Source organism: Patiria miniata, unplaced genomic scaffold (genome assembly GCF_015706575.1).
Source record: "Patiria miniata isolate m_02_andy unplaced genomic scaffold, ASM1570657v1 HiC_scaffold_29, whole genome shotgun sequence".
Classification (NCBI taxonomy): Eukaryota; Metazoa; Echinodermata; class Asteroidea; order Valvatida; family Asterinidae; genus Patiria; species Patiria miniata.
Genome location: NW_024037068.1, coordinates 20,010,633 through 20,136,013, shown reverse-complemented (window position 1 = coordinate 20,136,013; position 125,381 = coordinate 20,010,633). Strand labels below are relative to the sequence as shown.

The 125,381-nt window shown below is 41.4% G+C and overlaps 7 protein-coding genes across 11 annotated transcripts; 3 read left to right on the top strand and 4 right to left on the bottom strand.

Annotated features, from left to right (window-relative positions):
• Positions 1-1,032: 1,032 nt before the first annotated feature.
• On the bottom strand, positions 1,033-13,390 carry LOC119735948 (UDP-N-acetylglucosamine--dolichyl-phosphate N-acetylglucosaminephosphotransferase-like). The gene is made up of 9 exons (XM_038209923.1): positions 12,834-13,390; positions 9,840-9,963; positions 8,580-8,793; positions 6,436-6,582; positions 4,959-5,043; positions 3,801-3,989; positions 3,004-3,074; positions 2,038-2,210; positions 1,033-1,105 (listed from the first exon to the last, which is right to left on the bottom strand). Exons 1-9 carry the CDS (start codon positions 13,013-13,015, stop codon positions 1,034-1,036), a joined length of 1,257 nt encoding a protein of 418 aa, XP_038065851.1. The 5' UTR covers positions 13,016-13,390; the 3' UTR covers position 1,033.
• A 729-nt stretch (positions 13,391-14,119) lies between these two features.
• LOC119735653 lies at positions 14,120-40,455 on the top strand. Of its 5 annotated transcripts, XM_038209451.1 has the most exons (16): positions 14,134-14,272; positions 15,120-15,706; positions 22,187-22,398; positions 25,514-25,685; positions 26,526-26,635; positions 29,130-29,246; positions 30,169-30,350; positions 32,428-32,524; positions 33,186-33,369; positions 33,929-34,063; positions 35,132-35,376; positions 36,398-36,944; positions 37,311-37,762; positions 38,293-38,365; positions 39,546-39,608; positions 39,915-40,455. In XM_038209451.1, the coding sequence occupies exons 2-16, from the start codon at positions 15,148-15,150 to the stop codon at positions 40,145-40,147; spliced, it is 3,381 nt and encodes a 1,126-aa protein (XP_038065379.1). In that variant the 5' UTR covers positions 14,134-14,272; positions 15,120-15,147; the 3' UTR covers positions 40,148-40,455. The 5 variants fall into 5 exon arrangements, with proteins under 5 accessions (XP_038065377.1, XP_038065379.1, XP_038065375.1 ...); XM_038209449.1 differs by having other exon boundaries at positions 14,120-14,139; positions 36,398-37,762; positions 39,915-40,453; XM_038209447.1 differs by having other exon boundaries at positions 36,398-37,762; positions 39,915-40,453.
• Positions 40,456-45,686: 5,231 nt separating this feature from the next.
• On the bottom strand, positions 45,687-61,809 carry LOC119735805 (mitochondrial potassium channel ATP-binding subunit-like). The gene is made up of 17 exons (XM_038209746.1): positions 61,618-61,809; positions 60,499-60,650; positions 58,998-59,200; positions 57,211-57,363; positions 56,777-56,922; positions 54,970-55,186; positions 53,697-53,880; positions 52,606-52,784; positions 51,875-51,994; positions 51,434-51,506; positions 50,444-50,577; positions 50,038-50,109; positions 49,087-49,202; positions 48,135-48,256; positions 47,280-47,368; positions 47,006-47,151; positions 45,687-46,112 (listed from the first exon to the last, which is right to left on the bottom strand). The coding sequence occupies exons 1-16, from the start codon at positions 61,734-61,736 to the stop codon at positions 47,074-47,076; spliced, it is 2,157 nt and encodes a 718-aa protein (XP_038065674.1). The 5' UTR covers positions 61,737-61,809; the 3' UTR covers positions 45,687-46,112; positions 47,006-47,073.
• Positions 61,810-61,944: 135 nt separating this feature from the next.
• On the top strand, positions 61,945-66,819 carry LOC119735806 (39S ribosomal protein L17, mitochondrial-like). The gene is made up of 3 exons (XM_038209747.1): positions 61,945-62,259; positions 63,912-63,980; positions 65,617-66,819. Exons 1-3 carry the CDS (start codon positions 61,948-61,950, stop codon positions 66,004-66,006), a joined length of 771 nt encoding a protein of 256 aa, XP_038065675.1. The 5' UTR covers positions 61,945-61,947; the 3' UTR covers positions 66,007-66,819.
• A 1,328-nt stretch (positions 66,820-68,147) lies between these two features.
• On the bottom strand, positions 68,148-81,263 carry LOC119736093 (coatomer subunit delta-like). The gene is made up of 10 exons (XM_038210099.1): positions 81,136-81,263; positions 78,729-78,992; positions 77,839-78,018; positions 76,855-77,054; positions 75,720-75,887; positions 73,662-73,833; positions 72,648-72,795; positions 71,642-71,753; positions 70,659-70,863; positions 68,148-69,795 (listed from the first exon to the last, which is right to left on the bottom strand). Exons 1-10 carry the CDS (start codon positions 81,136-81,138, stop codon positions 69,706-69,708), a joined length of 1,542 nt encoding a protein of 513 aa, XP_038066027.1. The 5' UTR covers positions 81,139-81,263; the 3' UTR covers positions 68,148-69,705.
• Positions 81,264-81,352: 89 nt separating this feature from the next.
• On the top strand, positions 81,353-90,426 carry LOC119736094 (porphobilinogen deaminase-like). Its single transcript, XM_038210100.1, has 9 exons — positions 81,353-81,586; positions 82,394-82,466; positions 83,319-83,502; positions 84,457-84,534; positions 85,186-85,261; positions 86,406-86,519; positions 87,003-87,215; positions 88,507-88,602; positions 89,392-90,426. The coding sequence occupies exons 1-9, from the start codon at positions 81,524-81,526 to the stop codon at positions 89,581-89,583; spliced, it is 1,089 nt and encodes a 362-aa protein (XP_038066028.1). The 5' UTR covers positions 81,353-81,523; the 3' UTR covers positions 89,584-90,426.
• A 6,604-nt stretch (positions 90,427-97,030) lies between these two features.
• Positions 97,031-119,662, bottom strand: LOC119736092 (kin of IRRE-like protein 3). Its single transcript, XM_038210098.1, has 12 exons — positions 119,368-119,662; positions 114,889-115,060; positions 112,941-113,092; positions 108,356-108,679; positions 107,862-107,996; positions 106,495-106,614; positions 105,579-105,833; positions 104,329-104,463; positions 102,702-102,863; positions 102,220-102,324; positions 101,552-101,862; positions 97,031-97,599 (listed from the first exon to the last, which is right to left on the bottom strand). The coding sequence occupies exons 1-12, from the start codon at positions 119,462-119,464 to the stop codon at positions 97,243-97,245; spliced, it is 2,325 nt and encodes a 774-aa protein (XP_038066026.1). The 5' UTR covers positions 119,465-119,662; the 3' UTR covers positions 97,031-97,242.
• Positions 119,663-125,381: the final 5,719 nt, after the last annotated feature.

Below are 125,381 nucleotides of genomic sequence, written 5' to 3'. Positions count from 1 at the left end.
CCAAATGACAGGCACAAATTCTGTATTCTGCTCTTAAATATCATTACACTTTTGTTAATATTTGAATGAAATTTCTTAAATTCTTTTTGCAGAGCACCTGCGTAAATTTCTGTATTTTACCCATAGAGGGCGCTGTACATAATGAAATTAATCAACTTCCATAAAAATTGTCAATTATGTTAGTTTCTAGAATTGGGCCCAATTTCTCGGCGCTGCTAAGCACAAAAAAATTGCTTAGCACAAAAACTGTCTGCCTTATAAAAGCAGGTTATCAGCCAAAACTCCATGTGGTTTTCATGCTAAGCAAACAGCTGATACTAATCACGAGCAATATACATCACATGGAGTTTTGGCTGGTAATCTGCTTTATAAGTCAGAGTTTTTTGTGCTAAGCAAATTTTAGTGCTAAGCAGTGTCGTGAAATTGGCCCCTCAGATCTTCAAAGAAAAACTACAAGTACATAAAGAGTACTGAGTCAATCAACTTCCATAAAAACTGTCCGCAATTATGATATTTCCTAGAATTGATCTTCAAAGAAAAACTGATTATTTCAAAATTTCGTGTCAAACCATCAACAGCCAAATACTGGCTGTGGCTTTTTAAAAATGAATAAAATTTCAGGAAAACATATTCGGTGGCATATATTCAATGTGGCAGAATCACAATTATTTTCCATAATTTTAGTGCATCATTAAAATAAGCTTCAATTATAATAAAAAACAATTACCATTTTTAACTTTTAAGCTCTACAAATATTGCTCATTTAGCAATCCGTTCCTCATTACTTTATCTCAGAAATCACATTTTGTCACTGAAAAAAGCTAAAAGCATGCTTATTAAAGGCAAAAGCAATAGCAGCACTCTTTCTCAGATCTTGATAAATTACGCCGACTTAATTAGTACTTATTAGGCAAAATGCGTAATTATGACGCTTAATAAAGGGACTGCATCTGTTCTCAAAGTTTGGGAGGGTAGTTCTCGTAGGACTGCAAGGGCGTGCATAGCTGGCTCCTCTTTGTGTTTTTATTTTTTATTACTCTACGACATCATAGAAGACCCTAGCCAGCTGGTAGCGGATGGCAAAAGCGACAAAACTTCCGATGACCTGTGTACAGAAAACACAACTAATATTACCATCTACATGTAATAAGTATGCGATTGTGTTAGGCCTGGAAGATTAATGCAAAGGCCCACCAGGCCTGGATCAGTGGCTTCCAACACTTCTCAAAGAATGTGGCAATGGAGGATTTTTGGAGGAATAACGCCAAACCTCCTCAATATGTTGAAATGGACCGGGCACTTTTTTTGAGGATTCGGAGCCTGTCTACCTGTGAAGTGCCCCTTGATTTTGGAGGATGCGTTGTTTGGAGGTCTAAAGCTGTAACTTGCATTGTTTATGTTTAGCCACGGAGGCATAAATGTAGGCCTTCTAGCATTGTCCAAAGTGGTTTCGTCGTTATTGGGGAAGAGCACACCATACCGTCAGTGCATACACAACCAGCACGCCCGTATCCGTCAATGCCATGCATATTTAAGAAATTCAGCAGATGATTTTGGAGAATAGAGGCAGTATCTAACTTTTTATGCAAAAAGATTGCCAAATCAAATTAAGTTTTGCCCTTCAACAACGTTTTTTTTTTTTTTTTAAACACTGTATACTCAGTGTGTTACCTCCCGAGTGAAAGTTGGAAAAAAATCACTCCGGTGGGACTCGAACCCACAACCTCCTGCTTTCTAGTGCAGACATCTTACCACTCGACCATCGAGCTAACGGGATCGGTTGGCTGGTTCGAATCTGATTTACATAGCAGCGGGTACCGCATATACTATTATAAGATGGAATTTTGCGTCGGGGTGATATAAATCAAATTAGGTTTTGCCCTTCAACGACATTTTTTTTTTTAAACACTGTATACTCAGTGTGTTACCTCCCGAGTGAAAGTTGGAAAAAAGATCCTAGGAGGTTAAGTTTCAGGAAACGTCCTGGTAAAATGCTTCTAAGAAGTTAGGGTTGAAGTATAATACTAGACAGCATACCTGAATTATTAACATGTACGTAGTCAATCTGGGTTCTCTCGTCGGACCGATCAGCCGAAGCAAGAAGTTGATCAGAGTGAAATTGTTGCATTCCGTGTACTCCCCGTTCTCGCCGACGCCTTGTTTTATGTCGATCAGCCGAAACATGCCAAAGAGCTGGATGACCAGCCTGCCTGTAGAGGGGACAAGTAATAAGATTGCTCCTTATTTGCATATGACCTGAGCATCTTTGACCTTCTATAATTTGCATACCACCTGTGTTGGTGCTAGAGATTATGGGCGATTTAAGGTTCATCAAAACTTCTATTATTGTACTTCTTTATAATGTTCAAACTTAAAGCGCTGTTTAAAGATATAGTCCATCATTTGTAATTTGTGCATTTTGTTCGTTTGAAGCAACAAAAGTGTTCAAAATCTAATTTCAGCTCAGCTTCAGCTGTATATTCCGAGAAAAACAGCATTCTAGGATCTCAATTTCAAATCAAAAGTTGCTGAATTATGTTTTGAATTGTTTTGAATTGCAGCTATACGCGATGTCACGCACTGATCCGACGAATTATAGCAACCACGCGCGCCTGTGCGTCGTGCCAATGCTTGCGTGCGCTGCGCCGAATAACAAAACAAACTACTAATTTAAATTTTCCTACGGTGCGTCTTAAGACGCACCGTTGGAAAGGCCTTCTTTCGTTGATTACTTCAAAATGATAGCTTGCCAGAAAGATTAATTTCACAGGGAGTTTAGTCCACTTACTATCTTTCAACCAAGTATGTTTTTCAACAATAATACGCCAGTTACTTTTTCGGATGGCTGCAAATGATGGACTATAGCTTTAAGTCAGAGACAATAAAATTTGAGAAAAACTTACCATCGGAGTTGAAAACTTTAACCCCTTTATCGCGTATCAAATCGGGTTATCGCGTATCAAACTGTAACATCGTCTATAGCCCCTAGACTAATTGACTTACCCAGTATGTTCAAATCTTTGGTCTTGAATTTGGTGTAACTCATTTCCAATTTGTCAGTTTGAGGATTGTACCTGTACAACACAAAACAAAACAAGCCTACATTTGAGATTCACACAAAATATCCGACTCTGGCTAGGATGATCAGGTTGGCGTAGCGGTGATTTCCTTACACTCGATCACTGTGACCCGGGTTCGATTCCCATCCGGGCCTAACATGTGGATTGCCTGATTCCATGGGTTTTCAATAAAATGTCCATCCGGGATTTTCCTCCCACCACTAAAAACTGATAAACGCAGTGTTTAATACCGACCAAGCACGTTTTTATCAAAAAATGAACACTTTTGGTACAAGTCAAAAGTACAAAATTTTCAACGATTTTGTTCAATAGTTTCACTAAATGTTTTTCGAAACACCCCTCTTGCTATACAATGGAGTGTCTAGCTCGCAGGTAAGTTGTAAACGAATCCTTTTATGGAGATTGGCGTGAGCGCATACTGCGCGTTGTTGCGCCAAATGCAGCTGTGGTGGTGCGTCGTGAATTTAGGACTATGAAATACTGACTCACTGGTAATATTGCACATGCCTACGTGAGGATTGTCAACGTTTAACCAATAAAACGGTAAAAGGCACTGAATTTAATAGGAGTCCAAATTTCAAGTAACACTGAAAAAGTGTTTAAGACCAGCCAGCTGGTCTTCATCATCCGTTTAATACCGGCCACGTGACAAGCTCTCGACCAACAGGAATGGGTAAACTGTCTTAGGTATTTATGAATAATAAACAATTCAATCCAAACCTGGGCAGCCGATGTCTCGGGCAGGGAACAAAATGGAAGAGTTGGGGGACGGAGTACAGGAAGTTTAGGACTTGCGGGATGAAGAAAAGCAGCATGGTCTTGCTGAAGTGACCGAGGATGCCCACCACAGCGAAAGTCATCCCGGAGAAATAACAGAACGTGTCGCCAACAAACAAGGCAGAGGGGTACCTGAGACAAAAAGGAGGACAAAGGAAAAAAATGACCCCTTACAATATTCACCATTCTCCCAAGTGACTGATTTCACCAAAAGTTCCCATCCAGCTCACAATCATGCCAACAAAGAGTGACAAGCGTGGCACCACATGAAATGCCCTCCCAATGACTGGGTATAGTTTGCAGGATTCAGTGACCACTGGGCCTTTAAACAAAAATGGATGGGAACTCTCTGATAAGTCAAACGGGCAGGCTATTCATACACCAAGAAGACAACTAGTCAGTGAATGTAGTTACAATCAGAGACCATGGAGCAAATTGTGGGATGTTCCAGTTGTTTTCTTAAGCCTGCGTCACAAAATGGAAGGCTTCATGTTTTTAAGGTTGGTTCATAGAGCTATATTAAATTACTACAGCGCTAACTCCTCATTCTTGCGCGCGGAGACGCTTTGAAGCCACTCTGGGCGCAGACATTTCGAATTTATGTGCGTGTTTGTAGAACACAATCAAAACAGATGGATTGAATTTTAAAAGTGTACTCTAAATGCAACACGCAAGTAGAAGATACGCAAACAACTTAAGTGCGTCATGACGGTTCAAAAAAGGTCACGGCGAAAAGCATCTGCAGCGGAGGGATGCGCACACGTTGCGCTGTTTGCGTAGAGCAAAATGAAACGCTCATTTGCTGATCGTGCGTTTCGATTTTGGGCGTATCGGCTTCGATGACGCACCGGTATGGAATACAAATGCAGATATGCAAATAGCCGTACAAAAGCTGTACAAAATTTCGAGTTTTCCATAGGTTTGTGCACAAACATGGATGCGGCCATCAGGCATTACTTTGTACATCGAGTTAGCGCTCTAGTAATTTAATATAGCTCTATGGTTGGTTGCAAATATCAGGTTTCCAAAATCCAAACCGAATAGTGGAATTCAAACCGAATGTTAAACAATCTGGATTTAAATCCCAGCACTACTACTCACCAATTGTGGTACAGGATTGCCGCGCAGACCGCACAGTAGGGAATCATGAAGTACAGAGAAAACAAATTGATTTCCGGCAAATCTCCTGTAAATTATAAATAATAATATTTTGACATGATATTATTACTTGCTTATGAACAGAAACATGAATTAGTGGACAATTCGTCACTGACACCACGAACTGACAGCCGGTGGTCTCTGAGTTTTCTTGGTTATGAGTGCATCGTTAGTAACGCAGAATTTTGCTTTTCACAAACTGACACTCAATTCGAGAGTCCAGAGAAGGGGAGTCAGGTTTGCGTAGCGGTACTTTCCTTGCCTTCCACCGCTGTGACCCGGGTTCGAATCCCGCCTGGGCCAATATATGGATTGTGTTTTCAGACCCTACCTGATTCCATGGGTTTTCCCCAGAATATTCCTCTGGGCTTTTCCTCCCACCTCTAAAACTGTAACTTCTTCTCATTGTCTTCTCTTTACAGGTTTCTTCAGGCTTGCGAGCTACAGTGCCAAGGGTGCTTTTGAGGAATCCTTGGTTTCATTGCCAGAAATAAATAATATAATAACAATTTTTGTTTTTTGTTTTCAAGAACTGAAACCCGTCTTGATTATTGAATTTCTAATTAACTAAGCATCTATTAAAATCGCAAGCCATAGCTCAAGGCAGAACTCTGAGGTACCCTGTAATATCCTGTATAACCTCGGTAAACCTCAAGATAAACCTCAAGATAAATCTCAAGGTAAAGCTCAAGATACACCTCAGATACACCTCAAGATACACCTCAAGATAAATCTCAAGATAAACCTCAAGACAAACTTCAAGACAAACCTCAAGATAAACCTCAAGATAAACCTCAAGATAAACCTCAAGATAAACCTCAAGATAAACCTCAAGATAAATCTCAAGATAAACCTCAAGATAAACCTCAAGATACACCTCAAGATAAACCTCAAGATAAACCTCAAGATAAACCTCAAGATAAACCTCAAGATAAAGCTCAAGATAAACCTCAAGATAAACCTCCAGATAAACCTCAAGATAACCTCAAGATAACCTCAAGATAAACCTCAAGATAAACCGCAAGATAAACCTCAAGATAAACCTCAAGATAAACCTCAAGATAAACCTCAAGATAAAGCTCAAGACAAACCTCAAGATAAACCTCAAGATAAACCTCAAGATAAACCTCAAGATAAACCTCAAGACAAACCTCAAGATAAACCTCAAGATAAACCTCAAGATAAACCTCAAGATAACCTCAAGATAAACCTCAAGATAAACCTCAAGATAAAGCTCAAGGTAAAGCTCAAGGTAAAGCTCAAGATAAACCTCAAGATAAACCTCAAGATAAACCTCAAGTTACTGCCTGTGCCATTCTGCATTCTCCCCGTACTAATCCCACTTGGGATTAGGAATAATCCTACTTGGGATTAAAAACAATCAAACCAAATCCTCATTATGTTATCCCATGATTCTTACCGGTCAGCTGAATGAGATTAAAGATGATTATGCTGATCCCGATCACCAGGGATTGGCCGGCTTCAATGCCGTTAATCCCAGCCAGAATGTTGATGGCGTTGGTGCAGAAGACAGCCAGCATGCCCATGTATACGTAGTACAACACCCCTGCAATGTCACCGAAAGATTACACAAACAAATCTAACTATTTAATTAGGCTGTGCCTAACACACCGAATATTCGATAATCCACTAATTAACCGAGTGGCATTTTTTTCTGATTTGAATATTCGAGAAAATCTGATGGGTCTCTAGAAGATGAAGACAAATGTCCCTATAATCATACAAGGTGTATGGGCTTCGAGCACAAGCACTCCTCCAACGGCCAGAAAAGGAGAGTTGGGGGAGACCTAGACTGGTTCCCGGTCCATTCACTGCGTATTTCGAAATGAACCAAAGTTATTGGGGGTGGGGATTGGTCTAGGAGACCATCGCAAGTTAAATTTGAACGTATTCACCCGCTGACGACGCTGGGCGCTCATGCAAAGAGGTTGTGGCCAATAGCTTTTGCACGTTCAGCAAGTTCTGCATACTTCGCGCGCGGACCAGTACGGTACTGTACGCTCACGCAGTCACGCTGTGTGTCCCGTCCAAGGGGCTCTCAAAAGTGGTAAAAATGCGCCCTCTTTTGTTGGCGCATGGAGCCCATAGTTTTGTTGTTTGTCAAATGCCACCTTTTTTTATATTACAGTCATTTCACAGGCATGACTTGAAGACTTCCGTAAGGAATAAGGCCAAGTTCGCGCAAGGACTATAGTTGACCAATGGTTAACTAACGTTTGCCCGAACTCTGTCTAGTCGACGGTGGTTGACTAGGCTAGTCGACTATTTGGAACCAGCCTACTGGGGTTGGTTGCTTCGCTGGTAACCAATAGCAGCGCACATTCATAACGCTAGCAGAGAGCCGGGATCCAGAAGTTTTGCGATGACATTTTGACCAGCGTTTGACTAGAGACGTTCGCACGTTGCTATCAGTGCGCAGGCGTAAGGTACGTCACAAATCAACCACTAGTCGACTAATGGTCCTTGCCCGAACTTGGCCCGTATTGGCTCTAATTTCCATCTTTAAAATCTTTCAAATATCAGCTTGTTAGGCCCGTTCTAGATGCCATGCTACTGCTGCGCCGAACTTACTGAAATGAGTGCAGCAATAGCTTGTCCACAGCACGGCAGTTGCTCTAAAGGCTGAACCTAATAGTCGAACCTTAATGCATCTGGAAAAACTGGCCAGGTGAGAGCAGTTGAAGCAATTGAAGCAGTTTAATTCACTCCCGCAGACGCGGGAGGGGGTATTGTGAGCATGCACGTTCCTAAAATGTTTACCCCAACTTCAAATTGAATTGAGTTTGGCATGGCAATGGCACAGCGTTTAGAACAGTGCCGTGCCAGCCCTGTCAACCAAGGATGGTGTCATGCCAAACTCAATTCGCCGAGCCAGATATGGTGCTGAACGACGTGATATAGCCGTGCCGAATAAAAAAAAAAAGTCAAATTAATTCAGGCAATTCACAATGCAGTTCGCCACCAAGAGTTTGCCACAGAGAGTTCATTTTCCCAGTGCATTGTGGGAGAAGGTTGACAAAAGTCGCAGTGCGGGACATTTGAAATTGTTCGTTTTTTTTCCGGTCAGTAGTTTCATAAGCATGTGATTCGAGTATATATGTTTGCCCATTTCTTTTCTTTTTATCAATATGGTATTTTTTTTAAGGCCCAGAACACTATGCCCCAAATTGTAACAAATTAGCTCGAGTTGCCTACTGACACTCATTCACGTTGGCCATGTTTTGTCGACCGTAAAATTGAAGAATGGACTCTCCATGGCAAACTCTTGGTAGCGCACTGCATTGTGAATCGCCCGAATTGAGTAACACCTTGTCTAGAACAGGCCTCAGTTACCTCAGAAATATATTGATGCATACATGATGTTCAGTACATTCAATTTCTGCTGTTACATGGCGCATATGCAAAAATACTATATTCAGATATTTGATTGAATCCAAGAGTTACTGCATGATTCCGCTTCGGGATCCAAAAACTGCCATATGCTCTTTCCCTACACTTTCAACTGCATGGTTCGTGGTTCGAAACCCTTATATGCACACCCACCAAGATTCACGCTGTGGCCCACGAGCTGGTCTAGAGGCTTGGGCACTATGATGGTGGTGGAGCCGATGTTGACAAAGTAGACCATGAGTAGCGGCAGGGTGGCCATAGTGGGCAGCTGCAGCTTGTGGCGCCACCGCAGGTTCAGCACGTCGTCAGCGAAACCCAGGAAAATCATGCAGCAGATGGAGAGCAGCGCGGCGATGAACTCAACAAACTGTCAAAGGAAAGGACGCAAAGAGACTTGATCACTAGTATTATTTTGGGTTAATTAAGTGTCCGATGTCAATTTTATTTTAATTTAATCAGGTGTAAATTTGTACAATTGTGATGAGCTGGTGTTTATTTTGGCTTGTTCACGTGACTCTTGATTTTAAAGGGAAAATACAACATTTGCAAACATCGAAAAATAAAACTTCCAAGTTTTTACAAAATACCTAACTAGGATGTTGGTAAATGACACTCTTAAGCATCCTGTAAAATTATGGCATCTGGTGTGAAGTCATTTTCAAGAAAATGGTATTTTTGTATTCATTTCCAACGGTGGTCGGCCGACCACCGTTGGAAAAACCTAACTATTTGTTCAACTGCTCCAAATTTACCATTTGTTTCAGTCCAAATTGTGTTTGCTATTGGTTACATGTTCATGAACGAGTGCAGGCCAGCTAGACTGGTTCCCTTACCTCACAATTTTTCGGCATCTATAAATTGATCCATTTCAATTTTAATTGAGTCAGGGAACCAGACTACTTGAACATTTTTGTTTTTCTTGGTTTTTCCAGCATTTTCGAACACAAAACTTCAAACATGTCAGTGTAACAATATTTGATCATATTATACTAACCCCTCAAATAGTTCATTTCTAACAAATTTAAGCGAAAGCCAATGATGTACATTCCCTTTAACTTTGAATTTTACAAATTTTATGCTTCTAATAATTTGACGTCTTTGCACACTGGAGAACCCATCTCATGTAAATTTTTATGTGATGAATACTTCTACATTTTGAATGCTGAAGAATCTTGACTTACATGGCTGAACATTTAACTCTGTGCGAATTTAACCTTTATCAAATGGATTAATTTCCACCTGTGACTTGGTTTGCTTTAGTCTGAGGATCAGACACTCATGTGTGCAGAGCCAGAAGTGTTTTCTCAGTAAATGCTTCAAAATTGTCCCTGCTAAATTGGACTTTTTAGGACATAATATCACTTTCTGATGGACAAGTATGGGAATCTTTCCAAGATGCTTGGGCTTGCTTACTCGGTGATGCGGAAAGTCCTCGTAGTTTTCAGCCCTCCACCACGACGTCCAAAACGGCACGGGTATGAACAGGAACATGATGATGAGAAACATGGCTCCAGCTATCACCCCAAGGGACTCGGGACTGTCAAGAAATAAATTAAGAGTAAATCTTGTAGTCAGGTCTCTCAATACACTATTTTTATTAGGAGTAGTAAAACCAAGGATTCCTGAAAAAGGGCCCCAAACACTGTAGCTCACAAGCCTGAAGAATCTTGATGCCCTCAACTGACCAGTGATAAACGAAGGTGGATACATGCTGTGACATGTAAAAGTTCACTAAGCTACAGTCCATCATTTGCAGCTATCCAAAAAGTAACTGATGTAATTATTGTTGAAAAACATACTTGGTTGAAAGATAGTAAGGGAACTAAACTCCCAGTGAAATTATTCTTTATGACAAAGACATGTATGCGGTGCACTTGACATGACATCGACAGCGCACTACCCGTACCCAATGATAGTACAACGTCATCATATATAATTTTTCATGAATATTTAGTTTATTAAATACATCAAATAGGCCTAGTCCCTTACTGGCAACGATCGTTCGACTACTGTAGCGGATAAGGCTGGTATCATGAAATAACAAGATTGCGGGTTCGAATCCTGGTAAAGTGGTAAACTGGTACTAGTGGTAAATAAAGAGGATTGGAGGAGGGTAGAGAGTGAGAGTTGAGGAGGGAAAATAGATGATGGCGTAGCGGTTAAGAACACTGGACTCATGCTCTGGTGTTTCACAGGCAACAGTGGCGTGGGTTCAAGCCTGGGCCCGGACACTTGTGCCCTTGAGCAAGGCACTTAACCATTATTGCTTCGTCCTTCGGCTGGGACGTTAAACTGTAGGTCCTGTGTGTTGTATAAATGCACGTAAAAGAACCCAGCAAACACAATATCGCTAAGAGAAGGGGTTCGCCCCTGTGTTTCTGGCAGTTATCCTCATACAGTATGAGGCCAAGGACGAAGGTCTAAAGTAAAAGTTGGTGTGATCATGGTGTGATGTTTCCCCAGGGATGCTCTGCCGACTAGTAGGCCTATATGATACACTACAGATACAGAACCATGTCATGTGAAAGTCTGTATCTGTATCTGTAGGTGTACGTTGCAAGAAACCAATTCTGGCATCAGAGCAACGGGAGAGAAAGGGTGTTCACTGTACAGTAACTTATTGAGAGAGAGGTCCGCGGCTGATGAGGGATTTGAAGGTATCAACAGAGTCGGCTTGGACCACGCATTCCTCTAGATGGTTCCAGTCAATTATAGTTCTGTTGAAGAAGGAGTACTTGAATTGATCTGTGTTGCTCCGAGGAACTCTGTAGCACCTTGAGTTGACAGCTATGGAGCTTTCAATGGAGTGTGTTGTTGCAGAGTTGAAAAGTGTTCTTGGTCAAATTTGTCTCCCAGGTTTTTTAGATGTAGAGCTGAGATGGTATGGCTGGCACTAGCCCCTTAACCACTTTGTACATGAATGTGAGTCGTAATTGTTTCCTTCTGTCTTGCAGAGATGGTAGTTGTTGATTTTGTAGCATTTTTAAGAGGCAACCGGGCTTCTGTGATCTGTAGTCTCCGGTGATGAAGCGTACAGCTCGATGTTGGATGCGTTCTAGTCGGTCAATATTGGCTTTTATGTAAGGGTCCCATACTGTAGCTCCGTATTCCAAGATTGGTCGTACCAGGGCTAGGTAGGCAGTTCTTCTGCAGTTGACTGGGCAACCCCTAAGGTTCCTACGAAGAAAACCTAAAGTGGAGCCAGCCTTCTTGGATATACTGGATATGTGTGTATTCCATTTGAGGTCCTCAGAGATGTGTATACCAAGATACCGGTTGCTAGGCACTTGATGAAGAACAGTGTTGTCTAATGTGTAGAAACGTGTTGATTTATTCCTAATGCTGAGAATGTTACATTTTTTGGCATTGAAGCGCATTCCCCATTTTCCCGCCCAAGTTTCCAGGTTTTCGATGTCTTGTTGGAGGATGACATGATCACTGGGGTCGTCTATTTGTCGGTAAAGCAGGCAGTCATCTGCGAAGAGACGGACTTTGGATGTCACACTGGCTGGAAGGTCATTGATGTGGCAAAGGAACAGCAAGGGACCCAACACTGTCCCTTGGGGGACCCCAGAGTCGACCGGCACTTCCCGAGAAGCTACTCCTTCCAATACCACTCTCATTGTGCGTTGGGTGAGAAAGCAGGTTAACCACTGATGTAGAGGGCCCCTGATGCCGTAGTTGTGGAGCTTGTGGAGGAGTTTGTTGTGTGGGATGGTGTCAAATGCTTTACTGAAGTCGAGTATGGCAATATCAACTTGCTTTTTCTCGTCGAAAGATTTTAGTAGGTCATGTAGTGTAACTAAGTTGTGTTTCACAGGAATAGCCACGACGAAAACCCATGGTTTAACTGTGTGAGGATTTGGTGATATTCAAGGTGTGAAATGACGTGTTTGTAAATGATATGTTCCAGTTGCTTACAGGGTGCTGAGGTTAGGGAGATTGGACGGTAATTCTCGGTTAGGTGTTTGTCTCCTTTCTTGAAAACACAGGATACATTGGCCTTAAGCCAATCTCCAGGTAGGATGCCGGAGTCAAGAGAAGTTTGGTATATTGCTGCAAGACCAGGTGCGATGTTGTCAGCACAATTTTTCAGCACGGCGTTTGGTAGGTTGTCTGGTCCAGGTGCTTTTGCAATGTTAATCTTCTTCAGCAGTTTAGCTACACCGACTGAGTGGACGATGATACGTGGAATTGGTTGATCTACTTTTGTGTTTACTTCTGGCCCTTGAAAATTTACGTTGGCCCTTGAAAATTGATTGAAAAAGTACAGTGTAACTGTATGTATACTTGAAAAAACTTTCCGAGCCCAACCCAATAAGTAGGTACTAAAAATTAATTAGGCCCTATTTTTGTCCTAATGTTAATAATGTTATGTGTCTCATGAAACCTTAATCATGCACTTACACTTGCACAGGTTTGCCGCCAGGGGGCGCCTTCTTGCTCATGTCTCTCCCACTGAGTCCCGCCTTCAAAAACAGATCAAAGGACATGGGTAACAGCCGCAATGTCACCACAAACCCCACCACGGACATCAGTGCATTCAAAACCACCGGAAAGTACATTTTCCAGTCAAATTCTTCCTCCATTTTGTACCACAAATTGTCACAATATCAGATGCCGCACAACATAGTTTCGAGACAAGATCTGAAAATACTCGCTGTTGAGTGTTGTCGCAAGTGCAACTGATGAAAACTCCAGCTAACGTTGCATGTGCAGTTTACAAAGTTAAACTTGATTAAGTCCTTTGTTGATTTATTTTTCCTATAAAGAGTAAACCGACTTGATAAATGTCATTTGTTCAATGCTTACGTGAAGAAACGCACACAAGGAATTGTCTTTTATTTATTTTACTAGATTTGAATTCATGACAATTCATTAAGATTTCGCAAAGGATGATTTTTCTTGATGCAATTCACTGGTATTAAGACGTAAGACTTGCACATATTTAGCTTTTTCCTGGTTATTCTGTCTGAATCAAAATTAACGTGTATTTGAGCATGGTAAAGTCAATAATTCGCGACTGTGCCTAAGATATAAATCCATCTACACGTTTTTAACAAATTATCGCATTGGTATTCTGCGCACTCGCAGTCTCATACTAACAATCATTACTGTGAACCAGCCAAATCAAAAGGCATTTAAATCGTTTAATCCATGCATCAAAAGGAGATCTATCTGTTACACGTACTGCGTAGGCTTGTTTTCCAGTCGTCGTCGTTATTTAATTTCAATAATTCAGGGTCAAAGATTTGCATCATAATGAGACTAAATAAATACTAGGAGGAAATGGGGAGCAAAATATCTGGTCGGGACGGAGAGAGAGCTAGACTGAGTTGTCCTTTGGGAGGAGTGTATATCCACCGCAATGCAATTTTTCGGAGGTACGAAATTCGAGAGATGTTCTCTATTAGTAAAAAGTGAAAACAAAAAGTTTGGCCTGTACCATGTTTTGTACTTTTGTGCGAAAGGTATTCCTTCTTCCTTCTTTTTCCCCGTGCCTGGCCGCTTTTGCCGTTTTTCGCATTGCTGTCGATGATCATTAAACGCACGGATTTTGACTGACTAGTATTACAGTCTAGTAGAAAAACAATAATGGCAAAAACGCCTGTTGATGTATGTATTTTAGTCCTGTCATCCACCTGTCACGCATGAGTGAGATCTGCTTACTTGCCATGCCAGTCTACGTACAGACGTACGTACGTACTAGCAGGTAGGTCACGTAAAACATCGTCTTCTTGGCAGGGACTACATGGACTAGGACTCAACATACAACTACAACTATAATAAACCGGACCACCAAAGTTTAATTTTTACCATATCATATGCTGTTCATAATGCACCAGGTAGATGTTCGTATTTATCATGTTTATTTAAAGTAAAACGTCATGAACGTAACGTATTGGGAACAGGCATTTCGACTTTTGTTTTGCCGCATGTCGCCCGCTTCAATTCGCGGTCAGCATGGTCAGAGGGCCTCGCCACCTGTCGCCCGCTATACGCTAAAGCGCGATGTCGAGAGACTAATAATTATTAAAGTAGTATTATTATTAGTAAGAGAGGGCTTTGCCACTGTGCAACTCGTGAACACACACACACATTCGTGTTCATACAACTCGTGAACTTGAAGTTGAAGTAGGCTAGGTTTGTTTATTTATGGTGTAAAAAAATCGAGGATTTTCTATTGCTCATCATCGAATTTTTTGCGTGTCCTCAATTTTCCTTCTCAAGTTTCCGTTGGGAAAGATTTCCATATACGAAGTTCACTAATTTTCCTCTGTATTGACTAACAAGCCCCCAGATAGCAATTTCATGTCATCAAAGTCAATTTGAGCAGTGAGAAAATACAAGTATTTTCTTAGAAAACACTTACAAGTTTTCAGTCCAATCTCATAGGGTTTGTACACAGGGTGTTGAGTGAACTTCGTATATGGAAATCTTTCCACCACTTCGCCCACGCGCCACTTCACCCTTGCGCCTGACATATTTTATTTAAGTCTCAAAGACTTGACTGAAGACTAGACGTGGGCGTACATGTAGGTTACAAGTACCACTGTCATTTGTGGAGAAAAGTTCTGCTAAGGATCGAAACGTTAATCATTAATAGGCCCGTTAATTTTGTTGATTTGTAGTATATATTTCAGGTCAATCCGGTGGCAGTGTGCAGCAGTTTTATTCATTTTTTCTTTTCAGATGTTTTCAATAAAGGCTATTCAGGTTGATGTCACGGGGGCACCGGTGTGCTGATGCAGACCCAAAAATGAGCGCAGAGGTCAAATGGCCCGGATTTGTCAGCTTTGGCAGCATGCCATACGATGACGTCTACCTAGAAGATGGCAGCTCTGAAGAAGACGAAGACGAGCACGTTCTGTCAGACTCGCGCAAACCGCTCATGTCGCCGCAGAAACAGGCCAAAGTCGCGCTGCGGCAACCGCCCCCTACTGTCGGCGTTCACCCGCTCATCAAAAAGCGGTTCCTGCGCTGGTTCTACTTCCTTCTGACGTTCATGTTCCTCGGTTTGACGGTCTTTGTACTGATACGGATTGCCAATGATGCCATGCAGCAGACAGTGGGAGGTCCCACCGCCGACCCCAAACCCCCAACGACTTCTGAACACGCCTCTGAAGCTGCTCGAGAGAAAGTCATCCTTCCATGCTCCCGCTTTGACGTCCAGGACGTTTGGGTGCAGAACTTTCCAAAACTGATCACGGAGACTGCGTTCCGATTGGTCGACGTAAACAAGGATGGAGTTTTAGATGTTATCATGGGGTTTTCTACAGGTGAGTTTACGTAACCCTAACTTTCCTCAATCCTCCAAAATCATCTTTGCTTTCGCAAAATGGAGGATTTTGTAGGATTGAGGTTACATGGCAAAAGTGTGTTGCTGATTTCAGAGGATGCACTTATGCTCAGCTGTGCATAAATTTAGGCCTAGATTATACTTGGAATCCTCGGCACTGCTTCAGAATGTCACTGGCTCTGCCTCAAAATACTGACGCTGATTGTCGGAGGATTTTGCAGGATTGAGGCAGTGGCCACCCCTCCAAATACCACATTCAAGAAATAACGGAGGATTTTGCAGGATTGAGGTTACGTCCTAGCAAATACGCCTAGGGAGAATAGGGTTGAATGACTGTCATCACTGCCGAAGTATTCCTCCCAAGAAGTGTCGCTTTAAGTGCAGTGTTCCTGCAAAATGAGACGGAACTGGGCCCCCCCCAAAATAACATTGGGATGATTTTTTTTTAGAGTTTCAGATTGATCGATATTTGAAATCTTTGATGTTTGTATGTCTACCACACATATTTTAAAGAAACAGTCAACACTATAAGGAATATAAGGAAAAAGAATTGGCATCTTTCATTTTTACGGAAACAAAAACTCCAAACTTTTTTTCTAAGTATTTTACTTTTTTGACATCGATAAATGCGAACTTTAAACAGCCATAACCCGCCAACGAAATGTCCAATGTAAAACAAACCGTTTTAATTCATAGGTTATGGTTTTTAATTTAATTCATAGGTTATGGTTTTTAATTTAATTCATAGGTTATGGTTTTTAATTTAATTCATAGGTTATGGTTTTTAATTTAATTCATAGGTTATGGTTTTTAATTTAATTCATAGGTTATGGTTTTTAATTTAATTCATAGGTTATGGTTTTTAATTTAATTCATAGGTTATGGTTTTTTATTTAATTCATAGGTTATGGTTTTTAATTTAATTCATAGGTTATGGTTTTTAATTAATTCATAGGTTATGGTTTTTAATTAATTCATAGGTTATGGTTTTTAATTGCTGGGTTTATAATGTATGTTAGGAAAAAAAACGGTTCTAAATGCTAAAAGAAAAAGTATGTTTTTTAATGGCTAATTTTTCCTCACTGGACTTGTAATGTAATTGTATGTATTGATCTACATGTTCACCTTTTTAAACATATTTATGCTGTAATTTTTTTATCTTTTTAACCCTAACTCCCTAGGCCTTTTTGCTAGGATGTAGCCTCAATTCTGCAAAATCCTCCAAATGGCCTCATGGAAAAATAGCATATAGCCTCAATCCTGCAAATTCTTCCGTTATTTCTTGAATATGGTCCATGGAGGGGTGACCACTGCCTGAATCCTGCAAAATCCTCCGGCTGTTACTGTCAATAGGCTGAGGCAGAGGCAGTGACATCCTGGAGCAGTGCGGAGGATGTCAAGTATAATCAAGGACTAAATTTATGCACGGCTGACCATAAACAACACAAGGTCCGGCCCAAGACCTTGACACAGTGCATACTCCGAAATCAGCAATGCACTTGTGCCATGTAACCTCAATCCTGCAAATTCCTCCAATTTGCAAAAAGGATTTTGGAGGATGTAGGGCGGTTAGGGTTAATGTGTACAGCGCCTAAGAACATATTATGGATCCGGGCGCTATATTAGTGTTAATTATTATTATTTTTATTTATTAGTATTCCTAACTCCTCCAAATGCTTATTTCGACCTCTGCCCAATTCTGTCTCATTTTGCCAGAGCGCCTCACGCAAACGACCCAACTCTCCAGCATGCCCCTCTGAAACATTGGCATTTGATCGGCGAAAATGAATACCAGAGTGCAAACTTTGAGACCCAACCAATCTTTGCATTATGTAAACGGCATAAAAACATTAAAGATGACTTGTTTCGGTCAAAGATTGATCTGATTCGGTATCAAGGATTAATACATCTCCATACTCTAATCAAGAAAGAGAACTGAATGAGGAGGACGTGCGAATCCTATTGGAACGACTTGAAGAACAAGTTTAATAATCGGAAAAGCCCCAGTCCCACATTCACGGTTGGAGTTACGAATATATCCATGGTTTACCAAGAATCAGTCGATCACGATTTCTCTTGGAGAAATCGACTTTCAAAGAATGTACTACGGTTTCAGGACTGATAGCCACGACTGTCTTAACTTTCTTTCACGAATACACCACGGTTTGTCAAGAATATGGACGGATTGTTGAAGAATATCGACGGTGTTATTAAGAATAATGACGTTAACGCCACGGTTGTCTGTGTTTGGGCCATGGATGACCAAGGTTCTCCTACGGATAAAGCGTGGATATTCGTAGTACAACCTTAGCAGAATCCTAGCATATCCGTAGGACATTCGTAGCAAATTCGCAGCAAATTCGCAGAGATTTCTACCACTAATGAGCTACGTAGGTATCTCCAAGAATATGTACGAATAGCCACGAATAACACTATAAATTGGTATGGTTGCCCTACGAATGTCCCACGGTTGCACTACGGATTGATTTTCATGACGATTCACCAAGGAAGTTTCAAACTTCCGTAGCCCTCCACGAATACCCAAGGAAGATGATGGATAACCACAGAGGTACTGAGGATACGGTTCTCCCACGGTTTATCACGAATTTCAAACCGTGGATATCCGTAGCTCCAAACTGTGAATGTGTGACTGGGGCTTTTGAAAATAGATATCAGGACACTTGAAATGACAAGATGAAAATCCCCTTGCCATGATCATTACAACAATGCCGGCCACTTGTAAACTTGACCAATTAAGTTAGCAGAGAGCGATGGTAATTGAGAATAATTAGAATGAAACAGATGGTGACCGATGTGCAAAACAGCACAGAAAATATGCTTATTTATTACATTTGCATGTGTCAGGCATATTTTCATGGACTTTATACGCATATGATACGACCGATCCCCCCAATGAAGGCAAGTGGCTAGGTTTGCAAATAAGTGCAGAGCTGCTTGGTGGAGAATCTATACTACCGTACGTATGACGTTACCATTTCAAGGAAACGACTGGTATTTAAATCAAGCTCTGAAGAAACGCTCTTTTATTTAAGAAAATGAGTACGTATGCCATTAACCCTAACCCCTTGAGCTTTTTTACTAGAAAGTATCCTGAATCCGCCAAAATCCACCAATTTTGTCAGGCAAAAAAAATGTTGGTGTCCTGAGTCCATCAGAATCCACCAGTGAGTCCATCAGAATCCACCAGTGTAGTCCCAGTACCGGTACATACATGTACATGTACACTCTTACACACCAATCATATAGCCAAGGAGTTAAACTGTTGAGATCCTGACTCCATCAAAGTCCCCCAACTGCTCAATATGGAGGTATCCTGAATCCATCAAAATCCTGCAGTACTGCTAGGCTTTGGATGCAGAATCCTTCAAAATCCCCCAACTTTTTCAATATGGTGGTATCCTGAATCCGCCGAAATCCTCCAAAACAGGGGTGTGGATTTTGATGGATTCAGGTACGTTAGGGTTAAAGATTGGTTCCAAAATGTCTGCATATTTCTACCACTCATTTCATATTGCTGCTGGGTGTTTACATTCTCGAATAATTTAACATAAATTGGATTATTTCATCTTGGACTTGATCGAATGTTTCAAAATTTGATAATTTTTGAAACGAACTGATCAACTCAACCATGCACCAGCCTCAACTGGCCGCCAACAGCGCTAGTCAAAAACTGACAAAGGCTAATTAGTATTTATAATGTAAAGAACAGGTGTAGTGGTGGCTGATATTTGATCGATTTCAAAGACGAAATTTGAGCTACATGTAATACATGTGGGCTATTCTATACATTAGGGGGCCAAAGTGGGACACTGCATTAAAAGGGCTCAAAAACTTGAAGTTATTTTAATTATGGTCAACCTTGCTTTTCTTAATATGAGATGTATTTACTTCCATCAGGATGGTAAAGTGCAAGATCCTTAACAACTTCATGTCATCTGGAATATTAAAAATACTAGGCCTTACACGTAACTGGGACACCACAGGACACATGTTACGTGTGAAATTATTTCAATATTACAGATGGTCATATATTTTTTGTTTCTTAGCATTGCTGTCTTGTTGTTTTCTTATCCTTTTATTTAATGGACAGAATTTGTAAAATACCAAAGAAAAGTAAGCAATTTGACCATGAAAGACACTTTACACACTGCAGAATTGGTTAACACATAACAGGGACACGTGGACACCAAATGTTACATGTGAAACCGTAATATTGGGGAGCACCATATCACATCTTCACACATTTATTTCTTTAAAAATTGTATCTCATGTTGAAATTGGGTTAGTACATCCATCTTTTTGACCTAGAGAATGGCATACATGGAGTTAACCTTTTAAGGAGGCAAAAATGTAAATTTTTTGAGACTGTAATTTTTTGTCCCACTTTTTAGCCAGAAATATGAGAATTTTCGGCTTTTAACCAGAACAGGAACTAAATGGGATCAAGATAACAAATTTGTAGGTTTTATCAATGCAACTTTTATTGGAGTTTGTTACACATAAAGTATCATTAACTTTAACACATTTCCTATTTAGTTATAAAACAAAAAAAATTTCTATTGGACCCCTAATTTATAGAATGACCCATGTACATGTGTACATTGTATAGGCATATAGTATTCCTCATGCAAGGTCTCAAATCATGGCGAAAATGGCTTTCAACAATAGTGTGGCATTTGACAACCACACCACTTTTTTTCATCAATTGTTCGAGACCGCTAACATTATTTTAACCCTAACCGCCCTGAATCTTTCAAAATCCTCTTTGCCAAAGTTGAGGAATTTGGAGGATTGAGGTTACATGGCAAAAGTGCGTTACTGATTTCGTAGGATGCACTTTGTCAAGGTCTTGGGCCGGACCTTGTGTTGTTTTTGCTCAGCCTTGCATAAATATAGGCCTGGATTATGCTTGAAATCCTCCTTACTGCTCCAGGATGTCACTGGCCAAGCCTCAACATATTGACAGTCATAGCCGGAGGATTTTGCAGGATTGAGGCAGTGGTCACCCCTCCACGAACCATATTCAAGAAATAACGGAGGAATTTGCAGGATTGAGGCTATTATCTATTTGTCCATGAGGCTTTGGAGTATTTTGCAGGATTGAGGCTACATCCTAGCAAAAAGGCCTAGGGAGTTAGGGTTAATATACATGTGAGATTTGAAGGTTTGCATGGTGAAAGGGTAAAAATTAGTTATGTTGCTGCGTACGGTAGCATCATGTGGCAAAATCTATTTTGTGAGTATGTGTGGTTCTGAAAAGAACCGGACGGTATATACTCAACATTTCAGACAGTACGTTCTGCCCGTGTCCTGACGACGGGCAGAGCATACTGTTCGAAACATTGAGTCCCTCCGGTTCTTTTCAGAACCACACATACTCACAAAAGAGATTTTGCCACATGGTGCTACCGCAGCAACTTATCTAATTAATATACATGTGTGAGACATCCTGGCAAAATGAGGCACAACTGGGCAAGGTTCAAATGAGAGTTGTGGGTATTACTGTTAGGAAAGAGAATACAATTCTGCTTTCGGTGCTGTTTGTTCCACTTTAATCGGACATTCCGTTGACAGGTTACGGATATTTAGGCCTAAAGATTGCATTTGTCAACATATGTCAAACAAGTAAAATACAGAGAAAAAGGCCTGCAAAGTTGTGACTGTTTTGTAGTCGTGAATATATGAAAAGATGGCAAATGTGTTTCCTTAAAAGGCTTAAAACCACTTTTAGTCTACAATTTGTATAGTATTTCTTCAAAATATGTTTTAATTTAGTAGACGTATCAAAGACTATAAATATCAATAAATCTGAAAATTGAAAAAAAAATTGTCACCATTTTTTTTTGCATTTTTCTCCACTATGGCCTGTGCCCATTTCTGTCTCATCCTGCCAGAACGCCTCATGAATTGAAGAAATATTATTCAAATATTTGGTTGATGATCATGTTCGAAATATTTGGTTGTATATATTCATATTCAGCACAGCCCTAATTGCCGCCTATAGATTTTGAAAGCATCAGTTAAGTTCAAAATAATTTTGGAGTGGTATGGCCTTGTGGTTAAGGGCATTGGATTTGTGGTCTGCTGATAATTCTGCAGGTTGTGGGTTCGAGTCCTGCCTGGGGTTATGGTGCGTGTGCCCTTGGGCAAGGCACTTTGTCACTCATTGCTTCTCTCCACCCAGGAGTCAATGGGTACCTGTGAGGGCAGAGATGGTTATTGTGATTGAATTAGCTTCCTTGCGCCTAACAGGCTGCATCTAGCTGTATACTCCCCAGGGAGCTGAGATGGTTTTTGGAATGTTTAATTCGCCCAATGATCAGGGGTAATAATAATGTAAAGTGCTTTGATCTTAGTTTAAAGCGCTATATAAGAACCTGCTATTATTATTATTATTTTATTTTGATGACTTTGACTTTCGGCCTTGTTTCAACATCAGGCGTGACAAGCCAGTTTGCCGACCAGTATCTGGTCTGCGATATCTACTTCAACGGTTCCTCGCCCTGCTTCGGGGGCCTGATGGCCCTGGACGGGCAGACCGGTCGGCAGCTCTGGAGACACTACTCCATGTACGAGATATTTGCGGTCAATTGCAACGTGGACATCGACAGAGACGGAGTGAAAGACTGTCTCGGTGGTGGAAGGGCGGGGGTAAGTTAACCAGTGTTGGAGTTAATGATAATCATTTGGGAGGCTAATCGTCCTAACTCGCAGCTGAGAAGCTGAATTGCAAAGGACGCGGCTTCAACGTGGTCGGGCCGCTGGCACGTAAAGGCGCCTTTGGCAGCCAGCCATACGACCCATATATGACCACGGAGCACAGCCAGAGATCGAAAGTGTTTGGTTTTTACGGAGCGAGGAAAACCGGAGAGCCCGGAGAAAAACCCCCGTTGCACAGGAGAGAACCAACACACAACTTTAACTTTAAAAACAAGTTGAAAATTGACAAAATTCTTACGATATTTTGTTTAACAATTTAATGGTGTGTGAAATTAAATTGTCTCTGTAAATCTTCCCATTGAAGTACATGTATCAGTTGTACCCACCCCGTAAAAAAAATGAAAACAATTGAACAACAACAACAATAGTGCTCTATGGAATTGCAAAACTCAATGAAAAAAAAATTCGAAAAAAACATATTTGAAGATTATTGTGTTTTATTGAAATATAGTTAATTTGTAACAATATTCAACAGTTCAGCATTATTTTTAACTGAAAAATTAATTAATAAACTCAAGTATACAAAAATAATCTATTTGTCCCCTGTCTGAGTACATCCCATGTTGTTTCGAGCCGGTTTCTACTACAGCAAAAAAGTTGGATGAATAATTTTGGTTGTAAATCATTACAAAGTAGAAACTAAGTGATAGCTTTATCTCAGAATTTAAATCCACTTTATGATTGTTAGTTTTATTACGCAAACTGTTGAGTTGTCCAAGATATACATGTACTTCTGTCACCGTGGAATTGCTGATACGGTACATGTATGGTAAACCATCGTTGAATGTGTGCATTCACGTAAAAACATTTCCCCAAGGCAATTTTCACAGTTGCATGACCACATTGTGGTCATGCCGTATGCACCTGCAATGACAATAGAAGTGTAATGATCTCTCCCTATCATAAATCATTCGCTGTTGACAATACTCATGCAGTCACTGACAGAAAACGTTCAGTACAGTACAGTAATTGTGCTGTAAAAATTGACAAAGACTTAGGACACATAGTATGTATTTTCAGTACTGAACAATGAACAGTTCCAGTCATTGACACGGAAAAATTGCTGAATTACCAGTGAAGTTCAACGAACCATAGAATACAATCTGCTTTGCTGGAAAACTTCAATTGCACCTATTGATGTCACAGGTTTACCTATTCCAACTTTTTATAGGTAAACTCGGCCGGTACGACGAGTTCAATGACAAATGTGAACTTGTAAAAGAAACGAGCTACAGAAAAAAATTTCAAGTGAATGCTTCGTAGTGAAAGAAAACTACAAGAACATGATTGTTGTTCGTGGTTTTTCGAGCATCTACGAACCCAAAACGTCAAACAAGTCAGTGTAATATTTGCTATAAATCACTGACATCCCAAATCCATCCATTTCTGAAAATTGCAGCAAAAGAAAATTTTGTATATTCTCTTAAAATGCGTCCTAGCAGTAAATGGCGGATCTAGGGGGTGCAGAGGGGACGTCCCCCCCCCCCCCCCACCCCTCCCCTCTCCTGGCAGTATATTCTCTCTGGAACCGCCATTCAGCAGCTGCACTGAAAAATTGCCTGGGTTAATTTTACCAACGAAAGGGTGAAGACTGGAACTACCCAAACTTGGGTTGTTCTATAACCAATTGTTTGGGTTAGAATTTATGTAAAATTCAACCAAACGTTGTAGTCATACAAGACAAAATTAAATTTGGTCTTTAATGACCACAAGTTTTTGTTGCATTTTGCAGAAATTTTAACCCAAACAATTGGTAGAACAACCCAAGTTTGGGTAGTTCCAGTTTTCACCCTTTTTTTCTGGTAAAATTAACCCAGGCAATTTTTCAGTGTGGTTGCTAGTTTTTGTATGCATACAATGTACATGTACAACTCAGCGTCCAACTATAGTGGGTCCAGTTCTCCTTTTGAAATTATTTCAATAGCTGTATGAGTGTGTTGAATACGGCAAGGCTAAATGCTGTTAGCTATTTATTATATATACACCATAGTACATGTATATTCCTCAGTGGTTTGATTCAGCCGGTCGGCTGGAACAAAAACCCAGGACAGAGAATTGAATACAACTGCTGCAAGTTGCTTTAATGACTTGATTGACCTGATTTTTTTCTCTGTACAATTCAAAAAATGTCAGAGGGCCATAAGGTTCTTTCCTAAAAGGATCTTTCTCAAAGTAACAAACAAAGTTGGGAATTGGTCAACATACAATTAGTGCATACATAGTGTGCAAGTACATGTAAAAAAAAAGATCTTAAAATTTGCTGGAACAGAATTTTCCTAGGTACATGTACATCTGTACCTACATGTGTACATGTACATACAAGTACATGTGTCATGGACCCCCATTGAATTTGTATGGGGGAAAGTTGCATGCAGTTCTAAAACATGCTTAGTTTTTTACTTAGATTTTTCTAAACCTTTAACTTCAACCTAATTTTTGTAAAGGCCTGTTGATTTTGAAATGTTTTATAAAATAGTTGTAAAAGTATTAATATCACCTCTGTTTCTTTTTCAATTTGTTTAATTTGTTTCTGGTAATGAAACCAAGGATTCCTCAAAAGCGTCTTCAGGCACTGTAGCTCGCAAGCCTGAAGAAACCTGTAGAGAGAAGACAATGAGAAGAAGTTACAGTTTTATAGGTGGGAGGAAAAAACCGAATTTTCTGGGGGAACCCACGGAATGCAGTCTGGACAGGAATCGAACCTGGCCCATTGCGGTGGAAGGCAAGAAAAATAACCCATTGTGCCAACCTGACTCCCTTTATAAATAATGAAAGGTTTGCGGAAACACCATGACCGTCTTCAGGAGAGTGCCTAAACTCTCTTTAGTTTAGGCACTCTCCTGAAGACGGTCAGAGCATACTGACCGGAACGTCGAGTTTATACCTCTGGTTCTTTTCAGAACCATTCTCTTAGTTGAGAAATTATTCGCACATGGTGTTTCCGCAAACCTTTCAGTATTTAGTATCTCCACCATGCAAAGCCTCAAATCTTACTTGACTCCCTTTATGTTAATGTTCCTAATAATTATTATTTTTTTTTTTACAGATTTTTGAACTTGTGAGCGGTGCAACGGGTCACCTCATCTGGACATTCCAAAACAAGGAACTTCTGGTGTCCATCAGCAACTTCTACACACCGCAGTTCATCCGCGACGTGGACGGGGACGGGGTGCAAGATATCTTGAATATTCATGGCGGGGATCCGCTCAGAAAACGAGGTATGAAACATTGGAACTGTTGGCTGTTTGACATATTCACAGGGATACCCTGTACAAACCAAATTGAATATTCATGAGTGAATATTCATGAGTGAATGTAAATGATAGACCATTAGTCATGTTAGTATGGGAGGAAGACAGAGTGCATGAATGACATCTTGAATATTCATTGCAGGGATCAGCTAAAAAAAAACAAGGAACATGTATAAAATATGGGCACATTCACAGGGGATCCCTGCCCAAACTGAATTGAATATTCATGAGTGAATTTAAGGGGTAGACCATTCCTATGGTAGGGATACTGAGTGCGGGACATTGAATATTCATACAGGGGATCCGCTCAGAAAATGAGGTATTAGACATTGCAAATGTTGCGTGTGTGAAATATTCACAGGGGATCCCTGTACAAATTGAATTGAATATTCATGAGTAGATTAAACCACGGTCAACATTTGTGTAGAATGTAGATGGGCCAGGACCCAGGGTGTTTTAAATATTCATGCACAAAAGGTTTGATGCATAGCAAATGCTGTGTAATCAGTATATTCATGGGCCCTTCACTACTGAATATTCACGATTAGTGAGTCGACATGAATATTACCATGGCACAATGGTTCCGCAACATGAATATTCACGTCAGGAATCTGCTTAATATAAAACTAGTGAGTAACAGCAAATATCAGGGTAATTGTAGACCCTAGTGATATATCAAAATGAGGACCTCATACAGTTATGGTTAGTACTTGGAATAATCAGCCAAAAAATTCACTTAAGTCCTATTTTGTCAGATCCAGTAACTTGCAGATTATTTTATTTTCTTTTTGTCTTTATATATTAAAGGGCACAAAGTTTCTCATATAGGTATTGTGCTCATCGTTAGCGGAGCCAGCGGCCATGTCATCACATGGATTGAAGTTCCTGACCAGCAAGAATCGTACTTCTCGCCTCAGGTATGGTAATAAAGAGGGCGACAGATCTTGCGAGTTTTGAAGTTCAATCGTCAAAAATTTATTTTTCTTCAAAAATTAGAAAAGGCCCCCAAAAGATGCGAATTTATGCCCAGCTCGGTCACTTTAGCCATGGTCTGAGTGAAAAAATTTCCAAGTCAAAAGTCCATACATATACTTGGTTGAAAGATAGTATACCTGTGAAATTATTCTTTCTGGCAAGCTGTAATTTTGAAGAAATCATCAAAAGAAGGCCTTTCCAACGCTGCTTCTTAAGAAGCACCGTAGGATATTCAAATTAGTAGTTCGTTTTGTTTTTCGGCGAAGTGCACGCGCAAACATTGGCACGACACACGCGCGCGGTTGCTATAATTCGCTCAGTGAGAACGTGTCTCGGACACTTCATTCAGGCCCAATTCGAAACATGATTCAGCAACTTTTGATTTGAAATCGAGATCCTAGAATGTTGTTTTTCTCGAAATATGCAGCTAAAGCTGAGCTGAAACTTCATCAGGTTAGTTGTTCAGCACCCTTCTTTAGTTCTTGAGTACTTTTGGTGCTCTAAACGGACAAAATGCACAAATTACAAATAATGGACTGTACCTTTAACTTTGGGACACTGCTGCGTGCATCAGTGTATATATGAACTGCCAAGTTTTGAGACAGTTGGGCCTTTGCAATTTGAACCTGTTGGATCTGGTTACAGCAGGCAGGCGCCTCTCTCTCACAACACCACTCATGCATGACTGTTGCTCCATTACCCATATGGTATCATAATACACTTGATGAGGCTAAGTGCAAATTTATGGTGATGCCAGGCCGAAAAAAAGAGGTAATTGTTTCTAGTTGTTCCGCTGGGTATCATCTGCGTAATTCAGACAAAGTGCAGTGTCTGGGCCGAACCCAATAAATGCAATTTTATCACTCTGTTTGAACGCTCGATCTTATGTGCATGTGGCCTAGTTGCACCACCAGTGAAGTGGTGCAACTTGGACCCGCAAATATATTGGTTTGAAAAAAAGTGAAACTGCTGCAACTGCTTACTGACTGGATGGACCTGAAATATATAAATCTTAAAATTAATGTGGCCTGACGTTGCGAACTTAGCAAGTTCTTCTTCAGAGGCTAAAACAGAAATGACAGAGGTACATACATTAACATGGGGGTGCACACAAACATGCAGGGCTGAAAGAAGAAACACAAAAGGAGGATTAGGTGTGAAAGGTGTGGAAAGATGCAGGGGAGGGTGGATGAGAGAACAAAGAAACAAAGGGAGATGGCAAACCACAAGGGGTCTTGTGTAAACAGGGGAGGGACCAGAAAGGGGAAGGATCAAAGGTCACAGGGAGTGGGAACGGATAAAAGAGTGTGAGAGTGAAGGGGTGATGTGGGGGGGGGGGGGGACAGTATTGAGGTGGAAAGGGATGAAAGATGGGGGAAGATGGGTAAACACAAACAAGGAAGACCAGGTTTAGGACATATTGGTTTAGCACAAGTTGCGCCAAATTAAGATAATGATCTCCCTCTGCGGCAATGGTCCATGAAGGACCTTGGAATGCAACTGAATCTCAACTTCCTGTGGTAGTTTATTTGCATTGACCCATTACATAACAGCTGTTCGCAAGGCTGTATACATGTTTATTTGGATAGAATCCGGGCACGGAGGGCTGAACTCGTCTTTGGGTCATCCTTCCCAAAAAGAAAAAAAGTTGGCTAATTAGTCCCTGTACTGCTCCAAACCACCTGCCATTTACTCCTTGTACCGCCCAAAACTGCCCTGCCATTTACTCGCCTGCCGTTTGCCTCAAATCGCACCACAGAGCAGCTATAATCCACTTTTTTTTTAAGGCCCTAATAAGCAAAACCCCACACCATAAGGGCTTCGAGCTTCGTGCTTGCATTAGTACTGATCAAGGTATGTCCCCCCACTTTTGAGAAGCAATTGACGCCCCTGCTAAAACCACCTGCCATTTACTCCTTGAACCACCCCAAACTTCCCTGCGATTTATTCCTTCTACCACCCAAAACTGCCCTGCCATTTGCTCCTTGTACCGCCCAAACTTAGGGCTGTACCGGGCCCAATGTCAAGGTTCTGCTTACCTTTACAGGCATGCATCTTTTCCTTGGATCTGCTGATTTCCTCATTTTTTACTTCTCATTAATGTCATTGCAAATTTCAAAAATACTGTACAAAGTCTTGTGTGGTTTGGAGTTGCCTCGTTTTTTTCTAATTTCCCAGTTGCATGTCTGCCTTAAGCAAAAATCCCTGCCCACTGTAACAGAAAATGTTATTCTTTAAAATCCGTCCAATATCATTTTAGTCAGCTACCTTAACTCTCATGATATTCAAAAATTTTGTTTTACCTCAAGATTCAATGTTCGAATATTTGAATATCAAAGTTCAAGTACTCCAATACTGAATTATTCGAAAACGCACAGCACTACCTGGAACTGCCCAGCACCTGTGACATCAAATTTCATTTTGTTGCAACAACAGGTGTACTTTCAGCACGGTGGGAGAGAGATGGTCCTGTTTGGGTCTGGAGGGGAGACTAAGGGTGGGTCACTCTGGGTCATCGCCATGGCAGACCTGCTGCAAGGGGATAACAGCAAGGTAAAGTGGTTTTTGAAACCATGGTTTGTTTCCAGTTTCGCGTCCATCTCCGGCTCTAGATTGATGAAGTTGCCTTAAATGCCCCAAAACCAGTTGGAAATATCTGTGTAATATTGTACAATATACCTTAAAATTATTAAAAGGATTTTGGAATCCCTAATGCGGAGCACTCGTTTATACTGCGCTGCATCGGAAGTCCTGTTATTACGTCACGATTTTACTGTGTTTTGTTTGCTGCCCCCAGCGACAACTTTTACACAAATTGCACTTTCGGGTCGAAACAGGACCTGAAAAACAGCTCTCAAAAGAACCTTTTGTACTCATTTCATGACAGACACAAATAATCGTTTTTATTTCATCACACCTTGGACTATATTATACCCCAAAAATGACGGAAATGCCTTCGAGCATTCCACAACCTCTTTAATGGAAATGTTGTTGATGGAGGCAAGAAATGTGTGGCAATGTACATGTAAAGTCACATGGTATGTAATGCACTAGGAACTTAAGGGGCTTCCTCACACCTGTGACTATACATCACCCCTGCCTCTGGCCCTTTGTCAGGTTTATGTGTCTTCAGGGCCTATGGGCTCCGTGCGCCAACAAAGAGGGCGCCCTTTTACCCATGGGCGGGACATTTAAGCGGTTGACGCGCCCCGTTCTTTGTGTGTGACGCACGTACACCAGGGGATTTGTACTAAGTACACGCAGTAGTACGGCTGCGCGTCACGGCAAAATTGCAGTCAGGCAAGATGGCATCGGTCGGTCACCCCCAACTGTACCGGTACTTTCTTTGCCGGTGAGGGGGTACTTGTGAACGGAGCGGATACGGGTGAGGAGAGAGTTGTATCATGAAGGTCAACAGTATTATTTTGCATTGTGATTTTTCAAGACGGCCAGAGCTTATTGTGCAACCCCACAGGTTACGCAAATCTACAGCGACAGCTTCAAGGGCGTTATGACCCCGCCTGCACTGGTGGACATAACCGGTGACGGCGTCGTTGATATCGTCATGGCGATGTTCAACTCGACCGTCGTTGCCTTCGATGGGCAAAACTACAGACAGCTGTGGAACTACTCCATTCCTGACTCAGAGACATACAGGTACCGTTAAACAGGGGTGTGAAATCTCCGCTATCTAGCGGATTTCCGCTTTTTTGTTCAGCGTGCCACATTTTGTTTTCCGCTTTTTTTCTTCCGATGGTCCAGATTTCCCCCCGCTTTTTCCCCCGCGCGTAAGCATTGATTTTATTTCCGTTTTTTAATTTTCCACTGCCGCCGAACGCACGCGATCCGCTCTCTACAACGTACACGTAGCTCTGGGGGTGCGTGCAAGCGAGTATTCAATGTACATACGATGCCATGTGCATGCATTTTTCAGCTCGAAGCCGCGTGTGTACAATGTATCGTACACAACATGTAAACAGCATCCGGGGAACCAACAGTCATTGCGCTGTGATTGGCTGCAGATAAATATGAATATTCACACATGCGCCATGAAGCGCGTTGGGACTCTTTGCGGCCGTCCCTGTGTCTATGCATGTAGTGACACGCGATGATAACTCACTTTAAACATCGTCTTGTTGCAAATATAAAGCCTTGAAATAAGACTAGTATATTGTCGCCATGCCGCGCCGGTAGAGGGCATCATGCGGGGCAAAGTTTATGGTGCATTTCATTGCATGCACGCATCCTGCTGCGTGTATTCCGCTGCATGCTGATACGTACGTTAGTGTGTCGTTTCAAATGTTTTGAACGTATTTTGACATTATTAATTCCGCAAGATGTCAGTGCAACACAAATGTGTTATTATCCAAAGAGGTTCGGAGTTTGATACGGACATTAACAAGACCGATCCTCAGGTTACGAATCCGTGGAAATGGATTTGGATGGAACACATGGTTAATGGTATGGGCAGAAATTAGGCGACTCGATCAGAAGCCGAGACACGATGTGTATCATCTGCAGTAATGAGTTAAAATATGGAAAACGTGGTCGAATTTCCCAGTTTTCATATACAAGTTGGCCATTTAGGCAGTTTCAAGCCAATATGAAGGAAAAGTTAACTTAAAAACATGCATAAATTGCAAAACATTTTCGACCAATAGTTGGCCCAGGCATGCCAGGAGACTTTAAAATGCACCACAGAGCATCTACATTTCAAAATTTTTTCGGGGCCCTTGGGCGGGCCCCGGACCCCACGCCGTAAGGGCTTCGCGCTACGCGCTCACAGGTTCGGCTATTTACAAGTTCAGCTATTTTCAGCTATTTTTTTTTTACTCCACTCACACCCCTGGTTAAAAAACAAAAAAAAAATGAGTATTAAAGTTTGAATCAAACATGCTCCACATTTACAGGTTCGGTAGGCAGGGCAGTGAGGTTTAGTCCAGCTCCACAAGGATCACGATTTGCCAGTAAAACAGTTCATTTTTAGTCTCTACTCTTCAACTTACAACACCTAATATGATTGAGTACAAAATTACGACATAATTTGTTGCATTAGTTGCAGACTTATGTGTACGCACCATGAAACTTTCCTGAAAATGTGTCATAACTGAAATATTTCACAGCTTGAAATATTGCGCAACTTGCAAAATATAAATGTTGGCGCAAGTGGAATTACGCCATTGCATAAAGTTTCATGAAATCGGCTGCAGGCGTACAATTCATTGCTAAATGGACATAGGTAGAGTACTGGAACATTAGTCAAACGGTCCCAGGTGCAGGTCCTTCATCGACATTAAGCAGCTTTATGTACATTGGTAGAGCACTGGAACATTAGTCAAACGGTCCAGGTTCAGATCCTTCACGACATTAAGCAGCTTTATGTACATTGGTAGAACACTGGAACATTAGTCAAACGGTCCAGGTTCAGGTCCTTCACGACATTAAGCAGCTTTATGTACATTGGTAGAGCACTGGAACAGCAGTCCAGTGGTCACGCGTTCAATTCCCGGCATACAATTCCATAGCTACTTGTACGGTACATTCATAGAGCACCATAACATTTGTCCAATGGTTTCAGGTTCACATCCAGTCATAACATTCCATAGCCAATTGTGCAGCAGTAGAGCACTGAATATTACTCCAGTGGTCAGAGGTTCAAGTCCAGGCAGAGCATTCCAACCGCCTCACAGAATTGCCACTCACGTCCCTGTATCTGGTCACATTTTTCCCCCAGCTCGCCAGGGGTAGCGTACTACAACGATGACGACGTTGCGGATTTTATGGTCGTGTACAACCACGGGCCAGGATACCCAGTCTACTACTACTCACAGGTATAGCAATGGATTTCCATTGTTAAAGGTTTGTCATAAGGCCTATAGAGCGTGCAAGTCTCGCCAGTCCACGTTCACAGTTTTATGTGAGCGTCTTGGTACCAAACACTGACTAGTCTAGTGTCACAGACCCCGTGTTGGAATTTACCCAATTGCTATCGATGTGGTTGGCTGAATGAAAGTTGAAGTCAACGTGTTTAATTTTATAATAATCATCAATTCGCAATATTCTCGGCTTTTAGTCTGTTAAAGTCGTTTCCAAAGAAACCCCAAGCAAACACTACAAACGCCAGACTGTCTGAAATCTTGGGCGATTCTCTGGAATGCAAGTCTTAGGACTGATCTACAGAGAAGCATGGTAAAAAAGTTTGGAAACACAAAGTAGCTATAAACCCCGGAATAGTTACCTCTTTCTATATGAGTATGTGTCCAAGTTGTGGCCATTGACTGACTGGCTGTGGAAGCTTTTCAGTGTTAATGCAGTGTGAATACTACAACTACCTCTTGACTTCCCAGCAACCACGTTACAGTAAAAATATTTCTCACAGAATTTTGGAAATTTCTCAGGAAATTTGGTTTTTAATTAAGTCCTGGGAACCCTGGTGCGCAGTGTAGATCAGCTAATTAATGGGTGTTATTTTCCCTATCCATGCTTCAACAGGTGACTATTCTGGATGGGCGTACCGGTCAGCCGTTGCTCACTTCCCCAGTCCAGACGGCAGGCAGTTCCCATGTCTCCCCCCTGGCTGTCAGCATGGAGGGCCTTGGAAACGACGCCTTCGTCTATTTTGTCTTGGACTGTCTGGGTCACGAGGCTGAGACCAGCTCTTACAAATTTGCTAAAGGTAAAAAAAAAGTCCAGTAGTACTAGCTTTGTACAGGGTGGGTAAAAAAAAACCAGAAACCTAAATGTTAGGACAGTTTTAGTCAAGTTCTGCATGTAGCACTTTCAAAATGTAGAATATGAAAGCCCTATTCATAAGCTTTCTTTTAGTACAAGAATCATTCCAATCACTCATGTACTTTTCAAGTCACGGAATTTTAAACACAACCACTGTACAGTGTTAAAGTCCTGTCCACGAATCACAAAAAAGTAAGTGTTCTTTCAGCAAAACGAAAACAAATCACATAGGGATGTGTGTGAATTGTTTTTGTTTTGCTGAAAGAACGCACACCTTTTTTGTGAACCGTGGACAGAACCTTAAAACGGTGGTTGTGTTTAAAATTCAATAACAGTGTAACCAAGCTTGTCAGGGAACGGCTTCATTAGGGAACACAATCGAACTTCATGCAGTCTTGAACAAAGACTATCAACCAGCCTTACCGTAAGTGTGGGAAACCATTCATGGGAATGTTGTTATTGTTTATGATTGTTCTTTTTGTTTTGTTTTCTTTTTTCCCCAGATGATGAAGAGGTTGGTATTGGTCAGCTGAGTCGTTCCAATTTCTGCAAGCAACGGTTCAACACCAGAGATTTCTCGCGTCTACTCCTGCTCAACAGTCACATGACGCCACCAGGAGAAGAGATATATAATTCCCGTAAGGACTCTGCTATAATCCCCCCCCCCAACCCCTTTGACAAAATACTGGTCCAGATTAGGGTAGGCCGAAATTACCAAATATGCGATCATCCACGGAGTATCAGAAAAACATTTTACAAAATTGAATCTTTAAAGAGGTTGTGGAATGCTCGAAGACATTTCCGTCATTTTTTGGGTATATGTAGCCTAAGGTGTGATGAAATAAAAACGACTATTGTGTCTGTCATGAAATGAGTACAAAAGGTACTTTTGAGAGCTGTTTTTCAGGTCCTGTTTCGACCCGAACATGCAATTTGAGTAAAAGTCGTTGTTGCGGGCAGCAAACAAAACACAGTAAATCGTGACGTAATAAACAGGACTCGTTTGGAGTCCTGTTTATTACGTCACGATTTACTGTGTTTTGTTTGCTGCCCGCAACGACGACTTTTACACAAATTGCACGTTCGGGTCGAAACAGGCATGACAGGACTTGAAAAACAATTCTCAAAAGTACTTTTTGTACTCATTTCATGACAGAAACAATAGTCGTTTTCATTTCATCACACCTTAGGCTACATATACCCAAAAAATGACGAAAATGTCTTAGAGCATTCCACAACCTCTTTAAAAAATGTTAGCTGTCTCAAGAAGATGACGAAAACTGTCCGTGATGTAATTTTATTTGTGGCAGTAAAGAGTTTTTATTTTTTCTCTAATGCCACGTTTTTTGTGCACAGCCACTTTGAACGCATGATTTTGAGAGCTTCCACGAGGAATATTAGTCGCAATTTGCATCTATAAAAGTTGTCAAATATCAACTTATTAGGAAAAGCATCCGATACAAACATGATTTTCATAAAAATAATTCTACGGCCAAATAATTGAATATTCGATCAAATCAAAGTTCCAATAATCGAATGCTAAATTATTCGGAAATGCACAACATTAGTCCAGATACACCTTTTTTTCCCCACTACAACTTTAGTACAAGCTGCTTGCATGATTTTTTGCTCTGGTTTAAGCGTTTTGTAAATTGGGGTCCCTAATGAAATAGATTTTTATGTAATTTTCCCCCTTTTTTCTGAAGTTGATAGAGTAGCGGACGAATATCAGTACAAGCTCAACTCAAGTCTGCTGGCCAAGGCCTACCTGGACGAACACCCTAAAGTACTGGACAAAGTCAAGGAACTAGCCCTGGACATCAATCACGACCACGAGCAGACTGGAAGCCCCCATTCAGAGGAAAGGGGGGATCAGCATGCAGATGGGACAGTCCATTCAGCGAGTAGGGGTGGTACCGATAGCGTGGATTCAGATGGCATGCAGGACTTAGTAAGTTTATGTTTGTTGTTCTTTGGGAAATACCCAGCGTCCCTAAGACGGAGACTTTGCTCTGATTTACAGAGTTTTAATGCCCTGCAGAAGATAAAGTTCAAATATTTTTCCATTTCTGCACAGTGGTGGCTTTTGGAGAATTCAAAAACTCAAGAGAGTTAAGGTTTGATATCAAGGATTTTTATAAATTTTCGTTGTTCTCGGGGAAATTCCCTGTGTCTCTAGGCAAGGCACTTTGCAGTAAGTGGCCGAGCTGTAGTTAAGTCAGGTTTTGCTAGATTGAAGAAGATAGAACCCAGCTGCTGTTACCTTTAACCCTCCTATGCAAACATACTTTCTGTGCCAAGAAGTCCTTTCAGTCAAAATCAATCAAGTGACTGTTTTCAACAGTCAAGAATTCCCAGACTATATAAAGCAGGATTGACTGGCTGTGACTGTTGGTGTAACTTGATACAGCTATGCTTTTACTGTCGTTAATTGGTAAGCCAGCTGTGCCCAGAACTTGCCCGCTTTGTCTGTTCATGGTCTGTTGACTGAGTTCGACTAGTCACAGTGCTTGCTTGACATATGATCTGACTGTTGGTGACTAGCCTGTATTAATAGTATAGCAGGGGAAGTGGATGGAACTTTTGACTGTCTGTGACTGTTAAATAGCAGGAGGGTTAAACGATAAAGTAAAAACAATGGATTTTTGAGGATTCAAATGCTCAGAGAGAAAGGGTTTGTCAAGGAGCTTAATAAATCTCTGTTGTTTGGGGGAAAATTCCTTGTGTCACTAGACAATATACTTGGCAGTGAGCCACATAGCTGTAGTCAAGATGGGTTTTGCAGGATTGAGGAAGGTGGGTCGAAAAAAAATTGCTATTGGGTTCCTGCAGTGATGGATTTTGAGGACTCACATGCTTGGGATTGTCAAGGAGTTTGATAGGGGATCGAATTCCCTGTGTCCCTAGGCAATGCACTTTGCTGTGAGTTACAAAGCTGTACAAATCTGGTTACTTCCTCTTTTTTCATACAGGATGAAGACGATGGGCTTGATCAACAAGACAAACCGACAACCAACAAATTTGCACCCAGGTTGGGGTTTGACGACGAGGGCGAAATGCCGTTCTTCGACCCTGTGCAACCCATCGACGATCAACCAAATCCACTTCCAGAACTTGTCGATTCGTACGAACGTGATCCACAGCAGAAGTATCCGCAGCAGGTGAATTCACAAGATGTTGATCCGTTAGATTTTGATCTTCCGGACCCGTACCTGCAAAATCCTCGTCAGCCGTTTGCCGAATCCCCGCTCGGTTCCGCGCCAGTCCCCGGGGAAGCAGATGTGTCGGACAGTGGACTGTCCGACCAACTCTTGGGCGACCTTCTGAACAAACTTCTACAGGAAGAGCAGTTCGGCAATCTTGAAGATCCGCCGACGAAAAATTGGCGTGGAGATTCCGGTAGCAAAGGCGACCTGCCTCAGTCATTTCCAAGGGCGGGAAATTCCAACTGGCAGTATCAATCACCACAGCGCAACGATCAAAGAAAGAAGCCTTACTTCGCCGACGTGTATGACAAAGATGACGATACTGACAGAAGGGAGCAATACGACAGATACGACGACAAACGGGGTTACGCAGATGATCGGGGACCCTACAGCAGATACGACAACGCGGACAGAGAGGAAGCCAAGGAATTGCTGGACAGCCTGTATGGATCATCTCGGGGCGATTTCCGGTCAAAGAGATATTTCAGGATGAGGCGAGATGCGGATGAGACGCCGAAACAAGGTCATAAACCTCTGTCGCTTCCTGTGGAGTATCTGAACAAAGAACTGTTCATGAAGTACGAAAGCCGCGACGCCGAAGCAAAACTTCTAAACAAACTTCTACAGGAAAGGCAGTTCGGCAGTCCTGGAGATGCACGGAGGAACGTGTATGACAAAGATGACGATACTGACAGAAGGGAGCAGTACGACAGATACGACGACAAACGGGGTTACGCAGATGGTGGGGGACCCTACAGCAGATATGACGACATGAGGCGAGACGCGGATGAGACGCTGAAACGACGTCGTAAAAGTCCGTCGCTTCCCGTCGAGTATCTGAACAATGAACTGTTCTTGAAGTACGAGAGTCGCGAAACCGAGCCAAAGGAGCTGCCCGATGGTGAGCAGTCGCGATCCCAGCAAACGGCCAATCGGGTGGGACCTCACCGACGGTCAGCCAATCACGGACAGCGTAACGCACGCCACGCAGGACCGCACGACGCCGGCGGAGTGCAGCGGCTCATCTCCACAGGAACCTTGGCGCCGGTCCTGCTGGGAAGAGAAGAGATAGACGACCACAGCATCGATCTGATCTTTGCCACCTACTGGTTCTATCCGTCCGACACCGAGGTGAGTTGAACTCTGACCTTTAGCCTTTTGACCTGTGTTGTATTTGAGACCTTTTGAGACATTGTTATGTTATCAATTTGTGAGTGGATCAGAGACAAATATCAGTCTTGCTTTGAACCTATAGAATGTTGTTATTATTATTTATTTCTGGTAATGAAACCAAGGATTCCTGAAAAGGGCCCTTATACCCTTTAATTTCCCTTTAATTTCCCTTTAATTTCCCTTTTATTTCCCTTATATGGATGGTCCGTGACAAGCGAGGTCACTATCAACAATCAAATCAAGTCTTGGCAATATTGGCAGCGCTACCCGGGAAATTCCGAGCATATCTCACTTGCATGCATTAGCTTGAATACAGCGCATGTGAGGTTCGCTCGGAATTTCCCGGGTAGTGCTGCCAATATTGCAAAGAATCCAAACCGAGTCTCAGACAAAGTTGTGTGTGTAAGGGCGTACATTGTTTTCCACCTACCATAAAAGTTTAATATCACTGTCGTAGGGGGTTTTAATAATTTTTTTTGTCTTTTCAGATCATACTTCCAGAGCAACAGAAATGCATCGAAGAATGGATGGCCAAGGAAGCACAACGCATGAACCCTAAAAGTAAGACACACTGAGACCCATGGGGCTGCTATGCTACAGAAATGTCCTTAGCAGCAAAATATTTGCTTTTATATACAAAAAAGTCAGTTGCACATCCAGTCTAGGGGTGCATTCAAACAAAGAACCCAATCTGAGACACCCGCAAGGCATAAGGTCTATCTTACAAGTAACACCATTTGGACGACAGCAGCTTTTAAAATACTCCAAAAACATCATTGTGAATAGAAGTGAATGTTTTTCCCATAGAGCTATATTAAATTACTAGTGCGCTAACTCATGTACAAAGTGATGCCTGCTGGGCGCATCCATTGTTTGTACACAAACCTATGGAGAATTAGACATTTTGTACATATTTTGTATGTCTATTTGCATATGAGTATTTAGAGTACACTTTCAAAATTCAATCCATCTCATTTCATTATGTTCTACAAACACGCACATGAATTCAAAATGCCTGCGCCCAGGACGGCTTCAAAGCGTCTCCAAGCGCAGAATGACGAGTTAGCGCTCTAGAAATATAGTAAAGCTCTACGGTTTTGCCCAGAAACATATGAACTTTACTTCGGAAGTTGAATACAGAAAAACTTGGTGTGGGTTGGGCAGTTTGGAAAACATGGCTTACGTCTCGGAAAACCGTTCGCCTTTGTTGCTAACATTGGCCAGGGGTTGTGGCCAACAGTCCGTCCGGCTTGCGCAAACCAAGCCAATGTTGGCACATGTTAGGATTGTTAGCAAAAGTGGAATGTACCCCAGTTGTGCAACAATGAAGGGGGGAAATCATAAATTCACATAAATAATAATAATAATTTGGGGGCTAATCCTCCTTACTCGCAGCTGAGAAGCTGAATTGCGAGAGGTCGTGGTTAAAACGGGGTCAAGCCAAAGGCATGTAAAGGCACCTTTAAGCTGCCGCCATATGACCCATGCCTGACATCAAAGCACATCTAGAGATCAAAAGTGTTGATTTTCATAGAGGGAGGAAAACTGGAGAGCCCAAAGAAAAACCCTTGTGGCACAGGAGAGAATCAACAAACAACTCTACTCACACAAGGTCCAAGCCGGGAATCGAACCCGGGTGACATTGGTGAGAAGCAAGCACTTAATGCACTAGCCACCCATGCCACCCATGCAAAAAGGCATTGCCAGTCACATTTGACAAGTACCTTTTCCTCTTTTGTAGATGTGTTTTATGGTCTAGACCACGATGCATATGAACACATGGCAACTGATAAGTGCACGGAAGGTAAGTTTGTTTTTTCTCATTTTTTTGGGGGGGGGGGGGGAGGGCAAATAGTACATGGGCCTTTCCATGAGGTTGGCATCATATTGACATCCATAGATGAAGTAAAAGAAATCCCTCAGACATTGAATTGTCACAATGTTTATTTGGACTCTCCTTGTTTTTTTGCTTTTCTCTCATTTCATTGTAAAAATAAATGTTGAAAATTGGTCTGGAGAAAAAGATTAGATTTGTTGAAGAGAACAGGCGGTACATCTTTCACTCCTATTTTCTTTCTCTCCACCCTTTGTCCCCCCTCCTCCGCCTCAGGTTCCACCAGGAAGCAGAAAGAAGAGTACCTATCACGTCTCGGCCCTCTGGACATCTATCCCTTCAACATCCACACCGGTGAGATGACCGTCTACCGGCTGCGGCTGACGTGCCGCTGTGAGGCGACGTCCGAACATCAGCGATGCGCTAAGGTGCTGCCGTACAGTGACCAGCGCTGGGCTGGATACATGGGCACGTACGGCAACAGTCACTTCCGTCCTTTTAAACGATGATGTCCAAAACAAAATCACGTTAGCTCCGCCACCGCGCACGCAGGCAACGACACAGGCATCTTTCCAGTAAGCCAAGTTGACATATCGCTTTAGTCATGTGCAACCATTTATTTTGGATAAACAAAACATGCGCAGTTCTGGAAAACTCCAGCATCACAGTCATTACAATTCAGACAAATCTACTTCACTGAGCTCTTCATATAAAGCTAAAGCTCAATGAATAAACTTTAAAATGTATTTTTTTAAATCTTATACATGTACATCCATCATCTAGTAATGGTCAAGGAGATTACAGACAAGGAGATTACAGACTAGGAGTTTTGGATCATTTCACGCAATCATTAATTACCGTAAATTTCGGAATATAAGCCGCGGCTTATACGTTGATTTTGCCCATGAAAATGTTTACTGCGGCTTATACACAGGGCGGCTTATACGCCAAGCCTTGAAGAATACAAATGAAATTCACATGTATATTTAATGTACATGTACTGGTTTAAGAAGAAATATGTTGCTGAAATGAAATATCTATTAAGAAAGTCATTAACGAACCGAAACCACGTGCCACGTAAAGGTGCGTGCCGAGCGGTAAAAAGTACGGTGAAAGCTGTCTTCGATCGACGCTCGCTTGCAACAAGCCGTACGTGATTCTAGTGCTGCTGCATGCAGCATGCTTTCCCCAGCGGACCACACCATTTGAGGTAATATAGGGGTGTACTATCTTGGAAACAATAATTACCAACATTTCCGCTGTTTAAAAAAAGAAAAAAGACGACTAATACTTTTTATGGTGTCCGAAACATTTCTTTATTCGATAATCAGTTGTTCAACGTCACAATATAATGTATTCAAGAAACGATGTAAACCTCAAAACAGGGACTACATCACCCCTTACAAAATTAATGGATTCGTCCATGAAAATGGCAGCATCGTTTTGACTATTTTCGAAGAAAGTTACGATCAAAACTTGAATACTGCTCGTTAGTAATCACAAAAATTTGATAAGTTTTGAGATAAAAACGGACCTGTATATTTTTAGGACAAAACAAATCAGCATCTGTTGCCACAAAGCAAGATTTGTACGTAGCGCTCCAGTCAGACAACACACGCAATGGGGGAAAATCACGGTGGGTTACATACTCTCTCACGTGCTGCAGGAAAATGTTGTCATAGCCGGCGCAGGCTGCCGCGCCGGGCGATGTATTAACTTTTACGGCCGGGGACCGGACGGGGCAGCCGGCAGCAATTCCCGGTGTTTATTTCTCATCATCAATTTCCACATTTGTTTGTGAGAGTATCGATTGTAAATGATTTGATACAACTTTTGTGGCCCTTTTTATAGCTTCTGTAGTGTAAATGGAACTGGTTCAGAGCATTTTGGCTAGAATTTGGAGGCCTTAGAAAATTGAAACCGCTGCCGTCGGTGCGGCTTATACGCCGGTGCGGCTTATACGCCGACTTCAAATCTTAATTTGCAGATTTTTGCGTGCTGCGGCTTATACGCCGCGCGGCTTATATTCCGAAAATTACGGTAGATGTCATGGTTAATTGGCTCTGTCACAAACATGACATTTTCTCGCACAAAAGCTGGAATTGCCCTACTGTTCATGTTGAAAGAAATTAAACATGAATCAGGTTTAATATAAAGATCTTATTTATGCAAAAATAATGCAAACATGGGTCACAGAAGTTAGAAATTTTATTTTGTCGCATGACGACTTTTAAAAAAAATACCTAAAATTTGGTTGTGGTAACAGTTTTGAGTTACGTTTTATGTGTTTTATTTATATTTATTTCCAACATTTCAGGGTCGCCTTGCAAAAGTTTATGATTATTTTATACAATGCAGAATTCCCCCATTTTTTTTTCAGCAGGGTCAGAATATTTCCCACAGTGCTTGCCATTTTGTAAAACATCTATTCACTACTGTTTTGATATCCAACAAAAATGTCAGTTTCTGAATCATTTCCAACAATTCTTTCATGTAATGTTACAAAGTTTTTTAAAAGTCCATTCCAATAAAAGGTGGTACTTTTCAACTGGGTTATCCCCACAACAATTTTTGTGTCCAAAAACTGGTACCAGCAGCCTCAAAACAGAAACTTTTGGGAAATGTTTTTTTTTTCATAATTAAACAATTGTTTGTCATCACAATAAACAAAACATACAGTACTTCAGAAAGGAACATTTTGTCACAGTTTTCACATAAGAACAGGCATACCGAGTCAGACACAAAATAAGGTATTCTATTTTTTCATTGGGTTGTCTCTATAAGAACAGGATGATGAAAGGAAAGGGCCGGGTTTGAATCCCACTTCTGACACCAAATCCCACTTCTGACACCATTTTTGTGTGTAGGTTTTGTATTCAAAGAAAATGGAGAAATTTGATTGACAATTCAATTATGGACAACTGAGATAGTTGTCTCTATTAGAACAGGATGATGAAAGGAAAGGGCTGGGTTTGAATCCCACTTCTGACACCAAATCCCACTTCTGACACCATTTTTTTGTAGGTTTTGTAACAAAGAAAACAGAGAAATTTGATTGACAGTTCAGTTATGGACAACTGAGAACTTTCGCATTTAGCAGTCATCTTTGATGTTTTTGTTTAATTAACAATGAAATCACAACAGGTGTGAGGATGAAACAAACGAAACAAATGATGAAACACCCTGCTGAAACAAAAGCACACACCTTCAACATGGCTGCCACGCAAAGGGTCTGTTTAAAATGTATTCAACAAATAACTGTACCAAATATAGCTAGTCACTGTTTATACTTTCACTAGAGGGCAGTACGCAGATATTGGGGTCTGATCAATAACTAAAAAAATAATAAAAATATAAAAAAATTGCCGCAAAAGTGGAAGAATCAGACGCTATGACACTTTCACTAAATGTGTCAAAAAATGATTCGGAAGACGCTTTTTAGACTTTAGATTTTCTCAAACAACAAACAAGCAAATTGTTATCTTAAAGCACTCTCTGTAGTATTTAGTATTAAAGGGAATATACATCATTTGCTTTTGCTGTAATTTTCAGAAATGGATGGAATTGGGGGGTTGGAAATATAAAGCAAATATAGTTACACTGACTTTTTGGAGGTTTTGGGTTCGAAAATGCTATAAAAACCAAGAAAAACGATCATTTTCCTGTAGTCTGGTCCCCTGACTCCATATAAGAAGAAACAGAGCAGTTTACATACATTGGGGAATTGTAAGGTCAGGGAACCAGTCTAGCTGGCTCGTACCCGTTCATACGTTTGTAATCGATTGCAAACAAGTGCAATGGTCAATTGGGGCCAGTATTTGAAAAAAAAGCCAGTTGTTTCCAACGCTGATCGGCCGATCAGCGTTGGAAATTGATACAAAAATACCACTTTTCTTGAAAATGACAGTATACCAGGTGCCATAATTTTACAGGATGCTTTAGACTGTCATTTACCACCATCCTATTAAGGTATTTCGCAAAAACTTGGTAGTTTTATTTTTCGATGTTTGCAAATGTTGTATATTCCCTTTAATATAAAAAGTTGATCACCCAAAAAACAACTAGTATTTTGTCTTTCATAATTGAAACAGTAAAAAGTATTCAGTTTAATACTAGATGGTATATGACGACAGTACAGTATTGGTATTTGGTAAAGGTAGCGTACTGTGTTAATATTTCATTAAAATATTGAGCAGACCAAAACTAACAGTTTTTTTTTTTCAATTAATATAGTAAAAAGTATTCAGTTAGGATGGTGAAGATTGGAAATACAGCATTGGTAAAGGTATTCTTTTTGTATATTTTTGTGGTGGTAGATATTTATTTGGAATTTTTATTTTTGTACCAAGTGTGGATTTTGCATTGAACTCATGGGAAATTTGTAAATTTGTGTGACTTAATGAGTTGCCCTGCTAAATGGCTTCAGATTTCATGAAATAATTGATATTCAAATCAAAAACAAATTGATTAATTTTATTCAAAGATGTAATTCATTGGAATGTAAAACAGGGGAATTGTCTGATTTTGCTTGTTTGTGTTTTTTTCCCCGTTCAACAATGTGTGGCTTTTTACAAGCCAAACAGAGTAGTAAATGTGGAAATCGTATAACTGAGAGGGACAAACTTAAAAATAATGTTAACTTTTACCAGAAAACTGCGTACCCATTCTGGGTTTATTTATTTATACAAGCAGTACTTTCAATGGGTCAAATTTGTGTAGTTTTTTCCCCTTTCAACAATGTGTGGCTTTTAACGAGCAAAAAAGAGCAGTAAATGTGGAAATTATATATGCATAACTTAGAGGGGCACACTTCAAAATGTTAACTTTACCCAAAACTTGTGTAACCATTCCAGGTGTATTTATTAAATACAAGCAGTACCTTTAATGGGCCAAATTCATGTATATATCAATGTCTTTTTCTGAGGTGGCTGACCAGCTGATATTCTGCACAGCTCTGAAATCATGCATGTAAAGTGACTGTCTACGCAAATGTAAAAAAAGTAAAGTCTGTCATGAGCCAATGTGGCCCATCAGGCCGGCGTTTATCTCCTGTTTCAGTAGCATGAAACAACTGAGAATATTTCTACTTCCCCTGGATGGGATGCTAGTCAATCGCAGGTTACTCCCCAGCTAATACCGGTACCCATTTATACTCCTGGGTGGAGAGAGGCAAGAAGGTTGAAGTGGCTTTGCCCAGGGACACAGCATGTGACCAGCAGCTGGATTCGAACCCCTGACCCTCTGATCATGAGTCATGAACCCCAACCACTAGGCCGCACTCCCTACAAATGTGGCATTTGATAAAAAATGAAGTTGAAGGTTTAACGCTGCGAGGGAAACAGAACTGTAGATTTAATAATCTGATAGGTGTGTTCGGTTGGTAGAGGTATTATTGCATAGATGTGACAAATAATATCGACCAAAAATATGGTGCATGTAGTTATTAAAAAAAAATAACAGCATATTTTCAGGTTTTTGGGGGGTTAAATTGGGAAAGGAAAGGGTATAACTGTATTTTAATGGATCAGTGGCAAAATTTGGCGTTTATTGACCAAATAGTAATTAAAGAAAAAAATAATGACAAAACATGTTTCTCTTGTCCAAACGGCTTTTCTTTATTTTGACATCAAAGTAGAAATTATAATTAACATTTCTGCCATGCCTTTGTTCCTCTTGTGAAATACAAGAACTATCTGTCATTTGCTTATCAATTGCAACTTGACAACAATCGGCATCCAAAAAGTTTGCAATATACATGTACATGTAGTGCCCGTTTTGCCTGTATTTTGTGTACTGAAGGGTAGGAAGGGGTGAGAAATACGGTCTTAACCCCCCCCCCCCCAGCCCCACCTCCATTTGTCGTTGCATCTGAAGGCTTGTTCGTGTGGAGTGCTGTGGCCTTGTGGTCTGGGGCATTGGATTCGTGGTCTGCGGGTAATTCTGCAGGTTGTGGGTTCGAGTCCTGCCTGGGGTTATGGTGCGTGTGCCCTTGGGCAAGGCACTTTGTCACTCATTGCTTCTCCCCACCCAGGAGTAAATGGGCTCACATACTCGAGAAGCAAAGTACTTGGACTTAACAATTTGATATCACACTCAATCATCACACTACTCGTAAAATCGAGTAATTTAGTTTTGCATGAAAAAAATCTCCTCTCTTGGAGAGGCACATGCTTGTGTATTATCGATACTAAACGAATAGTACCAGGCTGTGGATCTGATCGATTTCCTTTACCTAAGATTTTAATTGTTCTTACTTAAGTACCCCATAAAGTACTCATACTCAGAGACCTGTCCAAGTACTCCTTCTCATACTCGGAGGTCCAAGTATGCGTATTTGTACTCGGAGGTCCAAGTACTCGGACTCGGCTTCACAAAACGTTTAAGTCCAAGTACTTAGACTTGAGTACATGTACTTGTTCTCTCGAGTCAACGTTAACAGATGCGAGTGGTAGTCGATAGCTTGTTACTCGGCAGCAGTGATGTAGTGCCTTGATGCAGGGCCTTGGCCTTAAGGCTGCCTTAATGCTGGACTTTAGGGGCCTTGGCCTCGAGGCTTGAGGGCAAAAGCCTTGGCCTTGGCCTTGGCCTTGGCCTTGGCCTTGAGGGATCAGGGCCTTGCAATTTTGAGTCAAGGCTCTTCAAGGCCCATAGATTTTTTCATTTTCCAGATAAATCTGTTTGAAATTTTGCTGTTACCATTTTAATCGTGTTACCATGGAGGAGGGAAACACCCTATAGATTCGTGTGTTGGGCACACTTTCACTTTTATGACATCACATTTTGTTACCATTATAGTAGATTTGCTGCAACAATATTCTGTACACTTGTGGGGCTAATGAGATGATCACTTAAATTGCATACAATTATGGAATAGATCTGATTGGTTGTATATGTCTCCCTGATAAGTGCTAAAGATTTGCATGTATCTGTTTTAGATAATGCTAATATTTCTGACCATGGTGGCCCAGCAAATAAAAATTTCCCAAATCAGTTTCTTGGATCCCCCTTTTGTTACACTTGGGAGAATTGTGCGTCAATATAGAAGTAAATCATTATTTTATGTTCATGAAGACCCGAACTTATACTTTAATAGATACAATGCAGTCACAAAACAGTGTATGCGAGCATGTTGATTGCAATTAAAGACAAGTTGTTCTTCTTAATGAGCGATTGGTGATGATGTGTCATGTGACTATATTTAGTTCTATATTAGTGGTCATTTTATAAAACGGGGCATTGGCCTTGGCCTTAGCCTTGAGGGTTAAGCCTTGGCCTTGGCCTCGAGGCTTGAGGGTCAAAGCCTTGGCCTTGAGGGTCAAAGCCTTGGCCTTGAGGGTCAAAGCCTTTGCTCCATCACTGCTCGGCAGTACTTTGTACTCAGATTAAAGTACTCGACTACAACACCGGTGGTTCTTCAGACGACGGCGTTGGCACTTCACTTCCTCGCTGCTTGTCCCCTGATCAGGTCAGCATATATCCCACCTCTCTTCAGCAATGCTTCATGAGTTCCCAACTTGGAAAAACAAAACAAAACAAAACAGTAAACTGAAGGAAATTATGGAGAGAGAGAGAGGGATTAACTACAAATCTTTGAAATAATCCAGTCGTTTGCGGAAATTACAGGAATATTTTATGTCCTACCTCTTGAATTCTTCCGTTGTCGAGTACTGCAATGAGATCTGCGTTCCTGATGGTGCTCAGTCTGTGGGCGATAACAAGGACTGTACGACCTGAAAATTGGTAGAATTTTGTTTGTAAAACTTATTTACTGGAGACACACAGCATGAACTGTAGTGCCACAGCTTTTCCTTTGGAAAGAAATGTCAGTTTTTTGATTTCAGGAATTTGTTCCGTGATAATCGTTTCAACCATGAAAATGTATGACAAGCTGTAGGTCTATCGATTCTATTCCGATTGATTCAAAAATTGTTCCTCTGTTTTCTCCAAAGCACTTTTGCTATCTGTTGTACAAAGCAACTGCCCCATGACGGTTTATAGGAACAATAGCTAGCAGAATGCTTGCCCCATTGAAGGAGGCCTCTGTGAGGACCGAACAGTGATGCGTGTTTGGAATGGTCAGTATCCGCTCCGTTTACAAGTACCCCCTCACCGGCAAAGAAAGTATAGTTGGGGGTGACCGACCGACGCCATCTTGCCTAGCTGCAATTTTGCCGCGACGCGCTGCCGTACCACTGCATGTACATAGTACAAATCCCCTGGTGTACGTGCATCACACACAAAGTACAAGGAACAGTGCGCGTCAACCAGCTAAATGTCCTTTCCATAGGACGTCGTTGCTAGGTAAAACGGCGCCCTCTTTCGTTGACGCATGGAACCCACAGCTGGCCTACATTAGGCTTGAAGGTAACAGTAAGCATGAGGTCTTAAAAAGTTTGCCAAACTGGCCTTCCAAATGCAAAAACTATTTCTTCTTTTATTGCAATCTTGACCACTTCCCTCATCCCTTCCAGATCAGGCACTTCACACTTGACGTACCTTTGGACACCTTATCGATCGCTTCTTGTACGACTCTCTCAGACTCGGCGTCGAGGGCGCTTGTGGCCTCGTCAAGAATCAAGATGGAAGGGTTCTTGATCAGTGCCCGAGCTATTGCAATCCTATGAACCAACAACAAAACAATTGTACAAATTAAACCAATTAATCAAACCAAATAAGGGGACGTTTACAATAATTGTCTGCATTTCTTGCAGACTAAGTCCATCTCTTGGTAGGAATCTGAAATGTGACGAGAGAAACCAGTGCTGATATCAAAATCACTTTGAACAATTTGCATGTGGTTTGCATACAATTTGCATATAATTTGCATACAGCAGCCATATTCAGCAATGCAGGACTCCAAAGATGTTAGTGCGAGTAAATAAAATGGTCGTTCTTTGAAAATCAGTCATGCATACAGGCAATTCATTTCGGCAATTCGTCTTGGACCAAGACTCACTGTACCTGTGCTTCCGCCCTCCAGAAATTGTCACCCCTCGCTCTCCTAGAACAGAGTTGTAACCCTCTGAGAAACCCAATGTAATACAATGTAATACAATGCAGTACAATGTAATACGATGTAATACAATGTAATACAATGTAAAACGAATATCAATAGGTAAGACTGTACCTAATTTGCTTCTGTCATGTACCCCTCGCTCTCCCAAAGTATTGTCTTCTGGGAAACCCAAAGTAATACAAAGTAGTACAATGTAATACAATGTAATACAATGCAGTACAATGTAATACGATATAATACAATGTACTACAATGTAATACAATGTAAAAATAATATCAATAGGTAAGACTGTACCTTTGCTTCCGTCATGTACCCCCTCACTCCCCCAAAGTAGTGTCTTAATCCTATTGGAAACCCAATGTAGTACAATGTAGTACAATGTAATACAATGTAATACAATGTAATACCACATACAAGTGTCAATGAGTATACCTTTGCTTTTGTCCTCCGGATATTGTCACCCCTCGCTCGCCCAGAACGGTGTCGTAACCCTCTGGGAAACCCAAAATGAACTCATGAGCGTTGGCGAGGGCAGCTGCCTCCAAGACCTGCGAGATGCAACAATTGACCGATTAAGAATCCTGACCGTTTAAGGATAGTGTGTTTAATATAGTTTCACTGTACTGGGGCGCATTGGAATAAACCGTCTTTAAATCTGTCTGTGTGCCAAGATAGTCTGAATGCACTGGCCGTCAGTCGGTCTATAAGTTAGACCATTGCAATCACACGGTCTAAGAATTAAAATCTTTAAAATAGCCTGGTTGGGGCTGGGTTTTTTTTATAACGGTTTATAATTGGGACTTCAGTTTACTTTAATATGTGTGTTTACTGCATCGAGCGAGTATCTTTTCCGGGATAGACTGAATCTACTAAGAAAATCACGAAACACTGAGTCGCAAAGCAAATAAACATAACCTCAACATACAATCTTATCTTCAAGCAAACTTGAGTCCTCGATCCTGATTGGTCGATCCATGGCAACAACAGTGTGATAGTATACCTAAAGAGCTCGGTCGGTACCACTCTCCGTGTATCACGCTATTCCACCGCTGAAGAGTTCGTGTGCCGCGTGCATGTTCCATCTGTACTGTGCATCAAGTTTGCTTGAAGATAAATGTGTTATCCCACTCGCAGAACACGGAAAAAATATAGCACGTCTTGCGTCCCACATACCTTTGGCCTTGTGGTATGTGGGAAGCAGATGCACTTCACATTATTCCGTGTTCCACTCGCGCTCGCGGGATATCTAATATAGTTGCTGTTTAACTCTCTGTGATTTTTGCTATAACAAGGCCTTGCAAGGGCCCCAGGAAGAATGCTTCTTAGACAACTGATGGGGTTAACCAGGTAAAGAAAGCAGGAAAATTAACAAACAAAACTTACCTCTTGGTCTGTGGCCTCTGGATTGCCGTATCGGATGTTCTCCTTCACAGTTGTGGCAAACAGTACAGGTTCCTGACGTTTAACAGAAATAAAATCTTGAATATTATACCACAACAACAGTCAAAACCAATATGGTTATAAAATCCAAAGACACCAAGATCAAGATAAACAGAGGTGTGTACGGAGCAAGTGCCGAGTGGTCAGCCATCATTTTGTCGCTCAAATGCCAGCAGCTGTGGTTTCAGCCGTGCGCAGAGATCTACAGCTCTCTTTGTTACGGACCAAAACATTCTGACTTGCCAGCAGTAGTGTGCGGTTACCAGCGGCTTCAGGCATCCACATTACAACAGCATGTTCACTGGTACCATGAGCCCAGGTCCACGTGCGGCTTGACTGGCTGCCCTACCTGATTGATGAAGCCGATGGTGCGGCCTCTGAGCCGGCTGGGGTCCAGCTCACGGATGTCCACCCCGTCGATTGAGATTGACCCTCGACCTATGTCGTAGAATCGCTCCAGCAGCGAGGCCACGGTGGACTTCCCTGCACAGATTCAAGAAATGTGCACGCAACAATAATCGTAAGTCCATACATGGCCACAACGAACGAGAGGGGGCTTACTTACCACATTCGAGCACAGACATATAAACACATAGACTGCCAGGTCCTATTCGAAACTACACGCGCATTCCGTGATTTCGCGGCACCCGACTAAAATCCAACTATGGGCAAATTCGCCTCTCGGTATAGGGATTTTACACACACCCAAACTATTCCATTAAAAAAATACTATGAAGTTATTTTTCGATTGTGAAAAAAATCCCTTGTGTACTTAGTATGATTGAAGTAGATTAAAACACAATAACCTGCACAACTTTTTCACCCAGATTGTGAGTAAAACAGCACTTTTTAAGCTCAAAAATGTACGTCCTGTATGTAAATGTGTGTACTGTACTAAGAGCGTATCTGCATTGAACGCGTGTCGCGCAAATACGTGCGCTGTAAACAAGCGTTTTGCCGAAACTTTTTCGAATCACGGTTTTATGCGCACGACTGGCGGTCTATAGGTCTGTGCACTCAAGAGCCCAAAGCATTGTCCTTGAGAGTATAGTAAAACAAGAGTGTGTGCTCTTGCTGTAGTTATTTCTGCTACAGCCGCTGCAACTGTCACTGTTTTGTTTTTCCTGCTGCTATTGCTACAGATTCTAGACCATTTTCATGTTGCGGCCATCTTGATTTTTTTCCCATTTAAATCAACGTAACCAAAGCGAGGCTGGAAGGAAACATAGTCTGGTTCCTTTTTGTGCAAAAACATTATCTGTCAGTACTGTTATTGGATACAGGGAACATGACTGAAATGGTGGCATTGTTGAAATTGCTGCCACTACTATAAACCTACCTCCACCGGACGGTCCACACACAGCTACAACTTTACCTGCTGGGATACTCAGGTTGAAATCTTTCAAGACTACCTGGTAACAAACAGAGGTCGGAAAAAAATCAGATGTCATAATAAACAGGCATGCAACTGGGAAGTCACAAAAAAAAGAGGAAATTCAAATCTTTCCAAGACTTTGTACAGTGTTTTTCTATTTTGAATGGCACACATGGGAAGTAAAAAAAGAGGAAATCAGCTGATCCGAGGAAAAGTTGCATGCCTGAATATATTAAACCTATTTCTTTGTTAGGGTCAGAATGTCTGAAATATCACTTATGAATACGCACATTTCAAAAATCTCATCTTTAAAAAAGAAATTTAGACATTTTGGGTTATAGTTCAAGATTTTCACATCTAAAAAAAGATATTGTTTTTACTTTTTACATTTTCCTTGGGTTTTACCTGGTCCGGCCTTGTTGGGTAGCTGAAAGTCACGTCGCTGAAGTGCACGTTGCCGTAGAAACTGTGATACAGGATATGTTTGCCCCCCTTGAGAGGAATGGTGGGTTCCAGGTCCAAATACTAGAATACAAAAAAAAGACAACAACTTTGAGAAAGTAAACATGGACATTTTGGTACAAACATGCCAAGCAATAAGCACTTAAATTTGCTGAAATTATTCCGTCTGAAATGGTATCGTTCAGAAAAAACAATCATTGATGACGGTTAAAAAAAGTGTGCCCACGGCCACACTTATCACAAAAAGGTTCAGTGTTCTTTCAGCAAAACGAAAAGAAATCACACAGGGATGTGTGTGAACTGATTCGTTTTGCTGAAAGAACGCACATCCTTTTTTGTGATCCGTGGACAGAACCTTAAAACGGTGGTTGTGTTTAACATTCCGTAACTTGAAAAGTACATGAATGATATGAATGATTCTTGTACTAAAAGAAAGCTGATGAATTGGGCTTTCATATCCTAGATTTTGAAAGTGCTACATGCAGAACTTCAATAAAACAATACTCCCGACATTTGGGTTTCGTTTTTTTTTACTCACCCTGTATGTATGAGGTGAGGTATTGACAAATACAAGGTGTATGTTAGGAAAGAAGTACCAGTACTTTCCACAATCCCCCTGTGATAATTTGAAAACTGCTTTCCAAGCTACGCATCTATCATCACGCAGGCCCTACCTCAAAGACGCGGGCCCCTGCACTCGTGCCCCTGATAGCCTGGCCGAACAGGATGGAGATGCTGGCCAACGATCGCTGGATGGTCTGTGAGGCTACCAGAAAGGACATCAATTGGCCGGCCTTCAAATCCCCACTGGCCAATAAGTAGCCGCCGTGGTATATCACACCCACTATGATGCCTGGGAAAAGAAACACAACAAAACAAAAATGACTTTCCAAGACATCCTTAGCAGTGCGGTATTTCAGCACGCACAGGACTAGATAGTTGACTGCACAGTGATTCCACGAAGCGGGCGCCTTTTACACACACCAATTGTGCCCTTGAGCAAGGCACTTCACCATAATTGCTTCATCCTTTGGATGGGACGTAAAGCCGTAGGTCCCGTGTGTTGTGTAATCCAATGCATGTAAATGAACCCAGTGACAATATCGCTAAGAGAAGGGGTTTGCCCCAGTGTTTCTGGTCTCCTGTATAAACTCCCACGCGGAGTATTTAGGAGAAGAACCAACCAAGACAAGAATCTGAATCTGCATACGGTTCCTCGACCAGGTTGGAATAGAACGCCCTCTATCAGGGGAACATATGCGACATGCCTGTTGCATAGGCTGTGCGTACAAAGGCTTTAAGCTTGTGAATTACCCCACTGCGAATGCCTTGCGCCAAGCCTACTTCAGTATCAGGGTTTTGTTCAGGCCACTTTTGAAAATAAAACAGATATTTCCAATTTGCACCTAGGCCTGTCCCTGAAACAAAACTCAGCTTTTTTTATTTAATAGGCATTTTTCTAGCACTACCAATGTCATTCACATTTTGAATGAGACACCAAGAAAAACAATAGCTGTTTCGGCTGAATTGACCTATCGCCGTTTGCGAGTTAGCCACGCCCCTTAGACAACCCTATGAAGTTTTTATACACTAAGTCTCATTTGTCTCATATTTTGCGCGTTCCGCGTCCATTTTGTATATCATATAATTGGACAATACATGTATTTCATAAGCTGCGTTGACTCGATTCTAACGCGATTCTACCGCGATAGGTCAATTGCCAAACAGCTATAAGTCAACTCTTTTTCTCTCTTTTTGAACTCACCGTTGAGAGCCAAGTTGCTGAGTCCCTGGAACAGCCCAATCCCCAGGCCGAGTTTCTCGTTGAGCTGCCTGGACTTGTCAATCTCGTGGCAGTACAGCTCGAGCTCCTTGTCCTCCATCGCGAATGAGCGAACCGTCCTCATGTTGCCTAGCGCCTCATCGGCGACCGAGGTCCCCATGGCAACCTGACGTAAAAATACAAATATAAAAAAGAAATTGACTTTAACTCTTGCAGATCCTTAAAAAAAAATACTAGGACATTTTGGAGGACGGAGGAAGGTAGATTCAAGACACTACAGTAAAATGCTAGAACTAGAAAGACCACTGGAAAACTCGACATTTTACTACAAACCGTTACGGGCATGCCATCACTGTGTACTCTCACTGAGGCCCCCTTCAATGGGGAAAGCATTGTGCAAGCTATTGTTTAGAAAATCCGCCACGGGTAACAGCTGAAGTTGAGTGGGACATCTGTGAATTACTGCGATAGCATGCTCGGAATGATCTATATAACTAAGAATTCCCTTGCTTTGGCTCTTGAATTTGATTGACATATATGCTGAGCATTGGTGGCTGCAAATCGCTACAGCAAAAGACTGCTATATGGGAAAATCTCAAGTGAACCATGTGCTCTTCACACAAAAGAAATTCTACGGTATTTTTTCACATTGGGCTTAAGAGTTTGTCCTTGTGTTCCTACGTGGTGGATTTTGGAAGACTCAAAATGTAGTGTAATGACTATTAACCTTAACTCCCTAGCATGATTTTACTAGGAACCATACCCATCCTGGCATATTCCAACACCATATGGGAAACTGCACGCACATATTTCTGACTTTGTTTCTGGAGGTGTGCCAACCCAATGTAAAAGACTGTCAGTTTAGGGGTACTGCACCCATCCTGACAGATTCCAACAAAACATGCTGCTGGGGTTTGATGGGTTGAGTTCTGTTAGGGTTGAAGCAAGGAGTAAATACCAACATTAGACTAGCAAATTGGGCTTCATTTAATGGTTCTGCTTACCCTAAACGAAGATTCCTTTAGGATTAATAATAGTAAGAACAGAATTCTACGGTTAACACAGCCCACTGGGCCCAGATTCCAATATTGGCTCAGCGAAAGCAGGTCACCGGCCAGAATGTCATGAGATGTCTATTGCTCTTGACTGGTTCCCCGCTGATACTTGCTAAGCATGTATTTTTTTCACTAAGCATTATTTCAGGTAAATAAGCAATATTTCAACTTCAGGTAACTGAGTTCTGCGAATTTCCAACCTGCTCCTGGACTTTGCGTGACAGCGATCGCAGCGAGGCTCCGATGCCCGTCCCCACCAGCACCAGGCCCGGCACCACCATGATGAGTAGCAAGGTCAGCTTGGGTGACAGGACGTACATTGCCGCGCCGGCCCCAAGGGTCTGGGTGAAACCGCGCAGGCCCTGAGCTATGCACAGCTTAAAGGCGCTCTTGAAATCCTGCACGTCCGCCGAAAGTCTGTCCACAACAAAGAAAGAAATCAAGCACTATATTTAGGGTGAAATTCAATATTAGATTCAAATCAGCCAACCGATCCCGTTAGCTCCGTGGTCGAGTGGTAAGACATCTGCAATAGAAAGCAGGAGGTCGTGGGTTCGAGTCCCACCCAAGTGATTTTTTCCAACTTTGACTCGGGAGGTAACACACTGAGTAAACAGTGTTTATACGTCGGTAAAGGGCAAAACCTAATTTGATTTACATCACCCCGATGCAAAAATCCCATCTTATGAATAAAAATTCAAAACACCGTGCATTTATGAATAATTCAGTATTCGATATTAGATTTGAAAGTTCGCATGGTGAAGAGAGTCTATGGAATAGACCCAGCAAGCGTCTATGATATGTATGCAGATTTCCAACCTGGTTTCCAATAGTAAGCCCTGGATAGAAAACTTTCTTCATGTATCCTGATTCGATACCACAATGTGCTAGTAATGGATTTATATCGTGTAGTTGGTGTTATTGCCAACGTGCATTATGTATTTTCACGATCATTGTAATTATAACGTCCTCGCCTTCTCAAAAATACTCCTTTCCTTTCCAGTTTGCTCAGTTTGCTTCACAATTTTTTCGATTTTGATTTTTTTCAATATTTCGCTTTAAAACAATGTACTTAACCATTTTGACATGTTTCTGTTAGCAAAACATCATTAATTTTCAAGTTACATTAATGCTGCAAGGGGCAGAAATCTCAATAAATGCATTTTGTGTTTTCACGAAGAGCCACATACATTTTGGCCCTTTGAACGCGTACAAAACCCATTGCACGGAAATACGTAAAAGTAGGTCAAATGAGATTTCCGTTTTCACGAAGAGCCACACATCTTTGTTACATTTCAGCTGCGCGCGCGCACTCACGTTGAACAGAAAGGTCAAAGGAAATACACGTTGAACAGAAAGGGCCAATATGACGGAAACCTGAATTTGCGTTTTCACGAAGAGCCACATATCTTTACTAATTAATTTCCACCAATTAACTACTGAATTAAGTCTTATTACCGGGTTCATGTAAAAATTCAGCTCTCGTAGAATCGTGTGATGGTTTCTTTGCTGCACAAAGTTGTTGTAAAGTGGTATTATTTGCAATTTAAAATATGAGAAATCTCTTTTGCGATTAACTCGAAAATGCCTTTTCTTCAAAATCCACATATGTGGCTCTTCGTGAAAACGGTGACGATATTAATATCAAATGTGATTACTGCATATTGGCGGGCCAGATTGTAACATTTTAACTTAAAAAAAATCATGCTTTCATAACTCATGGCGCGACGAATTGATGCTGTTTTTACCCCAGACACCGCATGCAAAAAACAAACGCTAAGGTAACGCACATGCAGGCACCAGACTACTCCTCATTTGCATACGTGTTCAAAAATCTTGAACATGCAAATGATCCAATACCAGGGTGAGAGAGCAAGTAGTGGTGGGCGCGTACTGCTCGACACCCTGGGGACGAGGTTGGTGAGACCCGAACTTGGAGGGCCTGCGAGAGGTCACAAAAGCGCCCTCTACTGTTGATGAACGGACTCTCGGCCCCCAAGACCATACCTGTTGATGAGTTCTCCAGTGTGGTGCGAATCGAAGAATGCAATGTCTTGCCTCAAGAGGGCAGCAAACAGGGCCTCTCGCATTCGGACCGCGGTGCGTTCGCCGACCGCTGACAGGAGGGAGATGTAACTGCTGGTGCACAGGGCCTGCAAATGAAACAATTATTCAGATTGGTCAATCAGTAATCACTTGAGGTTCTTTCAAATGACAAACAATCATTGTGATTGGTCAAAGCCTGGAAATGAAACGGTTATTCTAATTGGTCGATCAGTAGTTACTTGAGGTTCTTACAAATGAAAAACAACCATTGTGATTGGTAAAATGCCTGGAAATGAAACAATTATTCTGATTGGTCAATCGGTAATCACTTGACGTTCTTAAAAAAAATAATCATCTACAAACACTCAAGACCCAACATAAATATAAATATTTACCTGCAGACAGTAGGCTATTATGAGCTTCACTGCCGGCCCGCGGATTTCCTGCAAGTAATTCCCAGAATGCTTTGCAGCCTCGGCCACCACCTGCACCATGTTGCCGAGAAGGACTGGGATCTGAACGTTGATCAGCGCGGCGGCCAGCGCACTCTGTGTAGAAAAGCCATAGTCAAATGCATTAGTAAATTTGTATACCATATCCTTTTACCCTTTACTCAACCAACTTTATAAATACTGTATACTCAGTGTTGTCCGAGGGCTTGCGTGAACAAAATTCACAGGCTTACTCATGACTCCTTGCTGGTTTAAATCTCATATAGCAATGGATACCGAAACCAAATTGTTTACAGGGAACAGGGAGATGTAATTTACATTTTGGGTTTTGCCCTACATTGACACATTTTTTTTAATAAAAAAAATCAGACCTGTATGTGGTGTAATTCGCCAAACAAAATTAGAAGCCTTTTTGCGGTGGTGCTTAAAGACAAGGCACACGCGCATTTTGGTAACCCTATCTGCTCCGTTCACAAGTACCCCCTCACCGGCAAAGCAAGCACAGTTGGGGGTGACTGACCGACGCCATCTTGCCTGACTGCAATTCATTTGCCGCGGAGCGCGGCCACTGCCTGTACGTAGTACAAATCCCCTGGTGTACGTGCGTCACACACAAGGAATGGTGCACGTCAACCAGCGAAATGTCCCGGCCATGGGACATCGTTGTTAGGTAAAAGGGCGCCCTCATTTGTCGGCACAAGGAGCCCATTGGCCGAAGGAGTCCAGAGTGTGTATTACCCGAGCGCGACTCCCCACAGCCTGGTGCCACTGTAGAAAATGGCTGTCACCGAGTTAGTCGATACATGTACAGTTTTATTGCTTGTCCAAGACTGATTTTGGATTTTGTTCTCCTATACTAATGCAGCCTAGAAAATCTTGTCAAGCCTCCACCGTTGTAGAGGGTTGTAGAGGGGGCTATCAACGAGATGAATCAAATCCAGTCTTGGGAATGTTGGCACTGATAACCTGAGAAATTCCAAGCGTACCTCTCGTGTTGTATTCAAGCTATGCCTGTGCATGAGGAGGTCAGCGGCATGGGCGTCGCCAGGATTTTTTCTAGAGGGGGGAAAAAATTTTTTTGGCCAAAATGCTTGTATTTCTCAACACATTCTCGACTTATCAGTTTTAGAGGGGGGCAGGGACATTTGCCCCCCCCCCCCCCCCACCAACTCATTAAATTTACACCACTTTGTCTTCGCGCCTCTATTTCTTTTTTTTTTCTTTTCTTTTTTTTCTTCCTTTTTTTTTTTTTTTTTTGCTTTTCCGGGGGGAGGGGGGGGGGAGGGGGGGGGGGGGGGCAAGTGCCAACTCCCGGCTGGAAGAGACCCGGTGGCCGTCCAAGATCATCTTGGATGGCCTAGCCAGATTTATTACATGTGGAATGAGGCTGTAGGACGCCGGGCACAGGAGATCGGCACGACGGACCTATGCTGTCTACGCGGATGAGTGAGTGAGTGAGGTTTGCTCAGAATGCGGGTATCAGTGGCAACGTTCCTTAGGCTGAGATTTGTGAGATTACCTCACGTGTGCACTTACGGTTGAACGCATGAGGTATGCTCGGGAATTCTTGGATCCTGCTGCCAACGTTCCCAAGATTTAATTCATCATGGTGATAGCTCCTTCTACTGAACCACCGCGACAGCTTGACTGTGCGTGCCAAAAAACAGAACCGGCCACATTAAGGAACAAAATCCAATATGGGCCAAGATTGTAATCTCCATTTGACTCACCACAACCGCAGCCACCAGGTACCATATATCTGGCCAAAGCAGCCGCAGAAATTTCCTCTTCTGAAAGCGGGGATGCTTGAAATCTCCCGAGTCTTTGTAGGCATTTTTGTCCAGGACACGCGAGCTTCCTTTTGTTCTTATTTTACAGTCTGCTGCTACGCCCCACAAGCCCCAACTCAAACTGCCTCCGAACAGAACAGCACCTACAAACAACAAGCATTAAAGGTATAGTCCATCATTTGTAATTTGTGCATTTTGTTTCGTTTGAAGCAACAAACTTGCTCAAAATCTAAAGAAGGGTGCTGAACAACTAACCTGATGAAGTTTCAGCTCAGCTTTAGCTGTATATTCCGAGAAAAACAGCATTCTATGATCTCGATTTCAAATCAATAGGGCCTAGTTGCTGAATCATGTTTTGAATTTGGTTCTCACATGAGCCGATTGCAGCTACGCGATGTGGCGCACTGATCCGACGAATTATAGCAACCGCGCACGCGTGTGCATCCTTCCAATGCTTGTGCGCGCTTCGCCGAATAACAAAACGAACTACTAATTTGAATTTCTTACGGTGCGTCTCAAGAAGCACCTTTAGAAAGGCCTACTTTTGCTGATTTCTTCAACATGACAGCATGCCAGAAAGAATAATTTCACAGGGAGTTTAGTCCCCTTGCTATCTTTCCACTAAGTATGTTTTTCAACATTAATTACGTCAGTCACTTTGTGGATAGCTGGAAATGATGGACTGTAGCTTTAACAATTAAAAACTTGTACGTCCCTCTCTTGCTGTGAAATTCAACAAAGCTATCCTGGTAGTCAAAATCAATCGAGTGATAGTTGAGTGCTCCCTGCCTTCATAAAGCAGGATTGACTGGCTGTGACCGTCTATGCAACTTGATACAACTATGCTTTCACTGTAGGAGATTGATAAGCCAGCTGTGCTGACCAGTTACTTACCTGTTGATGGAAATTGAACTAGTCCCATTGCTTACAAAAATATAATCTGACTGTTGGTTCCCAAAATGTGTGTAAATTATGGGAGGGGAAGTGGACTGGATTTTTGACTGTCTGTGACTGTTCAAGCTTCAGGAGGATTTTAAGGCCTGTAAGCAGCTCTCAATTATAACAAAGTCAATGTACATCAGATTCGAACCAGCCAACCGATCCGGTAAGCTCGGTGGTCGAGTGGTAAGACATCTGCACTAGCAAGCAGGAGGTCGTGGGTTCGAGTCCCACCCGAGAGATTTTTTTCCAACTTTCACTCGGGAGGTAACACTCTGAGTATACAGTGTTTAAACGTCGGTGCAGGGCAAAACCTAATTTGATTTAAAGTCAATGATGTTACTGTTCTAGCAGTGTAATTAATCACCATGTTTTAATACTATCCTTATTTTAATTTTTTTTGTGAACTACAATGTTAAGTGAGCAACCCCCCCCCCCCAAAAAAAATCAAAGATCACAAGATAACTTGTGGAGAAAACTGATCAAAAAGGAAATTACATACCTGTCGAAAGGCGAGGTAGAAACTGATAAGAAACGCCTCCAGATTTCGGTCGGCATGTTTGCAGAAAACGTGCCCTCAGCGCATGGTACACCCGTGTGGTTCTGCAACAGCAGACCTCTAACGGCCGAAAGACTTGAACATCTGTGACAAATCTAAAGCAAAAATAAGTTGTTCAGACATTTTCCAAATTTTAAAACAAACATATAAGGCATCAGAGACTGGCTGAGACACAGACTTGCTGTTGTAGTGCTGGGGAAAAAAAATGCAAAATAAAAAAAAAACTCTTAAAGCCAACAACATTTTCCAAAATCTCCAATTAAGGGGATGATCAGGTGCTGAATATTTCAACATTTATTAGCCAAGATTGGAGTCTCAAGTTTAGATTTTCAGCTTTTTTGGCATCTAGAGAGTGGGGCTGAAGTTGGAACAAACAAAAGTTTCCCTGCACATTTCCAACTCTGTGGAATTCATGAGGGGGCAATTCCAATGTAACTCATCTTACATTTGGAGGGGGTCTTCTGTTAGTCTATAAAGTGAAAGCATTCAGGGTATTTTTCTCACAGAATATCCCTTGAAATTGATTAACCTAGGCCTACAAAGATAAACTCAAAAAGGCCAACTAGTAAATTTATGTTGGTTTGAATATAGTTTTTATCGGAAGGCCTATATTCACGTTACACCAAAAAAAATGGATTTTTTTTGGGGGGGGGGGGTAAGGGGGAAACAATTGATAGGCGCATAACTTAGTCATATTCTACATATTCCAACATTTTCTTAGCATTTCCGGACAAAATTAATAACATCCTCGATCGAGATGTAATTTTTTTATTAATATAAATATTATGTACAAAGACTGACAATTTGCCTCTTTATATTTTCACTTACGTTAATATAATTATAAAGCATGTTATTTATGTTGTCCCCAAAAATTATATTTCAACCTTATCCTATTTTTTTTATTCTGCAAAGAAAGTGCACCATTTTTGCTAGCTTGAGTAACTCCAGCTGACATGCTCCATATTCATTACATGTGAATGAATATGGAGCATGTCAGCTGGAGTTACTCAAGCTACATTTGTGCATTGATTGTGTAACATGTGAAGCCGGTTTTATTTTTACCTGCTAGATTCTACATTAAAACTGCGTGCGGACGACTTTATCACACGAGCTGTTGTGCGACAAGTGGGTTGCAGCTTAAATGCCAGACGAGCTGAATTATTTGAAATTAAAATGTTCATTTTTTACTAGAATTTCATGCCAAAAGTTTTTGACTTAAAAACGCCGGCAATTTCCACACAGTACTGCATTGGTCTGAAATCCAACCTTCTTTCAACCTAGTATAGCACACTGCATGTAATTGGCGCCAGACTACACTGAACACAAACTCTTAAAAGAAATATACACAGACGTCAATTACTTTGCACAGTATCTTTCTTACGACCAATCTGCATGCCGAATGCCGGGAGCCCGTCTATTTTTAACGTGAGTGCAAAATCCCAATGCAAACGCACGCTTGCAAATTTGGGGTTTGAAATCATTACTTTTTGGGAGAAAACATTGTGGAAAATAGAGATTTTAAGAAAATATTTCGTCAGTTATCAGCAGGGAACGATGAGATACGGAAAGGTTTACCGGCGGATGGCCGGTGGGCCGCAACAGAGGCTAAATTTGTTGCGGCATTTTATCACGGCACTGGTGAAGTACGAAAGGTTCGAGGCTCCGTACGCCAAGGCACACGAGACTCAGAAATATGCCGAGAGGGTAAGACACTTAGTTAGACAGTGGGCTGAAAGTTGGGGGGGGGGGGAGAGCGGGGGGATTGGGAGTGAATGTCGAGGGGAGAGAGATTATGATGAAATTGAAATTGAAATTGAGATTAGTCAAGTAAGTTGACAAAGGAATTGCGTACCAAACTACTGTAGCTGCCCTTTCTGTCATTTTACAAAATGTTTTACTTTTAATTTGGAAAGAATGTTGCATCCTGACGCCATGTCTTTGATTGTCATGATTGTGTACAAACTCTATCATGTTTATCACTCTATCAGTCGAGTACATTTTCAAAGTATTTTCTAACTAAATTGGAAATGTTTCTCAGTCCCAGATTCATGTCTTTTCAACATTTTGCAATGACTAGTACTGACCTTTATTGAGATGATATATGAAAAAAAACAGTGGCGTCAGGTTGCAACATTCTCTCATTTAATTGTATTTGAACATGTTGAAGCGTGAACCGGTCACACATTTTCCTAGTCCGAAAATTTGGGACTCTCAATACTGTGTATAAGAGTCCCAAAACTTAAGGTATCCATATCGTGCAAAACTTTGTGCTGCATGATAAAACCAGTGTGAATCAAATTTGCAAGCTTCTTACTCACTGCAGTTTCTTCAATAATCCCCGAAACTTCTGCCTAGCAAAGTTGCTGTTGTGAGCATTGCATCACCAAAATTTCAGCTTTTAATTCTAATTTTGCAGAGAGTTATCGAAATCCATACGTGAGACATCACATTGATGTGTACTGCAATGCATTGTGCAAAAAGACTCCTCAGCTATAACATTTTCATCGTGTAGATAAAACAGCGCCCTCTTGTTGATCTGAGTGAATGCAAAATGTTTCATTTTTTAGCAGAGGGCGCTATGTTCATTTGGCCATTGATTAAAAAACAAGTAAGCTGCAAGGCTCTTCCTACACCTACCCAGAATACATTGGGAATCACACACCCATTTCCAGAGCATGGAGATTGACGTGGGTGGTTTTTGAACTGCCAAAACCTTGCCTTAAAATTGGATTTAAGGTCTCAAATTTTGCAGGTGACATGCTTGCAACTATAGCATTTTGATGTATGTGTTGTGTTGGCATTAATTAGCCAAATGGTGAGTAAAAAAACGTCAGTAGTAATTTTGCACGTTTTCATGCACTCACGGTCCCAGTCTGACATTTTCCCCAATCTTGTAACGGCACTTCCTCTGCCATTGGCATTGTCTGCATATGCTCATTTATAATTATACAGCCATACAGGTACACATTATAAGATAATAAAGGAAAGAATTTCATATACGGACTTCACTTTTTTCAATGAGTTTTGAAGTGTCAAAAAGTTACGTTCTATATGGTTATTTCCTCTACTTTCCCTCCTCAACTCTCGCCCTCTCCTTCCCTCTTCTTGTCTCTTATTAATCAGTTATTCACTTACCGAACATCCATGAGAATCGAACCAGGAGAGCCCTCGAACTGTCATTATTAAACACACCAGTCCTACCTGCTGAGACCATTTGATAAAGGTGCCCGATGATGTAAGACTAATGCTTTGACAAACATGCTACGACTTCCATAACTGTCGCCATTAAAAATATCATTTCCTTATTGGAGCTTGTATTAAAAAAAGTGGGTGCTCTTTCTTGTCTGTTTTTCCAGCTGATTAACATCGCAAAGAGAGGTGACACGGACGAGGAAGCCATGAAGATCGCTGACTATTGGCTGTCGGTGAGTTCACCATCAACATCTCATATGTATATAAGATTTGAGGCTTTGCATGGTGGGGTATCGGTATCGTTTCGGTTTGCGGTAACACCATGTGGTAATAACTACTGCTTAGAAGATATTAGTTCTGAAAAGAACTTGTCCTGCTTATTATCAACTTTGCTAAGTAGTTTTTTGTTCTGATAAGAACAGTCCTGCTGTAAGTTCTTGACCAAAGACAAGTTCGTTTAGAACTTACAGCAGGACTGTTCTTATCAGAACAAAAAACTACTTAGCAAAGTTGATAATAAGCAGGACAAGTTCTTTTCAGAACTAATATCTTCTAAGCAGTAGTTATTACCACATGGTGTTACCGCAAACCGAAACGATATCTCATATGTACTCACATCGGCGTTCCCGCAGTCATGGACAAATCCTGGAAAATCCTGAAATTTAAAGCTGTCATGGAAAGTCACGGAATTTTGTTTTACAAGGAGTAATGGAAAGTTGATATTCCAAGACAAATGTAAACCCCCTACCTCCATCGGGGTGCAAGAAACAGTTTTTGTATGTGTTGTGCCAGTGTACATGTATGCACATTTAAAGGGAAGATACAACATTTGCAAACATCACAAAATGAAATTATCAAATTATCACAAAATACCTTACTGGATTGTTAGGGAATGACAGTCTAAAGCATCCTGTAAAATCGTGGCTCCTGGTGTGCTGACATTTTCAAGAAAAATGGTATTTTTCCAACGCTGGTCGGCCGACCAGCGTTGGAGAAAACTGGCCTTTTTTCAAAAACTGCTCTGATATTTTCATAATTAGTTATTCCGCATTTTCTTTGCAATTGATTACACACATAGGAAGGGGTACAAGTCTGCTAGACTGATTCTCTGACCTTACAATTCTCCAGAGTCTATAAATTGCTCCGTTTCATCTTAAGTGGGGTCAGGGAACAAGACTGCAAGAACAGGATTGGTTTTCTTGGTTTTTCCAACATCTACAAGCCCAAAACATGAAAAAAGTCATTTTAACAATATTTGTATAACATGCTAATCCTCCAAATCCATTTATTTCTGAAAACTGCAGCAAAAGCAAATGTTGTACATTCCCTTTAAATAGTGACCCTTGAACAATTGATATAGAGGATAATAGGGTCCACGATAGAGCGAAGGTGCACTTTTGAGGTGTGTGTACAAAGTAATTCTGGGTAGGAGATCTTCCTAAAGAGTTTGTATAAATAGGGACCAAGGAGGTTGATGTTTGAAGGTGTGTCCCTGCAGTTGTGAAAAACTGTGCACATTCTGTGTATAGTCGACTCTTGTTCACATACACTGTTAATACAAAATTCTGGTTATAACAAACATAAAGCCTTGGTCCCAACTGTGCTTTACGTGCACAATGAATGGGACTGTTGTTCCTCTTAATACAAAATTCTGATATAACAAACATTTTTGGCTAGGTCCGGCTGACTTTGTATTAAATAACAAGTGTCTACTGCACATGTAAGGTGCAACACCCACATGCAAAGAGTGAGAAACCTACCCTCGGCTTTGATAAGATACTCAGATATGAAGATCAGTTTCGGAAGGTAATAATGGGTTTTGTACTTGCGTATTCAAAGATTTCATATAAATGAACTTATTTTCAACAGGACAAGAAGCAAATCCACAAGCTCTTTAAAGTCTTGGCGCCCCGCTTCAGGGACCAGCAGAAGAACTACACCCAGCTGCTTCGCGTTCCCGGCTTCAGCGGAGAGGGCAACGTGGCCATGGCGTTCCTAGAATTCCACGGGAACCCGTACCCGCCGCTCCGCCCCGTCAAAAAGAAGAACCCGGACTGGATCGTGAACGTGCTGCTGCGCGAGGCGGTGCAGGAACTGAAAGCGTCCAGGGTCCTCGCAGAGGGGCGGAGCCGGCCCGAGGAGGGCGTCATGACACAACTCGGGGAGGCGCTGGACAATTTGCGGCTCGGGGAGTCTCCTGAGGGCGCCGTTGCAGACGGCCCCGGTGCGGACCCACAGAAAGATGGAACGCCAGTATGATGGAACGTGTCTGTGTATTCGGATCAGAGACTTTCTAGGGAGGTTGCGTTGGAACATTTTGTACAAAGGATTGGGAAAGATAGTGCCAGGGATGGGTGGGATATTATTGGTTATCCCACGAGTACGAGGGGAACACAGAATAATGTAGCACGTCTGTGTATTTGGCCTCATGGATGGCATATGGAACACAGTACATTTCCTGCATTCGACCGTTTCGACGAGTGCCAGTGAGACGACAAATGTATCTTCAAGCAAACTTTGACGTTCAGTAAAGATGGATTGAGAAGTACGACGTTAACTTCAACTGATTTCTTCAAATCAAATGTGCACAGATACACACACTTTCAGATGGTTATCTCATTACAAGTGTGTGCAGTAGAAGTAGCCCATAACAGCACTGTGTGCACCCATCTTTGTAAACACCGGCAATCGTGGACCACCTATTGTCACTAATCCTCATTCCTTTCTTTGTACTCTTTTTAGCAACAGCTCTCATTGGTTTTGTACACAAATTTCAAATGTGGATGTTCGGTCAATCGTTGATACTTCATTCACGCCCTAACTTTTTTGTCCCTTGTCCATTATTTCCGGTGTTTACATACGGTGGTATGTGGAACATGGTATATGGCAAGATATACAATGGATTGTTGCCATGGATCGTTGCCATGGATCGTTGCCATGGATCAACGAATCATTATCAAGGATTCAAATTGCTTGAAGATAATATATTTTTGGTGCCGACTATAGACCCTTTTTTTCTTGACGTCACAATAAATCCATCCCTTTGTTGTTACGTCTGTTAATTATACTGCACAGAAGTAGTTTGACATAATTTGTTGAACCAGTGTGCATCTTGGGAAAGATTTCCATATAAGAAGTTCACTCAACACCCTGTGTACAAACCCTATGAGATTGGACTGAAAAATTTTAAGTGTTTTCTAAGAAAATGCTTGTATTTTCTCACTGCTCAAATTGACTTTGATGACATGAAATTGCTATATGGGGGCTCGTTAGTCAATACAGAGGAAAATTAGTGAACTTCTTATATGGAAATCTTTCCTGCATCTTGTATGAAAAAAATCCACAAACAACTTCTTGAAGTATTTTTCTACTCGCTATGCCTTTATTAACAGATCCCTTCCCTAGTAGGCAAGTCCTGCAAAATGTTACCAACACCGAGTTGTAACAAGAGTAGTTGGTGAGGAGTTTTTGGCACCTGCATGGCGGTGGCAGCGATTGAGGTGTATTGTGGTGAAGATGATTAGGAATGTCTTTCGTAAGTGGAAATAGAAAGGCCTCCTGCAAATAACTTTAGTATGTTCTTTTCAGAATCACACATCTTTCCAAAAGATTTTTCTACATGGCGTTACCGCAAACCTTCACTATTTTTTACAAGGTTTTAAAAAGTGACGTGAATAAAATACAAATTGTCCATAACTCGGTCGCCAGATGGAATTTACAAAACAGGGTTGGTGAAAGCCCTGTTGCACCCCTCAAAGCAAAAGTGGCACAGACCTTTCCTCAGTTTGGAATATGGTTTAATGAGACATTGATGTGGACCAAACCACTCATATTTAGGGGGAGGGTTAATTCATTTAATATTAAAATAAATCAAAATAGTCCATTGTGTATAACAGTCGTTACTGGTATTTTGCTGACAAATAAACTAAACAAAATAGAAGCGATAAGGGATTCTCAAAGTACTTTTTTTCAAATATGAAATAAAAATTAAATAAGGCAACTGACGACTTGTTTTAAAGAAAAAGGGAGTTTTAGGCCAAACAAAAAAAAGTCTCCGGTTTCTGGTATGGAGCTCTCCCAAAAAGTGGTGCGGCGACCCGGCTTTTTTTTTTTTACCTGATTTTTTTGCTTCAAATGTCGGCTGATGACTGCAAATGGTGCCCGACTAAACTTAGTGCAAATATATGGGAGTCCAGAGAGGCCACATAAAGCTTATTCTCGACCATAACCCAATCTAAAAACACGTTAAAATTGTGCAGCAGCAGGATGCCAGTCAAACCAGTGAGTTTGGCGGTTGTGAGACATCATCTTTCATTGAAAATAAAACCCTTTTCATTTTGCCGACGCGCATTGCTACGGGGACGCGCGCGAATACCAGAAACCGGAGACTTTTTTGGGGGGGCCTTAGTCTTGACTAAATGGCCTCCTTACCTAAACATTAATATCATGATATATTATACAAAATTTAGAATTTAAGACATAGTTGCTTTTATACACAGTGGCTCCTAAAATAGTAAAATCTTTCCGTATGCTATTGACCATATGCCAGTTTTCCCCTTTAGACTAGTATACAGATATATCCCGGTTTGATGGTGGATAGTCAATACTATAACACCTCGCCCACAGATTCTGTATCTTGATTGGCCGAGAGCAAGCCACATGGTAGTTGCTATTTTTGCTATCTTGCTGTGCACAGCCAATATTTGTATATTAGCTCCCCGAGGTACTGGAAGTTGACAAACTAGTTCCCTCAGCGCACTTCCGTATTAGGGGGAGCTAATATAACCTATCCACCCCCGAACTAAACCGTGATATATTTGTATTACTACACCTCATACATTTCACCAAGACTTTGTCGAGTTACGTACATGTATCAGCTTTCTCAGCAAAACGTTGCCTTGCATATGCAACCATGCTATGTAGCAAGTGGAATATCTGTGTGTGTGGACACTCCCCGCGCGACAGCTCCACAAAAGCACATGCGTAGTAGACCATCGCACAGGTAACCTTTGCGCTAGCGGACTGCGCATGCGTATTTACCCTGTGCATGAATCCTTGCGTGCGAACTTGATCAATTGCAAAACTAGCGACTTGCACATGACGGTGAATGGAACAGTTAGACTTCATGAATACGTATGAGGTATATTAGTGTCTACATGGAGTTTATCTTCAAATATCCCAGTGTTTCGTTTGTTAGATATTTTAGGGGGGAAAAAAAACACAAGATGGACCCTCCGAATCAACTATTTTAGTGAGCAGCTTTGACCCTTTTTATTATCCAAGATGGCGGCTACATGTTTTTATGACTTCCAGGCCCCACGCAAGTGTAAAGCGCATGCACTTTGCTAAAGGACCCTGTGTGCGTGAACATTAGAGGGCGCTTTGTCACCAGTCGCGAGAGCTCCAGGGGAGGGACATACTGGAAGCGCATACTGGTTCAAGCATGCATTGCGCGAAGAATGTAGGACTAACATTTATCTGAATGCGCGCAAACCCGTAGGTTTTTTTGCGTGAGCGACAGGCACTGTCAGTAATGCACTCAAATGAGTCCTTCCCAGTGGTCTCCCCCAACTCTCTCCTTGTAACCGTTGAGGGGGTACTTGTGCACGGAGATCAAACTCAGGTAAAGAAGTCTGACATGTCCAAACACAGCCAACAATGCACTGGTCGACAACACCTGCACGTAATGCCAACCTGTGGCACAGTTCAGCAGGGTACCGATCACTTTCAAATTACTCAGACATGACAGGGCTGCGCGCGGTCGTGGAAGTTCACGTTCAGACAGAAGATACTCTGGTCAAAGTCACTGGAGCCAAGCTAAACGAAGGACTTCCCAAATCATCGCAAATGTTATCATCTTGGTAATACAAAGGGTCGGCTTTCAACTTGGTGTCCTAAAACACCTGAAACATTTTTTTTTATCTTCAAATTTTTATAATTGTGCTTTTGCGGACATCTTTACACAATTTCGTACTTCTCCACAAGGACGGCCGCATCCGTGGAGTACTTGACCGGCTGCTCACTATCCAGCGTTAGTACATCCGTAACCTGAAGGGTTAAACGACAAAAACAAAAATAAGACTTAGCAAGTTTTAGTTAAGCTGGTCCCAGAGCTCACAAAAATTCTATTCAATTGAATCAAAACAGCCACAGTGGAACGCTATAACGAACATCGCGGGATCCACAGAAATTGTTCGTAATAGCAGTCGTTTCGTATAGCGATTGTAAGCCGCTGGTGCGCCGATAGCTTAAGGCTGGGTGGCTTGAGGTTTTCACATATCACAGCACCCTCTTTTGACAATTGTTATGGTGAAGTGGCATTTATCACTCCGCAGGCGGAGTTGCGAAACTTGTCCACGATTCATCTTAAACCTACATCAACTGGTGGCTTTTCCCTTCTATTCCTTGGGGAAATAATAGCCACCTGTCACTCTTCAACATAAAGCCTGATGTAAGCAATGGTCGTTTGACGTTGGGGAATTAAAAATGGCCCAAATAGTCCTTGATTTACGCCATAGATTTAGGTTTTTTTGCACTGACATTTTCAAACAAAAATGCTCAGTGTGTTTTGTACACAAAAATCGGGAGCCAAGGGTGATGTTCGGTATAGCGGTGTTCGGTATAACGGCGTTTCACTGTATTCACTGGAAGACTTTACTACACAATGGGGTGATCCTATACAATAGCACTGCCCGGCTCTCTTCACCAGTCCACAACAAGTATAAGTCAAACGTGAAAGCGAGTCAGTCAGCGAGTCAGGACACTAGGCTGGCTCTCTGGGACCAGCAAAAAGAGGAGTCGGGATTCAAGTCCAAGTTTGGAATCAATTTGATTCGATACTGGCTCAGAGTATAACAAGCATGTTGAACACCATTTTAGCATATGGGTTTTTGTCTGTCTCGTTTTTTTACCTGGATATCACAGTATGACTTCCGTGAGATGAACGCGACCGAGACAGGGAAGAAATCGTCGGGGTGTCCCCCCACGCTGAACTCCAGGCTGCCGTTCTTGTTGGTGGCGTCGATCACCGGCAGCGACCACTCCAGCACGCTGCGGCGGTGGTCGTAGCGCGAGTTGCCGTCTATCTCGCCGACAATGGGGGCGCCAGAGCCGGACCTGTGAGCGCGAGAGAATGTCCAAATTTTCATTACGGATTCAGTGCTTCATCGGCACTCAAGAAAGTTGCAGTGCACAAATTGGTCCGAGTGGGCACCGTGGGCACCGCGCAAGGTACACACGATTATATCCTATATCGTCATTTGTCATAACATAATTACATAATGGAATTTTTTCCCGCTAATATCAGTGAATAATGCCTTGTTGCAAAGTATATTGAAATGTCTAAGGCATATAGGATCATTTGCATTTATCCCAACAGAACCTAGCCAATAATTATCAAAAAGCTTACATGGATTATAGATCAAACTGGTACTAAACACCCCTTGAAATTATTCCGTCTGGCTTGCTGTCATTTAGAGGAAATCAAGAACAGGCATGCAACTGAGAACTTGGAAAAAACGAGGAAACTTCAAACCACACAAGACTGTGTACAGTGTTTTTCAATTTGCAATGGCATTCATGAGAAGTCAAAAACGAGGAAATCAGCAGATCCGAGGAAATGTTGCATGCCTGCAAGAAATGTAGGTGATTTCCAACAATCAGTCGATTGACTGATTGTTGATTAGTCCATTGACTGATTGTTGGAAGTAAAGAGTTCTATTAACAAATTCGTGCTTCATGATCAAAAAGTTGTGCATGGTTTTCATAAATTTCTTTTCAACTGAAACATGAACAGCTTAATATGTTTTGAGTGGTGTCATTATTGGAAACGAACTAATGCATGGAAAAGCAAACGATCCTATGTGCCTTTAAAATGGCTTAGCAGATTGCTTACATTAATGGAATAGTGATGACCACATCTTGTAGTTCCATGTCTTCTTGTTGCAATTCGTACTCAATGTTGACGTCACAGCCGTTCTTGTTGTTTTCAGAGGGCCAGCAATTAACTACGAGGGGAAAAAAAGGAGAAAAAGTGTCCATTTTTAATAAATGTGGCATAGTAGGCCTGCGTTGATTGGTCAGTTTCATATATTCGAATTATTCTAATGGTCCAGAATCCTTCCATTTTACCAGCAAATCGTGATCGTCATGGAGCCTGTCGTTGCACCATTTATCACGGTTGATACAAGACACAGATATCTTTGTGTTTTAAGTAAATGAATAGCTATTTTACTTGTGACAGAATCTTTAGTGTTGCCACATGATTCTGAAAAAAATCGGACAAAATTAATTTTTTCAAAATGGCGGGCGGAGGTGATTCAATGAGTGCTTCGTGACCGAAACAAGACATATACAAACAGCAGTCAAAAATGCTGTTATTATCCTCGGCCAAGACGTTTAGATTTTATTAAAACGGGTAGCTATGCTACGTTTTGTAAAAATCGATCGTAAGTTTATTGCACAGCTGGCAACAATGCAAGGTTTAACTTAAGCACTGTTTCGTGAAAACGGCTGTAGGAATAAATCAACCCTTTGATTAATCAAAATTTTAACGAAAAAGAAATCAATCGATCTTGGAAGACAACCATATACTTGCTAGCGCACGGCAAAGTATTTTTGTTTGAAGAATTAGGATCTATATTAGGATCTGAAGATGTTTCAGAAACAAATTACGTCAAATACAACGGGACGCTTTTAGTGATAAAATAGAGAAATCCCTTCTCTGATTTGTTAAGAAAAAAAAAGTCATCAGCCTCTTTCTATAAATTACAATTGGCCAGAGTACAAGTTGGAATTTAAGTTGAAAATCCCCCCCCCCCCAAAAAAAAAATTCAAAAGAAGAAGACGAAAAAGATGAAAAAAAGAGGGAAAAACAAAAGAAACAACAAATTTAAATTTACTTGATAGTGGCATGAGGCTTTCGTCCTGGGTTGTTAGTCTCCATTTCAAGACGCCAACGTCGGTGTTCAGTGGGAAGGGCTTGGCTGGATTCTTCATGCTGATATAGGACTCCGACTGGAAGAGTTTCTTGTCTACGTTTGGATGAGTCTGGAAAAGAGAATACCAAGTGGCATGGTGACCATTGTGTCTAGTTCCCAAAGGAAAATCATAGCGTTTGTCAACACTTCAACAGGCATCAATCTATTTTGTGCATGAGCCTCAATAAAATAAGAAGAAACTAATAATACTACTAATAAAAATGTGGTGCTAATGTAGCGCTTTCCAACAAAGTCTGAAAGCGCTTCGCAATTATTTTGCCCTGTTCAGCGCAATCTGGTCTCTACCCTCACAAGTCCCCATTCAAATTCCAGGGTGGAGAGAGGCAATTGCAGTAAAGTGTCTTGCCTAAGAATGCAAAAACCATGCTTCCTGTCAGGGTTCGGACCAACATACCAGCACGCACGATTTGGACACCGTAACCATTCAAAAATGGCGCTCCGAACTAAGCCCCTTTTTTATCATTATTAATTTTGGAGGGAAAACCACCATAATTCCACTAATGAAAATCAGTACTGAATCCCTAGTGTAAATAAAAAGGAATTTATACATCTTGTAAAAATTAAAATCTTCCACAAATATGGGCATGTCAAGTGACATAAAATTTGTTATGAAAAGTCTGGAATCTTTTCTTGGGAGAATTGAATTGTTACTGGAAATCAATTCTTAAAATTTGTTTTTAGAATCGAATCTATTCAAATCCAACCTGAAAACGCCCAGGCCTCATTTCTATCCCACCTTACTTTCTCAAACACTACAATTAGTCATAATTTTGATCGATAACAACCCTGAAGGGGTAACATATGTTTTTTGCAAAATACGTGCGTAATATCGTTTGTCTTCTACGTGGAAAAGAAACACGTTTGGCTCATAAATATGTACAAAAGTCTAATAAAAATGGCGCGGTCTTCACTTACCAGTAGCTGCGCTCCCTTGTCATCATTGTTTGCGATGCCCACTTTGATTCTTCCCACCTGGTCGTTCTTGTCCGTAATATTCAGTGCAATCAGTCCGTGCACGTCAAGGGTCTGTAAACCTCCTTCCCGGCCGGCGGTCACGGCCATCTTCTCCTCAATGCGCAGGTGCACACTGTGGGAGCAAGGTTACAATCAAAAGTATAAAGGCCTGGTGACAATGTGCACAGGCACAGGATTACGACTTGGTGACCAAAAAATTGAATTATGCATGCTTGTACTATGGCTGTGCATCGGAACTGTGTACTTGAGTAACCGACTGCAGATGTCAGGAACTGGTTCCAGATTATGGAATCGGGTACCAATAACCGACTTGACATCTTACTTAGTAAGTTCTCAGACAATGACAAAGAAAGGTTTCGAAAGTCATTCGTAGAGAATTTTCAAAATGGAAACCAGGCTAAATGAAAAACAAAACAGATTCACGTTCATGAAGCTTGCGAAAATACAACTTATAACTTACGTGCAGGCCTATTGACCAAGCGCCGTTTGCGAGTTAGCCACGCCCCTAAGACAACCCTATGGAGTTTTTGTACACTAAGTTTTGTTTGTCTCAGATTTTGTGTGTTCCGTATCCATTTGAATATCATGTAATTGGACGATATTTCACAAGCTGTGTTGACGCGATTCTACCGCGATGAGTTAATTGAGCTCACTGTATGCACTTGTGTCTTGTTGTATCAATGCACTGATGTGGTAGCATTATTGTGCAGAACTTTATGGACAATCTGTACAGCACCTTCCGAGATTTAAATTTTGGGGCTGGGTTTCTGTAACGGGAACCCGCTTTTTTTTCTTCAATCGGGTACACGATTCCTGCACTACTTGTAAATGCGCACTCCTACCTTGTACGTGCTCAGTACTGTACACACAGCCGTGTTTTACTATACTCTCGAGGACAATGCTTTGTCTTTTCCTTGTACGTGCTCAGTACTGTGTATACATGTACGTACCGTATAATGTGGCATAGTTTGAGTATACATTGTAGGTTTCATACGACGGATTGGGATTTCGCCGTGTGTGTACATGTGACCAGAGCCGGGTAAGTTATGGCAGTGATGCGCGCCCGCTGATGATGCACAGCCTTGGCATCAAGGCTATACAGTTTGTGAAAACAATGTGAAATTCTGGCTTTAAGACTCATTTGGCAGAATCTGGTCACACAGTTTTTTTTCTGTTTTAGTTTGGGGCGAACTTCACGTCAAAGTATCTTTGAGACATACTTATTAGTAAGAAGCAAAACAAGTCAAAGCAAGTTTAGAAAGCTGGTCCCAGAGTGCACACCATTCTACTCAATTGGTTCCGAATGGCTATTCATTGGAAGTCTTTTCATGCATCTGGTCTACACACTGGACCAGATTTACCCCATTTATCAGTGTTATGGTGTGATCCTATACAATAGCACTGCCCGGCTCACAAGTGACAATCAGTGAGTCAGTCAGCGAGTCAGTCAGTCGTGACATAGTAGAAAGAGGACACCCAGGCTGGCTCTCTCGTTGTTCTCCAACTTATTAAAGGTCGGTGCGCCGTCAAAAAGCAAAGGGGGAGGGGGGCGCTATATGCTAGGAGGCACTATTTGCAGATGAACATGCAATTTATGTATGGATAACAGCTTTCAGGCCATTTCTAACACAGTAACACTAACAGTTAAGTAAAATACTGGCTCAGCATCATCTTTTTTTAATACATCAGTGACCAAGGGACTCTGAGGCAGTTTGGCCTTGAGACTTTTGACCTGATGGATTGCTGCAATGGGCAGGCTTGTCAGTTTGACAAGTGTTGCATGTTACTGCTTTTGGCAGAGTTTCTGGCCAAAATATACCCTGGAGGTTAAGGGTAGTCCTACTTGTTTGCCTTTTTTATTATTTTTTTCTTTTTTTTATTAAAGCATGGCGGGCAACTTTTGAAGCTTGGGGGTGCCTCTGAAAGCTTGGCGGGACACTGCTCTCTAAGACCAGAAAAAAACTTTCCAACATCTCCTCGTGGAGTAAACTGCCATACCTTTCTTTCTGGCTGGCCGGCGTGCTGGTCTTGGCGATACTCGCAGACTGTTTGGATTTGGTGGAGGAGGTCATGACGTCTTGCCCCTCGGTGCGTAGCTTGCTGACGAAGCTGTCCACGTCCTTGGTCTTACTGCTCAGCTTCATGGCTTTGCCCGTGCCGCTGGACCTGAACGTCAACACACACACAAAAGTGAATTTTGATCCTGATAAAATACAGGGTGAGTCAAAAAAAGCGAAACCCAAATGTCGGGACCATTGTTTTAGTGAAGTTCTGCATGTAGCACTTTCATAAATCTAGGATATAAAAGCGCAATTCATAAGCTTTCTTTTAGTACAAGAATCATTCAAATCACTTATGTACTTTTAAAGTTACGGAATTGTAAACACAACCACCGTTTTAAAGTTCTGTCTGCGGATCACAAGAAGGTAAGTGTTCTTTCAGCAAAACGAAAACAAATCACATAGGGATGTGTGTGAATTGTTTTCATTTTGCTGAAAGAACGCACACCTTTTTTGTGATCTGTGGACAGAACTTTAAAACGGTGGTTGCGTTTAAAAAGTACATGAGTGATTTGAATGATTCTTGTACTAAAAGAAAGCTTTTGAATTGGGCTTTCATATCCTAGATTTAGAAAGTGCTACATGCAGAACTTCACTAAAACAATAGTCCTGACATTTGGGTTTCGCTTTTTTGACTCGCACTGTATATCATTTTAGTTACTACTTCAATGATCTAAACGAGAAATTATTCATCCAACTTTTTTTGCTGTAGTCAAAATCGGTTTGACGTACTCAGACAAATGGATTTTTGTGTGTAAATATTACAGGTTTTACTTAATATTGAACACTGTTAGGAATAAACTATATTTCAATAAAATACAGTTAATAAGCTCCAAAACGATATCCATGTTTCATTTGTGGCATTTGAATTTTTTTGAAGTTTTTGCATTTAGGTCTGTAATTCCGTGGAATTGCCCATTTGTCATTTTCACTTAAATTGTTATTTGTCACAAAAGTTAACCTCGGCATCGGTCTCAGTTTATTTCCTTTTCACTGTCACCAATGGCACGAGTTCTCAACTGAACGTCATCATGAATCTCATCATCAATACTATTTTCGTCACTGTCACTTACTTTATCGGGGCAGCTGAGGGCCTGGGTTTCTCAGCTGGGAGATCGGACACGACGGGCGTGATGTCGCCGCCGCGCGAGGACGAGCCGAAGCCCCCGCTGAAACCCACGCCTCGCCGGCCGCTCTTCTCCGCTTCCCGTCGGCTGCGCTGGAGTTCCTTGGCACGCCGCTGCATCTCTTGTTTGGCTTCTCTCTCTTGGGTCTACAAACGAACAAGGAAACCGTTGGTCAAGTCCATCACAAGCTATTCAAAGGCATATATTTTGCTTTTCATGCATTTTGTTCGTTTCCAATAATATCCCCACTCAAAATCCAAAGTGGAACGTTCAAAACCTAACCTGATGAAGTTTCAGCTCAGTGGATATTACACTTTTCAAACCATGAAAAACAACCATGCACAACATATTTATCACGAAACACGATTGCGTCTATAGAACTCCTTATTTTCTAAAATCACTCAACTGACTGAACGTTGGAAAGGACCTTCTAAATGCTTACAAGACAGAAGGAACAATTTCACAGGATATTAGTACAAGTTTGATCTTTATTCGTTAATCCTAACCGGCCTGAATCCTCCAAAATCCTTTTTGCAGATTGGAGGAATTTTGCAGGATTGAGGTTACAAAAGTGCTTTGCTGATTTCGGAGGACGCATTGTGCCAAGGTCTTGGGCCGGACCTTGTGTTGTTTATGTTTAGCCTAGCATAAATTTAGTCCTTGATAATACTTGAAATCCTCCGCACTGCTCCAGGATGTCACTGGCCAAGCCTAAACATATTGACAGTCACTGCCACAGGATTTTGCAGGATTCAGGCAGTGGCCACCCCTCCACGGACCATATTCAATTTGCAGGATTGAGGCTAAATATGCTATTTTTCCATGAGGCCAATTGGAGGATTTTGCAGGATTGAGGCTACATCCTAGCAAGAAGGCCTAGGGAGTTAGGGTTAATTACAAGGTACATACCAAGTGTCGTTAGCAACGTACCTGTCTGACGGCTTGGAACACTTTTTCCTCGTGCGAGTCCATCTCGGTGAAAGTGCGGATCTGGGCAAGGTTGACGTTCTCCCGGTAACCCAGCGCCACGATCTCGTCGAAGGCGAAGATGACCTCAAACGAGTGGTCTAGGATCTCCGATTCCTCCATGGCGCGACAGTACTCGGGAATCTGAGGATTGGTCAGAGGAGGAGGGAGGGTGAAAAGATTTTTTTTTACATTTTTGGCTCATGAATGTTATGAAAACTAGGACTTCGTGTATGCATTTATGCAGATTATACTGTCCGAAATGTTGAGATTTCCTGGTTCTTTTCAGAACCTCACAAACTCACAAAAGAGATTTGCTACATTGTGCAACCGTCAACTTAATATATTCTATAAATTTAGGGTCCACATTGTAACATTTTTTCTGTCCCTGTTACCTCTTAATTTTTTTTTTTAATGTGCCATTCAACTAACTCCATAGCATGATTTATTGGGAACCATACCCATCCTGGCCAATTCTAACACCAAATATATGGGAAACTGCACAACACATATTTCTGACTTTGATTCTAGAGGTGTGTCCTAAAAGACGTTTAGGGGTACTGTACTCATCCTGACAGATTCCAACAAAACATGCCGTTGGGGGTTGATGGGTTGAGTTCGGTTAAGAATGATGCAAACTTACGCTTGACCTAGGGGGGATTTCGGACTTTGTCAAGGTCTTGAGCTGGACCTTGTGTTGTTTTTGCTCAGCCATGCATAAATATATCAATATATGCAGGATTGAGGCTATATGCTGTTTTTCTATGAGGCCAATTTGAGGATTTTGCAGGATTGAGGCTACATCCTGGCAAAAAGGCCTAGGGAGTCAGGGTTGAAGACTAAATTGTAATTACCACTCTGGAGAAGAGCCTGAGCGTTTCCAGATCCTCTAGGATGTTGCTGGTCTTAGTGGTGATGAGCAGCATGTATAGCTTCTCCAGGGGCTGGTAGACGTAGCGCACGCTCTCTGTCTCCACGAAGGTGTGCTGCTTGCCCGTGTTCATGAGTTTAGGGAAGGCCGCTAGGAGGCCCTCGATGCGCGCCCGGGTCATCTCCACGAACTGACGGGAGAGGAGGGGCTTACCGCTCTTGGTGCAGACGGCTGCCGCGAGGAGCACCTGGGGGGAAAAGAGAACGGAAAAACTTGTAGGTTTTCAAAAAAGATATGAATTTGACATCTCTCAGCACACTACGGTCATCTCTTTGTATCTTCATGCGAAAAAAAAGGGGACAATTTTAGCCTGGGCATGAACATGTATCACATGTAGAAATCAGCCTGTACGATATGGATTATGTCAGCCGCGTTTTTCGCAAAAAAAAAAACCCTGTATCTGTGGTTGTAAAGGCACGAAAGGGACACTGTAGTAATAAATAGGTATGATACTATTTGCCTTCAAGCAATGACTACAGCGTCTGCAATGAAACACAGAACAACAACAACAGGTTTAAAGTCACAGTTCTCTAAAAAATATATTGGGCAATTGTTTTTTCAGTACTCAAAACATTGATCTGAAACTGTACATTTTCGTTGGCTCACAGACATCAGAATATCATGAACATTTCTGAAGTGGAGCTCACTTGTCTAATTTGGCTTGTTACCGACATGCAGTTGGATGCACAATCTCTTCTGCCTGTATTTTCATCACAATTTCTATTTTGACGTTGTGTACATTTACGAAATGGCCGATCGATGTGGATTTCACACGAAGTTTATGAGAGATTCCCGATTGAAAAAAATTCCACGCGGTGCATTTTTCATCCATCAGAATGTACGGTAACAGGAAAAAAAGGAGTTGGTACTTTCGCCCGAGTCAAGAAAAGTCCATGAAGTCGGGCCCAAGTGCTATGATCAGATTGTCCGTGGATAAGTACACAGAGTTATAATACATGTATATACGCACCGTGAATGGACCTTGGGCATTGCGTCGCATTTTTAGCGATATATCTTCAGGACTTGTCCGATTTCATTGATTTTTAGGTGGTAGGCCTAGGGCCAATGATGGGTAAATTTTATTTTTGCAACCTGTGACTGTAATTTTTAAAGTTACGATTGTATAACTTTGGCCGTCATGTCGAGGTCTGTTGTTTTTGTACACAGGGTAAAGTCAAGTGACAAAAGAGCCCAGTGTTAAGTCTTAAGCATGTTAAGTAAAGATGTTAATTTTAAGGCAGTGGATATTTTGTCGGAGACGGCAAACCTTTAGTAAACGTTAGTTTGCCGGATATGCACTGAACATGCGCAGTTACTGTTTTTTTGTACTTAAACATTTTCCGGTGACAAATTTCAGTCTGGCTCCATGCCAGTATTATCGTTGTAAACTCGTATTCACAAGATGGGATTCAGACCATTTTATAATTTCGGACTTTATTTCCCTTTTCAAAAAAATCCTCCAGAGCCACAAATCTGAAAAAGAAAATGTAATACTCTGCAATAAAATATTTGACTTTGAGACATGTTAAAATAATTAAAGAAGAATATTCTTATTTATTTGGGGATGGGAAAAAAACCTTAAAAATGTGGCGGGGATAGGGATCGAACCCGAGTCATCCCGCTCACTAAAGCCTTTGCTTAACCACTACACCAAACGTGCTTCACAACTTTTGGTGGGAATTTAATACATCTTATAATTCAGCCCTATCTTAAAGAGTACAGCGCCCTCTGTTGATATGGATTGCCGCCGGCAAACCTTTAGTAAACGTTAGTTTGCCGTCATTACCTTCGGCAAAATATCCACTATCTAATTTTAAAGGGGTATTTTTTTTGTCACGATTTTGCACACTTTTCAAAAGTGGAAGAGGCACACAGACCATCGTGTGCACTCAGCTCACGCTCACCCCTTACTCCTCCTCCTCCCCCCTCTTGGGGCGGGGCTAACATTAAACAAAATCTGTTCAATCTCAGCACAACAAACAATTGCATAAACAACAAAAAGAGAAGACAAATAAATTTTCAAAACTGTGCAAACCGGATAATCATGTTAGTCTATGTATTCTAAAATTAAACGTATAAAACTAGGAGTGTGAAGCATTCAAAAAGTTAGGCCTCAAAGTGTTGTAACTTCGTAAGTTCGTTCTGTCGGAAATAGACGGATAACAATCGGTTCAATATCAATAACCACAGTGACAGGTGGTGTGTGCGCGCGTGTAACATTAATGATCAACACCATATTTCCAAACAAAACAATCGATTCTGGCGTAAAGCCTTCATGCGGTTGCAATTCTAATCAACAAATGAACGAAAACAAAACCCACTTTTCATACCATTTTGGAAAATGTGTTGAAAAAAGCTGTTTATGAAGGTTATTTTGGGTTGAAAACAAGTGAACAAGACTGCAGCGCTGGCTTTGGCCACGTATCTCGTACGAGATTTCTACAATTGGACAACTGAGGGCGGGCTACTCTAAAATTGTGGGCAATCAGCCTTGTTCTCAGGGTTGTAATAGCAAAATAAAAAATCTAACCCCGAACCTTACAAAAAGAGTACACTTTTTCCGAAGCGAGATCACTGGTGCGGTATACGAGGTTGTTACGACTCGCGTTCGAGAACGCACGTGAAACCGGTGTGTGTGCTTTGCTTACACTTTTTGGTCAATTTTATTTTAAAAGTAACAGTTGTCATAATTTTAGAAGGTGCATTGGATGTTCGACAATGGCAGACGAAATAGAAGGCGAAGTACCAAATGTGATTCGTGTGGGCTCTCGAAAAAGCGAGGTATTTAGTAAAAAAAAAAAGGGCAATTGTACTTGGCATTGTAATTGAAATAGCCTGCATTTTATGATTCAAAACGACAGAGGGCGCTTGGTTATTGAAGTTTACGTACTTAAATTTGATGCCCCTCCCCCCCCCCCCATGTGTGCACAATATGGGGGCAGTGAACCAGTTGAATTTTATATTATTTGTAATCCTAAAAAAGTAGATTTTGTTTTTAAATTGCTATTTTCTTGTACATGCATGTTGTAGAAGAAGGCCAAAACATGCTAAATTATTATTTTTTATTATTTATTAAGAATAAGACGTCAACCGCAAAATAGAACCAGGCCTTACAGTCACTGACACTGTTAGAAAGCTAACGTTACAATTTTGCCATGTTTGCGGGAAGAACATTAAGAAAATGTTGATTGTTGAATAGGCCTACAATTTTTTTTTTTAAATTTAAAAAGTAGGTGGCCGGGACGAAAAAGAAGCAGGCTGGGACAAGAAACTGGTTTATTTTTTTACTTGGCCAAAAATAAATTAGGCCTAACGTCACTTCACAAATTACAAATTATTTGCGGCCTAGCTGACAATAATTTTGTTCAAACAAGGTAGAATGGTCCCCCACCCACCCACCCATTAAGAATCTGTAATGTTGGGCCCGGGACCCAGTCCACTTGTAAAACAAAACTTATTTTTTAATTACAACAAATTAAATCTATTGAAGAGCGTGGACATAACTTCTTTACAAGTCCCCGACTTCCCCATTGTTTTGTTTTTCAATGTTTTGTAGAACAATGTTAAATTTTCAATTTTTTTTTTCAGCTGGCTCTCATTCAAACCAACACGGTGATAGAAAGGCTGCAGGAACTGTCCCCGGATCAAAAATTTGAAGTCGGTAAGTGATCATGGGTAACAATTAGGTCAGTACTGTTCTTGGGCAAGACACTTTATTGCAATTGCCTCTCTCCACCTAAGACTATGGATGGAGACCTGTGAGTATAGAAACCTGACTGCGCTGATCTCAAAGCTGCCTTGCATCACAAGAAGGCTTTGGAAATTTTCAGGAAAGGTTTAGGAAATGTTCACAGTCAACAAAAATTTGCTTCGAGGTCTGATCCGAACTCTTGTGATGACTTGTCATGACTTGTGATGAATTGTAATGGGCTTGTGATGGACTAGTGATAGACTTGTGATGGACTTGTTATGACTTGTGATGAATTGTAATTGACCTCTGATGAACTTGTGGTGACTTGTGATGACCTGTTATGAGTTGTGATGAGTTGTGATTTACTTTTGACAATCTTGTGATGGCTTGTGATGACTTGTGATGAATTGTAATGGACTTGTGAAAGACTTGTGATGGACTGGTGATAGACTTGTGATGAATTGTGATGGACTTGTGATGAACTAGTGATGAACTAGTGATAGACTTGTGATGAACTTGTTATGACTTGTGATGACTTGTGATGAATTGTAATGGACTTGTGATGGACTTGTGATTGACTTGTGATGACTTGTGATGACTTGTGATGGACTTGTGATGGACTTGTGATGAGTTGTGATTTATTTTTGACAATCTTTTGATGGACTTGTGCCAGACTTGTCATGACTTGTGATGGCTTGTGATAGACTTGCAATGACTTGTGATGGACTTGTGATGACCTGTGATGACTTGTGATTGCTTGAGATGCATCTGTGATCCATCAAAAGGATCCTGATCACAACACTGTTTGTTTTCTCTCTGCAGTCACCATGGAAACGATCGGAGACACAATCCAAGACAAGCCGCTTTCCAGCATCGGCATCTCCAGCCTGTTCACCAAGGAACTGGAGAGGGCGCTAGCCGATGACAAAATCGACATGATCGTCCATTCCCTGAAGGACCTGCCCTCCGTGTTGCCAGACGGTATGGTGATAGCGACAGTCTGCAAGTACGTATCTGTATAAAGTTTTCAAATTAAAGCTATAGTCCATCATTTGCAGCCATCCGAAAAAGTAACTGGCGTATTATTGTTGAAAAACATACTTGGTTGAAAGATAGTAAGTGGACTAAACTCCCTGTGAAATTCATCTTTCTGGCAAGCTATCATTTTGAAGTAATCAACGAAAGAAGGCCTTTCCAACGGTGCGTCTTAAGACGCACCGTAGGAAAATTTAAATAAGTAGTTCGTTTTGTTATTCGGCGCAGCGCGCGCAAGCATTGGCACGACGCACAGGCGCACGCGGTTGCTATAATTCGTCGGATCAGTGAGCGACGTCGCGTATAGCTGCAATTCAAAACAATTCAAAACATGATTCAGCAACTTTTGATTTGAAATTGAGATCCTAGAATGCTGTTTTTCTCGGAATACATAACAGCTGAAGCTGAGCTGAAACTTCATTAGGTTGGTTGTTCAGTATCCTTCATTAGATTTTGACCACTTTTGTTGCTTCAAACGAACAAAATGCACAAATTACAAATGATGGACTATATCTTTAACACAAATATTCATTCTTGTGTAAACCCACTTTTGCCCATAGAGTTAGCACCCACACTTCAAATACCTTTGAGGTAATCTTCTGTGGAGTATTGAAAACACTTCAAATCACTGCACAATTCTTTTGCGTGGTTAAGCTCAGGGCAAGCAGGCAGATTCAGTCATGCTTCACTGCTCTCCACAGTGCTGTTTTCTTTGTGTGCAGTGATCGACTCTGTGAGATTACTTCGCCTGAAACTGACCTGCAGGGTTTTAGTGTAACATATTGCTCTAAATAAATTAACCTTCTACTAGGAAGGATAATGGAACACATATTTAAGTTAGTGCACGCGTCAACCTATTTCAAAACTGCTCAAGATTGAGCCTAAAATTATGGTGATTTTTAATTTTTGTTCTGCGAATTTGCAGACGAGATGATCCCCACGATGCATTGGTGCTGAGCAAAAAGCATGCTGGGAGAACTCTGGAGACGCTCCCACCGGGAAGGTAAGTTAACCCTTACCCCCTAGGCCCTCTTGGTTTGGAACCATCCGCAATCCTGCAAAATCCTCCAATTGCCACCATGTAAAAATTGGTTTCAGCCTCAGTCCTCCAAAATCATCCGTTATTTCTTGAATTTGTTCAGTGGAAGGGTGACCATTGCCTCAATCATTGTCATAGTCATTGTCATCGTAGCTGTCGCCATCACTGTCATTTTTATCTTCATTGCCATTGTCATCATCGTCATTGTTAATGTTAATGTCATCAGTGTCACCATCATTGTCATGGTGATTGTCAGTGTCATTGCCAGTGTCATTGCCAGTGTCAGTGTCATCGTCATTTTCACTGTCATCCTCGCTGCCTTTGCCGTTGTTACTGTAATTGTTAATGTTATTGTCATCGTCATTGTCACCATCAGTGTCACTGTCATTGTCATCTTCATTGTCACTGTCATTGTCATTACAATGATATCTTTTAGTGTCAAAATCAACAACATAAACATCGTAGTCGTTGTTGGAATGTCATGGCCAATGTCATTGCCATCAATGTCATTGTCAATGTGCTCATTGTGACAGTTGTTTTCAAGTCATTGCTTTATTTCTTTTGTCTCCTATAAAAATGAACTGGTTTTATCCCTCATTTTTTTCCTTTTGACAGTGTAGTTGGCACAAGTTCTGTGCGCCGTGTAGCTCAACTCAAAAGGAAGTTTCCACATCTGGAGTTTAAGGACGTTGTATCCTTTACAAGAGTCCTAGATAGTGTGACAACCCGCTAGTGGAATGTTTCAGTCAGTTAAGTACCTGTCCAGGTATCTGTTCATGCCAGTTAATCATCCTTTTGTTTGATTATCCACAGACAATTAAAACATTCAATCCTGTTCCCCTGACTATTTGTGGTAGGCTAGTCACAAATAGTCAGATCATATTTCTTGTAGGCACTGTGATGGTCAAATTCCATCAACAGACAAAAGCAGGTGACCGGTAGGCGCACAGCTGGCTTAAAGCTATAGTCCATCATTTGCAACTATCCAAAAAGTAACTGACGTAATTCTTGTTGACAAACATACTTGGTTGAAAGATAGTAAGGGGGACTAAACTCCCTGTGAAATTATTCTCTCTGGCAAGCTGTCATTTTGAAGTAATCAACGAAAGAAGGCCTTTCCTCCAACGGTGCCTCTTAAGACGCACCGTAGGAAAATGTAAATTAGTAGTTCGTTTTGTTATTCGGCGAAGCGTGCGCAAGCATTGGCACGAAGCACACGCGTGCGCGGTTGCTATGATTCGTCGGATCAGTGCGCGACATCGCGTAGCTACAATCGGCTCAGTGAGAATGTGTCTCGGACGCTGAATTCAGGCCCAATTCAAAACATGATTCAGCAACTTTTGATTTGAAATCGAGATCCTAGAATGCTGTTTATCTCAAAATATACAGCTTCATCAACTTCATCAGGTTAGTTGTTCAGCATCCTTCTTTAGATTTTGAGAACTTTTGTTGCTTCAAACGAACAAAATGCACAAATTACAGATGATGGACTATACCTTTAACAATCTCCTACACCATATCGTCGTGTCCGTGCAACAAGGTCGTATCTCCTAAAATGGGCCGTTTCAGAATGTTAAAATGTCGTATCTCACTTAAAACAACCCGGATGTACACACAAAGTCAATGAACGTCAAGATACGACCTTTTGCACAGAGCGTATTCGCGCGAGATACGACTTTGTTGTAGAATTGAGTTACGACCTTGTTGCTTGTATGTTGGCTTATAGTGTATCCCACATGCAGAACTTTTTATGGGTGATTAGGAAGTGCTGTGTTCTGGAGATGTCTACATTAAATTTGAGTCCTGATTTCATAAATGACCTTAACTCGTCTCAGCGCGGTAATCTGAACACAAGGTTGCGTAAACTAGACGAAGGCGATAACTACACGTGCTTGATCTTAGCGGCAGCTGGATTGCACAGAATGGCATGGGAACACAGAATAAGTCAGGTGAGATACCCAACTCCCTCCCCTCTTCTGAACATCCTCCACGTCACAAACATCCTCCGAACTCCCCCCTACCCCCTCCCCTTACCAGCCCAAACATCCGCCCCCCTCCTGAAATTCCCTCTCCCACCCCCCCTACCTGCCCCCTCCCCCAGCACCCCCCCCCCCCCCCCCCCCCTTGAACGTATCTGAGTGTCAACGAAATCTGTGCGGTTAACTTGTTACGGTTTCAGATCCTGCCTGTTTTTGGTCATGTTTATTTTTAGCCATGAAGCGGCTACCTGACCTAAGATTTGTCCATTTTTTGGGGTCTTGGATTGGAACCAGACTAGGAGAAAAACAAAAACAAATGAAAACTATAGGAAAGTTTTACAGATTCTGATTTAAAGAACAAACACTCCTCCACTTTTGGCACGCAGTCCTGATTTGGGCTCAGACCAGTCATTTCCAAGTATTTCATGTTTTTATCCATGGTATAATTTTTAGGTTCTTCATCCCGATGTCTGCATGTACTCCCCGTGCCAAGGCGCCATGGCCACCGAGTGTAGGTCCGACAACCCACGACTGATGCGGTTTCTGTCCACGCTACATGACCCAGTGACGCTACTGCAGTGCGTCTGCGAGCGGGCCTTGCTGCGGACGCTACAAGGGGGCTGCAGTGCACCGGTGGCAGCAGACTCGCAAGTCGCTGACGGAAAGGTACACCATAATCGAATAAAATAGAATCATACGGTACTTTTAGAAAGTAAAAAGGGATCACGCCCAAAGTCACGATGCTAGCAACATAAGCAATGCTATATAAGCTTTGAATGCAGGGTGAGATAAAGTAGAAAGTAATCTCTTCTTGGAAGAAGTGTGGTTCTGAAAAGAACCGGTTGGTTGAGTGTAGAACTCGACGTTTCGGACAGTGTGCTCTGCCCGTCCTCAGGAGGGTGAATGATGGGCTGTGGATGAGGTTGTGCGTGTTCAGTGGGGTGTGACTGCTGGATGCTTGTGCCCTGGGGAATGCCTCAGCACTGCTGCAAACCTGGGAAATAGTGAACAGGAATCACTCAAAGAGGATACAGCTTTTTTAAAATAAACCACAAAGGGAAACTGACTAGGTGCATTATGATAAGTTTTAAAAGTTGAACAAAGGAATTGACTGGGGTGGGGTTTGAACCTGTGACCTCTGGATTACCATTCCGGTGCTCTACCAACTGAGCTCCAGATCCAGCCCTATATCGGGGGTTCCCCGATTTGTCAATGAATCATAGCCTTCCACCTCTTGTGACTCGCGTTCGAATCCAACCCAGGCTTGTCTTCTCTTTCATGATCCCCGAAAGATTTGCACAGTTGTTCTTGCCTCGCTGAGTTAGATTCCTGGCGTGGTCCACAAGTGGATTGGGTTTTTTTCAGTCCCTGCTTGATGCCGTGTGGTTTCCCCAAAATATGCTTCTCGGGTTTTCCCGCATCTATAACTGTAATTTCTTGATAGTCTTCTCTGTATGAGTTTCTTCAGGCTTACGAGTAACAGTGCCTAGGAGTGCTTATGAGGAATCCTTGGTTTCATTACCAGAAATTAATAATAATAATAATAATAATATCCGCTGGCCTTGCATTGAACATGGCCAGACAGAAACCCCAATGTTTCTTGCACTGATCGAGATATAGACTCCGTGCACTAGTACCCCCTCAACGGTTCCTAGAGAGAGTTGGGGGAGACCACTGGAAGGGACATTCAAACGCATCGCTGATGGCGCCCGACTCTCACGCGAAGATTCCACGGGTTTGTGCACATTCAGTATAAAACTGACTAGTAGTGCGCACGAAAAGCATCATAAGGGCACGAACCAGTACGCGCATGCAGCGTGTCCCTCCCACTGGAGCTCTCGAAAGGGGTCACAAAGCGCCCTCTATTGTTCTTGCACGGAGTCCATTGGTTTACAATTGTCTGTGAACATTCCTAGGCTTCTGTGAAATATCCACTGTATTTTTTTGTTCTTTGCAGATAAGATTAAGAGCAGCAGCATTTAGCCTCGACGGTTCGGAGTGTGTAGAAGAGACGCAATCGGTTGCCTTGCCTCCGAACTCACTAGAGAAAGTGGTACGCATCAGGCTGTTTTATAGCATAGCAAAAGGGAGGGGGGTAGGGTGGGGATGCTGCTTAACACTCCCCTGTGTATAATGAAAGTTTGGGACCATCCAGTTCTACTGACATACCTAAATTTACGCTTTCTGCCAAAAGAAAAAAAACAGAAAAAAATCTCCATGATCATGCAGTTTCCAAAAAAAGGGCAAATGGTCATGTTATATTCTGCCATTTCTCCCCCCCCCCCCAAAAAAAGATCAAATTGGCTGTAAGGTTTATCAGAACTGTAACATGTTTAAAAAACAGTAACCAAACGGGAATGATTCATACCAGTTTGATGCAGCAGCTTCAAATCAACGCACTGTAGCCAAAAGTTCATGGCTCTGCTTACCACAGAATTCCGTGCTTACGATCACCATCCCGTGCTATCCTTAGTTTCAGGATGTACGCATGTGCAAAAGCCAAAATACCTTGCTAACCTGTGAAATACGCTCACTGTAAGCATGGAGTTTTCTGCTACGGTAAGCAGGGATTGTCGCTGACGGTAAGCAGAGCCGTGAAATTGGGCCCATGTTTCTACCCTCACAGGTACCATTTATACCTGCGAGTGGAGATGCAATTGTCGTAAAATATCTTGCCCAAGAACACATTCTCTGTGCTTTGTGTCTGCAAATTTCTTCCAAGTTTTACTTTCCAAGATGCAAAGCCTGATAATGGAATTCACATTTTACGGTAATCCAATGGTCTCCTTTTGTGCCCTAATTTATTTTTAAAAAATTAAAAATAATTGTATTTTTTCATCAGGAGCCCTCGGACCGCACCGATCCCTTCCGACTCTACTCCTTCACCGTTGCCCCCAACCTATCCCATGATGCCTTGCAGGCTGCCGAGCAACTCGGGTCCACTGTTGCCACGGCGATGCTCAAAAATGGCGCCGACAAGATCCTGGAAGCGGCCAAGCAAGAAATTGAGGCGAGACGGAACAAGCAGGACTGATGCGTTTTTAGCATGGTTATTAACCTATCTGTGTTTGTATTCCAAGCTTGAGCGTTATCCAAACTGATATTGGCTCCGTGCGCAAACAAGCGAGGGCGCTTTTTTACCACTTTTGAGAGCTCAGGGGAGGGGACACACTGCGTGCACGTACTGGTTCACTTGCGTATGGCACAAGGTGAAGTACGCACGGCTTATTTTATTCACAATGTGCACAAAGCCACTAGCGTTTTTTTGCGTGAGCGTCAGCAACGCGTAAGAATGTCCCTCCCAGTGGTCCCCTAACTCTCCCTTTCTTACCGTTGAGGGGGTACTTGTGCACGGAGCCCATAGCATAATGTGTTACGCACAATTAGTAAAATGAGAATTTCAAAGTGCTTAGTCACGTGCGTGCACTCAGTGTTGGCGACTTAGGCCAAGTTCGCGCAAGGACTATAGTTGACCAATGGTTAACTAACGTTTGCCCGAACTCTGTCTGGTCGATGGTGGTTGACTTCGCTAGTCGACTATTTGGAACCAGCCTACTGGGGTTGGTTGCTTCGCTGGTAACCAATAGCCGCGCGCATTCATAACGCTAGCAGAGAGCCAGGATCCAGAAGTTTTGCGATGACATTTTGACCAGCGTTTGACTAGAGACGTTCGCATGTTGCTATCAGTGCGCAGGCGTAAGGTACGTCACAAATCAACCACTAGTCGACTAATGGTCCTTGCCCGAACTTGGCCTTTCTTGGACCCAACGAATGAGGATTAAAAATACTACTCCATGTACAAGTTTCACTACTGCATTTTGCAAGACATTCCATAATATTCATGAAGCCAAGAATGAAGAATCCAATGATACAAAATGAAATCCAGAATTTATTTTCTCAAAAAACAATGTTATTATTGGAATAATACAATTCAAATGATACACATTTTTTCATTTTCAATTTTAAGGTTTTTATGTGGGCAATATGACACTTGTTGCCTTGGCAGGACAATCTCATTTGTGCAAAATAGTCTAATAATGTTTTACATTCAAAGAAAGAAAATTTAGAAGATTAAAATAAATATTTAACACAAGTACACTCTTTTGTTTTTATAATGTTCTCTAAATCTACACATGGAAAGAGATTAATTACAAAGTAAAATGTACAGGTATTATGTTTATTTAAGCATGCATAAAACTACATGTAGGCTTATTATAAAAAAAAAGATGTATTTTTACTACTGAGTACTGTAGGTCCTCACAAATTGAAATTTAAGAATTCAGGTTTGTACATGTAATTCATATAACTATTAACCGATCAGCAGTGTGACCGTTTTAGCCAAATTTCGGCTAACTTTGACATAATTCTTGTTAAAAAACGAGTTTGACAGAAAATTTGACAGAATGGATTTTTTTGGCAGATTTCTGGCAGAATTCTGCAAAAATGGTTATTTGACAGAAAAACAGCAAATTTGAACAAAAAAGTGGTTATTTGTTTAAAAAAAGCTTCAATCCTTTCAAACAAACCCTTCCGTAATGGGACAGGTTGGCTGGTCTAGATGCTGAGGTTCACTGGGAAACGGACTTTGTTGTGGCCGGATCCGCGTTTTGCCCGAAATTTTCCAATAATTTCACAACATCTTTATGTGACTAGATTGTTCTTATGTAATTTGAATCTTAATTAAGACAATACTACCAATCTGCAGGTGATTTTAAGTGTTTATTAGTGTATTTCGAGTAATTCTGGGGGAATTTGGCAGATTTTTGATAAATCTGACAGATTTTTGATGCACATTTAGCAGAATTTGGCTCTGACCTTACGGTCACCCTGCCGATCAGTTACTCTGGGGCGCATGGCCTAGCGGTTAGGGTTAGACTCGCATGCTAAAACAGTGTGCTAATGTCATGCCACTTTCGTGGAAATATGCGCCATCTTGTTCAAGGGGCAAAACGAACACACGTTGCTGAGCAAGCTCACGTCTAGCAACGCCTGTTCTTTTTGCCCCGTGAACAAAGATGGCGCACCGTGAAAGTGCTTATTGAGTTGATAGTCTTTGTCCAAGACTGTATTTAGATTTTGCTCCCTTACTGCAGCCGTTACTGATGACCAGCGAGCGCGATAAAACCACCGTGGTGGTTGTGGGCACTATCAACATCAGTCTTGGATGAATGCTAATTCTTTTTACATAATTTCCCATTCCCATTCGCAGTGTAAACTTTCTATTGCAATGTACTGTGCATGTATGTACATGTATTGGCTCTGGACAGAATGTATTTACTAGCAACATAACAAATCAAAAATCTACGTCTCAAAAAAAGTTCTAGTTCTAATTAAAATAAGATACAGTATACATTTTATCATACATTTTACATGTTGGTGAATAATTGAATTATGGATAAATCAGGGCATTTAAAAAAAAAATTATACACTGAATACAAGGTAATAAAAAATAATGTGAAAGACATGTGACTGCCTATGTGTGTGTTTTAAAGGGAAAATACAACATTTGCAAACATCAAAAAATAAAACTACCAAGTTTTTACGAAATACCTTACTAGGATGTTGGTTAATGACAGTCTAAGCATTCTGTAAAATATGGGACCTGGTGTGAAGTCATTTTCAAGAAAATGGTATTTTTGTATACATTTCCAACGGTGGTCGGCCGACCATCGTTGGAAAAACCTAACAATTTTTCAACTACTGCTCCATATTTACCATTTGTTTCAGTCCAAATTGGGTTTGCTATTGGTTATATGTTCGTGAATGGGTGCAGGCCAGCTAGACTGGTTCCCTTACATGTACCTTACAATTTTCCGGCATCTACATGTATAAATTGATCCATTTCATATTTAGTGGAGTCGGGGAACCAGACTACTTGAACATTTTTGGTTTTCTTGGTTTTTCCAGCATTTTCGGACACAAAACCTCAAGTATGTCAGTGTAACAATATTTTGATCTATTATACTAACCCCTCAACTAGTTCATTTCTGAAAATTACAGCGACAGCCAATGATGTACATTCCTTTAGCCATAAACAGAGCTTATAGCAGAAAGACAGCATTTAAAAAAATCAGATTCCAATCACAAAACACACAAAACTGAAGAGGAAATTAGGCACTGCACATATTAGTTTTGGCAGTGCAGTTTCCAACAAGAAGAAACATTGTCCAGTACTGCTGATTTTAAGTGAAACAACTATCAAAATAAAATGAAATATTTGAAAGATTTTTGAAGTGAAACCGTGTCCAAAGAAAGCACATCGCATTTATAAGCAGGGGTGTGAAATCTCAGCTTTAAAGCTGATTTCAGCTTTTTTTGTTTTGGATTTCAGCTTTTTTCCCTCACTGGCTGTGTACAAAAGTATAGGAGATTTCCAATGTTCAGCTTTTTTACACCTTTTTCAGCTGTTTTTATCACTATTATCAGTGGTCACTCACACCCCTGATAAGGCATTAATAAATGCTTCAAATAGTTCATCCATTGCTATTGGTCAAGAACCTGTCACATGGGTTTAAGACCAGTCTTAAAACAGTGTGCGAGACGCTGCACTCCGCCCCACATGCACGCAGTATGCATACCGTGTGCACCGGCTACAACCAGGTACCGGTATTTGAGAACCACTGCTTAAAGGGAAAATACAACATTTGCAAACATCAAAAAATAAAACTACCAAATCATTTTGAAATACCTTGCTGGACTGTTAGTGAATGACAGTGTAAAGCATCCTGTAAAATCATGGCACCTGGTATACTGTCATTTTCAAGAAAAGTGGTATTTTTGTATCAATTTCCAACGCTGGTCGGCCGACCAGCGTTGGAAAAAACTGGCTTTTTTTCAAATACTGGCCCCAATTGACCATCGCACTTGTTTGCAATCGATTACACACCTATGAACGGGTACAAGCCAGCTAGACTGGTTCCCTGACCTTACAATTCCCCAATGTATGTAAACTGCTCTGTTTCTTCTTATATGGAGTCGGGGAACCAAACTACAGGAAAATGATTGTTTTTCTTGGTTTTTATAGCATTTTCGAACCCAAAACCTCAAAAAAGTCAGTGTAACTATATTTGCTATATATTTCCAACCCCCAAATTCCATCCATTTCTGAAAATTACAGCAAAAGCAAATGATGTATATTCCCTTTAACAGAGATGTTGGCACATGATGCGCAATGCACATCACAGAAGTTGCCTGAACATGGAGTAAAATCGTTGGAAGTTGGTCAACTTTTCGACTTTCTTGGGGATAATTCTGCTCGGCCATTATCGGCAGCCAGGCCCCTAACCAGTTTTAACCACACATTTATACCGGTTCCACCGCACTATTGTCCCCTTATTACTACATGTAGAACACAAGGCTCTAGTAATTCTTTTCAATAATATTATAGTGGAACACCTTTATAACAAGGTCCTTGGCACTTTACATGGAAAGATTCCCATATCTGGCCGTCACTTGTCACCCTGTGCACAAACCCTATAAGACTGGTTTGAACATTTCTAAGTGGTTTCTCAGTAAATACTTCAATATTTTCCCTGCAAAATTTGACTTTTAAGGACATTATTATCACTTTCTGATAGCGGTCACTGAAGGGAAACATTAGTGGTGGTCAGATATGGGAATCTTTCTCTTTACAAATTACCTTGTTATAACAGGTACATTGTGTAACATGCCATCAGCCTGGCATTTGGTCAGTATCAAATCAGGGCACAAATGGCTATAGTGCGCATGCGTAAGGTATACTGCCCCTAGAGTGGTAACAAGCATTTTGATGGACATTTTGAAAAAAAAGGGTGATAACACCCAAAAAGCTGCCACCGCTGCAATGCTATCACATATTTTCCAACTCTGGAGGTGTATACCTTGCCAAAAATCGCTTTGACGATTATTCCCCTCATTTGATACCAGTGGCCAACATTTTGGACCGAGGCTGATGGCCTATTATCAGTAATGGAAAACAAAGAAAAGCAAAGACTTGGGACCTAAAATTGTCCTTGTTATAAGCAGGATGTTGTATTAAAGCCCGAGTCCATCATTTGCAGCTATCCAAAAAAGTAACTGGCGTAATTATTGTTGAAAAACATACTGGTTGAAAGATAGTAAGGGGACTAAACTCCCTGTGAAATTATCCTTTCTGGCAAGCTCTCATTTTGAGGAAATCAACGAAAGAAGGCATTTCCAACGGTGCTTCTTAAGAAGCACCGTAGGAAAATTTAAATTAGATGTTCGTTTTGTTATTCGGCACAGTGCGCACAAGCATTGGAACGACGCACAGGCGCGCGCGGTTGATATAATTCGTCGGATCAGTGCGCGACATCGCGTAAAGCTGCAATTCAAAACAATTCGAAACATGATTTAGCAACTTTTGATTTGAAATTGAGATCCTAGAATGCTGTTTTTCTCGGAATATGAAGCTGAAGCTGAGCTGAAACTTCATCAGGTTAGTTGTTCAGTATCCTTCATTAGATTTTGAACACTTTTGTTGCTTCATACGAACAAAATGCACTAATTACAAATGATGGACTATAGCTTTAACATTGCTCTCATTATCAGGCTTCGACTGAATGACATGTACATTTTCACCAATTCGAAGCACTGATGCTGGACCTAAATTTTTGTTTATTATATACAGTACATGGAATCACATTACATATGCTTACCAAACAAAACAGCACTGGAATGGTAGTTTACTTGACATTATAAAGTGTAGATATTTGGGATAGAGTCTGTCTGTTGGACCGTCCGTCATAGTCAGTCAGTCCATGAATGATTGACAGCTCCACGGGGAGTCAGTCAGTTAGTCAGTCGATTAGTCAGGTGCACAGGGGAAACTAGGCTAGCTCTCTGGGACCAGCAAACATGACCTTGTTTCATAATACCTCACAGGCAGAGTTGTAATGACTCGAGTCCATGACTCGACTCGAGTCCGACTCGAGTCAGGCATGCAACTGGGAAATCACAAAAAAAGAGGAAATTCAAATTTTTCCCCCAGACTTTGTACAGTGTTTTTCTATTTTCAATGGCACACATGGGAAGTAAAAAAAAGAGGAAATCAGCTGATCCGAGGAAAAGTTGCATGTCTGGAGTCACAATTTTTGGTGACTCGACTCGACTCGAGTCCCCAAGGGTAAATGACTCGACTCGACTCGAGTCACTGCAAGCAAATGACTCGACTCGACTCCAGTCCCTCATCAGAAGACTCGACTCGACTCGAGCGAAGGCTAATAAGACTCGAGTCCCAAAAATAAAAGCACAACTTTGCGAAAAGTATTTGCAATGACTTGCGGTGCAAAATTTATGCTCACTTCGCTTTGCGAATTAGTCATGTATAAATTTACAACGTGTCACAGACTCCCACCTCATGGTTCTAGAACGCACAAAATACTATCCAGGAACCAGATTTTCTAATTCACTATTTCATCATTGGCTTTAGGCGATTTCTTATAAAGCTCCTGGATTCGAATGCTGGCTAAACTTATGGCCTCCTTTTATACATTTTGGTATATAATGTTCAAATATTCGTGACTCGAATTGACTCGAGCTAAATATTTGACTCGACTTGACTCGACTTGACCTTTGGACCTAATGACTCGACTCGACTCGAGTCACTTCTTTAAAATGACTCGACTCGACTCGAGTCACAAAAATCAGTGACTCGTTACAACTCTGCTCACAGGACAATACAAATCATTTGGACAGTATTCGTTGAGTCCTTTACATACTACGCCAAAGAAAGTACCCACCCATGCCCACAGCATCATAAGCCTCATTTGGCATGTTCTGTACTCACAACACTTGTGCTCCATTCTCAACTAAGCTCTTGGAAAAACAGATAAATTTACAGATAAATTATTCCATGAGATCTTTCGGACTTGTTGGACAAATAAGTAGGAAAGAGTAGAAAAGAGTAGGAATTTCAAGAAAAAATAGGAAAAGTAGGAGCAAAGTTTAAAAAAAGGGGGAAAAGTTGGAAAAGTAGGGCATGCTTGAAGGCCTGTCAAAGTGGACTGAAACAGGCTATGTCTGAATTTCAAAAATTCTTTGCACTTGATTTCTTTTTAACGATGATGCTGTACAATAAACCACAAGTAAATTTTATGAACTCTCGGAATGATTGTGATTACGGAATCTGCTTGTCAAATCTCAGATCCCGCAGGCTGGGTATTGCTTCGCAAAGTCAAAAGCAAAGTCAGAAGCAAAGTCAAAAGCAAAGTCAAAAGCAAAGTCAAAAGAAAAGTCAAACGTAAAGTCAAAAGCAAAGTCAAAAGTAAAGTCAAAAGCAAAGTCAAACGTTATGTCAAAAGCAAAGTCAAAAGCAAAGTCAAAAGCAAAGTCAAAAGCAAAGTCAAACGTAAAGTCAAAAGCAAAGTCAAACGTTAAGTCAAAAGCAAAGTCAAAAGCGAAGTCAAACGTTAAGTCAAAAGCAAAGTCAAAAGCAAAGTCAAACGTTAAGTCAAAAGCAAAGTCAAATCAAAGTCAAAAGCAAAGTCAAAAGCAAAGTCAAAAGCAAAGTCAAAAGCAAAGTCAAAAGCGAAGCAAACGTCATAATGTCGGATGCAAGGTGCAAGACAAACTGTTATTCACTTTGTTACTACATGTATAAAGGTTGCTGACCATTCAAAGGCCAATCCACGCCAGAACAGCCTCTTTTTGAACCAACTGTGCAAAAGGCACACGCATATATGTGTACCAATCATCACACGTTGGTGGCCAATTTGTTTCTGGTGGCCTGGGAGATTTCTGAACCCTTCTCTGAGCCCGCCTCGCTGTAACGGCGACTACCTTCTCCATAGGAGTAGCCGTCTTCGTAGCGATGGTCATCGTAGCGGCTGTCATTATAGTGACGGTCATCGTTGTCATCATAGCTGCGGTTGCCGTAGCTGCGGTCGTCGTCATAGCGAGTGTCGTCGGCGTAGCGCGGGTCCCTGGAGTTGTACTGCTTGACCTCGTTATCGTGCATGGTGTCGTTGTAGTGACCATCGTCGCTTTGGTTGCGGCGGGCGTAGTCCTCTGATCGGTCGGAATGGTACGAGACGCGGCCGTCACTTTCTCTCTGATTGGAAAAAAGAAAAAAAAGAGAGTATTAGGCCCCCAAAAAATAATAAGTCTGTCTCTGGTCAGCGCGCGCGTCGATTTTAATCATGCGCGTCAATTTTTTTTTTTTCCAAAATGTTCCGCGGTAGCTCCAACAGCCGCACCTCCTCAATTTTTTTTTTACCAAAGAGCACCAAGGAATGGGAAATTGCACCAAGGCAAATGATCGAGAGCACCAAGGCAAATTATGGAGGACACCAATGTACATGAGGACACCAAAAAAAAAAGCAAAAAAGTACCCCACCTTGTCTGTACAATCCAAGCTTGAAGAAAAAAAAAAAAAGCAAAAAAAAAAAAAAAAAAAAAGCCGCGTCCCCGTGTCAATTCTGGAACTTTGGTCTGACCAGAGACCGAATATAGTTGTGATTGGCTTCACCTGATCAGCTGCTGTGTCCTTGTAGAAGCCATGCTGCAGCGGATCCAGGAACTGCTGCTGAGCAATGCTTGCCTGGCCCCATACTGTGGCCTGGATCTGGACTCGGTGGATGTGCTGCTTGAGAGCACCAAGGGTGGGAGGCAGCTTGTCACTTTCAGCCATATGCTTGCAGAAAAGATGCCATCGCAGCTCAGGGATGCTTGCAATCTGGATGCCCTTTGGCACGTATGCAGCACAGACGAATGTAGCCAGCGTTGACAGCAGCACTTCAGTGACTTCAGCGGCATCTGAAAGCATCTGCAGAGCATTGATGACTACACCGCCTGCTTTGAGGTAGACTTTCAGCCAGGTTGCCTTTCCTATGCGATAGAACCTCCCAGTGTTGTCTGCCCCCGTGAATGCGTGGAAGGCTGGCAAAGCCTTTGCTCTTTCTGGACCTAGATCTGTCCATATTGGCTGCACTTGGACCACTCCGGAAGCCATTGACATGGACGTGTTTCTCAGCAGAAGGTCATAATGTGCTACGACCAGCACCAGAACATCAGTGTCTGGGGAGAAGACCACCAACTCTACATCAGGTGGGTTTCTCTGTGATGCCAGCACTGCATGATAGATTAGCAGCGTGTCCACCTCTTCGTGATTGTTGTCCTCGATTAGCAGCTCGCTGACAAGGACACGCTGCTAATCTATCATGCAGTGCTGGCATCACAGAGAAACCCACCTGATGTAGAGTTGGTGGTCTTCTCCCCAGACACTGATGTTCTGGTGCTGGTCGTAGCACATTATGACCTTCTGCTGAGAAACACGTCCATGTCAATGGCTTCCGGAGTGGTCCAAGTGCAGCCAATATGGACAGATCTAGGTCCAGAAAGAGCAAAGGCTTTGCCAGCCTTCCACGCATTCACGGGGGCAGACAACACTGGGAGGTTCTATCGCATAGGAAAGGCAACCTGGCTGAAAGTCTACCTCAAAGCAGGCGGTGTAGTCATCAATGCTCTGCAGATGCTTTCAGATGCCGCTGAAGTCACTGAAGTGCTGCTGTCAACGCTGGCTACATTCGTCTGTGCTGCATACGTGCCAAAGGGCATCCAGATTGCAAGCATCCCTGAGCTGCGATGGCATCTTTTCTGCAAGCATATGGCTGAAAGTGACAAGCTGCCTCCCACCCTTGGTGCTCTCAAGCAGCACATCCACCGAGTCCAGATCCAGGCCACAGTATGGGGCCAGGCAAGCATTGCTCAGCAGCAGTTCCTGGATCCGCTGCAGCATGGCTTCTACAAGGACACAGCAGCTGATCAGGTGAAGCCAATCACAACTAAGGTCCTCCCAGCCCCCAAGGCCATCATTGAGATGGTGAGATGCCAGTACAGAGCAGACTGTTCAACATCTCGATGCTCTTGCAGGTCCAAGAACTTATCATGCACAGACCTCTGCCAGTGCAGCACCCAGTGCCAGAATGATGAGGACTCTAGGAATGACATGTTGCCGACCAGTGACAGTGATGATGATGATGTGTAAAGATTCTGCTATATAACAAAGATTTTGTTATACCACACTTATTTTGTCATGCTATCATGATATTGAAGTTGTCCAAGAAGCTGCCTAGACCATTGCTAGAGGTTTGACTTGCTACATGTAGAAGTTTTGACCCATTTAAAAAATGTATTATAATGGAATGAACATGAAAATCTGCTTTGTGGTTATGTTTAGCTGAGTTTACTTTATACCACTGGCTTCCTCACCCCTGAAAATGTATGTTTAGCCGTTAAAAGCATTACTCTAGGAAACCTGGATGCTGAGATATTGAGAAACACCAATTTTCAAGGCAGCCATTTTGAAAATCCAAGATGGCCGCTTGGTGGTTATGTTTAGCTTATTTTACTTTGTACAACTGGCTTCTTCACCCCTGAAAATGTATGTTTAGCCGTTAAAATCATGACTCTGGGCCACCTTGATGCTGAGATATTGAGAAACACCCATTTTGAAGGCGGCCATTTTGAAAATCCAAGATGGCCGCTTTGTGGTTATGTTTAGCTTATTTTACTTTGTACCACTGGCTTCTTCACCTCTGAAAATGTATGTTTAGCCGTTAAAATCATGACTCTAGGCCACCTGGATGCTGAGATATTGAGAAACACCCATTTTGAAGGCGGCCATTTTGAAAATCCAAGATGGCCGCCATGCATGCTTCCGGCAAATTGTAAACATTGGTTTTCTGATTGCCTACACCACACAGATTCCAAAAATGTATAGGTTTGCAAATCCCCCAAAAAGTTAACGAAGTTCAATATCTGGACATAGTGAACTTGACTATATATTTTTTTTGGCCTTATCAGTCAGTTTTACATACACAAGAAAAATTGACTGTTGTACATGCTAAACCAGATCATGTTTATGGGTCAGTTTACTGCACCCCTCAACATTGGAAAAGCACACATAAAGATGCCAGGGGATTGTGCATATACACATCAGTTGGAAGATAAGTTAAAAAAAAACCACTCAATTAACCTGTCCATTCAGGAATTATGTTTGGAAAAAGAAATAGAACATAACTTGGCCGGTGTTAAACACTATGTTTAAGGCCGGTTGGAGTCTGGATGCAGATTCCAACTGGTCTTAAACAAAGCGTTTAATACCGGCCAAGCACATTATTCCCATTCATAATTACTCTTTCGGTAAAAAAATCTGAACTTTCAGTCCAAAAGTCGAAACAAGTCAAACATTTTAAATTTCCAATGATTTTGTTCAACAGTTTTACTTCATGTTTTTTTTAAACACCCCTCTTTCTGTAATATGTCCTTCTCGCCAGAAGACGTGAACAACTCCTTACATGGAGATTGGCGTGCGCGTCGTGCGTACTGCACGACGTGGCACAGAACGCAGCTGTGCCGATGTATTGTGAATTTAGGACTTTGAAATACTGACTCACTGGTATTATTGCGTATGCCTACTCGAGGATTGTGAACATTCAACCAATGAAAAGTGTTTAAGACCAGCCAGCCAGTCTTTATCAACCATTTAAAACCGGCCAAGTGACGGGCCTTCCACCAATAGGAATAAGTATACCTAAGTAACAGGCATGCAACTGGGAAGTCACACAAAAAAAGAAGGAATTCAAATCTTTCCCAGACTTTGTACAGTGTTTTTCTATTTTCAATGGCACGCATTGGAAGTCAAAAAAGAGGAAATTAGCTGATCCGAGGAAAAGTTGCATGCCTGAAGTAAGTCTTAGGTATTTATGAATTGAAAATAAAAATCCAGGAGTGTACTCTTGAGTTTGTGAGGTCAGAATTTGCAGATTTTGGCAGTTTACTACAAAGAACCCCAATGACACTTCCCAACTGAAAAATAGTCAAGTTTTTTTCCCCAAATAAATAAATAAGTAAATAAATAAATAAATACAAAAGCTCTCTCATAACTGCACAATCCTTCAAAACAACAGTGCTGTGTAAGTGAAATACTGCCTTCTATCGCAAGATATTTAACCTTTTCCATTCTTGGTACAGTAATGTATTCAACATTTCTTTAACTTTACCTTACGGACGATGGGTTCGGAATACTCGTTATCAGGGTATCGATCTGGGTAGCGCCCATCGTACGAGTAGCCGTCCGACTGACGCCTGGGTGCTCGGTAGTGGGGGTCGTCAAAGGAGTCCTGGCGGCCTCGGGTGAACTGGTAGGGCTCAGCGTAGCGCGGCTTTCCCGGGGTGCTGGGCGGCGTGGCATTGTAGTCGTAGCTGTCGGAGCGCGACTTGCTGTCGTAGTCTTTGTCGTCGGCGTCGGTGAGCTTGCGGACGATCTCCAGCTGGACTTTACCCTTGTTGAGGGACGTGGCTTTCTTCCTCCCTGGATGTGAGATAGGAGAGATGGCTTAGGTCAGAGTGGTGATGGGGAAGGTGACGGTGGTGATGTAAATGATGATAGGTGAGTGGAGTGGTGTGGTGATTATTGCCAAAAATACTGTGAGTGATGAGAGGTGGCCTATCCCCACTGCCCCCATCACCGGCCGCAAATACCAAAATCATGCAGTCAAAGAAGCTGATGGCTGCTTTCCCCTGCCCCCCCCCCCCCTAACACCCTTAGCCCCACCCTTGAGCTAAAGCTAGATCAACCCCTGTGATGGTGACGATTGTGATCGAGATGTTGACGGTGAAACTGCTGATGGTCATAAAAGTGTTCCAAGGTAAACAGTTATATACTCACTCTGCCATTTTCTCCGGCAGTAAACCATGACAATGATGGTCAAGATGAAGATGACTGCAGCCGTTCCGATGACAGCGATTATAATCCACACAATCAGATCCAAATCTGGAGAAATGAAACAAACAAAAAAGACCAGAATCAGTATGAATGACACTATAAGCCCCAGGCACAAAGTGTGAGGTGATGTGGAAGGAGATCATGTGAGGTTTTTTGTGGAGGGCACCATCTCAGGTGCAGTGCCGGGCCACTATGTGAAGCACTACAGAAGGCGTCATGGGAAATGCTGTGTAAGGCATTATGCATAAGGCACCATGATTTGAGAAGGGCATCACGAGGTGCCAAGGTCTGTTGCGAGGCGCTGTGTGGTGAGGCATCATGTGAGGTCCTAAGTCAGTCTCAAAGTGAAGTGCTATTTGAGGTGTCATAGGCCTATTTGAGGTTTGCAGCAAGGTGACCAGTGAGGCGTTCTGTGAGGTTCTTACCTTGCTGGATGAGAGTGATCAGCAGGGACACGTCTCCAACCTCGTTCATCATGGTGCAGTTGTACACGCCGAAGTCAGCGGTCAGGACGCCGTCAATCGTCAGCTCACTCATTACACCGCCGCTCACCTCACGCTTTGTGGCTGAAAAGCGGCCCATTGTCCCTGCAGTGAAAAAGAGGGTTAGAAAACTAGATGGAATGCAGGGAGTAACAAAAATGTTTGGCTTAAATTTATAAAATCCATGCAAGAACAGTAGATGGCTCTTCGTGACAACGTTTTGAAGCCCATTGGGTGGAACACATCTCGTGCAAAGACAGTCGTGTTTTACAGAACTCTCGAGGACAAGGCATTGTCTTTCCCTTTGTCCCTTTAGTATATACATGTAACACTCTCCCATAGACTAAGCACACAAACCAACGATCGAGGACCATTTTCCAGAAAAGATGAACTCTTGGGACAACAAAGAATCTGTCGTTCTCCCTTTGTCTGTCTGTCCTCTGTCTGTCTGTCCTCTGTCTGTCTGTATGTAATTCACATACATACTGGTTTGCGCATGTAAGGCACGTAGTTCACACGGCCAATTTTGTTCTGAATGTGCACAAACAAGTTGGGCCTTTGCATGAGCGTCAGGCGTCATCAGCAACGCGTTGGAATGTCCGTTCCTGTGGTCTCCCCCAACTCCCTCTCTGTGTGTGCAGCTGTTGAGGGGGCACTTGCGGGCTGACTTGGGCCTTATGAGGCACAAGTGAAACATGAAAATCTTTGTTTTAGGCAGTTCAGCACAATTCTAATCCTTGTGTCCACACATACAGGGCTGTCTAGCTCTTGCTCTTGGCAAAAGCCAATAAGATTAAGAGCAGCTTCTATTCCTGGCGATCAATTTACATACCAGATTGGTTTTTGATATGACTTGTGAATTTTGAATTTTGATTTCCTTTTTGACTGACTTGTTATTGACTAGTGATTGATTTATGTAAGCATTGTGATTAGACGTGAGCCTGAACTGAGATTTTACTTGTGATGTAGATGTGACTGGCTTGTGATTGACTTGTGGTTGACTAGTGATCGATGGTGATTGACTTGTGTTTGTGACATACATGTAACATGCGACTGACTTGTGACTGTCTTATGATTGATTTGTGATTGGCTTGTAATTGGCCTGTGATTGGTCCGTGATCGGCTTGTAATTAGATGTGTGACTGAACTGAGATTTGACTTGTAATGAAGTTGTGAGTGGCTCATGATGGACTTGTGATTGGCTTGTGATAGACTTATGATTGACTTGTGACTGGCCTATGATTGGTTTGTGATTGGCTTGTAATTGGCCTATGATTGGTTTGTGATTGGCCTATGATTTGTTTGTGATTGGCTTGTAATTGGCCTATGATTGGTTTGTGATTGGCCTATGATTGGTCTGTGATTGGCTTGTAATTGGCCTATGATTGGTTTGTGATTGGCTTGTGATTGGCCTATGATTGGTTGTGATTGGCTTGTAATTGGCCTATGATTGGTTTGTGATTGGCCTATGATTGGTCTGTGATTGGCTTGTAATTGGCCTATGATTGGTCTGTGATTGGCTTGTGATTGGCCTATGCTTGGTTTGTGATTTGATTACAACCCGGCCCACCTTCCTCTAGCTGTTGGTCATCCCAGGTCCAGATGACCATGAACGGATCAGGCTTGGTGTCGGTGAAGCATTCCAGGGTGGCCTCACTGCCCAGTTTGGCTTTCTGCTCCCTAGGGCTGCTGATCTCGGGAATCGCTGTAAATGGGCAACCAAAGTTTTAAAAATGGTATTACCTCATGTTTTCAGGGTTCAGTTATATTAAAAAAGAAGCACTGACATTACAGGGCGAGTAAAAAAAAACGAAACCCAAATGTTGGGACCATTGTTTTAGTGAAGTTCTGCATGTAGCACTTTCAAAGTCTAGGACATGAAAGCCCAATTCAAAAGTTTTCTTTTAGTACAAGAATCATTCAAATCACTCATGTACTTTTCAAGTTTTTTGAACACAACCACCGTTTTAAAGTTCTGTCCACGGATCACAAAAAAGGTGTACGTTCTTTCAGCAAAACGAAAACAATTCTAGCACATCCCTATGTGATTTGTTTTGGTTTTGCTGAAAGAACACGGAACTTTTTTTGTGATCCTTGGACAGAACCTTAAAACGGAGGATGTGTTTAAAATTTCGTAACTTGAAAAGCACATGGGTGATTTGAATGATTCTTGTACTAAATGAAAGCTTATGAATGGGACTTTCATATCCTAGATTTTGAAAGTGCTACATGCAGAACTTCACTAAAACAATGGCCCCAACATTCGGGTTCCTTTTTTTTTTACTCACCCTGTATATTCCAATTTCTTGATGGCTTTAGTGATCACTTAGAGATCCAGGAATCCACTATTATATCAGTGGGCTAGCTTGTGATTTACCTTTGTGATCTCTAACAACACTTATTGGACTCTGATACCTAGGGCATTGCAGAGCCAGTGTTGAACAATCTTCAGATAACAAAGTCATGTCCAGCTGGCCATAGTTTATGATGGGTTCGAACCCGGCACGGTGGCGATACAGACAGTTGCCCACATAACTCTCCCCAACTAATTGCTCATTGATATGTGCGTATTTTACAAAAACACGTAACATTGTCGTGTAAGAAAGTCACGTTTGTGTAATTTAGACACAAAACTCACCGCTGAAGTCCAGACGGCCGTAGCTCATGACGGATTCGAACCCGGCACGGTGGCAATGCAAACATGGGTGCCCACGTAAATCTGCCCAATTTATTACTCATTTATTTGTGCATATTTATAACAATGTGCGACATGATAGTGTTACAAAGTCACATTTGCGTAATTTGGCCTAAAAAACTCACCGTTGATGTCCAGACGACCGTAGCTCATGACGGGTTCGAACCCCGGCACGGTGGCGATGCACACGTAGGTGCCCACGTCGCTCTGCCGGACCAGGTCAAACTGCAGCGTCTGCATGGTGCTCAGGGTGGCCCGGGAGCCCAGCCGCGTCCACTTGATGGTCGGGGCCGGGTTGCCGTCGGCCGAGCAGGACATCTGAGCGGGGCCTTCCTCGTCGACAGAGACGGAGACTGGGATGTCAAGGAATCGCGGTCCGTCTGAAGATGGAAAACAAAAGACATCAAATTAACCACAAATGGAGACTGACTGGGTTCAATTTGGGGTTCATCTGTGAAAGACAGAACATTGAATTAAGCACTAGGGGAAATCGACTAGGGAGTCACGATATCGCTTTTCGCAATACAACATGTATTGCGAAAATAAGGTCATGATACAGTATTTCCATAATTATATGGTTAACGGAATAATTTGTGACAGTTATGATTTCTGTTCACATACATGTCTCCAATAACTTAATAAGATGTTAAAAAAGCTGCGCATGGGAATTGTTTAACTCTGGTTAATATAACAGTTAATGGATTACTCACACAGAACCGGGGTGGTCAAGCTACCAGAGCCTGATCCAATGATGTTTTCAGCAGTGCACGTGATGGAATTGTTTAACTCTGGTTAATATAACAGTTAATGGATTACTTACACAGAACCGGGGTAGTCAAGCTACCAGAGCCTGATCCGATGATGTTTTCAGCAGTGAATGTGATGGAATTGTTTAACTCTGGTTAATATAACAGTTAATGGATTACTCACACAGAACCGGGGTGGTCAAGCTACCAGAACCTGATCCAATGATGTTTTCATCAGTGCACAAGATGGGAATTGTTTAACTCTGATTAATTTAACAGTTAATGGATTACTTACACAGAACCGGGGTAGTCAAGCTACCAGAGCCTGATCCAATGATGTTTTCAGCGGTGCATGTAATGGACGCCATGTGATCTTCTTTGTTAATAACAAGTTCAATCTGATTATCTGCAGCACCTGTGCATTTCAGTTTAGAAAAATAAAATTGAAAAAAAAAGGCCATCAGATCCCAATTTCAAGCCAATGAACTGGACTTGATTACAATTGTGCTCTAAACGTTAATGTGTCCAAAATCACTTTATTCGAGAAAGTCTGTAATTTTGAAATTTGTATCCTGCCATAAAATGTGATGCGTTCAAGCTAAATGAGTCGTTTGTCAACCCAAGTCAAAAATTGTTTTATTACAGATTTGAAAAGAGCACAGTCTCAGCATTACTGCTGTGAAAATCGCATGCTGATACCATGTTCAGTTAAAAAATTATGGAAGTCGGAACACCAAGAGATGTGATGAAGTGATGTGATGAAGTGGCCCTATTTTGGCCTGTATCTCCAAATGAAAATTCCCGACAAACGACTCATGTAGCTTGATTGCATCACAAATGTGTACTGCTATGGAATTTTGTGCACGGACAGTGGATGACGGTTCACTTTCAAGAGCCCAGAGGACGAGACACACAGTGTGTGCATATTGGTTTGCATGCGTATCAACCCAAGTACGCACAACTAATTATATTCTGAATGTACAATGAACCATAGCGTCTTTGAATGAGCCCCAGGCGCAGTGGTATAGCCAAGGGGGAGGCCTGGGGGTTACATCCCCCACAAATTCCCAGTGCCCCACACGTGCCCCACACGTGCCCCCCCCCCCCCCACCAAAAAAGTGAAATGTGCCATTGTCCTACTTGTGTCTATGTTTTCTTTAAAGTAGAAAAGTAATGTTCATGACCAAGGGCGGATCCAGAACACAATTTGGGGGGGGGGGGGGGCCAAAAAAATTTTGGTCCCCCAAAAAAGTGGGTCAAAAAATTACGGCGTGGGGTTCGGGGCCCACTTAAGGGCCCCGAAATTTTTTTGGATTCTAGATGCTCTGTGGTGCGATCTGAGGCAATTTCTGACCACTTTAACCAATGTTTTTTTGAGGAAAAGATGGTGGTGTACTCATTGCCTGCCTTTATTGCGATGTCACATAAAAAAAATTAAAAAATTGGTTTCGTTTTGGGGGGGGGGGGGGCATGGCCCCCTTTGGCCCCCCCCCCCCCTCCCCCCGGATCCGCTCTTGTTCATGACTAGTTTTTAATTCATTGCTAATTCCCTTCACCTTACAGATTTAAAGGGATAAGAACAAACAAAAAATATCGTCCAATAAGGTCCAGCCCCCACTCCCACACCCCTCTAAAAAAAAACCTCCTGGCTGTGTCACTCACCCGATATTGGCTCGCCATTTTTGGCCCACAAGTAGGAGACTTTCCGAGGGTTTGCATCCACCACACAACGGAAGATGACCGAGGTGTCTTCTCGGATTGGCGTATGGGATGCTTCAACCACCACAACCGGGGCATCTAGGGAGCAAAGAGTGAATACAAGAAAATATGAACTACCAGTGTTGTAGTCCAGTCCTTCACAAATCCATCACAATGCCGGTCATAAGTAAATCACAAGTCCTGTCACAAGTCTGGTCATAAGTAAAAGCAGGTGAACAATAACAGGTATTCATTTACTCCTAGGTTGGGAGACGCAATGAGTGACAAAGCGCCTTGCCCAAGAGCAGACACACCATAACCCCAGGCTCGGCTCGAACCCACAACCACCGAATTACCCGCAGAATTATGAGTTCAATGCTCCAGACCGCGAGGTGACAAGTGCTCCACTTATTGCTCTCAATCCATGATCCCCGGAACTGTCCAAGCTTCAAACTTACGTTGCACATCCAGCGTGATTCCCAGGGTCTGGGGCGCGGCCAGCGCAATGTGGGAGACCTGGCACTGGTAGACGACGCTGTGGTCCGCCACGGCCGGCCTCAGCGTCAGCGCGCTGGCCACGTTGGTCAGCTTCCCCGAGGGGTCGCCGGTGGCCGGGTGCCAGGCGCGGCTGTAACTGGCGGCCTGATTGGCGCCGGCCCGCAGCCACACGATCTCGGCCGGCGGGTTGGCACTGGTGGCCTCGCAGGTCAGGTTGGTAGGCACGCCTACCACCACGGACAAGATCGCGTCGCTGGGACGCAGGGTGGTGGTGGATGGTGCTCCTGCAAAACAGAACAAAAATAGGATTCACATTAGCAGGGGTGGAGCAAGACCAATTTGAATGGGGGGGGGGTGGTGGTGTGCGAACACAAATGTACTGGAATTTACTACCTTACGGAGACATGAACACAATAGGGAACAAAAGATTGTATACGTCTCCAGAAGAACATTTCTATAGATGAATACGTCTCCACAAGAATTTCACGAAATAGATATATGGATTTTACTCAAAAACTAGGAATTTCCAAGGTAGGTTGATATGTCGCAAATGGAAGAGTTTTAGAAAAGGGATATTTAGTCCAAATTTCAGCCCAGGAAATTAATTCTGGTTAAAATAAGAGCATTTTGAAACTTCAATTTCACACTCGAAAACTTTACTACACGAGAACAAAGAAATGTCTCCACAAGGATACAAATTCCAGAATGTGTGTGCTGACAGAAACTGTGCTGGAAGGTAGACAGTTTTTTTTTGGTCATCAGGACACTGCAAAATCAAAAAGGAGGGGGCTGGACACCAGCTGACTTCCGGTGCATTGTTCATTGGACAGGCCCAGGTTGTTGGCTGTAATAGTTATGCCATTTGCTTGGACAGGATGATTATTTTGATTATATGATCTGATAAAAAAGATGGGTGACTGGAGCGACTTACCATCTTATAGAAAGTCTAGTTTTGGTAAAAACAGTCCACTTATAATCATTTGGAAAACGATAGTAAGTCTGCACAAGAAGGGTCATTGTTTTAATTCCTCCAGAGGGAAATTAACCAAGTTATGTACAAGTAACAATTGGATTTTTCATAAGTGGTTCTTAAGGGGAATAAGTTTGAAACTAAGTGAGCAACTTATCTGCCTTTTTTTTTAGCATTACTTACGTTATTTTTTTCATATAAGATTGAAAAAAGAAAAGAAATTGGCATTTAAAAAATTTACATTAAAAGTGGAATTTTATAATCCATGCTTTTGATACTACCGGTACATACACTGTACACATAAGTGGGCAGGCCTTTCTCGGCAGCATTTGATCCATGCAAATTTGGCAACCAAGTCTTTACAAATAAATTTCACCTGTATCATAGTTTTCTTTCATTTACATGTAACTCGTAAACTGCTGAAGCACTAAAATCGTTTTTGTCTCGAAGCACATACCTGTGCAGCCTTAGCTGCATTTTGTTGCACTAGGATACAAGAAGGCCTATTGGGCATTGTTAAAATTATAGGCCCCATCTAAAAAAAGTTTTCGAAAATGGCATGCAAATGTAAAGGTAATTTTAATTTTTAAACATGTGTTCACCGTGCTTGTTTCAAGTTTTATCCTGAAAAAAAAACAGATTCCTTTTCTAAATTGTTTGTTAAATAGCAAAGAAAGGATTATTCACTTTTGAATGAGACATCAACCGAATAAAAACATCAGCCCACATTTAGCTAATTATTACTAAAATGTCAAATTACTGGCTGCCAGACAATAATTCCATTCTTGCAGGGTCAGCAGGTTTCCGCGCTACAATCAGTATTGATTATGTACATGTAGGACTGGGAGCCAATTTGCCGGGAATGTGGCCCCCCCCCCAAAAGTTTTTTTCCAGAGGGTTGCTGACGTCCAAAAATGGAAACAAATATATTTTTCTTTTGCAAAAAAACCCTAGAAGTTGAACATTTCATTAATCAGAAGAAACAAATAATTATTTGAGAGCACAGGAATCACAACTTTAAATTTGGAACGTTGTGGAATATGAATATTCACGTGATATGTTTTTAATAGAGAAAACTATCTGCCAACAAAATTTATAAGTTACTCCTTTAAAATCAGATCTTGACATTAGACTTAAGAAAAGACCCCAATGAAACTCTGTGCAAATAATATTGACATTCCCCACAGCAGAAACAACACTTTGTCTACAAGAATTTGGCTGTGTGATTATACCAAGCTATCCAGGGTCACCAGAGGTCAGCGGAGGTCATCAAGGGTCAAGCGAGGGGTTATCAGGGAAGAGGGATTCAGTTTGTTGGGTTTGTGGCTGAGGGTCACATTGCAAGCTGATGGGTTTATCAGTGGGCGAGGCTTAAGAAATGTCTGGTTCTTATGTAGATGGATGGCTTTAATGGGTTTTTTTTTGTTTCTTCGTTTCAAGGCTATTTTTTTTTAAAAGGCATACCGATACATGTACATGTACAAATGTAACCTAGCAAATTATTATCAAAAGAACTTTTTCATTTTTTTTCATTCATTCTTCATTTCCAGACTGTGGATGGGGGTCCCCAAGAAGCAATTGCTTGTCGAGTAGGGATCCCTACTAATATTAATTGACAATTACTGTACTTGTGTGTATATGAACAAATTGTATTAACACTAAATACACATACAATACGACAATAGAATAAACCAGAAAGGACAGAAAGTCTTGTAACCCTGTGAGAATATGTAAATGAATAGACTACATAGAGTTTATATACCCAGTTAGCAGTTTGGCCCTACATTTGAAAAGATTCCATCATGTCCATATATTTTTTTTATAGAAACATCTAGGGAGTTCCAGATTAAAGATTGTAAAACCATTTTGTAAACACCCCGTGAAAGTATTTTGTGGAATTCTGTAATTTAGGGGAAATCAAGAAATGTAGGTGATTTCCAACAATCAGTGAATTGACTGATTTGTTGGATTAAAGAGTGCTGTTGATAAAATTGTGTTTAGTGATCAAAAGGTTGTGCATGTTTTTTTTCCCACTGTTTTCTAGAAAAGTGCACCATCCACTCAGCTGAAACGTCAACAGGTTAGGTTTTGAACATTCGTCTATTGATTTTGCAGGGTTCGACCTTACCGGTGGTCTGCTGGCCAAATGCCAGTTGAATTGCCGGCAGACCAGCTGAAACACCTTGCCAAGTGGTCCGGCTGGCCAGCCGAAAAAATCTGCGTCAAAAAAATGCTTGTTGTATTTATTTGGTTTCTTACTTACATTCGCTATTTTTTTCAAAAGAAACCTCCGTTATTAATGTCACGGCGACTATAATCATGTGCGTAAACCCAGCTCAATGCGGCGATGACTGGTTCCCGCCACGCCAATTTATAAGACATCATGATGAAAATGCGGTAACTAGTCTGTGCACGGCTATGCGATCGATAGCGCTAGCATGGCTATGCATTGTGCAGACGCCAGGCACGTGCTCTGTCAACTGGTCGAATTCGACATCGTAAAAATGCCAAGAAAACACCGATGGAGAAAGAACATTTTTGCAAGTTAATTTACAGAATTGATCTAGCTTGTCTGTGTATGTATTTTCTGTGATCAAGAGTTCATTTTGAGATCGCACTACTCGTATTTGGAGTGATACATGCCGTGTGTTTACCGAAATTTTTGACCGTAAAAACGGCTCTGTCTGCCCATGGTGGGCCGCTCGCCACACACGCACGCATCACACACCTGGGAGTTTTGGCCATCTCCCCGCGTCTTGACTAGCGTTGTGCATATGGTGCGAACGACCTGAATTTTCCATTATTTTTTTAAATTATCGAACGTAAATATATATATTGACAATAATTAAAGGTAGGTTTTATTCACTTTTTGTTGCCATTTCCTGTATAGCTTTCGTAGTGCAATGAAAATAGTTCAGGCTAAAACTTCGCATATAATTGAATACCCCATTCAATCTGCATAAAAAAAATTGGCACAAAAAGAGAAGAATTTCCGACCGACCGACCCTATTTTTGAAAGGCATGTAATCGGAAGCAGAACTATTTTTTTGGCCTAATTAAGGTAGGTTTTATTCACTTTTTGTGGCCATCATTTTGTGTATATAACTAAGCTTTCGTAGTGCAATGAAAATAAATCAGGCTAAAACTTCGCATACTGAGGCCTAATTGAATACCCCATTCAAGCTGCATAAAAACATATTGGCAAAAAAAACCCCCAAAAATCCGACCGACCGACCCTATTTTTAAAAGGCATGTAATCTGAGGCAGAACTACATATTTTTTTGCGGCCTCAGATCATGGAGGAAGAAAATAGACCTCTATTGCTCAGGTGACATGATGACATGGGTGTTGACTATAGTCTAATTATGACTTATGTGAAACTGATTAACTGGTGGGTACACGCTGTATAAGACGGACCAGTCAAAAACCTGGCGGACCAGTCAAAATTCTAGCCAACTGGTCCGGCTGGCCAGTCAAAAAAAGAGTTAAGGGCAACCAAATTTGTTGAGTGGTGTTATTATTGGAAACGGACAAAATGTGTAAGAATAAGCATTATTTAGCATTATTTAACATACTTTTTATGATGAGCCTGGCTCTTCTGGATGCGATGCCGGGGTTGTCTGTGGTGGGAGTGGCCTGGCAGTGGTACTCCCCATCATCCTCCAATATGACATTCTCTATCTGCAGGTTGTACTCACCCAGGGACGTGTTCCCAACAAAAGAATATCTGTGGAGACAGGGTTAACAATATAGGGATGGACGGCATTACGTTATAATCTGCCGAGCCGATGAACACATCTTTTCATTAGTTTGTGAGTTTCATTGGTTGCTACACGTGCAGGGTTCGACCGTTATTTTTGTTCACTAGCCAGCCGGGCTACTGAAACAGACTCTTAACTAGCCCGCGAGCATTTTCACAAGCCCGCATGTTTTTCTTGAGAGTGTCTCATAAGCAACAATGTGTAAATATAAAATGTGTATCTTGAGGCAATCTTGTCAGTGTTTTTAATAAACAGATCAAATAATTTAACCCTAAACAGTTAAAAGAAAATTAGACACAAATTGATACAGGTTTGCTTTCTGAATTTAATGATTTATTTCTTCCTGTCCTTTCATCTTTGCCGTAGTCCAATATAATTTGAATCGCCAGCCGGGCTACCGTACTTAAGAAATAGTTTGACTAGCCCATCGCTGTTCTGACTAGCATTGGATAGCTAGCTACCGCTAAAGTTGAACCCTGATGATGTGTTACCATTCAGCACTCCAGACTCAGGAACCATTTCACTTTAAGTAAATACATTTGGGAGCTACATAACCTAATATAACAAATTCAAACACTACTCCGGGTTGACCAAATTTAGTTTACGGTAGTTTGCAATCAGCTACGGTACATATCGGTGAATAAGAATTATTTTCCTGAGTGACAAACTGGGGATCATCCCACAAGAGGGTGCAAGTCAAAACGTATTTTGGGAGGGAGAGCTCTCAACTGAAACCTTGATTTCCACCATTTTCTAAAATAAAAAACACCCTGAAATTTTGACAGGGTGCTTTTTTAACTTAACCTGCTTCAGATTTATTGCATTCTGGTTCCTTGAATTGGCAAAAATACTTTCTATTTTTGAGCAAATGGTATAAGGACTTAGTCCAGTGGATATTTCGACTCAACTTCTAGCAGGGAAAACATTTTCACAGTCCAGAAAACCCGAGACTGCAAAATCAAATGTGGTGTGCCTTATCAGCCCCCTACTTCCAGGGGCACTTAGTCCAAATATGAAAGTGGACCACCGCTGCGTAAGCAAACAGAACTCGCAGATATGAATATCGTGAGTGCCCCGGAGGGTGATTGGCTCACCACGGGAGAGTTCTCATTGGTGTTGGAGTCGGTTAGGATTTGAAATTGGAGGCCTGACATACAACGGTGTCAGCCACCTCTGTGTAAACGACCCCGGCACTACAGGCGAGGGAAAAAAAGACAGCAGTACATTGGTAACAACGTATTTCAGAGAAACATGCCTTTTCAGGGAATTTCTTTTTTTCAGTGTACTTTGAAAAAACAAGGGTTGGAGGTTAAACCTTTTTTTTTTGGCTGCATGGTCAAAAAGGGTCAGCCTACTGTAGTCCTCTTCCAAGGGCGGATCCAGAACACAATTTTTTGGGGGGAGGGGGCCAAAAAAAATTGGTCCCCAAAAAGTGTGTCCACAATTGTTTTGGATTCAAGATGCTCTGTGGTGCAATCTGAGGAAATTTCTGACCACTTTAACCAATATTTTTTTAGGAAAAGATGGTGATTTACTCATTGCCTGCCTTTATTGCGAAGTCATCTAAAAAAAAAATTGATTCGTTTTTTTTAAGGGGGGGGGGGGGATTCTTAGGCCTAGTCTAGTATCAAAGAAATCAAGTTTATAGTGATCGATTTTCCAAAATTTTATTTCAAAGATTATTGCAATGTTGATAATTTTGTCATTCAGCATCAACACGTCCGTCTCTTAGTGAAAATGGTTGAAGGTTTAAAAATGGTACCTTTGTAGGCCACTAATGTCGAGGTCCGCATCACTGGCAAAGTACCCGTCCCCCTTGAACCAGATGAGGTTGCCTGACTTCTCTGACACAATGCATTTCAGGACGACTACTGCTTCGCCGATCACGACGGATGTGTCGCTGGGTTCTTCTTGAAAGGACTGGGCTGCCCATGCTACAATTGGGGAAAAAAAGTGGGTGGGGGGGGGAATCATTTTCTACGTCAGGAAACATTCATTTTATTTATAAGCATAAATATCTCTGATTGTCTCTTTTCGGAAGAGCTGGGGCACAGAATCTGTCCTTTCCCAGCTAAGTAAATAAAGAAACAATTTTAAACAAAACAACATCAGCTAGAAAAGAAAGAAAAACCTGTCCATTTAAGCATTACATTTATAGTACATATTGCATGAAATCCTAACATTTGCTGGAATATTAGGGCAGGGCCCAGGAGAAAATACCCAAGAAAGTGTGATTTTAATTTATATTTTCTAAAAAATAAATTAAAAAAAACCTGTTTAACTTTAATGGAGAAAACCAGTTTTTTTTGTTTTATAAATTTTTCTTGTACATAAAAAGTACATTTACTACGCAGGTACAAACTACATGTGGGTCAGTTTAGAAATTAAGAGTCCCTTTTTTTCCTGTCCATGTTACATCTGACATCGATGATTTCATATTTCTGGACGCACTCCTTAAATGCAATTTTGTCCTCCAAGTCCAAGAGTGATTATGAATGGCAAACCACCTATCCAACAAACAAACGAAACGATTGAAACTTTAAAGTAATTCTTTATTAAATACTTAACACATCATTGGCTTTTGCTGTAATTTTCAGAAATGAACTATTTGAGGGGTTAGTATAATAGGTCAAATATTGTTACACTGACATGTTTGAAGTTTTGTGTTGGAAAATGCTGGAAAAACCAAGATGCTGGAAAAACCAAGTTTGGAGCAGTAGGTGAAAAATAGTTAGGTTTTTCCAAGAATGGTCGGCCGACCACTGTTGGAAATGTATACAAAAATACTATTTTCTTGAAAATGACTTCACACCAGGTGCCATAATTTTACAAGATGCTTTGGACTGTCATTTACCGACATCCTAGTAAGGTATTTCGTAAAAACTTGAAAGTTTTATTTTTCGATGTTTGCAAATGTTGTATATTCTCTTTAAATGGCAAATTGCAAAGTTTGGAAATAACAGAAACAGGAAAAAATGTCACACTTTGGATAAAATGACTTGGATGCAACCATGGAGGGATTCCTTCCTCCATGATGCAACTCATCATGCAAGCATAACTTGGTCCATTTTATTTCTCCATTGTCCAATCATGAATTCCTTCCTCCATGGTCCAATGGTGTAAAAAAAAAATCAATTTGCTCCAAGGTTTTGAGTTTGAGTTGATCCCCTATCAGCACTCAACCTAGTGGAACTGGTGTTGACCACAGGCAATGGTCCTTGAGGAGAGTGAGCAATTACCAAGAAGTCCCCTAGCCTATCTATCCCTGTTGTCAACTACAATAAACAAAAGACTCCCCTGTAATAAACAAGTGAACCACTGTCTCATCATTAGTACTATCCTACATGTGGATACATGTGTATACACAAGTGTGTCTGCACATGTACTGGTAGGATGTCTACAAGTTTCTGGTAACAGCTTAATTTTGAGCAGAAAATGAAATCGTAAATATTTACTGAAATATTCTTCACATTTTTGACCCTTTGAAAATAAATTTGTAAAAGAGTACATATTTCATCAGTCCACGTCCACTTTTTCTTTGAACGTCTTGGTACCAAACACTGACTAGTGACTAGTCAATTGTAATGCTTTCTTTTCTTTCGAAATACCCATTTATTCTATTGCCCTTGATTGGATGGGCCCAGTCAGGACAAAAAAAAATAATCATGCCCCCAAAAAATGGGAAATTACACACGTTTCGGTGCCCGGATGTGCTGTATTCTTGTAAAATCTTGCAGACTTTTTGAGGTAATGAGGTGAACTATTTGCTTCGCATTAAAACATAATGCTCACTGAATGAAGTGATGATTTCAAAAATTCGGTAGAAAAAGTCAAGATGAAGTGGAGAAAATTAACAATGCGGTATGCCCCACCAGCAACATCACTTTCTTTTAGCACGCCCACTTCAAAGGGTTGAGGAGATGACAAGAGACTTTGAATAAACAATGATATAAACAAGGGAGGCAGCATAAACAAACGGGTCAGTTAAGAAGGAAACTACTACACGTTATAGTTAAGTTAGGCCCTACCTGGTTCTATCATGAGTTGAAATTGCATTGCTTCTCATTCTTGAATTTACTTTATGAAATAAAACAGAGTTGTTGTGTGTGCGTATAAATCTTGAATTGCTGAAGTTTAGCACACAAAAAAGACAACAAAAACAATTTCCCAGACAAACCCCCAAATGTAATTGGTTCCTGCTATTATTTGGAAGTGAACCTTGGGTTACATAAGTGCCCTACAAAATAATCCATGCACTCTTGCCCAAAAAAAATACAGCTACATGTAACAGTAACAAATTTTGTTCACATTTTGTACTTGCCTCCTTATCATATCACTGTTTACTTTAAAAAAACAACAACAACAACAACAACAACAACAACAATGACATTGTATTCATGAAACCATGGAGGAATGCTCTTAATCTTATTCCTCCATGATGACACAAGTCACCAAAGGTACCGTCTGATTGGAGTTTCATTTTTATTTAGGCAGCTTGTTTAAATTAATGTAATTTTGTTTTGACATTTTGAAATTTTTTTTTTGTACCACCCGAATGTTTTCAAATTCAATGAAAACATTTTAGACTAGAATTGAAACCTTCTTGTCATTTTCAAAAATTAACAAAATTTTCCCAGAAAGTGGTCTTCAAAAATGCCTTCCAATTTGATTTTCTCCAAATAAGGGGAATTCATAAATTATTCTATCTCGGCTGTAAGGGCTCAAATGTACTTAAGTAGGTCTACTGGGAAAGTTTTGAGAAAAAAAATTAAAAATTCACAGGCCTGAAGCACTTCAAGTGAATATATGCCATTACTTCTCAGGTATCCGATTTAATGTAAAAACCAGCAGACAACACTTGTTAAGTTGATGATCATATTTTCCTGCTTCAACGCCCAAATGTTATGGTGGTTGCTTAGTAGCGCTTGAATGGCTATTAGGAATTGGCTGACTAATCACCCATGCCCCCATCTGTTTTCTAGATCTGCTTTTTTTCTGTGGGGTGGTTTCCAGATTTTTAGTGAATTAGTGAATCACGGGTAAAATATTTCTTGAGCGGGTGGGGCTACCATGATGATGATAATGAGAAAACAGGCTGGAATTTTTTGAAAACTTGGCATTGACTTGCCAACCACCTTTTAAATTCAACAGTTTTTTTTAAGATCACTACCGAATGCTAGTTTCCATAATTTTTCAAAGTTGTCACAAAAACATGATTTTCCTTATCTGAAAATGGAAAAAAATACAATGTTGCATCAAATACTTTATCAATGTTGAAATCTGATTACATTTATTAAAATGATTTAGAATTTTTAATGCAATATGGGAACTAAATATGAAAGCAATTTGACATTAAATGATGACAGATTTGTGAAGTGAACTATTCCTGTTTTTAACCAGCTTAACCACATTAAGTTGATTTCTTTTTGAAAACTGTGACAAACTAACCAAACATGTCCATCATTCTTCATCAATAAAAAACACTTTCACAAAAACAAAACCCAAGAAACAAGATCAGTATGTGGAACACAAATGAAATACTTTGAAGAACAAAATGATGGCGAACTTACTTTCCAAGAGATCCCTGCATGCAAATTGACTATTATTAATACACCACATCAACCAACACAGGAAACAATTGAGGCTTGTTCAAGAATTGTCCAATATCCTGTGAATGTGATTTCAATAATTTACTGCATACATGTAGTATTACTAGTAGGATAGTTGACGATTGTGAAGGTTGTGAATTGTTGTAGAAATTTCAACTGAAACAAAATTGTTTGTTACATTGTATCAATATTTGTTGTATTTTGTATACAGTGACATGCATGACACTGACAGTTTGTTGATCACCCACAGAGTTAAACTTTTTTTCTAAAAAGCATGATCATGATAAGACAAGTAAAAGTAATGTCGGCAATTTACAATCTACAGAATAAGTAACAAAATGGAACACTTGTAACAAAACCCAGAAAAGGTAAAATTAGACAACATTTCGGGCCTAGGCTAGGCCTACCATGCCCACCATACCGTCATGACAATGTTTTTATTTTAATCCACTTCATTTTTTTCTAATTTAAACAATTAAAAATATGGTCGTTTTATTTATTATCAACGTGATGAAGATACCCGAGAATGGCTGAAGTTTCTTGACATACTTACTTGTCGTAAATCAGTGCTTGCACCTAAATATGGTGGTGACAAATACAAGGTTTAGTTTGAGTTGTAAAAAATGGCTCACCGTGGTACGAGAACACACTCTGCGCAAAGGCCACCAGCAGAAGCTGCACAAATGGACACCGTCGATAACGAAAGACACTGACTTTGGACGCCGCCATTTCGACCGAAATTTACTTCACTCTCTCCCAATTTGCGACGACAAACTAAAGCCAGACGACTACCAAATACGTTAGTTTTCAAAAAGACAACTTTAATGAATAAAACATGTGCCAATTTAGTAAAACACCATCCGCTTTCCAGAAATCGTCCACTTCAGACTTCACATGCCGACGCCATATCGATCGTCTGCAACTTTTAGGATTTACATATAATTAACATAAATCAAGATTACCCCATTCGCCAAGAATGTTTATTTCGTTCCCAGAATACCTTCCAACGTGACATTAAGAAGTCTCGAATAGAAACTTAGTAGTCATAAATATATTCTTAAGTATAGAAATCTCATCAAAGACATGTTGTTCTTAGAAATTTCAAGCAAAAGTTATCGAAATTGTTAAACTTCGTAAATCGACAAAATGGTATTCTGACAGACGTAGGCTGACTGAGGTGCAAAGTTGACGCGGCTCAAATTTCAGATTTGCGAGATGTTTATGTGTGACGTGTACGAGGTATATCATCAGTGCTGCCCGTAACCGAGTTTTTTTAACGGAAAATTGCAAGCTGAATCTTCTTGAATTGACTGTCTTCTAAGGGTAAGTTTCCTATATGATTGATGAAGTTGATAACATTGCCAACGAATTTTTCTATGAAATTTATCCCTCAGCAGTCGGTGTGTAAAACAGTTGGCGAAAGGAGGACTCTGCGAAGTACAATATGCGGTGGATCGTTTGACCGGACGTCCCGCGAAACCCGTACGCAACCCCGTTGAACGTTGATGTCGACTGGGGTCTCAAACTCTCAAACCCCGTTCGCCATGTTCGAGTTCGTTTATTTGTGTCGGTCAATATGGCATAAGGAATCATGTTATTGCAACGTTGTGCCAGGACTGTATATGTTCACATTCAGGAGAATACCTTTTCATTAAGTCAGTTCTTCATTAAACTTTTAATAAGCATGATTAGAAATTTTGATAAGGCCCCCTTTTTATTATTAACCTGAAATTTACATTGTAAAAACCTCTTCTGTTATTGTTAAAAATTATAAAACTCTCCATCTTTACCTTTCAGTAAAAATTAGTCGAAAGAACATTTTGTTGAAGCATAAAACGATGTCGATGGTTTACATTTAATAACATAAGCATTGATAAAGCATGTTTTTTCTTTAAAAAAAATATATCTTAGTATTCTTAGAACTTTAGTCTTTAGGCCAATCAACATTGATTTTAGGTTTTCATCTCTCAAGATTGAAAAAAAAAACGGTTTGGAGGGGAATTTTTATTTTATAAATTGCACTTCTTCACATTCAACATTGTTCAAAGTGAATTGAGGGGAGGGGACAACATCATGTAAACTTTAAAGAAGACAAAACCAAACATTGAAACTACTTAGGCCAAAAAAAACCAGTTCTGCTTCTGATTAGCCCACATGGCATTTGAAAACAGGTTAGGTACCGGTAGGCCTAGGTAGGGATATATTGTTTTTGACATACACGTGCAACATCATCGGTGAATCGAGGACAGGGACCAAATCGAGGACAACCGTGATTAGAAAATATGTACAAAACCAATGAGAGCTGTTGCGAAAAAGTACAAACAAAGGAAAAGGGAAGAGGAACAAAAGAAAATCCTTGATTTACACCATAAATAAACGTGGGTGGAGGTGTCTGTGTGTAGTAAAGTGTAAAAGGTAGTAATTGATGATTTTTGGGGCTTTTTCCTCATCCCCCCCCAAAAAAATTCAGGGTAGGTAGGGTAACCGGAAGCAGAACTATTATTTTTTGGCCTTAATATTACTGATTAGTCATCTGTTTAATGACCTAGACATTGGGCGCTCTAGTGATTGCCTTTCAACCGGCAGTAGGCCTACTTTGTCCCTTGCCTCTGGAGCAAAAGTCTCTCAGTTGCTATTAGTCTCAGTGGAATTAGTCTTGGAAAGCCTGAATTATGCCCTTGAAATCTCATGGAATTTAAGTTAATAACAGGCATGCAACTTTTCCTTGGATCCGCTGATTTCCTCGTTTTTGACTTCTCATGAATGCCATTACAAATTGAGAAACACTGTACAAAGTCTTGTGTGTTTTGGAGTTTCCTCGTTTTTTTCTAAATTCCCAGTTGCATGCCTGTAATTAGAGTCCTGTGGAAAATTGGGGGGAAAAACCCTGCATTTGAAATCCTGTTTCAACAGTCAAACAATCCAACTACTGTATTGTGGGGGTAAATACTATGGGTTTGTTTTTAAAGGAAGTGCTGACCAAACAGGTTGAAATTGATTCTATTACATCAAAAAATAAAACTACCAAATCATTTTGAAATACCTTGCTGGACTGTTAGTGAATGACAGTGTAAAGCATCCTGTAAAATCATGGCACCTGGTATACTGTCATTTTCAAGAAAAGTGGTATTTTTGTATCAATTTCCAACGCTGGTCGGCCGACCAGCGTTGGAAAAAACTGGCTTTTTTTCAAATACTGGCCCCAATTGACCATCGCACTTGTTTGCAATCGATTACACGCCTATGAACGGGTACAAGCCAGCTAGACTGGTTCCCTGACCTTACAATTCCCCAATGTATGTAAACTGCCCTGTTTCTTCTTATATGGAGTCAGGGAACCAGACTACAGGAAAATGATTGTTTTTCTTGGTTTTTATAGCATTTTCGAACCCAAAACCTCAAAAAAGTCAGTGTAACTATATTTGCTATATATTTCCAACCCCCCAATTCCATCCATTTCTGAAAATTACAGCAAAAGCAAATGATGTATATTCCCTTTAAAAACATTCTGGCACAGTCTCCCATCCCCTAGCCAGTTTTATACTTGAAATAGCATGTATTTCTAGATGCTGGACAAGGGGCTCATTGCCTCTAGTAAATGTCCCTTCAACTTCAACTTCAACTTCAAATCATAGAAGCTGTAGACTTTATGCACCATACAACTAGTAGACCTGTTTTAACCCTCCTTGCTTGCAGGTGTCACCGTTCAGTGTGTCATTTTTGGCACCCAGGTGATGATTATAGCCCAGTGATAGCTCAGGGGTGTTCCCTGACCTTACTGGCAAATTGCTTCCAAGACATGAATTGAAATTGACAAGCTAGTTTCGGAGCATCATTTAGTGTTGCAGGGTGCCAGAAAAGCTACAATGATCACCCATGTTTTGGAGTAACTGTATTTTTGGCTGGTTCCAGAGTGTCAAGCTAGTGTCCTCTATACATAACTGACTAACTGAGTGGCTGATTTACTGACTGATATTGATAAGCCCTTTTCACACTAGAGCTTCTCAACCCGGGTTGAACTCAAACCTGGGCGAACCCAGTGTTGCTCTGGGTTGAGTTTTTTATTTTCCAACCCCGCGTTTAATCCCACATCGTTTCACACTTGTTTCATGCAAATCAAGCTTATCATGCTCAGTTACTACTGTTTTGAACCCTGGCAAGAATTTCAACCTGGGTTGAAAATCTCAACCCTGGTCTGGAGCAGGATTGAGTTCAACCCAGGGCGAAATCAATCCCGGGGTTGACGCAGGGTTTGATGCAGGGTTGACGCAGGGTTGAAATTCTTTAAGTGTGAAACGATGCATGTTTTCAACCCTGCGTCAACCCGAGATTTGTCTAGTGTGAAAAGGGCTTTACTTTCAAGTGAATGGGCTAAACCTGGCCCACTGCTATCAGATCATCAGATGCATGAAAAGACTTCCAAGTTCCAGTGAATAGCCATTCTGTGTCAATTGAATAGTTCAAGTTTGTGGGCACTTGGCCCAGCTGTTGGCTTGCTTTGTCATCTTTTAGTGTTTCTATGATTGGGTCGATCCTGACTGAAATATTTCCAAACTATCCTGAGTGACAATCTCATCGCTACTTGTATGAATAGAAATAAAACATTAAAAAAGTGTACATGGGATCATTTGTATTTATCCCAAAAGTAACATGTACCGGTACTGAATTATTATCCAAAAGATTTATTACATGAAACATGTACTTGAATAAAGGATATCAACTTTTACTGAGCAGTTAGCAGCTTTCACTACTTCAAGTGTATTATGCTGAGCCGCAGGGTGAAATTACATACCAAAAAAATATGAACCCTCCAAAACTAGGAAAGTCTAATACAGATGTACAGTTGATCCCAGAAGGCACAAAATTATATTCAATTCGGGCGATTCACAATGCAGTGCGCCACCAAGCGTTTGCCATGGACAGTCAACTTTTCAAGTTTACGGTCGACAAAACATGGCCCATATGAATGAGTGTCAGTAGACAATTTGAGCTAATTTGTTATAGATTTTGGAATAGCGTTCTGCCGCCTTATCAAAAATCACCACATTGATACAAAGAAAAGAAAAGGGCAAACATATACTCGAATCATATGCTATATGAAACTACTGACCGGAAAAACTAACAATTTCAAATGTCCCGCACTGCGAATTTGTCGACCATCTCCCACAATGCACTGGGAAAAATGAACTCTCTGTGGCAAACTCTTGGTGGCGCACTGCATTGTGAATCGCCCAAATTGATTCAGAATGGCTATTAACTGGAAGTCTTTCCATTTTTCTGCTCTGCACAATGGGCCTGATTTGGCTATTTGCGTTACGGGGTGAATCCTGTACAATAGCACTGCCCGGTTTTCTTCAACAATCTACAACCAGTCGAAGTCACAAGTGACAGTCAGTCAATCAGTCAGATAGGTTCATAGAGGACACCAGGTTGGCCCTCTGGGACCAGCAAAAGATGAAACAAATCACTTCCTCAAGTTTTCTTTCCAACTTCCTTCTCATTACATATACTGTATGGTATATGGTATATTTTATTCACATTATCACATTGTAACCCGAAGGTCAAATTGCATGATAATTTACAATATTAAAAACATCAAAATCACAGTAAACATGAATTAAACAAATTAAGAAAAACCCATACAGGTTGGTTGAGAATTTAAAAAAAATTTTTTTTTAGTACATTGCACATACCTGTAGATTTGTCTGCCTCAAATCTTTGAAAAAATTTAAAAAGCTGCTCACAGAGAATACTTATAGATAACTGGTAAAAGTTAACACGGGCTGTTTTGTTATTAATCAAAATGCGAGTAATAATCTTGCACAGATTTGTGGTGGCTCCAATTATAAAAGGATTATTAAAAAGCTGTTCACAGAGCAAAAGATTCTACTTGTTCAGCAAGCTGATGAAATAGGGTATTGGGCTGTTTTTGAATCGTGATGTCCTGGTGCGAAAGTGGGAAAAATGATGTGCATTACGCAGGTTGCGGTCGTGAGACTCCCGTCTGGTAGGAGGGAGAAGATCATTTGTACGTTCTGAATTGGCAAGTCCTTCGGCAAACCTGAGACAATGATTCTCCCTCCTATCAGCAAGAGACTCAAGCCCGCAGAGCTGCATTGCATCCGCATACGAAGTATAGCGCTGTGCCAAAATGGTTCTGCATGCACGTTTTTGCAGGTGCTCCAGAGTCTTCTGTATGAACAGTGCAAGTTGACCCTACGCATCTGTTGTTGTTCACTTGACTTTGGTCACGTGCAATGTATGATAGAGTAATTTTATTGTTATTTCACCAACAGTTTGTTGTGATAAATCCATGAAAAATTGAGCACTGGTTAAATTATAAGTTTATTGATCAGCATTTTCTCCTTGTTAATTGATGTACACTTTTGTAGACTACTGAGGGCCTGCAGAATTCATTTTCGCATTATTGAAAACTGGAATTTTTGTCTCTGCAATTTTCTAGGTATAATCCATCGAGCAGTGTGGAGATTGGGACTCGGAAAGTCTTGAAAAGCTACAATGTTAACGACACGCATTGGTGCAAGGCATGGATGTCCCCGAACCCTCATTTTGCTGTTGCACTTTGGGTTGGCTGTCGTCAGCATTGGTAAGTTTCAAAATAGTGGAGGGAGAAAAATGGGGTTTC

Coding starts and splice junctions, on each gene's coding strand:
- LOC119735948 (XM_038209923.1), bottom strand. CDS start 13,015: ATGGAGGAAGAATTTGACTGGAAAATGTACTTTCCGGTGGTTTTGAAT. Junction 9,964..12,833: donor GGCGGCAAACCTGTGCAAGT/GTAAGTGCATGA, acceptor ATTTCTTGACAG/TCCCGAGTCCCTTGGGGTGA. Junction 2,211..3,003: donor CAAAGATTTGAACATACTGG/GTAAGTCAATTA, acceptor TCCCCTCTACAG/GCAGGCTGGTCATCCAGCTC.
- LOC119735653 (XM_038209449.1), top strand. CDS start 15,148: ATGTCACGGGGGCACCGGTGTGCTGATGCAGACCCAAAAATGAGCGCA. Junction 22,399..25,513: donor TCGGTGGTGGAAGGGCGGGG/GTAAGTTAACCA, acceptor TTTTTTTTACAG/ATTTTTGAACTTGTGAGCGG. Junction 30,351..32,427: donor CCTGACTCAGAGACATACAG/GTACCGTTAAAC, acceptor TTTTTCCCCCAG/CTCGCCAGGGGTAGCGTACT.
- LOC119735805 (XM_038209746.1), bottom strand. CDS start 61,736: ATGAACATTTTAATTTCAAATAATTCAGCTCGTCTGGCATTTAAGCTG. Junction 55,187..56,776: donor ACTGGAGAACTCATCAACAG/GTATGGTCTTGG, acceptor TGTTGTGGACAG/ACTTTCGGCGGACGTGCAGG. Junction 51,995..52,605: donor CAGGGGCCCGCGTCTTTGAG/GTAGGGCCTGCG, acceptor TTTGTATTCTAG/TATTTGGACCTGGAACCCAC.
- LOC119735806 (XM_038209747.1), top strand. CDS start 61,948: ATGCCGAATGCCGGGAGCCCGTCTATTTTTAACGTGAGTGCAAAATCC. Junction 62,260..63,911: donor CTCAGAAATATGCCGAGAGG/GTAAGACACTTA, acceptor CTGTTTTTCCAG/CTGATTAACATCGCAAAGAG. Junction 63,981..65,616: donor TCGCTGACTATTGGCTGTCG/GTGAGTTCACCA, acceptor TATTTTCAACAG/GACAAGAAGCAAATCCACAA.
- LOC119736093 (XM_038210099.1), bottom strand. Junction 75,888..76,854: donor CCCTCAGCTGCCCCGATAAA/GTAAGTGACAGT, acceptor GTTGACGTTCAG/GTCCAGCGGCACGGGCAAAG. Junction 69,796..70,658: donor AGTCATACTGTGATATCCAG/GTAAAAAAACGA, acceptor TTAACCCTTCAG/GTTACGGATGTACTAACGCT.
- LOC119736094 (XM_038210100.1), top strand. CDS start 81,524: ATGGCAGACGAAATAGAAGGCGAAGTACCAAATGTGATTCGTGTGGGC. Junction 83,503..84,456: donor GTGATAGCGACAGTCTGCAA/GTACGTATCTGT, acceptor GCGAATTTGCAG/ACGAGATGATCCCCACGATG. Junction 84,535..85,185: donor GAGACGCTCCCACCGGGAAG/GTAAGTTAACCC, acceptor TCCTTTTGACAG/TGTAGTTGGCACAAGTTCTG.
- LOC119736092 (XM_038210098.1), bottom strand. CDS start 119,464: ATGGCGGCGTCCAAAGTCAGTGTCTTTCGTTATCGACGGTGTCCATTT. Junction 113,093..114,888: donor GACATTAGTGGCCTACAAAG/GTACCATTTTTA, acceptor CTGTCTCCACAG/ATATTCTTTTGTTGGGAACA. Junction 102,864..104,328: donor TGACCAACAGCTAGAGGAAG/GTGGGCCGGGTT, acceptor TTTTCACTGCAG/GGACAATGGGCCGCTTTTCA.